The following is a 111,654-nucleotide window of genomic DNA, read 5'->3' on the forward strand; positions in this document are numbered from 1 at the left end:
GCAGATCAATACCTGGATACATGGCAGTGGATGAGGATTAATTTGAACTGTAGCCTTATTAGTGTCCTGTGCCTTACTGTAGTAGTGAAAAAAAGCTACGTAACTTGGATGCCAAATTGTTTATCACCAAAATACCAATGCAAAAATTACATTCATCTGGTATTATAAGTGTTTCTCATCAGTGAAATACAGAGCATGTGGTCTGCCCATACATGGTCAGAAATGTTCACACAGTCAGAGCTGTACAATGGTTTTACTGCATGAACCAAAATTCCTGAAACAAGCAATAATGCACTGTTGGACTCCACTCGCACTTTTTGGGAAAAATTTTTGAATAGTATAAAATGTAACCTCGAAAGTTGTAGCTTTTCAAATCATCATTAAAGTCTCAAAGTCTCTAAACTGTCTGATCTCTTAGATGTATCATTGCTCTCTAAACCCCTGTGTGATCCTGTTCCCATCCTCAGGGAACAGCGAAACCTCGGCTCCGGCTGCTGAACTTTATCACTATCAGGTTATGTCTTCCTATGATGGTATTAATCCATCACTTGTTACAGTTATTTTCACTTGGGACCTGAAGCAAGCTAACATATTAGCATACAGTAGGTTACTTTGTCTTTTAAAATTACTGCAGTACCTCATGACTGCTTTTCATTTTGGGCCTATACCTTTCATATAATCACATGAACTTAAAAACATTTTAATTTAAATGTATGCCTGTTGGTTACTTTAAATTAAGATGTTAAGATGATTTCAACATTAAAATGCATTTAGCTGTCAAAAACACATATTTGACAGTTTGCTAAATGATTGTTTTAGCTCTTGATTTATCTATAGACCAACATTAGTAATATAGATTTGAAAAAATAAGTATTGTAAGCACTTAATTTTTAGGACTTCATTGGCCTCTATGTTAAACTGCATTTAAACAAAAGACAACTGCAAATCTGCCACTTTCAGCTCAGTGAAACAATGCTTTGACTAAAGTCAAAGTACATTATGAAACGATTTAGTTACATGTTCAGTCATCTCAACAAAGCATCTGGAAACCATCAAACCCACCGTCTTCAAAGTCTAAAGAGGAAAGACTACATCAATGGTTAGTATCTTCAGTTTAGCCATCACTCTGGCATCACCGCCTTATTACCTTAATCAAAATCTCAAATACTCTTTTCTAACTATGCTAAATGTACAGGAATTTTTCCTGGACTTTACAGAAATTTAGAGGATTTCTCAGCACGTTCTGAAACATGCCAAGTCTAGGCTACAAGCGAAAGGTTAAATACTCAAAAACAGGGTATGATTTCCAAATGTAATCACAATTACAAAAATAAGTATTTTCTACAGTATAATAAGAATTATCACTATACTATTTACTATATATAAAATTAGTTGTGTACAATCATTTAAGGTAATTGGCTGGAAATTATCACCATGATACAAGTTAGTTTGAAATGATGGACTTGTTTTGCACCAGCCAACATCTCTAAGTGCACAGACCATTTGCTTTCCAAAAGAAATATGCCTCAGAATGCACACACATGAATAAGAAACCACACATGCACATATCCTAATCTGATACGTAACTGTCACAGCTGTAACTTACTTGTCTGTTTCCTTCTTCTCAGGCTGCAATGCCGCAAAAAACCATCCAGCTAAAAATCCTGGAAGCTACTTCAGCTCGCTTAGATTCCTCACTTTAGACTGGCTAACAGTTGGCTGTCTTTCCTCACACACAGTCGATCCTCCTCCTCACACACGGACAGACCCGTTGCTGCACTGCACTGTACGTTCATGCCTCCTTTCTTATCCCATCACTGCTATGAGTAAGCGTTTGTTAGGACACAGGCAAGGGAAGAGTATGCAGGCTGTGACGGCGGTTGAGAAAGGGAGGGAGGGATACACCTCCCTTTTTGGGTCTGAAACACGAGCATGCTGCTCGGTGCTGCAGTAAGAAGAAACAGTGTGTGTGTGTGTGTGTGTGTGTGTCTAGCTGTCTTACATAGGCTACTTTTGGGGACATATTTCAGACTAAAGACCAGTTAATTGGGGACGGCTCGTCGAATTGGAGACAAAAGCCGTGTCCTCATATGGGACAGAAGCTGATTTTTGGGTCAGCGTGTAAGGTTAGGGTTAGGGTACGTCTCCAGGAAATGAATGCAAGTCTATGTAATGTCCTCAAAAGTGACCTTGATCAACATGTGTGTGTGTGTGTGTGTGTGTGTGTGTGTGTGTGTGTGTGTGTGTGTGTGGGTGTGCGTGTGTGAAACAGACTTAGTCAATGCAAACTGCTGTTTCTGGCATAGGACTATGGCAAGAGGGAAAGACATTCCTCAACTAACACACACACACACACACACACACACACACACACACACACACACACACACACACACACCTCTTCCTCAAGCTTTAGTGTGGGAGGGAAAAGTCAGTCCCATGTCTGTGTTTATACACACAACTGAGTCAGGAAGTGTGAAGGAAAAAGTGTGTGGGTGTGTGTGTCTCTCTGTCTTCCAGGTAACCTTACCCTGGTCAGAGTCCGCCCTCCACTTCCAAAAGAGTAGGAGGAGCCAGTCTTGACCAGTCCAACTGGGTTGGCTGTTGCTATGCAACGTTAGGCCCCCTCCCTGTTATGGTTGCAGGAGTCTGAGAGGAAACAGACTCCTGCAACCAATAACACCATTAGCACTAAACTGCTAATGGTCTTTCTTTTCATATCAATAGTGATTACCCAGACACGCAGATATTCTTAGAAGATTCTGCAGCCAAAATGTCCTCACTTTAAATGTCTAAACTCAAACTGAATTGACAGAAAAATTATCATGCACATATACAGTTGGATCCATAATATTTGGACAGTGACACAATATTCGTAATTTTGTCTCTGTACACCACCACAATGAATTTGAAATGAAGCAATCAAGATGTAATTGAAATATAAATTTTCAGCTTTAATTTAAGGGGTTTAACAAAAATGCTTGGGAATTATTGCCATAGTCCCTCACTTTCAGAGGCATAGAAGTAACTGGACAAACCAACATAACATAAGGATTATGCATTTTGCTAAATCTGAGCAGATAGTATAGCCCTATACACTATAGTTTCAAGTCTCTCTAAGGTGACCCAGATAGATGTTTTATGACTTATGGGGGGCCTACATATGGAGCAGCCTGCAGCTTTACCATAGACAAGACAAGTTATGATTGTCTCATGTTAGAATTTGACTACTGAAAACTGAATTGAATTGAAGTGGGCAAGTGACACAATTTGTTTTATTGACCTGTGGGCACTGCAAAAACAACATTTTTGTTCTACAGGTCTGATGCAGTGGGTTTTAGCCTTTCAAAATTTGAGTTTACAAGGAATACTCACATTTTTATAACAGGAAAAATAAGCTCGCTCATTAGAGATCTCCAGCAGATATGTGTAATTAAGTTTTCGGCTTGAAGTTTTCTAGTCTCTATAGCTAAAAAGTGATAGGTGGTTGTTTGTAGCACTAGTCATCGTCATTGAGCAGTGAGTTGAGCAATGGGGGAGTTGGAAGAGTTTTGATAGTCCAGAGGGGTAAGAGTTTTTCTTTCAAACCAGAGTGCAGGCTGGAAAGTGAGCATTAAAAGACTACGGGAAATACATCACAGGAAATATATTGTAGCCTACTGTAGCTTGGTAAAATTCACCAGTAAATGCAATTGCCGATTGCCTCCGCTGAGAAAATCTTATCCAACCTTACATCATTGAGCCAGAGTCAGTCGCATGATATTGTGAAAGAGTACAGTGACAGAGTAATGTAAATGTTACAGTAATGCTGTGCGCAGCTGTAATCAAAATGGTCAGTTAACTAACTCAGGCTTATTTTGTAAAAATTATAGGTGTAAAAATTCAATTCGTGTAACAATAGCCTTAGTTATTATACACTTAATTTGATGCAATTACACTTACTTTATATTATTTAGCAACCGTAACATAGATTGCAGTAATCCTATAACCTTGTAGCACTTTCCTGGTGTAGTCATACCTTACCAATAAAGATTAGTTTACATGCTGTAACTACATCAAATGATTGTGCAGTGTTTCCTCGACATTTTTATGTCTTGTAGCTTGCCAGCTCAGCGACAGAATGACCGCTTGGTGTCTTGTTCTTAAAAAAGTTAAAAATAAAAAATAAAAAATAAAAAATATATGAAAAAAAAAATAAAATTTGGACAGTGGGTCCGCGTGGGCAGTGCTCGTGGAAAATGGCTGAGGGCAGTGACTGTATAGTTGTGACATCACAACCTTACAGAAGTCCTGACAGCTCGTTTACAGACACAGTTTCTAAATACGTGGTGTCATTCTCCGTGGAATGAGCATTTTGATACTTTCACTTGATACTTAATTTACAGTTTATAGCTCCTACACCTACTTTATAGTCAAAAAAGACATGTAAATATCACTTTCTACAAAATGGGACCTTTAAGTTTGTGAGTGATATTTTATCACATCCAATAGGAATGATGGACAAAAATACAAAATAAAGACCCACACCCAAACAATAATAAGATCAAGATTGTAAAACAAAAGTTATTTCCTTTAAGAAGTAAGAGAACAGCATATGAAATCAATGCAACAAATATTTTTTGAACCTTGCTCTGCATTTGCATGCATAAGAAATTACTAATGTGGCAACAGATCAGAAACTTACATTAACTGTGATTCAGTTCACTGATTGCATGACTCAAGTGGGCACTCACATGCCACATAGACCCTGCAGCAAAAACTCCATTTTGAAATTAACTGTATCCAACACGGGTGATTGAGCAATCCACTGGCCTAGTAAAGCTATTAAGATGACTTCATGTCATTCACCCTGCTATGTCAAAGAGGGAGTGGACCTTACTAAACAATGTTAATGCTCCCTGTACAAATGCCAAAATATAATTTTTTCTCTTTCTAAAAAAGGTGTCTGTCATGAATTTATGGACATAGTAGAAATATGGCCATTAGCTGACAATAGTAGCTGATGATAACAACTTACCTTGAATAACTTCTTGGAACAGGTTTTCTATTTTTCTTGTGGGCGTGACCTACATCTGATCCAAACTGATTTTACACTGCAAACTAGCTGGTATAACGTCACTTATAGTTTTTCATTTTTTGGCACTTCTTCACAAGCTAAACTTACATTAATCAATATATTTGATACTAACATTGAACAACACCACTGTGTAATCAGAAAGGGGCTCTAATTGTGTCAAAATCATACAAAATTGTTTTTAATGTCACAGCACACTTACTATGGTATGGTTTAGTCTCACTGCTCTCATAAAAACTTTTGGCAGCCGTTTCCTTTAAAAAACTCCTTCAACCCCTATATGTCAAGTCAAAGTCAAAATCAAGTTTACAGTCATAGTTGAAATTATTGGCATTCCCTTAATTTTAAGTACAGAAGTTAGAATATCTTCAGAAATAAATGCAAATTAACAAATTTTGTATAATAAGAATATTTAATAAAATGTCCAAAGATACTGAAGACAACAAAAAAAAGCTAAAATGTTAATTTGTTTATCAAATTTTATAGCTGGATCAGAGATGACACCAAGATTTTGGAACCCAACGAGACCAGTTCGGTCTTATTATCATTTAATTGAAGAGAGTTATTGGCCATCTAATATTTTACATCCTGGTGGCAGTCAAGGAGAGACTTAACTGAGTTGTTATTATTATCACCAGGTTGGTTGGTAGAGCTGAGTGTTATCCGCGTAGCAATGGTAGAAGATAATGTATTTTTGGAAGATGAAGCCTAAAGGGAGCATGTATAAGGCAAACAAAATGGGCCCGTAGAATGGAGCCTTGAGGTATTCCACAGGTAATGGGAACAGATTAGATTTGACAGAAAAAGATCTATCTGTTAGGTGTAAGGCGAATCACTGGTGAGCCCTACTCTGGATACCAACCTGGTGTTCAAGACGGTTCAGGAGAATAGTATGAACAACCGTATCGAGGGCAGAGCTTTGGGCTAGTAAAATTAGTATGGCACATTTTCCAGAGTCAAGAGACCGCAGTAGGTCATTGGAAACTTTAAGTAGAGCTGACTCCATGCTGTGACGTGCCATGAAATCTGACTGAAATTTCTCCATAATATTGTTATTTTCTAAAAAGGACATGAGCTGAGAATAGACAATTTTTCAATGACTACGAAAAAAATATGCTCACTGTTTAGCACCAAACAGCAGACAGAAAAAGTTAGCTACTAGCTTATGAAGAATGATGAATTGATGAGTTGATGAATTTTCTGACTCTTCAAACCTTGTGGTCACACTAAACAACCCCAGACTCCTCTAAGCAACTGAGGATCTGAAAATGAAGCTAATTGATCCATACAAAGCAGTGGAGGATGTAAAAAATACATATATATATCAAAGCTCTTTCAGCTTGCAGTTTCCTCTGTCCGAAATTTAAATAACAAATGGCAGTTAAGTTTACCCTAGCATTTTTGTCAGCAACAGTGCTGTTGTGCGCACGTCCAACACGTGATGCCGGACCCATATTTACGTCTGTCTGTGGAGCAATCGCTCAAATTAGAATCATTCTAGATGGGGTTAATATGCTAACCTTGTCATGTGTGGTAATTTACCAGGAGTTTTTGACAAGTGAAAGGTTGTGGAGGCCCACATAGCTGTAGTAATAAATGTCTGAATGAAATGCCTCAACACAGAAAATTACTTACAGTAATTTTTTTAACACAAATAGAAATAGATAATATAAACTTAATGAGCCAGTCTTTCAGACTCATCTGAAAATGCAAATATAATTTGAATAACGAGATAAATGAGGTGGTGCAATGTTTACATATGGTTCATTGTATTCCAAACAGACCTTAGTAATTCGGTACACTATTTGTACTGTCCGTTTAATTAGATGCCCATCCAGAGTAATTAATGCAGAGTGTGCAGGTATTACAGCAGGGTATGGAATAGGCTACGCAACGGTGTTAATGTGTAGCCTAACAAAATTAACTATTAACCATTTAGCTTGGCCATGAACATTGGGAAACGTTCACTTTGTTTAAGTCAAAACTGGCACTTATGTTATATTTCTACTGCCTTTGCGAAAGCAGTTAGCTGATTAGAAGACTTTCTGTTAGGAGAGGTAGGGAGGTCTACTGCAACTGCACACTCACTCATGAGCAGCATGAGTACGTGTACTACGAGTACTGCGTTGGTTTGCTAAACTGTTACAACCCTATGCGTGCGTGTATTTGTATGTGGGTGTGTGGCAGGGTCCCCTTCCTTTCATACTAGTCCCAGTCAGCTGCATGCAGTGTAGAATGCAGAAGTAGCAGTGGTTATGTTTTATCATGAATATTAATGAACCGTGTGAACTTTCATCAACAGGGGCTCATAATTGCATGGAGAGGAAACACTGAGCAACAAAGGCGAGTCTGTTACTACTGTTACTAAGTACTGACTTAGTACTGTTCCCAAACTACATGGGCCACAATTACCATTTAATTTGTTTTTCATCAAAAAGTAACAGCGCATTAACATTTGAATTTTTAATTTCCGTTTACTACAGGGGTTGTATTTACTTTACTTTACTCACTTGTATTTACTGTACTTTACTTTTCACTCCAAAACTCAACAAAATATGATATTTCACCTGGGCCAGACTTTTGCATACGACTGTATAAGGACTACAGTACTTAGACCTAATGTATAATTATCTAGGATCTCCACTGCTGTTTAGTTCACAAGCCACAATTGGTGTCAGGTACAGTAAATACAGACCAGCTGTGGCTCATTAACATTTAAAATAAGAGTTTTAAAATAAGGATACAAGTCCTCCTGGAGATTCATTAAAAGGGTTGTTGGATGTATACTTAATATAATAATTTTACAATGGATGCTTAGATTTCATGAAAACTACTTCATTTTCAAAGGTATAATTGTGCCTTGTAAGAATATCTGACTGACATTAAAGGGCTACACATCGTGCACTAATGGTGTCTTTTTTCTTAATCTTTAAATGCTCTGTAAGCATACAGAGCTACTCACTGACTTATATTGCACACCATAATAGCTTTCTGTCATTTTATTTTTCTGATTTTCATCCAGATCCCCATTGTTATTTTTACATCTGTCTGCATTATTCACTTTTCTTTCTGCCTATAATATCATTAATTCCTCTGAGCATATAATGTCAAATGGAGCACAAAGGTCCCCTTGAGCTTCTAAACATGCAGTACCCCAAAAAAACAGCAAGAAGGCTTCAATAAAAACTGCTTGGTTGTAGGTTTCTTCTTAAATCATTACCTCAGATAAAATTTGATCATGTGAACTGGTATAAGACAAAAACAAAGATTGAGCCATGATTAGAGTACCACAATAAGGGAGGTCACTGTGTGAAATGTGCAAAAAGACTCCAAAAACAGTTGAGATTAAACCAGCTGTGAGGCCTCATGAACAAACAGAATGTTGACATGAGTTAAATCCCAGCAGTCATTATACATCACATGCAGCAGCTTAGTGAAGAAAACACTGAGCACCTTCAACTTTACTATGCATGTGATCCAACAACGGCAACTGTATATGGCTTAACTACATGTACACACAACATAGGTTTAATTGCACTTCATCTTCATGAAACAAAAAAAAATGATGAAACATTTTTGTAAAACTGTGTTTAATTTTGCCCAAGATTTCATATGTGCTTCCAAACGAAATTTCTCCAGTTGCCAAAACCATGTGACTTTGGCTTAAAGCCCAACATCAATTATAAATTTATTTCTCAAGGGAAGACAGTTTGGCAGTGCAAACGGGAATTAATGCACAATAATCTGATTTAACTTTCAATCTTAAAAGAAGGCCTTGAAGTACTCTACAAATTGAAGCTTAAATGGTCGCGTGGTCTGAATTTTTAGGCTTTCGAAACATGCAAAGTCTCAGAGGACAATACATGTGTGTAAAAACATGCAACACATACAGACAAATTGTTTTGCAGATAAAGCTGAAAAAGGAAAAACACTGAAGTGACAAAGGGAGGGCAAGCAACTAATGTTTCCTTCAAAGCATGTACAGTGTCTTCAGAAAGTGTTCAGACCGTTTCACTTTTTAAAACACTTTGTGTTGTAGATTTAATTTTAAATTGATAAAAGTGCCATGTTTGTCCAACAATCTACACTCAATAACCCAAAAGGACAAAGAGAAAATATTTTTTTAGAAATATTTGTATAATTAATTAAAAGTCAAAAACTGAAATCTCTCATTCACAAAAGTATTCAGACCCTTAACCCAGTACTTTGTAGAAAATATTTGGCAGCAGTTGCAGCTTTGAGCGTTCTTGGGTAAGTCTCTACAAGCTTTGCACACCTGGATTTGGGCAGTTTATCCCATTCTTCTGTCCATCAAATTGGGTGGGAAGCATGTGCTATCAACATGACTCTTCACAGATTTTCTAAGGAGTTTAGATCTAGGCTTTGGCTGGGCCAATTAAAGACAGTCAAATACCTTCATGCTGAGGCCTGGAGAGGAGAGCTGCTCAATGTGCATGAAAGGCACTACAGTAATGAAAAATAAACTGCAGCTACAGACTGAGGAAAGTGTGTGTGTGTCTGTGTAATGTTGAACTGATGAGTGGCATAGTCCTCCATCTGCTACAAGTTGTGTGACTTAGGAAGCCCACTGAAAATACATTATATGATTTCAAATCTGCATGGCTCCTCTGAGTCTAAGGCTGTTTCTACATTTCTCAAAAGCTAACTCATACATTTTATTCTTTGCTGCAGCAAAGCTCATCTCCTTGTAGTTTAAAACTCATCTTACTGATATTCATGCTCCAAAACCTAATGCCACTGCCTATTTAACTGTATAATTTTTTTCACACTTCAATTTGCAATTCTATAGGGGGCTGCATACCTGTTGAACCTATCAAAGCTGTTTTCACATGACAAATTGAAAACTTTCTAACTTCTGGGGTCATAAAAAATGTAGGATCTAAAAACTAGGTCATGGATCAAAAAAGGTAAATGAACACCTAAACGGAATGTAGCTGTTAAAAAGATGAATTCCTCCCTACAAGAAATGTGGCACTAACTACGTTCATTGTGTTATTGTTTACAAATCCAAAGGTTACACCAAAGCTTTTAACTTAAAAAAATATACACAGATGAGCTAAAACATTATGACCATTCACAGATGAAAAATAACATTAATTATTTTGTAACAACAGCACTTGTCAGGGTATGGGATATATTTGTAAGTGAACATTTGATTCTCTTAGTCAACATGTTGATGACAGAAAAAACCTGGGCAAGTTTGACAAGGGTCAAATCATTACGGCAAGAAAACTGGGTTGGAGTGTCTCCAGAAAAGCAAGACTTGTGGGGTTGTCCTGGCAAGTAGTGGTGAGTGCCTACAAAGAGTACGAGGAGGGAAAAAACCCAAACCAGTGCATCCATGACTCACACTAATGCAACAATCAACAGGCGGGCTACCCTGACACAAGCCATAGAAAATTTTAATGATGGTTGTGGGAGGAATGTGTAACAGCACACAGTGCATCCAACGTATTTGCTGTATGGGGTTGTGTAGCCACAGGCCAGTCTTCGTGTATATGTAAACATAAAATCCATTACATGATACGCTAAAAACCCCATATTGTGGCTCATCAGTTACCCACATTTACGGAGATGGGGCAGATCTGACCACTTTGAACCATCCTGATTCAATCTGATTAAGTGTAAACAGTCACTGCTGCAGTGAGTTACTATGGAAGTTTAGGGTTGGGTTACAAGAGTAAATAACATCAAAGAGGGAATGTTCTTCTGTTAACCTGTTCTTGTGGATAATAGCTCCATCAATCACAACAAGTTACTATGTTAATCCCAATGACAAGTCTGGGCAGAAGAGAGCCTTCAGCTACCTCACACACACACACACACACACACACACACACACACACAAATGCCAATCATGACATGCTAACAGACAAACTCTTACAGACCCACAGCCTCATCTGAGTGCACAATCATACATCCCACTCTTGAACAAGGAGTGGCTGGATTAGACTTGCAGAAACTTGGCACGTACATTTACGCCTGAGCCAAACCGCCTACCTCACCTATGCGTGTACCTCGCTGCTCTGCTGCGCCTCGCAGCAGGCCAGTCCTAAACTGACTTTGCTAATGGTTTGATAATGGCCATGATTTATAATATTCATCCATCGTTGATGAGCAGTCCGAAAAATTGTAAGCAGAAAGCAGCCACATGATTTTTGTTTACCCTCGTTCTGAGCGAGAGAGAGAGAGAGAGAGAGAGAGAGAAAGCAAGCACACTGGAAAATGTTCTTTTAACTTATTATATAATTATAGCCTACACTGGGTTTCTGCTATGACTATATAGCGCACATATAGCCTCCACTTTTGCCTTTTAACATGCAATTGCTATAAAGGTTAAACAAATATTTGTATTTTTTCATGTCTGTGACATATTCAGATAAAGCATACACATTGAAACATTGGTGAAAAGGCATCCGTTTTATGCAATGTTGCTGGTATGATGTCAATATCACTATCAACACATCTTTCCCAGCCTATATGTTTATACAAGTTTTTGCTGGGAATCATGCATGACAAATAGGCGAGACGCTATAACTCCAGAAGATGCAGCGCTGCAGCAAGGCTCAACTGGGCCTCAGACGTGGATCTCATGCAGGCTGTGTGGCTGGTTTTATCTGTTTAACATGGGCACCAAAATGAAAAGCAAGACATTCAGTGACCATCACACACACGTGACGCACGCAGTGTGGCCCAGGCGTTAGCTCTACTGTCACTTGAGGTAAATGCTGTATAATAAGAGAAAAGGCTGCAAGAATTGCACAACAAATATCATTTCTTTAAGAAGAACTTCATTAAAATGTATTGTGAACAGTCAAAGCCAAAGAGCAGACAGAGCAAAGGACCACTGCAAAGGGGAGACCAAACTGTTATATGTAACAATTGCATTTTAAACATGCAATTGTTACACAATTGGTAACACAAAGGTAATTGCATTGTTACAAAATTTTATGCACATATAAACCAGTGTCATCGCCGTACATAAACAAACATCATTTGTCTGTGTCATTTGATCCTACATATCTCTACTAAGCGAAAGAAGTTAATTAGAGCATAGATCCAACACCAAAACGATCAGGTATTGCTGTTGTGAATAATTTCCACTAAGAAAACAGAGTCTACATTGTTCACTAAAGGAATTCAATAGGGGTAGTTCATGCAACTGTCAATTGCAGATTGTGTAATCTACACATTTATTCAGTTTTCTGCCGAGATATCTCTGATTTCTGGTTTTAGTAGTGTTCTCTCTTATAGTTATGTTTTGGCTCCATGGATTTTTAAAATATTTAACCCTTATTCAGTTAAATATGTAACCGTATTCCTTAATTAACTTTTATTACCTCGGCCAAGGAGGTTATGTTTTCACCCCCATGTCTGTCGGTTTGTTTGTTTGTTTGTTTGTTTGTTTGTTGGCAGGAATACGTGAAAAGTACTGAACCGATTTGGACCAAACTTGGTGGAGGGATTGAGCTTAGGCCAGGGAAGAACCATTTATATTTTTGTGCTGATCCAGTTAAAGAGGCAGATCCAGAAATGTTTTACCACTTCCCTTAACATTGTGAAAGAGGGCATTTTTTGACATTCTTGTCAGTATTTGACCTTGGCAGAGGTATGCGCTCTACTGAGTGCCATTCTAGTTCTTTAAGTAATCGTATGATTGCATGGTATGGTACCCAGTCAAATTACTGAGCCCATTTCCATGGTTACAACTCATGTTTGCTCATGTTTCTTTAAAAACATCTAGTTATCCAAGTTTGTATTTAATTCTAAATTTACAGTAATCCACAAACAATGTCATTTTAATAGGAGTGAAACGGAGATGTAAATAGATTTAAAGTTCCTTACAACCATCAACACCAAACTCCCAGTTTAAATGTAACATATGAAGACATGCATTGCAGCAGTTTCATCTGCTGATTGCAGCAGCAATAAGTAATTCAAGACACGTATCAGCCTATATAGGTGAACAAGGAACTACATTAACTCTTGGAAACTGTACAGTTGCTTTCAATGGACAAAAATGGTTCACATAAAGACTTAGAGGTACACTCAATTGCCAGTTTACTAGGTAAAGCAGGTGTTTTTTATTTAGCCTAACCTCATTGATATTGGGGGAGGGGCAAAATAATAGAGAGACCTGTCAGTTTAATGCAATACAGTTCAACAGCATCGCAACCAGTTGAATTAACAAATCTCTTAATTAATTTTAACAAAACTGAAAAAATAACCTTCATGAAGGTAGAATGGCATAAAAAACGGAAACTTACAGTGAAGTAATGATTGACAACGGTATAAAAAAAGAATCCTATATTATCATGATTTTCTTCTATGGGACAGAAATAATTTAGTTATTCAATACAATATCAGTTGATCCAAAATGTTGCAACGCGAATACTTGACAGGAAGAGATCATATTTCTCCCATATTAGCTTCTCTGCCCTGGCTCCCTGTAAAATCAAGCATAGAATTAAAAATCCTTCTCCTTATGTGCAAAGCCCTTAATGACAAAGCGCCATTGGATCTTAAAGACCACAGTACCCTTTTATCCCACTAGAACACTGCGCTCCCAAAATGCAGGTTTATTCGTGGTTCCTTGAATTTCCAAGAGCCTTCAGCTATCAGGCTCCTCTTCTGTGGAACCAGCTCCCAGTTTAGATTCAGGAGGCAGACACCCACTCTACATTTAAGATTAAGCTTAAAGCCTTTATATTTGATAAATCTTATAGTGAGGGCTGTCTCAGGTGAACACTGAGCCATCCCTTAGTTATGCTGCTATAGGCTGAGGCTGCTGGGGGAACTCCCATGATGCACTGAGCACCTCTTCTCTCTCTCTTTCTCTTTGTCTTTCTCTCTCTCTCTCCCTCTCTCTCTCCCCCCATGCATTTATATCACACTACTGAATGCCATTAACTTTGTGTCTTCTCTCTCCCGTAGTTTGTGCTTTTCCTCTCTGTCCTATCTCTCCCTGTCCTCCTTCTGCAGGTATCTCTGACTCCAGAGCTGCAGAATCCGGATCTGCCACTCCTACTGAACACTCATCATCATTATTCATTTTCTTATTGTTATTATTGATATTTATATGAATTGGTGCCGCTATCATTGCTGCTGTCATTATTAAGATTATTACACCTATAATTATCACTGTTATTACTATACAACAGTATATACAGCTGTTCCTGGTCTCTCTCTCTCTCTCTCTCTCCCTCATTTCTCTCCTCTCAACCCAACTAGTTGACGCAGACGGCCGCCCACCCTGAGTCAGTTCTGTCAGAGGTTTCTTCCTGTTAAAAGGGAGTTTTTCCTCTCCACTGTCGCTAAGGGCTTGCTCCTGGTGGGAACTGCTGGGTTTCTCTCCCTAATATTATAAGAACTTGACCTTACTCTGCAAAGTGCATTGAGATAATGTATGTTATGATTTGGTTCTATATAAATAAAACTGAACTGAACTGAAAAACCATAGCACAAGAGACTATTCAGTAGAGCTGGCAGTGATAAAGCAGTGCATCCTAATAGAACACACACAAAAAGTGCTCTACCGTGCCAAGGAGAAGGACTGAGTCTTTATTTAATCCTGGGCAGCCCTGCAGGATGATGCAGAGGACAACCTGTTATGTAACACTCCGAATGCTGCAGCAGCAGAAATGTCCATTACACACCGGCACACACTACTGCGTGGACACTCACAATGGACACACAATGCCACAAGCCATAGCCTCGAAATAACAGAACAGTGCCATTCATAAATGCAACAGCAGACTGCAATGTACATTTGTGCTAGGCCTAAACAGCCACAGAAAAACACACATATACCAACCCCGTGTCCTAGAGGGTAGGTTTATACAACTAAACTGCAACAACAAATAAGCGACACGTAATGACGATTGGACGAAGTTTTCTTTTAAGCGGAAATGTTGTTAGTTTACGTATTTGGAAACTCACAAATACATTGAATCCGAGCCTATCAGTAAAATGTTCACAGACAACTTATTTGTTTTCCACCTAGATATCTAAGCTAGTAGGAAATATCATAGACTATCCGCTTGTGGTGACTAAAGCATTATTCAACTTTTTATGATTAGCCTACGTTCAGACATTCAAAGTAGCTGGGTAAGTTTAGGGAAAGATCATGGTCTGGTTTAATAGCTACAAAAAAGTCCACCATGACTTCTGACACAACATGTTTATTTACATTTACACAAAACCACATTATTCCCCTAACCTTGACCAAAGTGCTTCTGTTTACTAAGTTACCACAGGCAGGACTGTGGATGGCCTGAGAAAGAAATTAATAGGTTTAAAGTTGTGGCTGATTGGTGTACAGTGCAGCTGCACTTGCTAAATGTCCACACATACCCTACCTATGCAAGAGCCAACATATGTTTATACAAATGTCGACATAATGGCAAAAAAAGGAAAATATGGATGGGGTGTTACTTTGCTAGGATTAAAACCCACAATTCTTACTGAAAAACTTAGAAATTAGTTTCTCAAAATTGAAGCACTTTTAAGAAGAAGGCATTGACTTTTATAGTCATTAAAAAGACATGACAGATTCGCGTCAACTTGTCCCAGGCTATAAAAAAAGAAACGCCGACGTCACTTTTCCTCGAAATATGGTAATTTTCTCCATTGGGTAGGAGGTGACGCCAAACTCCGTTCAAAAATGTGTCAATTTAATGCTGTTTTGTCTGAAACGATACTATATGGTAGAAAAGCTCAATAGCAAGCAATATGAATTTAAGTTAAAATTTACTTGAAAATGTGTTGTGCTTTTGGATCATATGTATGCCGAATTTCCGATGCGAGTTTCTCCAATTTAACACAGTGAAAAATATTTGTTTTTAAGAGCTACACACCTCTCCCAATAACGAGCCAACATTACACTGTTACATTTTAAATGGAGTTTGGCGTTACCTACCTTTGGACTGCATATTTCAGGCTGGTTAACCACTGGTTAATCGCAAATATACCAGGATAGCTGGGATATCAAACAATGTAAAGTCACGCCAACACAAAAGTAATAATAGGGTGTTAAACTTTCCCTTACCGCTGTCAGTGGCCCTGTGTAGATTTATCCTAAGCAACCTGCTGTCCGCTGGTTTTAGCTGGATACACCGCGACCACAGCATAAATGCATTTGCATCAGATTTCTAACGCAGATTCTCCAAATTCCACCAAAGGTATAATTTTAGGTCGGAGGTTCCATGGTCCACTTGACTAATCCCTTTTAGATGTTCGGGAATTGCTGCAGTCCTCGACTTTGATCGGCTGAGTGTCTCTCTCTCTCTCTCTCTCTCTCACACACACACCTGAGGTTAAACAGTTAAGAAAACAAAGTTATCATCCCACCCCCATCTTAATCACACGTACAAGGACTGTATTGGTAGGCGGAGGAAGAACATTTTGTTAACTGACCTGACATTATGTAAAAATTCAAGTTTTCTTGGACATTTCGTGGTGATACATTTGTTTTTAGCATATATAAGCAATACGTCACTAAATCCCATGGCTGACGCTAATTTTAGACTGGTTGCAATCCTCTCCTAAGATCTCATGCCCTGCGGGAATCAATAAGGTTTTTCTGAGTCTGATTCTGAAATAGATGCTAAACCTCCAAGGTGTTCTGCACGTACCATACAGGACGGATCACCTGGCCTCACATGCCTAAAGAGTAAGTTTTCATTTCTAACACTGCCCTCTAGTGGCTAAATGGAGACTGACAAGTGGAGATTCTGTGTATTACAGTAATCAGTCCTGACTTCAATAAATCAGTGTATAAAAGGTACATTTAAAAAGCTTACTCTTGGAGCAATATGACTGATGTGTTATACTGTAACAGTCTGACACTAACATTGTAAAACATAGCCACTCTCTCAGTTTGATATTGAAATGGTATGGCACTATCATTTAACAGTGTAACCATGGTATAATGGAACAGTGTCACTAATCATTTTACAATTTAACATAGATTGTAAGTGTTCAGTTTAGTGCAAACTAGTCATGTTACAGTTCAGAAAGTAAATAATTTAAATCAGTAACACAGAAATATAATTGATATATTTATCAAGGTAATATAATTGATGAAATTTATCAAGGTATCTTACTGGATAATGTCCAAGTGGCTGTCCACCAGCTGAAGCTCAGTAGAAGTTGTGTGATACAGAAGGACAATGACCCTAAGCATGGAAGTAAATCTACTACAGAATGACTTGACACAAAGAAAATGCACCTTTTGCAGTGGCCCAGTCAGGGTCCAGACTTTAATCCAATAGAGATGCTGTGGAGTGACCTCAAGACAGCCATTCACATCAGGCATTCTATGAATATGGCTGAGCTGAAGCCGTTCTGTAAGGAAGTATGGCCCAAAATATCTCCTGAATTTTTTGAAGATCTGATCCATAGCTATAGAAAATACTTGTTTGAGTTCACTTATGCCAAAGGATGTTTGACCAGTTATTAAATCCAAGAGTTCACTTACTTTTTCCACTAACACTGTGAATGTTTAATGAGTGTGTACTATAGCTCAAGCACATTGCATTTGTCAGTACGTTTGACTTAGATGAGGATCAGATCACATTTTCTGACCAATTAATGCAGAAAACCAGGTAATTCCAAAAGGGTTAATATACTTTTTGATGTAGTTAAACAAAAACATGTACAACAAGAACCATCAAATTTCAAAATCCAGTGAGAGAGTTTGCATGAACTCACATTTCTGTCAGTCTGATATGTCAAATTCAGTCTCCCTTCCTTCATCTTGTTTTTTTCAGCCACGTGTTTAGACATGGGACGTCAAAAATTTCATAATCACCTTAACTTTGTACACATTTGAGTGTGTCACACTGCAATGTGACTTCTGGTTGCTCTGCCTGATAGCTGTCCAGCACACACACATTTAAGACCAGGAAAGTGTTCAGTCCCCCTTCAATTTTTGCACACTTATTGTGTTGTTTTTAAGTGGATAAAATTGCCTTTTTTGCCCAATCTACACTAATAATCCATAATGACAAAGAGAAAACACATTTTTGGGAATTGCTAATTTATTTTTATTTTACTTTGCTGAGGCACTCCAAACTGTGGTCAGCCACATCCTCTTTGCTTTAATCATCCTTGAGATGTATCTAGAACTTGATTGGAGTCCACCTGTGGTAAACTGAATTGACTGGACATAGTTTAGAAAAGCACAGACCTGTGTATATAAGGTCCCACAATTCACAAAAACCAAGCCATGAAGTCTTCTGCAATAAAATTGTGGTGTATAGATTAGGGCAAGGGTATAAAACGATTCTTAAAGCTTTGAATGTTCCCAGGAGCATAGTGGCCTCAATAATTGTGAAATGGAAGAAATCTGGAACCAACAGGACTCTTCCTAGAGTTGGCCACCTGGCCAAACTGAGTAACCAGGCAAAGAGGCCTTGGTCAAGGAGGTGACCAAGAACCCATAAGTCAATCAGAAGTCTTCGGCAAAGTGCGGAGATCCTGCCAGAAGGAAGTCCATCTCAGCAGCATTCCATCAATCAGGCCTTTATGGTAGAATGGTTAGATGGAAGCCACTTTGAGAAAAAGGCATATGAGTTTGCCAAATGGCATTTAAAGGTAAATATTTTAATGTCTGATGGGACAAAACATGAACCTTTTGGGTAGAACTCGAAACACTATGTCTGGTGAACACCAGGTACTGCTCATCACCGAGCTCAGTGGCTCCGTACAAACTGTGTTTTTTTTAAACACTTTTTAGTATTGTGATAATTGATACAATAATTAATTCTCAAGTGAAAAAAAGAACTCACAAATTACCTTTCCCTCTAATGAGATACATGACCCTACCTGTCTTTCAAAAGTTTTGACAGTTTTGGAGGCAGGTTGGCCACAGCTGTAAAGCTGTTCTCCACATTAAGTCCGTTCCTCTGCTTGGTTTTCATTTGGGTCAAAGCTGAGAAAGTCACTTCACACAATTAGGTAGATTCAAAGGGTAAAAGTTCGTTGAGTTCATATTTCCCCACACCAGGATATTCCTTTTCCACATCACACCAGAATTGGGTCGGTATCTTTCTTCTATCAGAAAGGGTTCCTCACATAGTCCAGTTTGGACTCTGTGTCACTGAAGTAGTTTGCACAGATGTGTTTTCACGATTTTTACCGCAGAAGCTCTCTCTGTGTAAATGGTGGAGGGGCATTAAGGAGAGTGAAATCACTTGCATCTCCTTCTTCACATCTCCTGTGCCACAAACCTTCCTCATGGATCCATTCACTTTGTTGTACATGTTCAGTATGTGTGTGTCTTTTCCCTGTAGGGTCCCCAAACAGTGTACTCTGGGGGTTTTGGTGCTCCTTCAAAAAAAGTAGACACTTAAACATGTTAACTTCAAACAGCCTCTCAAGGATTTTTCTTCCGGACAGCTGCCTAATGTCAGTGTGAAACAGTAGGTGGTCATGGTGTGATCTAGTGTCTTGACTGTTACTTATATTTAGTCTGTAATTCAGTGGTCTGGAGTGGATAAAGTTTATTAATTTAATAACATTGGTTCAAAACAACATTTAACTCTGGACTTTCTAACTAGCCAGACCTTTGTGGTGAATAATGCAGTTTGTCTATTGGATGTTGGCATTTACCTTTTTCACACGTCCAAGCAGGCCATGTACCATTATCACTACTGTTCCATCAGTACATACAGATGGGTAACAAATTAAAGGAAAAACCTTACAAATGAGTGGAGAAACCAGATGACAATACCCCCATCCAGGGCCACAAGGGGTCATTGAATGGTTTGATGAGTATGGAAATGATGTGAATCATATGCTATGGCATTTGCTGTCACTAGATCTCAACCCAGTTGAACACCTGTGGGAGATTTGGGGACGATTTGTTAGACAGTGCTCTCCACCACCATCATCAAAACACCAAATGAGGGAATATCTTTTGGAAGAATGGTGTTCCATCCCTCCAGCAGAGTTCCAGAGAGTTGTAGAATCAATGCCAAAGCCCACTGAAGCCGTTCTGGTGGCTTGTGGTGGCCCAACATCTTATGAGGACAGTTTATGTTGGTTTTTCCTTTATTTTTCACCCATCTATATGTGACTGCATGATTTCCAGTCATTGTCCTTGTCCCTGAAAAAACTGTCAATCACTTGAAAGATGTCCTTGCCAGTAGTTTTGCTTTCAAGTTTCTTGTAAAGCAAAATATGCTCATTTAAGTCAGACTCTTTGTAAAGTACAAAGGCAATCAAATAGGACTCTCCACTTGCATCCGTTGATTCATCCAGTTGCATTGCAAACTGACCAGCCCACTCGAAGGTAATCAGGCTCTTGATCTGTAGTGGCACATGTAAATCCATATAAGACATAGTTATCTTGGAAATGTTTCGTGTTTTTTTTTTTTCAGTTGGTGCTGTCAAGTTTGTATTTGTATCACATTTAACCACTTGTCCATTACCTTTAGCCATCCATTTTGACTTTTTTGCAAGCGTGCTAACTTCTATTGGCGCACTACACTCTCAATTGACAACAACTGACAATTGGGTTTTAAGGTGTTACAGCAGATTCAGGTTGGTAGGAAACAGATTGAGACCTTACCTCAGTTGGCCCTGGGCTGGTAAGTTATTGTGACAATATATAGCCTATACTAAGGTAAGAATCACATTGATTTATTGTCCAACTATTATTTTCCCTTTAAACAAGTTTTGTGTGTTGTATTTCTTTAATTAGACATAATTATAGGCAAGTCGAACGCATTTTTTTAATCGTAATCATAATCTCTGTTTTTTTCAAAATACCTCAGCTACTTCACAATCTTCCATGCACCCCCTCTGGGCTATGCAAAGCCCCGGATGGGAATCACTGACCTAGCTTTTACCGTCCCTATGGTGAAGCATGGTGGTCGCAGCATCATGCTATGGGGGTGTTTCTCATTGACAGGGAAGGGGAGACTGGGCAGAATTGAGGGGAGGATGAAAAAGGATAAATAAAGCGAGGTTCTTGAAGAAAACCTGTTCCAGAGTGAGACCTGAAACTGGGGCAATGGTTCACCTTTCAGCACAACAGTAACCCGAAGCATACAGCCAAGACAATGCTGGAGTGCCTTCAAGACAAGTCTGACTGTCCTTGAGTGACCCAGCCAAAGCCCAGACTTAAACCCCATAGAACATCCATGGAGACCTGAGGATGGCAGTTTACAGACACTGCCCAACAAGTCTGATAGAGCTTGAGAAGATATGCCAGGAAGAATGGAATAAACTGCTTAAATCCATGTGTGCAAATCTTACAGAGACTTGCTAAAGAAGACTTCTAATAAGTACTGAATTAAGGGTCTTAATACATTTGTAAATGAAAGATTTCAGTTGTTGATTTTTTTAAAAATTGCAAAAGTTTCTAAAAACCTGTTTTTTAGTTTGTCATTGTGGGTTATTGAGTCTAGATTTTCAGTCCAAATGGCAATTATCCATTTAAAATTAAATCTACAACACAATAAAATGTTCAAAAAGTGAGGGGGTCTCAGTACTTTCTGCAATCACTGTACTGTAGCCTATTACTAAGCCTCTCCAAGTAGACAGCTTAACAATATTACTAAAGTTGATTTTGAAGCACACTGATAAAGTGCCTTGTTGCCAATAAAAGGTAAGTAAAAATGTATAAAACAGTATAACTCCAAGTGAGTACTAAGATGACAAAAGCACAAGATAAGACACAACTGACACAACAGCATAAAGGTTACTTTATTTTGAGTTGCGATATACAGTAGAAAATTAAAATGAAAATGAAAAATCAATTTACTGATAAAACTACTTATCCATGGATGGATCAGTGAAGGTCTGAAGAGCAAAGGGGCAGGGGGGAGCCATGGATAATAAAAAGTACAAGATACAAATAGAAGAAAAAACATAAAGAATATGTCTTGCTATTATGTTTAAGTTACAAATATAAAAGCAAGATTTTTTTTTCTCTCTTGTGCAGTCAAAGGCAGGCGAGAGAGGGTGGAATTTGCGCACGCGCAGTTGCGGGTAACCCTTGCCGCGCACGAGCACTCGCTTGTCACGAGTGTCAGTGAACACTCAGTCATGATTTTCAAAATAAAGCACAAGTTTCACACATGCACACTAATACAACATGGAGTGGATGGGAATACCAATTCTGTTAACGATATGGTTAAGACTTTTTCCTCCTGTTATTAAAATACTTGGTCTTAATTTGAAAGGTATAACCGGAGGCTGGGCGTTTTATTATCGTTAACATGACAGTAGTGTAGTAAGCAGTAACGCAGCTTTTATGAGCGTCACTATCTATCGAAGACAGAGAGAGAGGGAGCTCTGGTACCGTTAGTGACGAGTATACCTTCTCGTCCAGTGTAACCGAACAAGCGTAGGATACAGAAGGAAGTCATGGAAAACATGCCAGGGCAGTGCAGGAACAGCAGCAGCGGAGAATACAGCTCGTCTGATGACCTGAAACAGGGAATATAACCGCTGACGGGAAAACCGCTAAACACATCGGACTACTCTTCTTCCATCTCCACCATTTTGGTTGTCAGTGATGGAGCACATCCGGACGCCCAAGGTACCGACACTTGACATTTCAGCACCAATGACCTGGCTCTGTCTTTCGCCTGTCTTTGTTTCTTCGCCGCTGGTGTGCTCATTTGTTTACCATTTTCTTCAATGACACGCTTGGTTGTTCTTCCCCTGCGGTTTCTATCCATATCTCCAGCTCATCTCTCTCTGTTTCCGATACGCAGCTCAGTGCTGATCAGTATTTGTGAGGCATCCCGAAACTGACGTCTGTCTTTTTTAAGACGACCTGCAGGAAGACGTCCTTTGATCACTCTGAAATGGGACATCATATTAGCAAGACATTTTATGGCGCCACATGCTTCAAACATCTTGTGTCAGTTTATTTATATGCTTAGCAAATACTTACCTAACGTATTTTCAGTAAACATAAAATCTCTCTGGGGCTAACATTTTCTGTCCGATAACGGAATCATTGACGTAGTCCTAAACACCTGGCGCATGTGGCTGTAAGTTAATTTGCTTCTGCTGTCATATACGTTCGATATTTGTTTTTATAATTTAGAAATATCGAATATACTCGAGATAATCCGCCATTACACATCTTCTCAATCATGATGTCGCATTGTGCTGGTAAGCCTGGCAAAAGGCAAACAGGCTTCATGGCCCCGTCCTCCTTATTACCACATCACCATGGTCTGACTGTCATTATAATAGGATATATCTATAATGATGCACGCATTACAGTAACAGTTCCTACATTTCAACACTTGATAGGTATATGTTTGTTGTTGCATACAACCCGACATTCCATACAAACCCATTAGTTGTAAAATTAACTTGATTTTTAGACACACTTTAATTTGATAATTGAGTCATGGCAGGGGATTCTTTGAGCTGTTTTGATTTATGTGCATGTCTTGGTATAATTTGTGTATTTTTCCATCTCTGATATTTTGCGTGTGTATGTGTTTGTCTCTGTTAGGTGGAAAATGTGCGTCTCCTTGACCGGTTGTCAGGCCAGAGAAAGGCCAGCATTGGGACTCTCTACCTTTCTGCCACGCACACCATCTTTGTAGAGAACAACCCTGAGTCACGCAAGGAGACGTGGGTGAGCTGGAAGCTGGGCAATGCACCTGTGACCCATGAGAACTACCTTTAACATCTGGGTTCATGTCCATGATAATATGAACACTGTATTTCGTTTTATCCATCATTATGTCATTGCCTGATCGAGATATCAGATAGCTTCATCTAAAGTGAATCCTTATATTCTTCCTTACTTCCCCCCTTTCCCAGCTAAAGTCTTATTGTAGATAGACTGTTCATATACAGTATATCTCAATAACCTGCTTTAGAATATTTTTCCATTCATACAATCACCAAGAAACAGATTATCTGCCTATTTATAGATAAAGCGACAAATTTTACTATAAAGAACAGAAAAATACATCCTTACTCTTTAAATGTGCAGCCAACAGCATACTCCCCTGAGGCTGTGAAGTAGAGAGTGTAGGAAAATAGTGCCAAACCAACTGAATGGAAAAATTGTTTTAGTGTAGACAAACTTTGTTAGTATGAATGGAGTGTTGATACTTCTTTGAACAACATCCCTCAGACATGCAGGCAGATTTATACCAACTGAACATGAATGGCAGTATAAAGACATGTTATGAAAGAAATATGATCTGCAGGGAAGCATTTGTTTGACAGTTAGAACCCCTGGATAGTGACATTCAGGCTTGTTTCATCATACGTCGTATTAGTTACAGAAATATCAAAATGTTTTTTTGTTCAAGCAAGACAGCTGAATGACACTTAGAGATTTGAGAAGATAATTTGATATTTTAATTCTTTGACTATTGAAAAAAGGCTGGATAAAGAATGCAGTGCTCAGAACGTTACATTCAAGTTACTTGCTTAAGATGTTCAGATTCAAATTCAGGAAATGTTTTGTTTATTACTTAGGTAGATTGTTTTCAACATGAGACCATCACTCTAAAAAGTATAGTATAACTACTAAGTAACTAAAGTAAAGTAAGTATATCCAGTAGAAATAGGAGAAGCACATCAAAGTTAAAGCAGTTGCAATAACATTATCACAGTGACACACACTGGCCTCAGTAGTAGCCTTTGGCCTTGCAATTACAATATGTCAGTCTATAGAGCCTCATCTTCAGTATTATTTAGTGTAGAATTGCCATGATGACAGGGCACTGGGAAGTTGGCCATTTTGAGCTTCACTATGGTTTTGAATCAAATAGAGTGAAATCACCGTTAGCACTGTGTGAGCGCTGAGTTTCCAGACACAGGAGGGAAAGTTGCCACCCTTCCCTCTTTCAGATCTTCTGCAGGAGGTGGAGGAGGAGTCTGCCCCATAGATAGTAAAGGCATCCGGGGGTGTCAGATTTCACCCAAGAGGCAACAACTGTGTGTACTGGATTTGCAGGAACAAAGAAAACAGATTTAATTATCTTGTGTAAAAAAAAAAAAAAAACGCTGTCAAAGCAGCCTTCTACTTCTTCTTTGTCTTCTTCTTCCTCTTCCTGTGGGAAAATCCCAGGAGCTTCCCCATAAACTGATGTTGACATTTCTTCCTGAATATTTTAGATCACAAGACAGATTACACAATAATGTGGTATATGTTGGATGTAATGCTAGGTTTGTTTGTTTTTCTTATAGTAATGATTTATATTACTGACTTACATACTTACAGTTATTAGTTATTCACATAACGACCTGATAGAAAGAATAGAGCATTGTGTGTATTCTTATGTATTTTGTTAGCATGCACCTCTTGAGGATAGGTCAAACATGTTCTCTTTGAATAATAGGAAAAATGTGTGTGTCTGTGTGTGTGTGTTTCAGGTGTTGCACAGCATGGTGAACAGTGTGGAGAGGCCGCCCACCACCCCTGCAGGAAGTCAGCTGATCCTGCGTTGTAAGGACTTCCATGTATTCCAGATCCTCATGGCTCAGGAGAGAGACTGTTTGGATGTTCATGCCTCATTGGTCAGGTTGTCTCGACCAGGTGTGTATGTGTATTTATATGCGTAAGTGGTTAAATGTGTGTTGTATAAATGAGTGATTTCATACGTACAAACACTTGTCTTGCATTGTGTCATGAGCAGGTGCTTTGCTTTTAAAGTATCTTATGCCCATAAAATACTGATTTAAAAGGATTCTCCTCTCCTCTTCTCTCCTCTCCTCTCCTCTCCTCTCTCAGAGAAGTACAGTGAGCTGTACTGCCTGTCCTTCAATCCCAATGTGAACAAAGAGGAGAGAGAAGAGTCATGGAACTTCTTAGACCTTGTGGCCGACTACAAGAGGATGGGAGTTCCTAATAACCTGTGGGTTACTACAGCAGCCAACAGTGAATACAGGGTCAGTCTAATTGGGACATGTGTGTAATTATAAAATTATTTTTAAGAGGAATAGGACAGCCAGTCAGCTGAGGAGATTGAGTTATTTCTTAAGAAATAAGGCGCAAGTTTATGCAGAGGTTGATATTAAAGATGAAAGCTACTTCTTGTATAAACAGTGTAGCTGATGTGAAGCTCTACCTCTACTAAAGCCATAACTAATATACTCTAGGGTCTGTAATTGTCTACCTGCGGTATTTCTTTTGCTAGGTGCAGTGAATATACCCTTCAACTAAGACATTAAAAGGTCATAGATAGGATAGCGCAAGACTCCCTTCAGCCTCACTGGCTGTGCACCAGGAGGCTACCTCCTCTAACGTGTGGAGCAAATAGCAGCCTGTCCAGTTTTACATACTTAAGTATTTAAACTTAACCAAATACTCGATTAGAGATAGGCAGTCATTTTTTTTTTTAATTTGTTGATGATAAAAATTTAAAAAACATAGAATAATCCCAGCCTTATCCTTTAGTCTTCAGCATTACCCTGATCTCCTCACATACAGGGTGGACAGGAACATAGTTCAAGATTAAAAGTGTCATCATCTGTAAAATAATTTGAATCTACCTTAGGTGTCCTTGATGTTAGAATATGTGTTTTTCCCCAGGTGTGTGATACGTACCCCTCAGAGCTGTTTGTTCCAAAGTCAGCCACACCCGCCATCATCGTGGGCAGCTCAAGGTTCAGGAGCCGGGGACGATTTCCTGCTCTGTCCTACTTCCACCAGGACACATTGGTCAGTGTGACACACAAACACACACACAGATAGATGGTTATGATTATAATAATGACGATGATGATGACAAAAGTGATGTTTTATTGGCCTATAGGCAGCAGTGTGCCGGTGTAGTCAACCATTGTCAGGCTTTAGTGGACGCTGTCAGGAGGATGAAATGATGCTTCAGGCTGTGATGAAGTCCAACCCTGGTAGTGACTACATCTATGTGGTGGATACCAGGCCCAAGGTAACACACACCCATACACTTATTCACTCAAGCACAGACACACCGAAGCATAGCCACAGTGAATAATACATATATAAAAAGAGCAATAATATTCACATAGACAGTACTCTCTGTGCGTGTCCAGTTGAACGCTATGGCAAATCGAGCAGCAGGTAAAGGCTACGAGAACGAGGACCACTACACCAACATCAAGCTGCAGTTCATTGGCATTGAAAACATTCATGTGATGAGGAGCAGCCAGCAGAAAATAATTGATGGTAAGAAGCGTGTGTATGTATATGTGTGTGTGTGTGTGTGTGTATGGGTGTGTGTTGAGCAAATTATATAAAGTTGCAGTGTGAGATGGAGATAGGGAAATAGCTGAGCAAAGAGAAGGAAATATTCGAGTTATCACATAGAGCTGCTATCAGTAAATACATAGACTTCTTCTGATTGTATGTTTTCCTATTTTCTTGTGTGTGTGTCTGTGTGTGTGTATGTGTTTTTGTAAACCTCCTCTCTCTCTCTTTCTTCCATGCAGTGGGTGAAATGCGATCTCCGTCCATGACTGACTTCCTGTGGGGTCTGGAGAACTCTGGTTGGCTCAAACACATTAAAGCCATACTGGATGCCGGAGTCTTCATAGCCAGGGTGTGTACACAGTCAGACAAAAACACACACAAACCCCTAGCAGCCACAAACATTTTAAATATTGAAACTGTCTGATTGGGTTATAATAATATAATGAGTAAAGACTCATAAAACCCAGTTTTAAGGAAGGTGTAAGCGCAAAAAAGATAGAATGAAGATCTTTTCAGCCTTCTGAGGTAAACATTTGATAACTTAATGCCTCATGTCAATATTATTTTTTGAAGTGAACGCTGTATTTCTACTGATTAGCTTGCAATTGATGCAACGGAAGATAAAATGTTTGCCTCTGTGATAACTTTCTGTGCAGTTTTTTCAAGGTTTGATTAACCTTAAGACTCTTGGATCTATTACTAAAGTTGAACTTCCTGGAATCAATTTTACCATGTTACTGGTACCTGCCCCCATGCCCCAGTATGCTTGCATTTTTTTTTTTACCACAGGGCTGTTTTTGTTCTGAACGCCTGGTTGGGATACTGCTGTGATTTAACTGGTCTCTCTCCCTCTCCAGGCTGTGGCTGATGAAGGTGTCAGTGTGTTGGTCCACTGTTCAGATGGCTGGGACAGGACAGCCCAGGCCTGTTCTGTAGCCAGCATACTGCTGGACCCCTACTACAGAACCATCAAAGGACTCATGGTAACAAACACACACACACACACACACACACACACACACACACACACACACACACACACACACACACACACACACACACATTTGTACTTCTTTCTTTTTGAGGGCACTCATTGACATAATGCATTCCCTAGCTCCTTACCCTAACCTCAACCATCACAACTGCACGCCTAACCCCAACCCTTACCCTAACCCTAACCTAAACGAGATTTTAACCTGAACCCTGAAAGTCTTAACCCTCAAACAGCCCTATGATGGTGTGCCAGAAAGTGAGGACCAGCCAAAATGTCCTCACTTTCCCAAAATTTCCTCACTCCGTAAGGTATATAACGCAAAGATAGAAGTTTTACACACACATACAATGTAGTCAATTCGTTATTCTAAGACACACCATGACAATCTTGGTTCTTATCTCTTGATCCTCCTTTTCCTCTCTACTATTTCTCCTCCCTTCCCTCTTTGTCCTGGCCTTATTATTCATATTTACTCCTTTTTGTGTCCTCTCTTACAGGTATTGATAGAGAGAGACTGGGTTTCCTTTGGACACAAGTTCTCCCACAGGTCGGTAACTGGGTCTGCGGAGCAACATCATTACAATAATTTAGTCTGTTTTGTAAGACAGGGCCAACCTATTCTTCAACCAGTCTTTCAACCTTGCAGTTACATATTTTGAATGCAATTTTGCTTTTTTTGATGGCAGATTTACCTGTAAAAGTAGCACTAGGAGGCTGATGTGCACAGTTGTTCCCAATCTGCAGTTTGTATTTATAGAAAAACTGTTAAGACGCTAGTTAGCAGTTTTAACTGTCTCTTTTTTCAAACGGGTAAAACCATTTAAAATGACACTTTTCCTGTTATACTACATTAAAATAAGTTTCAGGCATTTGATGAACAAAAATTGGATGTCCTCATGGGTTAGATTAGGTTCTGTATAAATTATGCTGGGAAAAGCAGAAAGAAAAGAATTATGGCAGAAAAAGAGGAAGGCAGAAGTAGTGGCGTGATTAGTTCATAGGTGGAAACTAAAAGAAAAACTGTAACAGATTGTGTAAGAGAGTGTGACAGACAGAGAATGACAGAAGCATAGAGGACACAGAGAAGCAAGCAGAAAAACAGGTTTAAATGAATTTTAAATACTAGGTCAACATATCTGGGTCAGTACAAAAATCTCTTCAAATGTTTTTTCCATAAGTGAGAGTGTTCCTCTTACTTAACTTCTTAAAAGTACAGTTTCAATAGAAACATAGTTCATAAATGTTATCGATGTAGAGGTCACTTTCAGTTATCATGACACATACGGTGAGAAACAGCTGTATAGAGAATAAACTGAGAAAGATTATAAAGTCAGCCTCTGCATTGCCGGCCAAAGATGATTTTCAAAAATAACTGGCCATTTACTGATCCAAGTCGAGTTACACTCGTTTGAACAGCAACTATAAAAGCATTTTTTTTTCCTGCCTATGGTTAATTTCTGAGCCATAAAAATTAGTAAACTCAGGACTGCAGCTTGTAAATATTTTCATCATTGAAAACTGTATTGATAACATACACAATACACACTGATCAGCCACAACATTAAAACCGGTAACTGGTTTTACTAATGCGGCTGAATGGTTTACAACATACTGTACTCTATAAGTCACATATCCCAAATGTAAAAAAAAACATTAAAAAAATTACTTATAAAAAAAGAACAATATACAAAATATAGGGAGGGAAGTTTAATAAATGAATACCGTAAGTTCTCATACAACAGCCGGTATTCAAATAATGACCAAGTCTCAAATAACAGGACATGGCCAGGATAAACATATACTGTAAAGACCAGTCGCTAATAAAGGCTGGGTAGTAAAACACATTTGAGGGTGAAATTATGTGTAGCCTTCTACAGCAGAAAGAACAGAAATACAACCAATTTCATAGACCATTTAATTCCAGTTTTTCCACATTTCCATTTTTAGCCATCAGTTTTCACATTAAAAGCCTACAACGGGCAAGCTGGAGGACTGTTACTGTGAAAAACCTGCTGGAAGTTTTGAGTTGCATTCACAGTATGTTAACATCGAATGGGAAAAACTGAAAAGTACAAAGACTGGAACATGGATGTATTAAGAGAGCTGAAGGGTCTTATAATATAGCCGTGGACTGGCATTAATTGGTGAATGGAAACTGTATTTCTCTTAGAGGAGAGAAACTGAGAGCAGCAGAGTGGTAAGCATGACATGAATCTGTTGTACTGATGGAATTAGTGCTTTATCAAGACAACAGGTAATAATGGAGGAAGTCTTGAATTAGTATTAACTGGGAAACAGGTAAAATTAAGATTAAGGAATGACTGTAATATACTACAAATAAGTCCCAAATAAAGGTTTGGTTCTCTCTGCCACTGAGGTAAATAAAGCCCACTATTTGGGAATTTACAGTATTAAAAAAACTTAATTCATCATTTTCCCATCATTTTCGAGGACCTGTTCTTTATTCATGCAATTTCCTCTTATAATCAAGTAGCCTTTCCTGCCTATTTATAGTCAAGCCCTTTAAAATAAAATAATGCTTATCAAACAACTGAAAACCATCAAAAGTCAGACGTTCATCTTCACATAAAAAATGATCTTTTTATCCAATAGTTCAACAGTATTTAATCTAACAGAAACAATTCTTAAGTCACCATGTATTATTGTTTGTGTTCTTTGACTTCAGTTGGTCTTTAATAAATTGCAGGAAAGTTACAGTGGCTTCAGAAAGTATTCAGATCCCTTCACTTTTAGCACAACACTTTATTGTGTTGTATATTTGATTTTAAATGGAAAAAAATCCCATTTTGCCCATCAGTCTACACTCAATAACCTACAATGACAGAGTGAATACACATTTTTAGAAATTGCTAAATTATTAAAAGTCAAAAAACTGAAATCTCTCATTTCAAAGTATTCAGACCCTTTGCTGTGGCACCCCAAACTGTGATCAGGTGCATCCTCTTTGCTTTAAGCATCCTTAAGATGAGTCCACCAGTGGCAAATTGAATTAATTGGACATTTGCCAATCTCTGTAGACCTCCGAGATACAATTGTGGTGATGTATTGATCAGGGCAAGGGTATAAAACCATTTCTAAAGCTTTGAGTGTTCCCAGGAGCACAGTGGCGTCAATAATTGTGAAATGGAAGAAGTTTGGAACCAACAGGACTCTTCCTACAGTTGGCCGTCCAGCCACACTGAGTAAGTGGGCATCATCATCATCCGTACAGTGAAGTATGGTGGTAGCAGCATCATGCTATGGGGTGTTTCTGAGTGTCAGGGACAGGAAGATTGATCAGAATTGAGATGAGGATGAACACAGCCAAAAACAGAGATCCTTGAAGGAAACCTGAGTGCATGTGACCTGAGACTGGGGCGATAGTTCAGCACAACAATGACCTGAAGCATACTGCCAAGACAATGCTGGAGTAGCCCAGCCAAAGCCCAGGCTTAAACCCCATGAAACATCTTTGGAGACCTGAAGATGTCAGGTCACAGACACTTCCCATCTAATCTGAAGGACCTTGAGTGAATCTGCCAGAGAGAATGGATTAAAGCTGTAATTCCTGCCAAAGAGGCTTCTTACAAAGTAGTGAATAAAGGATCTGAACATTTGAAAATAAGACATTTCAGTTATTACATTATGTGTTATTGAGTAGATGGGCAAAACTGTTTTTTTTAAATCAATTTAGAATTAAATATACAACACAGTAAAGTATGCAAAAGATGAAGTGGTCTGAATACTTTCTGAAGCCAAGGCATGTATAATAATTTTTGAAGTAAGATTATAAACAATGCGTATCTATCTCTATATATTTTATATCTGTTTTTGTAATATAAATCTCAAATATAAAATTACAAATAATAACAAAATTAAAGATTTAATTACAAATTAATAAATTATATTACGCTCCTCCTTTGGACGCGTCGAAGTGTAAAGCGCTTTGTCTGTTAAGGTAGAAAAGTTTTATATTAATGCAGTCACTTTACTTTTAATATAAATATACATTAAATTCTTAGCCAACCCTGGATTTCTTCAAAGAGACAAGTCATTTGTATGTTTTTTGCAAGTGTATTTTTTTAACAAGTCAACATACTGGATTTTTTGAAGAGTGTGTATTGGAATGGACAGTAAAGAGAGAGCTATGTCACTGCAGGTACGCCCACCTGGATGGAGATCCTAAAGAGGTGTCCCCTGTGATTGATCAGTTTCTGGAGTGTGTGTGGCAGCTGTCAGAACAGTTCCCATGTGCCTTTGAGTTCAACGAGCGCTTCCTCATTACCGTACACACACAGATCTACTCCTGTCAGTATGGGACCTTCCTGGGTAACTGCCAGAGGGAACGCAGGGATATGAGGTAGGACTGGCATAGAAACTAAAGACTAAAGAAACTTGTTAAAACAGCTATAACAAATACTTTACAATAACAATGTATCAAATGACAGTTTGACAGTGTGACAGTGACAGTGTGAAAGGAGTTCATGTAGGGATGAACCAACAGAAAATTATCACCCAAATTTGCAATTCCACTTGGCTTTACAGAACTTTATAGAGAATTTCAGCACATTGTTTAGCTTAGTGTCTTCATGATAAGTTGCTAACTAGTTTGTAAAATACATTGCCTGAAAGTTAATGAACATAATTTTCCCTTTTCAATATATATATATGTGTGTGTGTGTATGAACAGTTAGGTTCATAAGTATTTAGACAGTGACACAAAACAAAGCCATCAAGATGTGATTAAAGTGTAGACTTTCAGCTATAATCTAGGGGTTTAACAAAAATAATGCATTAACTGTTTAGGAATGAAATACGTTTCTATACATAGTCCCTCATTTTCAGAGGCTCAAAAGTACTTGGGCAGTTGACTGACATCAGTTTCATGACCAAGTGTGGCCTGTTCCCTTGTTATTTCATGACAAATTAAGCAGATAAAAGATCCGGAGTTGATTCCAACTGTTGAATTTGCATTCGGTAAATGTTTGTTGGAACTCTCAATACGCGGTACCAGGGGGGGGTTGTTTCGAAAAGAAGGAGGCCATCATTAGGCTGAAAAAAACAAAACAAACTTAACAGACAGATAGCAGAAGCTTTAGGAGTGGCGAAATCAACAGAGGAAGACAATTCAGTTCAATTAAATTTTATTTATAAAGCGCCGAATCATAACAGAGGTTATCTCAGGGCACTTTTCATATAGAGCAGGTCTAGACAGTACTCTTTATAGTTATATTTATAGACACCTTACATTCCACCATGAGCAGGCACTTGGGAACAACACCAAGGAAAAACTCCCTTTTAACAGGTAGAAATCTTGAACAGAACCTGGCTCATGGTGGGCAACCATTTGCCTCAACCGGCTGGGTTGAGAGAGAAAGAGAGAGGGAGAAGAGCGCAAGAGAGAGAGACAGAGAGAGCAGTGGGGGGAGAACATAGCACAGTACAGGCACAACATAAAGATGTATACCAATAATGAGACTAATAATTATTATAATAATTATAATAATAATACTAATAAAACTAAATATATTAATAGTAATGACAATCATAATAATTGAAGCAGTGAGTGTTGAGCAGAATCATGGGGTCAGTAGATGGTTTGCAGTCACAGATCCAGACTCTGCAGCCCCAGGGGCAGAAATATCTGCAGAAAGTGACAGGAGAAGAGGGAAGAGAAAGCAAAGAACTACTGGAGAGCGAAGATGTCAAGTAAGTAACGAGCATTGATGCGATATGAATGTGTACAGATGGATAGGAAGAGGAGGAGAGAGAAGCTCGGTGCATCATGGGAAGTCCCCTGGCAAGGCCTATAGTAGCATAACAAGGGGATGGTTCAAGCAAAGCCAGAGCCAGCCTTAACTATAAGCTTTATCAAAAAAGGAAGGTTTTAAGCCTACTCTTAAATGTGGAGAGGGTGTCTGGTTCCCAGACCCAAACCTGAAGTTGGTTCCACAGTAGAGGAGCCTTTATAACTGAAGAATCTGCCTCACATTCTACTTTTGGAGACTCTAGGAACCACAAGCAAGCCTGCGTTCTGGGAGCACAGTGTGCTAGTGGGTTAATAGGGTACTATGAGCTCTTTAAGATATGATGGTACCTGACCATTAAGGGCTCTGTAGGTCTATTCTGGATTTTAAAGGGAGCCAATGCAGAGAAGCTAACACAGGAGAAACATGATCTCTTTTCCTAGTTCCTGTCAGTACTCGCGCTGCAGTATGAGAGTATTTATAGATTTGCTGGGAAAGCGTGATAATAAGGAGTTGCAATAATCCAGTCTAGAAGTAACGAAAGCATGGACTACTTTTTCTGCATCTTTTTGAGACAGCATGTGCCTGAATTTTGCAGTGTTATATAGGTGAAAAAAGGCAATCCTTGAAGTCTGATCAAAGAGAACTCCGAGATTCCTAACTGTGGTGCTGGAGGCCAGGGCAATGCTATCTGGAGTAACTATATCATAAGATAATGTGTTTCTGAGGCGTTGGGGGCCAAGTACAATAACTTAAGTTGTGTCTGAGTTTCACAGCAGAAAGTTGCTGATCATCCAGGTCTTTATGTCCTTAAGGCCTGCTTGAAGTTTAGCTAACTGATTGGATTCATTGGGATTCATTGACAAGTACAATTGTATCATCTGTATCATCATCTGCATAACAATGGAAGTTTATGGAGTGTTTCCTAATAATATTGTCTAAAGGAAGCATTTATAAGGTGAATAGAACTGGTCGAAGCACAGAACCTTCGGGAACTCTGTGACTAACTTTTGAGTATATGGAAGATTTATTGTTAAGGTGTAAAAACTGAAATCGATCTGATAAATATAACTTAAACCAGCTTAGAGCGATTATTTTAATTCCAATTAAATGTTCCAGTCTCTGTAATAGGATATGATGGTCAGTGGTATCAAATGCAGCACTAGGACCTAACAAGGCAAGTACAGAGACAAGTCCTTTGTACGATTCAATTAGAAGATCATTTTTAAGTTTCCCAAGTGCTGTCTCTGTGCGATGATGCACTCAGCCCTCGTGTTATCATATAAAAGGTCACACAACTGGTTGGCGACAGCTTCCTCAAGGATCTTAGAGAGAAAGGGAAGATTAGATATGGGTCTGTAGTTGGTTTAAACATCTGGATCATGAGTAGGCTTTTTAAGAAGAGGTTTAGTTACAGCTATTTTAAAGGACTGCGGTAAATAGCCTGTTAATAAAGACATATTGATTATATCTAGTAAAGAGGTGCTAACTAAGGGTAAAACTTCCTTAAGCAGCCTAGTTGGGATGGGGTCTAAGAGACCCCTAAGTATATATCAGGTTTTACAGCTGTTTCTGAGGTTCCTCTGTTTTTGCGTTGTTTCCTTTATTATGCGGGTTTGGGAGTTAAACCATGGAACTAACCCCCTTTGTTTTATTATCTTCCTTTTTAAAGGGGTAATAGATTCGAGTGTCATTCTCATTGAGCCTGCAGCACTATCAACAAGATGATCAATTTTGGAGGGACTAAAGTTAGCATAGGAGTCCTCAGTTATGTTGAAACATGGCAGTGAATTAAGCGCCGATGGAATCAGTTCCTTAAATTTTTATTAGGTTTCTGTGTACAGCTCCTCTTCTGTTTATTTTTGAGTTAATTAATTTAGGTGGTCAGGGGGCAGACACAGTCTCTATGGGGTTTTGGGTTGGTGACTGCTGTAATGGAAGCACAGAGATGCATGTAAGAATGCAACTCTGCCTCCTGGTCTCAACTCTGGGTTGTCATGGTTTTGGTCTACTAATAAACTCAGTCAGATTTCTAGATATGACAATTGTTCCATCCAAATTGGGATGTATGGCGTCTCTCCTGATCAGACCAGGTCTTCCCCAAAAAGCCCGCTTGTTATCTACAAAGCCCACGTCGTTTGTTGGACACCACTTCAATAGCCAGCGGTTGAATGATGACATGCGACTATACATGCCATCGCTGGTCAGATTTGGCAGGGGTCCAGAGAAAACTACGGAGTCACAACCAAAGTGGATGATCGTGGAATTCTTTCCTTGAAAGGTGAAGAAAAACCCTTCACAACATCTAGCCAGGTCAAGAACATTTGAGGAGGTAGGCATATCAATGTCAAAGTCTACAATCAAGACACCTTCATGAATGTAAATAGAGTGTTTACAACCAAGTGCAAACCACTGGTAACACTCAAGAATACAAAGGCCAGATTAGGCTGCCAAAAAACATCTAAAAAACGCTTGCCCAGTTCTGGAACTAGATTCTTTGGACAGATGAAACCAAGATTGACTTGTAACAGAATGATGGGAAGAGAAGAGTTTAGAGAAGGGAAGGAACTGCACATGATCCAAAGCATACCACATCATCTGTCAAACATGATTGAGGCAGTGTTATGGCATGGTCATGTATGGCTGCCAATGGAACTTGGTCACTGCTGTTTATTGATGATGTGACTGCTGATAGAAGTAACAGGATGAATTCTCAAGTGTAAAGGGTTATACTATCTGCTCAGATTCAGCCAAATGCTGCCAAACCGATAGAATGGTGCCTCACAGTACAGATGGATAATGACCCAAAACATACTGCAAAAGCAACCTGAGAGCTTCTCGAGGCAAAAAAATTGACTATTCTTCAATGGCCAAGTCAATCACCTGACTTCGCTCAACTGAGCATGCATTTAACTTACTGAAGACAAAACGGGGGGCATAAAGACCCAAAAGCAGCAGTAAAGGCCTTGCAAAGCATCTGAAGGGAGGAAACTCAGCCGAGGTGATGTCCATTGGTTCCAGACATCAGGCAGTCATTGACTGCAAAGGATTTAGTGCAGCATCATACATTTGTTGACTGCATTATTGGTTGATTTGATTGTGTGTGTGTTGTTTGAATGCAGGCTTAATGAGCGGAGTCACTCTTTGTGGCCTCACCTGTGGAAGGACAGAGCTGAGTACATCAATCCCCTTTACAAGGCAGAGCTGAGCCAGAGTCAGGGTGTCCTCAGACCAAACACCACCCCCTACTGCTTCAAGTGAGTCACTGCAACAAACACTTGCTATTATATTCTGCCACAGAGAGGTAATGTTATTTTTGCCTCAGAAGTGTATGATAAATAAGTAATGGTATTTTATTGTTGAAAAGACAAATCAAATATGGTTGCTCTATGTATTCACTGCCTTTCTAAAATTTAGTAATACAATATATTGCATAAATGTATATTTTATGTTTGGAAGACAGTTACTCATTACTCCAAAAAAATTAAATGGTCTACAAAAGTTTAAAAGTTTATTTTTCTGATACTGTAGAAAGGGTCCCTACTTGCATGTCCAGTCAGGCATAATCTACATAAAAAATTTCAAAGAAAAAAAGTACAAAATGATTGTATTATAATCGCTTTATTTGTCTCTTTATGTTGTCTCCAGAATGTGGAAAGGTCTCTATAACCACGTGGAGAAATCAGTGCCTCCTTGCCAGTCACCTGCTGACTTCCTGTCTGCCGTGAGAGAGGAGTCCCAGCAGCTGGAGGAGGAGCTGACTAATCACCAGGAGGTACCGCCAGGAGGAACCGCCCACCACCACCATCCGGGCTCCAGACAAGGCATACAACACACAAAGACACCCCCTGTTTTGACACCAACATAACCCCAATTCAACATCCATCGCTCCAAAATGAATCTGAGACTGTCTTGCTGAGACCCTGTTTACATGACAGATTTACAACAGTTGGCTTATCAGTGTCCAACTGAAATTATCTTCTTCCCTCTTTGCCCAGTTGAAACTCTAATTTCCCTGGTCTCATTTGTGCCCACATTCAGACAAAAATTTAAACTGAAAAATACATTCAGCACACGAAAAAATACAAAGAGTTAGTACTAAAAACAGAGAACCTGGCAGGACTGTGGCACCTTATCTGCTGAGGGAGGGACGTTTCTCTGTGCTCACCTTAAATCTGAGTTTAGGCGAATAAGTATGAGCATGGTTCATGACATCATAGACAAATTTGATTTGGAAACTTGAAACACCACATTTCAACTTTTGAAGTGAGCAATAGTTGCATATTCATAGATTCTGGATTTTTCAATGAGGGAGAAGGAGTAGATATAACTTTAATGATTTTTTACCAAGGTAATTAAACTTTTTTGTGGAAAAACTATATTAGACATTAATTATTATTTCAGTCAGGATATTTTTATAACCATCTTTTTATGTCTTAAAACTTGTCTGGAGGGGAACACTTGTTTCAGCTCCTTTACACTAGGTTTTTCCAAAATTGAAGACTAAATAAATGTGTGTAATTTTTGTTGCTCCCCATTGTAGAATTTGAAACCAAAGCCTAACATCCTTTTTCAAGTTTGAAGGGGAATTAGATTTAACTCAAAAAGTAAATGGCAGATCAATCTAACAAGATTGGCTGTCTTAAATCAATGGTGTCCAACTGACATTCAGCCATCCACATTTCTCACACCCTAACCCACTCAATATACACAGTGAGAGAAGCATTTGTTAACATTGCTGATAAATGAATGGCAGACCTCTCAGCTAAGTAACGGAAGTGTTTGTCTTTTTTTGTCATTTCTGCAGAGGATAGTAGCCCTCACAGGGAAACCTATCATGTGGGAGAAGATTGAGGTTCCGAGGAGGAGGACTAGCCACCTGCGGCAGAGACACCGTGGGCCGGACCCGCCCACCACTTACACAGGCCCAATCACCAGCCCTGCACAGGACAATGGTCATGCAGTCTCCTCTGAACCAGCCAATCAAAAGGCTCAGACCAAGGAACCGGCTCTCACCCTGCCGATAGGGCCACAAGCACAACTCAAGAGTCACGACCCCGATGACCTCTCCACCTGCAGCGACCTGGAGTCGGGTGTGGCCGACCTCAGCAGCCGCTCATCTAGTGGTGGGGACTATGGCAAGGACCTGGACTTGGAATGAGGATGCCTGTACTACTAGCTGACTGGAAAAAGGGAGCCCTGGCACCTAGCTGGAAGGGGAAAGACTTACAGTCGATTCCTAAAAATATTTATTTAAACACCTGGAGGGGAGTGAAGGAAGGCTGTTATTAGTTAAAGATGGTTACTGACTGACTGAAAGGCAGTTGGATTTTATCCTTTGTTTTCTAGTAGACAGTTGTAGTTTGTCCCATTCCTTCTTGATCTAAAAGGAGTCACGGTGACTTAGGGAGAAACCTCAATGGCTGTTTATCAGTTTGTCTTTTTGACAAAAGCACAGAAAGACACCATTCCTGTGTTTTAATGTGACATTTTTTAAATTTATTTTTTTGTTGCACAAAGCCAGATAGGCTGCTTTTTATATGTGGACATAGTTTTTAGGTCGGCTCAATTACCGACATTTGTACTTTGTATTTTGTTTAAGGGATGCATTATTGTCATATGAAACTAGCCTGAAATAATGTACGACACACTGGGTTCACACTGATGAATCACTTATATTTTCAGAGTAGAACAAACAATCTCACTGGACAAAGCTTTACTTTTATCCATAGTAATCATGTCATTCACGTCTCCTCTTCAACCCAATCTAAAAATAATTTGCAACATGATGGAAGTTTTATTGAATGATTTATTTACATCCAGTCTTCCTTCTTCTTCAGTGTAAGACAATATGCGTTATGATACTAGTAATAGTAGTTTTTCCTCCAAAGTGTTTCTTTGTAGGACCAGCAAATATTTTTACTTTAGACACAACGCAGCACACCGGTTTCACTGAAAAACTGACCTCTGGTCAGTAACACTATTTCGCAACATAGTGTGTCTATTTCAAAGTCTGGACCAAGTTAGGTGTGAGGGGCCACTAGTTCAGCACTATAACTCAATAGTAATAGAATTAGAAGGCGTATTAGAGCAACATAAATATTATTTCTCTGGAAAATTATGTTATTATTTATGTGGTGGAAAGCAGATTAATGTTTCCAGAGGGTGTAAGGCTTTTAGATGTGTATGGTCATTAGCCTAACCCTGGATCAGCCCTCCATCCAGCCATTTGAAGGTTTATTGCTGAATAGAAGAACAGAAATCAAGCTACAGAGATGCTGCAGTGGAAAATGTAAAATGTTATTATGTAGTCTTCACACTGGAAACTTCTTCCCTTGTAACTTATCTTGAACTTCTCTAAAACGTATCACTTCACAAAACACAAAATCTGCCACTAAGGGTTGATATCTAGGTTTTGAGAGGTAGAATAAAATATACTAATTTAGTTCAAATTAGAATGATAAGCAGTATAAAATTTAAAAAAGTGGATTCCCCAAAGGTACTTTTTGAAAATACAAAGCTGTTCTCCCAGCTATGATGGAGATAAAGGAAAAGTATAACAGGAAGGAAATATGTCACAGATTTAAAGTCTGAATCGAGGTCAGATAAATTTAAAATTGTTTCTTGAACCTGTCTGAATGATCAGTCATTACCAGGGATAGGAATTAACCAGATCAAAATATGAACAAAAACATTAATGCTTATAACAAAGGCTGGACTACAGTATTTTCTTTTGTCTTTCATGTGTGCAATATATTATGTTAAAGCAATTTGTTATATTCTTTTTGGTTTCAGTGTACTATACAACATTCTACAAGGACCTGATATCCTCAGTGATGTAAAAATATTTAACCAACTGAATCCTTCAGATGATATGGTATAAATCATGAAATCCAATGAAGCTTGTCAGATAACTGGTGTTTCAAATTTTATTATATAGACTATGGTTGACTGCTATGTACTTTAAGAACTTTAGAATTTATAGCTCGTGTCCTTTCAAGTTATCCGTAGCTTTTTAGATTCCCACTGATGAATTACCAACAAGCAGAACACTGGGAAAATGCCCAAAGCAATTAAAACACCTCACTTTGTTTCATGGTGTCTACACTGTCCAGAGGGATCTCTGTAAGTGCATTCCATATTTTAATGAGCATATACAGTTTTTGGCTGTATGGTATCTAAGCGCTGACCTACTAGAGCACATTGCCATGTTACTGTATTTAATGCTGACAATGAAAACCTACTGTGACCCGAGATGAACATGACTGGCTCCATGTAATCCTTCAGTGTTGGTGGATATGTGGTACAGAAAGCACTGATTATACACCGATCAGCCGCAAGATTAAAAACACTGACAGGTGAAGTGAACAACATTATCTTGTTAGTTTGGCAAGGGTGAGATATATTAGGCAGCAAGTGAACAGTCAATTGTTGAAGTTAACGTGTTGGAAGCAGGAAAAATGGGGAAGCGTAAGGATCTGACTGACTTTGACAAGGGTCAAATTGTGATGGTTGCACGACAAGTCTTGTGGGGTGTTCTTGGTATGCATACCGGGAACACCCCACGAGACCTGTCATTTTAGAGATGCTCTAACCCAGTCGTCTAGCCATGACAATTTGACTCTTGTCAAAGTCAGTCAGATCCTTATGCTTGCCCATTTCTTTTCTTTTTTTTTTTTCAAAAGTGGTCCAAGGAAGGGCAACCGGTGAACCGTTGACAGGGTCATGGCTGCCCAAGGCTCTTTGATGCATGTGGGGAGCAAAGACAGGCTCACAGAAGAGTTACTGTAGCACAAGCTGCTGAAAACCTTAATGCTGGCTATGATAGAAAGCTGTCAGAGCACACTGTGCATCACAGCTTGCTGTGTAGGGGCTGTGTAGCCGCAGACCGGTCAGAGTGCCCATGCTGACTCTGACCTAAAAGTGCCTACAATGGGCATGTGAGCATCAGCACTGGACCACTGAGCAATGGAAGGTGGCCTGGTCTGATGAATCACGTTTTCATTTAGATCATGTGGATGGTGCGTGCGCATCATTTACATTTGGAAGAGATGACACCACGATGCACTATGGGAAGGCAAGCCAGTGGAGGCACTGTGATTCTCTGGGCAATGTCGTGCTGGGAAACCTTGGATCCTGGCATTAATGTGCATGTTACCTCGACATGTACCACCTACTGTAACGTTGCAGACCAAGTGCAGCCCTTCACAGCCTCTTTCAGCATGGGATGTGTTGAAAAAACAATTCCAATCCTTGGAGGCCCCACCTTGCATCTTACAGGGCATGTGATGGGTCAGAGCTGTTTTGGGAGGGCAATGGGGACCTACACAATATTAGGGAGGTGTTTTTTTTTTTATGTCGTGGCTGATGTGTGCATTTCAAACACATACTGAGTAGTGTGTCTTACAGCTAATGACAGCTGATGTGTTCACTGCTGAGCAGTGGCGGGCACCTGTGGGACTGAAGAAAGAAGTTGACCAATTACTTTAGCACAGATATTATGTAGTCCAATTTGTAACCATGGATTTTAAAAACATTGCCTTAGAAATGCTGTATACACTGGACATTCATACAACCAATTCAAGAAAAAAGAGAAAGTGGAAAGAGGAATACTCTTTCCACTGTTGGTACATTTTAAAAACTTTCTATACGCAAAGCTGTGGAGTAAGTTGGGAAAAAACTGAGTTTTCATTGGCTCTGGCAGTTGTGCTGACATGCAGATCCAATATAACGATATAAATGTGGTTTGACCGGTGCACGATGAGAAATGTCACCGTGATGCTGTGTGTGACAACACTGAGGAGCTGTCTCTTGTACATTTCACTGTGTGTAGGTACATGTGTGTGTTCTGTATTCATTGATGTAAAAGATCTATCATTAAATGCATTGTTAAAGGGAAAGAACTGCAACATACTGGGCCTGAAGTGTCCTTTAACACATCAGCTATACAGTAGATGAAAAACATTTTGAAAAGCTGCTTTCAATATTAACAGGGGCCACAGGGCTTTACTGGAACGCTTAAAATCCTGTTGTGTTCATGGTCCATCGCAGTGTCAAACAGTAGAAGTAGGGGCGGAGACTGATGAAGCCCTTCCTGATGAACAGTCAGTGGAATAGAACAGCATTTTTGTTGCAGGATATCGCTAAGCTTGTATGATGGTCCCAATTCTTTAACAGGCACTTTTAAGGACTCCTTAGCAAGAATGTTTGTTGGGAATTGTTCCTTTATTTTATTTCCAACAGCATTTTTATAAAATGTTGATACTTATTTAACATTTTGTGCCATGTATTGGGATCAATCACACAATATGGTAAATAAAGTATTACTTTTCAGATACATTTATTTGTCAGTTACATGTGTTTTGTAAAATGAACTCATCACACAGTCCACTGCTGTTGTGACTCTTACATATCATCATGTTTTTATTGAGATGTTTTTATTCTGATATACTTCTTTATCCTGTTGTTTTTGCTTCACCTTCAAGTAATACACTAACTGGTGACATTTTCATATCCAAAAGAAATATTTTGCTGATAGTGTTCTCTGTAACACAATCCATGAAAGCTTTTTATATTTTCTGTTCTAGAAAATGCAGAGGACAAATCAGCTAGAACACTGGAGGTAATGTGTATTATGGTTCTGGTTTGTTCAGTTAGCAGTGACAGTAAACATGGCTGAACATGGACAAGAGTGAAACCCACAAAGACTTCAACAGAAAAAAAGGAAAAAGACGTCATTGCTCCAGCAGCAACATATGACTGACAAAATTTGCTCTAGGAAAATAAAGCAGCAATTGGATCTGTTTGTTACATTAACAGCAAAATGTGACCAGCTAGGCTTCACTCAAATCTTCCAAAAACTGCAGCACACTACAAAACCACATCCAAGAGTCCTCTGTCAGTGTTTGTGTCACTGAGGCAGTTTTTCAGAGGCACAGTGGGTCACATGGGAGTTGGGGTTTAGTTAAAAGCAGATTCAGGATCATATGGTAGTGACATTCAGTACACAGAATGACAAATCGTAGAAATTTTAGGCCACAATCAAAACACATGTCCAGTTGAGTTCTGTTTTCACAATCAAAAACATGATTTGTCAGAATTACATGTGGATGAATATTACCCTACATTAGTCTTTAAAAATTATGTTGGCAAGGGTTTTGGCTCAGTGTTTACCATGAAGTAATGCTGATAACACAAGCCAGAATCTCATTTTAATAAGGTAACTTTTTAGTTTTTAAATCTTTACACTTAGTCTCACATTTAAAGCCATGACAGCCCTGATTAAAACCTAACCAAATTTACCTACAAATATCTCTTCTCATGTGTCACTGACTCTTCCCTCTCATTCCTTGACATTATCAATCACATTATGAAACTGTCTCTTTCTGCATGAAACTCATGATTTTTGTCATCAAACCTCAAGATAACACCTGGACAGATGAATACGACTTCTAACAAAAGTCTCTCTTCTCTGTCACGTAAAAATAAGGAGAACATACAGTAACAGTTGCAGCTTCTCTCTCATGAGAAGAAAAGCTGCTGACAAAGTTGTCGGGTTTCCTCTGGACAAGAGACTTCATGGCCGATGGTCCGAGGGTCGCAGTAGATCTCGTAGTCGTTTCCTCCCTGTCACAAAAACACAGGCACACAAACAGAGGCCAGCTCAGCTACACTGTGATGTTTGAAGTCACAGATTGCTGGTGTAAAGTTCATATTCAAATATACTCTGTTGTACTGGTATGTGTGTGTGTCTAGGTTATCTTTCATATTTGTCCTACAGCAATTAAACTTTGAGCTACATACCAGCTCAGACAAGGCCATCTGATAATATTGGCACTACGATTATTGTTCATATCAAAAAACCTTTGAACACTTTGATTAATTAATGGCTCATCCTCTTACCTAGCATCAAGATCCCCATCATAGCTAGGGATAAGATAATAATAATAATAATAATATAAGATAAAATACAAAATATGATGAAGCTTTTGATGCAGGTTAGATTTTCTCAAAATACTCTGCAGCCAAACTAAATTAATAAACTAATTTTAATGAAGAACGTTTAATGAAGATATATGACATTAAAAGAGTCCAATCGGGATCAGGAGCATAAAATGCGACTGAGTTATCCCTATTTCTGACTAACCCAATTTACTTTACAAAAAAGGCTAATAACAGGTAGTTAATAAAAAGGCTCTGGCCTATAAGGCCGCATGACCCTTTTCCGTTAATGCTATAAACCGACACCAGAGGTATACACATGAAACCAATTGAACTCTACAACTTTTGTTAAGAAAAAAATCTTTCCCTCAATGAGCCTTTTTTCCTTGACAGATGCATTTCTGTGCAGCACAAAGAGAATATGAAATCATCCCTCTAAAACTGGAGAAACAGCTTCACTACACTGATGTATGGTCTGACAGAACACACAGAACATTGTTCTGTTCAGTTTATGTTAAGTTTGCTTCCATGTCTACACACTCTATAAGACAGAGCATTATACCATTCATTTTATCATGTTCTCTCATGTTTTACCAATTACAAATACAATAGTATAGTAGCGTTCATCTTTTTACAGAGCTGCCTTTGGTCAGCTACAAAGCTACAAAACAAGTTTTTAAACTTGTGTACCAGGAATGCCCTTCTCGCTTTGTGTCATTAGTTTCAAAATCACTGCTGTTTTCCAGTTGTGATTCCACCACAGTCAAGAGAAAAAAAACAAACAAACTTATCCACGAAGAACAGTCGTGTTGTTGATAAAAGGAGTCATGCTAAGAGTATTGGAAAGCTTAGTATGACTGCCAGAAAATGTCTACTCTGGATAAACTGGATGAAAGGAAAATGTTTTTAAAAATGGGATGGTAGTCAGCTTGTGTGATCCCACCTCAAGTCCTGACAAACCAATACCTGCTGTGATCACTTTCACAAAAAACAGGACAGCATGCAACAGTGCAGTGACCTAGGCTTTTACTCACAAACTAAAAGATACACTCCCTTGCTTTTTAACAGTATCCACTAGAACGCCCAAATCCCAGAATGTGTTTTAACAGTTTTAAAACATCAGCAAAATTGTCAGCTTTGGTGCCAGCCAGACAACATAGGCTTCCTTGCATAAAGTATATTGTCAAGAAAAACCCATTTGTTGGCTCAGTATTCCAAGTGTGTCATTTTGATGGGTTGTCTGTCTGGTCTTTTATTACTGGTTTTACGTAGCATTTCTATTGGTATTTTACCTTTTAAAGAATTTCCATGTAAGCTCTACAGCCACCAGGCTTATTGTGCTGTTCAGCAGTGATACGCATACTCACAGGCTTGGTCTTGTCTCCAAAGAAGTGAATGGTTGAGTAATTGTCCTTCTCAACAATCCCCAGACAGTACCTCTTATCCCAACCATCAGGAAACACATCAAAGCTGATCTGCCCTCCTGCAGAGAAAAAGAAAGAAAACAGCACAAGTGACCTGCTATCCAATACTGTCCAAGTCTGAAGTGATATTTTGGTCAAAACACACAAATACTACACGTGTTCCGCATGTGCATTGTAAAGATTAATAACGATTTCAGCCAATTTCCTGAATCACACGGGCTGCTGTTACTTCCAAAAATAGATTCACTGGAAATACAAAAACTGAATAATTGTCATGAATGCTGCTGACTTACCAATTGAAAATGAGAGCCCTTTCCCTTTGAACTCTTCTTTTAATACGGACACAAACTTCTCTCTGATTTTCTCTCTCTGTTAAGAGCAAAAAACAAAGAATTGCAGCCCTGCAGCTGGTGCATCATTTTTTGTATTTTTTTTTTTTTTTAAATGCAGGCAATTATTTTAAATAATATATGTATTGCTGCTTTAGTTAAACAGGAACTTCAGACAATTTTGTTAATTTATATTTAGCTTTTACACAAATACTACTACTCTAATACAGATACAATTGTATTTTGAGGGTGTATACATTCACTACGTGGCAGTTTAGTTTAAAAAAAAAAAAGCTTAAAAGAAAAATGCCATTTTACATCTACATTCTATCACATCCTCTGAGTGATATATAGTATACAGTCACTGTGCACTTTATTAGGAACACCTGTACACCTCTTTATCCATGCAATTATCCAATCAGCCAATCCAGTGGCAGCAGTGCAGTGCATAAAATCCTGCAGATACAAGTCAAGAGCTCCAGTTGATGTTCACATTAAACATGAGAATGGAGAAAAATAGGAACTCAATGACTGTAACCGTGGCATGATTGTTGGTGTCAAACACCTGATTTATTATCACATTAAAATGATGTTTTGTCAAACATGTCAAACAGTTGCCTAATTTAATATCCCACAGACACTGAGGAACAGCATTTATTTGGAGCCATGTTTCTGGCCACTAGACAAATGGAAGCCCAATATTCCAACTCCTATGTTTTGGTAGCCATTAACTCCTGAGAAGAACATCTAGCTCTCTGGTTGCTAAATGCTCCTCAATGCTCACCAGACACTCTCTCTAACTGTATCTGTCTGTTGTTTGCTGCTGGGCAGCTAGTGCTGCAGCAAAATGAGAAAATGAGTTTAGTGGTGAGACTGAAATAAAAAAGTTAACTTGTGGGTCATAAAACCAAAACAATGAGTTTAAAGACACTAACATGCTCCAAAAAGCTGAGGGGAACTGCAGAGTCAATTGTTTATTCTCTGTGGGTTCATTGCTAAATTTCACAGTCATTTGATCCTTTGTTAATATAAAAATATTGATTAGTTCAGCTTTAAGTGATGCATTTTCTGACTCTAGCCAAAGAGCTCTTACTCAGTGTGAATTTATCTGCACTACCTGATCTAGCTCGTAGAATTCTTTCCTCTCTTCCTGCGTACAGCTGCGTCCAATAGGTGAGACGTTCAACATGCCGTTACGGAATTCAATAAATGTCCCCCTGTAAAAAATTGCACATTACAATTTAGTCTCCATAAGGCAAAACCAGATCATTACTATCCATTATTATTCTGTGCTTTAAAATGCAATCTCACTTTTACAGTTCCAAATACACCTTCTTGACCATCAGTTACAGAGCTACAGAACTGTTAACCCCCCAAAAAGCTAATAAATATTGATAATGTGACGAGAAATCAGATATGTCTGTACCTCTTCTTAGGCAGTTTGATCTTGGCCATGTAGTTGAGACAGAAGTTGATAAAATCTTGCAGAAGCTCTTCTCCCATATGGGCCTGGATGGACTGACAACAGCAAGCAGACAAATTAAACTTCATGACCTGTCACATGAAGTAATGTCATCATACTCAGGGTATCTTTGTATTTTTTGTTCACAAAACAAAGAATAAGATGGCTAATCATCTTAAAATTTCAAACAAAAACCTTGACAATACAGGCTTACAAGCATTCAAATAAAAAGGTGTGGTTTGGACACATTAGGTCAAACTTACCTGAATAGAGAGTAACTGGCCATTTTTATACGCCACAAGACCATTCTCAGCAAATACGTAGTCTACTTTCTGGATCACTATATACACAGACAAAAGAGAACTACAGAGACTCAACCTAAATACATTTTTAAGAAGTAAATATATCAATAATCTACAACAGAGGTACAGATGTGTGTGTCTCTCACCATCATCTCCCAGCTGCTCCTTGATCTTGCTGAGGTCTGACCCTCCTACCACTCCTACTCGAACCTGGGTCCTCAAGTTCTCAAGGAACTCTGCCATGCCTGGAGTCACACACTGAAACACACACGATAGAACAACTGACAGCAACATCCTCAACAAGACTTAATCAAAGTGATGCCTTAAAGAAAAATGATGCCTACGAAGACCACAAGGATGCAGGAAGAAAATCCATCACATTTGATAGAGTCTGCATTATGAGTCAGTTTTGCATACTGAAGTTAAGCATCAGACCGTTTTGTTGAAATGTCAAACATTTCTGCATGTATTACAGTTGTCAGGAATTATGTGCACTGTGATGCTTTTGAACAGAACACATGCTCACTTTTCCTCTCAGTCTTGTTCGCATAACTTTACACTGGTCCTATGTGGTAGTTTTACTGTATTTTTTGGTGCAGAGATTACACGTTTAAGTTACCAGTTTTGTCATCTGCACAAGCACATTTGCTCACTGGAACCTTACAACACAATGCCCTCGTCTCTTTGCACAATTCTGCAGACACTGCGGGTAATGCATCACACCCACTCACTGACAAACACGGTATATAAGCTCGTCTACAACTGCAGCATTTTATGAGGAGAACGTAAAAAATTCACTCAGTTCTGTGCTAAAAAAGTGACACGCTCTCAATTCTTGATTGGTTGAAGCTTGAATTTGCTTTCTGACTTCATAAAGTTTTGTCGTAAACCTGCATAAAGTTTTTATCTTTTCTTGAGGGGCGTCGTAACGGTATGTGCCATCACTAACACGTCTGACAAGAAAAAAAACAAAGAGGTCATTGGTTGATCTCTTTTAACAACTCAAGGGAAACACCATTAGCGTCTGAATGCGTAAGGTGACGACGGTGTCCATATTTGCCACAGCTTTATAGATCAGCGGGAGTATTTCCTGCAAGCTCAGGCAAACTGTCAAAAAGTCCTTCAGGCTTTTCGCTCCGTCAGACACAGTCATCGTTTACTGGCCTACACTTGGTTAGCAAAGGAAGTGACTTGCACCTATACCTAAAAGTACACTATAATTCATTACTATTACACCACTATTTTTGTCACCATGTAGTCGGTTGCAATCTGCTGAAGTTATTTTGTGAAACTATGTTCCAAAGTACACGGAGCGTATTATCGCTCGGAAAAACGACAAAAACAACGTGGAGCCGGATGTTGCGCAGACAGTGTGTACTAGTAAATGTTTGAATGAACGGAGTCAGGTGTAAAATTAGTTTTATACATACACACACAATCTCTCTCTCTATATATATATGTCTCTGTTCCTTTACCTGTCTGGCGGCGGTGAGCGTTCCGTCCACGTCAAAGAGGCAGAGCGTGCTCGAGTCCATAGCTTCTTCACTCATCTTGTCTCTCTTTTTCAGTCTGGTTAAGCCACTGTCTCACTGTGGCCACAAAACCTCTGTATTATTTTCAGAAGTACGGTGATCACTCAGTGTGAATACACACGTCTTTCTCGCTTTGCTGCCAGTTTTCTTATATTTCTGTCGTTATTTCCACTGTTTTATCCAGCTGTAAAACTGCAAAGAAGTACAACTATTACGAAAGATAGCAGCTGCTTATTCTTAAGGCATAGTGTTTACCAACGGATCGCAAAAGTAAGGTGCTGCCACCTAGTGTACCGGAATGTGTAGATCCACATGAAACTAAATCATCTTCCTCACAGCTCAACAGTGTGCAAAGCAGTGCTATGTGAGGTTACGGTGAATTTTTGACCAGTATAAAAAGCTTTTTGCTGCTGGAGGAATAGTGAAGGAGTGCATAAACACAGGTGCTAAAATACAGCCTGATGGAGCAGCAGATTTTCTGTTGAGGAAAAAATTTAAACAGGATTCATAAGTAGACTGTATCACTCTATTATCCATCAGCTTGCTCTGTGCTCCTCAGATCAGATATGAGGAAGATATTGAAAATTAATCTTTCTTCAGATGTTAATGCTCTGTTACTTTTTATTTCATGATCCTATCAAATGGGGGAAAAACTAATTATGGCATATACAAATGTTTGGGCACTGTTTTACTTGTAAAAGTCTTATTTGTAATGTCAGGACTTGTAAGGCAGGTTAAGACTCGTCATTTGGAATTATCAGCTGATGAAAATTTCAAAGCTTGATAAACTCTCTAACTTTTCAAAACCTTGTATCCACAAGGATACACTCAACAACCATGGATTCCTCAAAGCAACTGAGGATCTGAAAATGAAGCTAATTGATCCCTACAAATCAGAGCAGGGTGTAAAAAATATCAATGCTCTTTCAGCTTGTGATTTCCTCTTTCCAACATGTCTATCATGTAATTGAAGAAAAAAGGGGTCAGCATTTCATAAAAACAACATTTTGCAAACTGTTTAGCATGTTGGTGGAAATATTCTGCTTTGGGGTTGTGTGGCAGCCAGTAGAACAGGAAACATTGTACAGCTAGAGGAAAGAATGGATTCCACTAAATATCAGCACATTCTGGATGCAGACTGCTGTCCTGCAGTCAGTCAAGAAAGTGAAACTGAAAAGAGGCTGGCTTCTACGAAAGGACAATCATCCAAAGCATATCTCAAAAAATCCACCTTGACCTGCTTCAAGAAACACAAGCTGAAGCTTTTGGCGCGCCCCTCACTCTTGATGTGAACATCATTGAAAATCTGTGGGTACATCTTCAACATGCTGTGCATGCACACATACTGTATCTCAAAACTTAAAATGAGCTGCATTCAAAAAGAGAAAGACTGTTTGCAAGCTCTGATACCTGCCAAAGGGGGGGTTACTAAGAACTGACTTAGTAGGGGGCCAAAACTTTTGTAAATGCCACATTAGTGTAATTTCTTTCTCTCTAAAGCTACAGTGCATTAACATTTAAAGAAAGGTGCATTTTTAATGGCTGTTTGCTGAAGGGGTTGAATTTAGCCTACCTCTTTTTACTTCAAAAATCAGTAACATATGTTATTTGCCCAGGGTCTCCAAACTTTTGCATACAACTGTATATTGTCCAGCTTTATCCAACACTGTACATTTTTACTACACAGTACATTTTGTAATAAGATGGAAAAGAGCATTGATGTCTTGGACAGGTTTCATGCAGAGATGGAGGATCACTAATTTCAGAAATAGGTCAAATTATATGACAGTCAATCCAAAGGAGACTATCATTGCAAACATTTAAAAAGTGGACATGTGCAACCACTGGTATGCTCACACAACCCGTCTCACACACAGAGCATTTTAATACTAAAATAAGGATTGTTGATGTTCTACTGTGAGCTGACTTTGTAAATTTCAACAGTACATTTACAGAGTTTGTGGCAAGAGGTTGAATATATTATAGATGAGAGATGAAGCAATTTCTGAACTTCAGTTAATTCGTGTTCAATCATGTTCAGTCAGTTTCCTTCTAACTCCATTCCTATCAGCCTCTGAAGTCTTTGCTGTCCATATTCTCTCGCCCTAGTATTCTGTTTTCTACTGCATGATCATGATGCAGCCCAGCAGTTCCCAAGCATTTTGGCTTGTGACTGCTTGAAAAAAATCAGTGTCCATTTGTTTGCGACCCCTCATTACAGGTTATGACGTAATGTTTAATGCGATTGAGATCTTTAGAGACCTGAAGAGGAAACGGTATCAAGTATTTGGCAAGAAAAGAGCCCAAATGGGAGAAAAGTACTAAAAATAATATAAAAATATAATTTTGTGTAACAGAAATAGGAACTCCCTGGCCACTTTATGAGGTATACCTATACAGTCTAATGCAATCTACGACAACTGCTCGGCCACGTTTTCCACCCCTAATGAAGCTCATAATGTTGAGTTTTTATTGATACTTGTGAGTGGTGTTTTTTCAGTTAGTGGTGGTGCTGTGCTGGTCTAAATTATATTGAAATGTGTATCTAATATTTTACCAACCTCGTGTGTAAATGGGGTGGGCAAAACATTAAAAACACCTCTCAATATAAGTCTCTAGTGCAACACTATTGAAAACTACAACCTCAATAATAAATATACTGTATACTATGGTTGAATTAACACCTCTCTGACAGTCAATTAAAACAGAACAATAGTATGTGTATATGCTGTATGATTAAAACCAATATGAAAGATGTGTCTGGCAAAAGTAATTATTTCTGCCTTTCTGTGGCTTACTGTTTTGTTTTGTTAAGGATGTTTTAGAAAGATAATGGTAGCTCAATTTTTAGGCCATAGTTTGTGGCGCAGTATTAGGAGAGCGCATTGTTGTTTTGTTAAGGTTGTTATATTGACTCTGAATGCTTAACTTAGTGGGGAGTAGGTTTGCAACAAGCTATTTGCTCCAACAAAAGGGGAAACGTTTTACTGTAGTTTTTCTTTGACATGGGCGACTGTGGCTCAGGAGTTAGGGTGGGTCGTCTGACTGTGTTCATTTTGTAGCATTAATATAGCTAACTTCTCTCTCCGTGCAGTTACATACAGTACTTCATATATATCAGGACTTAGAGCTGGTTCTGTAGGCTGTAGTAAAGAAGAACCCACTCGAGTCAATCAACACAATCTTTTTTGCATTCATCACAACTTGTACAGGCTCCTGTCTAATGGTGCATGATGCTCCTGTGGCCAATCCGCCTCTTCTTCCGAAACTCCTCTCTGAATTCTATTCTGGCCAGGTGAGTATTTGACAGTATTTGTTTGGTGCTCTTGGTTCATATATCTATCTTGTTTTGTTTTTAGTAACTTTAATGGAAGAGGAAGTTGTTCTGCCTTTGCCCATTGATAAGTTATTTTTAAAATTTTTAGAAGTGTGTTTTTACAGTCATTGTACTAAAAGGGGCGTTTTACAACCTTTTCTGATATCTGCATGCAGGATGGACTACTACAGTTATTCATTCAATGATGATTATAGATTATATGTACTGCCATGATATCAAAACAAAGGATCTCTTACCACCAGGAGTAAGGTGAGCTAAAGTAAAAAAAATCCTCCATTAACAAGGATCCCTTCATTAAATCATCTAAATTCAAAAGATGTGAAAGAAACAAACCAAAAAAAAAAAAAAACCTAAAGATCCTTTAACTCTGCAAAACGATAGGTCTAACTTTCCATGTGACAAAATGAAGCTCTTTGACATGATTGTGACTTTTTTTGTTTTTACTAGACATACAGTATACATTCCTGGCCCCTGTTGCTGCTTGAATTGTTTATAAATTATGGATATACAAATTACATTATGCAGCTAACTGATGAAGAGCTGTCCAGTTTTGTGTACATGAATTATTTTTGCTTTTTCTCTGTTATTTTCACACCATGCATTTTCCTGCCTGTGAATAAAAGAGATTCTAAACTAAACGTCGTTGTTTTTGTCATTGCTCCCATGCAGATTTAGTGCTGTAAGGCAGGCACCATGTATACGTTTTTCATTGTGATTATTGCTTTCATATTTTGTTACGTTCTAGAACTCTAGCTCAAACTAATGTTATCTGATAGAGGATGTGTTTTCAAATGATTAGTACCTACATTTTATACATCACAAAGTCTGATACTACACTTTAGAACAGGTCATTAGTCTTCCATTAATTAATATACTCTATATGTATATTCTGTCAAAATACCAAAACTTAAGCAGTTTGTATTGAAGTTGTATTTTGAAGGGGAAAGCTAAATACGGAAGTCTTACTTTCATCTTTGGTCGGTTTAGGAGTCACCTTTGCCGTTAAAAATCAAATAAGCAGTTTTGTTTTTGACTTGATCTAACAAAGAAAGCTAGTTCAAGAAACGACATAGAAACTGCTCTTTGATAGCTGACGCTCCTATTACTCTCATCCAGGAAACAAACAGTTAAAACGTATACCGACCAGCGACCACCGAAAGTATCAACAGATACTTTGACTCCAAGCTAACAAAGGATTTTTCGCGCCGAATGTTTAAAAGCCCAGTTAAACCAATCATTTTTACAGACAATGCATACAAACTTGATTTCTTAATCGCACATACTACAACCAATCAGAGCGGCGTATCCGTCTTGTGTCCTACGTTCAAATGTAAATGCTTAAATTTGGCCAATCCGATGATGACGGGGAGGAGTTGTGGAAGTAGTTCTGGTCAAGTTAGTTCAGCCTCGCAGACGGTGACAAAACAGTTGCGCTTTCTTCCTCATTCACTCGTTTACAGCTTGTCTCACAGCAAACAGGTAAGGGCTGTCGTGTTTGCTTTCGCACTTAGCTATATTTGATATTGAAAGCTTTCTTAGGTAATCTGATGTAATGTGTTCAGTGACCGAGTTTCCTGCCTATGAACGTTTACTACCTAAAGTCTATTAGTGAATAAGTTATTTGTCTGATAAGTTGTATGTTGGCGTAAATCACAAGGTTTCATAAATTGTCTGTGTGAAAAAAGCCCTCGGATTCTGGTTATTTCAAATTATAAACTGTATTGTTTAGTCTGCTTCGGTGTTGTGAAACAAGCAGTGTAGTCTATTGCTGTATGCTAAATGCGCAGCATGCAGTTCAAACGCCATTTGGTTTGGTAGCTTAGCCTGCTACTAGACGTTAGCTCCCACTTCTCAAGTTTGAATCAAGGCACCATTTGGTTTTGACTCTCTCCCGTGGTTAGTTGATCGGCATTTGGAGGCAGAATAGTCATGTGGAAGTGAAGCGATTGCTATTAGAGTACTTTGTTGGACAAGTTTTTGGCGCATTTAGTTTAGGCGGGAAGATACAAAATGGAGTCGCGTCTTTTTGTCCTACAGAAGCAGAAATCCGATTAGAGCCTTAAAACACCCCAGGGCGTCTGCTTGCCCCACTGTGACGTTATTCTCAATACTCCAACGACGGCAAATGTGCGAACATTTACTCGGGTTGACATTAACTAAACTAAAGGATAACGTATATGAGCGCATACGTACGTATGTTTGTTTCTTGTGAAGATACAAGCTAGAGTAGGTCTGTAACTTCACACATCCCGTTTCGTACGATGCTTTTGCTATTGTTTGTAGATTAAACGCAGCCATGACAAAGGACCCAAATAAGCCAAGAGGAAAGACCTCCTCCTATGCTTTTTTTGTCGCGACCTGTCGTGAAGAGCACAAGAAGAAACATCCAGGGACCAGTGTAAGCTTTGCAGAGTTTTCCAAGAAATGCTCTGAGAGGTGGAAGGTAAGTTGGCATCAATTTCTAATGAGCTTTTAAAATGGATATTTATTTGCATTTGAAACGTTTAGTTTTGGATAAGGGATTCTACATATTACCAAACTTATAGTGTGTTGGAATAGAGCAAGTTTATTGGACAGTCAGATTGTTTTAATGCAGCTGCTGTCCTGGCCTCTAATTTTACACCTTTGCCTCAAAGTGGGGAAGGGATGTTAAAGTAAGATGAGTATCTTAAATAAATGTGGACATGTGCATCCCATGTTACGAGTTCATGAATTTTATTTTCTTCTTAAAAGACTATGTCAGCCAAGGAGAAGGTGAAGTTTGAGGAGATGGCTAAGAATGACAAGGTCCGCTATGACCGAGAGATGAAATCGTACGTTCCTCCTAAGGGCGCCAAGAAGGGCAAGAAGAAGAAGGACCCCAATGCCCCAAAGAGGCCACCGTAAGTTTTGAACCTTTTATAACACTGTCACAATGCAATCTGTGCTTTCTACATTAACCGATCTCCTTTTCTTCTCTGCAGCTCTGCTTTCTTTGTCTTCTGTTCTGATCACCGTCCCAGGATCAAGGAGGAGAACCCTGGTATCTCCATTGGTGATATTGCCAAGAAGCTTGGCGAATTGTGGGCTACACAGGGCTCCAAAGACAAGGCTCCATATGAGGCCAAGGCTGCCAAACTGAAGGAAAAATATGAGAAGGTATCCACCTGTTGCCCAGTATTTTTGCATAGTGCCAGCAGGTTGCATTCAATTTAATGATGGGGGCAGTTTTAAGTTTCCATAAAAAGACCCCAACAAACCAGTTGACCCCGCTTACAAGTCCTGGTGCTGTAAATTCTGAGTAGGCCATCAATATGTGACTGAAAATGCTGTCAAATAAATTCACTTTTCTGTTTAACTAGCATTTGCTAAAGACTACCACCCTTTTTTTTTTTAAAATTACATTAAAACATTGAGAGTACTGAGTGTTAAGATATTTGTATGAAACACTACATACATTTTCAATCTTTTCAATCTTTTTAGGATGTTGCAGCATACAGAGCCAGAGGTGGTTCAGGGAAGAGTGATGCTGGTAAGAAGAGTGGCCCAGGCAGGCCCGCTGCCAAGAAAGCAGAACCAGCTGACGATGATGATGATGATGAGGAAGATGACGACGATGAGGAGGAAGATGAAGACGAAGAGGATGACGATGATGACTAAGCAGTTTGTTAAAGGATGTGAAGTTTGCAATGCGTTGTTCAGCTTAACTTTTGTTTTTGTGTGTATGATTCCAACAGTATAGCCTGCTGTCCCTGTTGGTCTGCCTATGTAGGACACCAGACCTGTATTCCTTCTCTAATTCAGGGATTTAGTTTTTATTTTCTCACTTAGCGCGATTATGATTCCCCCACCCCCCGGTTGAACTTCGGTTTGTTACATTAAGATCTTCGTTGCTATCTATACCAGCAGCCAGATATGAACTTCCTGTGATAATACAATGGACTGTGACTCCTGTACAGGCAGTGGACAGCAGCAAATCAGTAAAGTTTTAAAAAGTTATTGTTCCTGGAAGCACTGCTTATGTTTTCTGTTTAGTGGTGCTGTTTCTTCACTGTCATTTTACTACCAGGATTTATCTGTAGTTTAAGTGTTTGCAGCCATTTTTAATGTGTAACTTTGAAAACTGTCATGTAGAATGAATTTTTCTTTTTGTAATAAAATTTTGTATATTGATTATGGATGTGTGGACCTAATCGTTCACCAGTTTGTAATGACTTCATCTGTTGCCTAATGGTACTCTTATCGTACAGGATAAGTGATGCCCAAGGTTGCAATCATTGTTCAAATATACTAAAAAATGTATGCATTGACAGCTCTAGATTTTAGGATGCAGATGAATTCTGCATGCTACCTTGCTGTGAGTCGACTATCAAAGTCAATGAACACTGAATTTTATAAATCAAGATCAAATGTTTTATATTGTACTCTAGGCCTGTTATGCAGGAATCTTGATGATTGTGCTCTATAAGAATTCAAAATGACTTTAATTTATAGTGTTTAGTAGGCTTCCTTGCAAGTCATTTTTCAGTTCTTATCAGGTCATGTCATGTATCAGAGAATTGCAAAAGTGACACTTCTAAAGGGCTCAGATAAATTTCCCATGATTTGTGTATGCTAAAGTGAGTTGAAACTGCAAACATGCCAGGTTTGCATGGGGGTTTAACAGCATGGATGGATTACTGGGGCAAGTGCCCCTAAGACAGAGCCCATGTGCGAAGTGACATTAAAATTCTTTAAAAATCATCACTTCGAAGTTGACACAAGTCATCCTTAGAAGGTAATTAGGCCCATCATGCCTGTACGTTTTTAAGGGGTAAAAGCATTCTTCAGGTATTTGGTTTAGGCTGTATTGTGACAATTACTGTAAGGCCATGTACTGAATTGCATTTTTACTTGTGGTCAGCTCTTTTGGTTAACTGATATGGTGTGGTGTTGGCAATTATAACAATATAGCAAAATATTCAGAATAAGAATGATCTGGCTTTAGCTATGATTGTTTATCATGAGTTTAGGGTGATTTTAGATTTTAATGAGATTTATTTCAGAAAAGAAATGTATAATGAATAAAGAGGCATGCATGCACAATGTTATTTCGAACCCTGTCAGAGGCTATTAATATGGTTGTGTAATATTCTATTAATGATACAGGATAAATATACTTCATTAAACTTAGCCAAATTAAGACATTTTACTGCTTATGGCAATGTCCCTCTTTATTCATTCAGCAAAACCATTTAATATTTGAATATTGAGATGTGTGCATCTTGTGTTTACAGCCAGTCTGGCTCTTTATCTGGTATTTGAAAAAATGCAATAATATCAGCATTCTGGCCAAAAGTAAAGTGAACTGAGGGGCTGTCCCTTGTTTACACAACGTTCTGAGTAACTACTGCACTGGTAATACCACTAACACACACTATTAGAGTATTTTTTTTCAGTATGTAAAATGATACACAGTTGCACACATACACAATAGGATGACAGTGGTCATGGGCTGCACGCTTGAAATGTCCATCTTTGTGCCTGCTCTACTCTGCCTGCGTGCGACTTAAGTTTATCTATTATTAGTCATGATAACTTTAGACATAGCTCCAAGTTTAAACATTGGTAAATGAGTGTGGCACAGATGCTAATTACTAGAACTGCTGTTACATTATTATAATTCATTATACCTAGCCTAAATTGGCTAGATGTCAGCAGAACCTTCAATGGTGATAAGATGTAAATGGTCAATTTATCTAATCAAGTTATGTGGATTAGATATACAGTGCTGTGCAAAAGTTGTGGGCAGAGATAACTGCCTAGGGGCATTATTTTTTTCTACCCTGCCTCTGATTGGCTCACCCTGGCATATTCTCCTAACCGTAACCATCTCGACAGTCATCTCACCTCTCCGAATTCCTAAACCTAACCAGTAAAGCCACCCAGGGGCATAGCAGGGCGTGTCTTCGGTCACCTCGGGTGAGAAAAAATATCACTGGAAAAACAGACTTCACGTCCCCCAGAATATACGCGCGAGGCTTGAAATCTGAGGCCAACCATTTAACCAGAACGGTTTTACTGACTCTCCGGATAGCCAATGGCTGATCAAAATTATTATTGCCACGGACCAATCACTGCCGTGGATAAGGCCAACCTCACGCGGAGAACGGTGAGCAGGGCACATTTCAGCACCTGGGAGCTGTCCGTTGTGCACGAGCAAGCCGACACCTAACGGTAAGAAGAAAAACCCAGATACACATCAGGTACCTATTAGCTCTATAATATAAATAAACAGCGACGACACGCAAAACAGATGTAAAATCCTGCTGAATGCAGGCCTCTCATCATCAACCTTACGCTCTGTAGTATATAGACGGAGGGCATATAAAATGTCTCAATAACAGATAGTTTCCACACGGATTAGTTTGTACTGCTGAAACCTGTTGAAGTCATCTACATCTTCATGAAATATAATAGGAAACAGACAGATCGAATCACCGTAACGCGTCGGGTTGGCTTGTGGTGGCAGTAATTTGGGCTGATAATAGCTAGTTAACGTTAGTATCTTACAAACAGGGTTAGCCTATTGATTTAACGGTGGTTCAGACGAACATTTATTTAAGGCTGTCTTATTGTTAGCGTTGTTATTGTCACGTCTGAAACGAGGTCTAAGCGTCAGTATTAATTTCGTGCGAGTTCTGTTGTCCAGACTTTACCAACAGCAAGTGAGCGTGGGTTCGCATGATATAAATACGTCTGGCTTCTGGGTAAAAACCGGGTCCTTTACGAGCGCAAATAAATCAGAGAAATGCATTTGAAACAGCGGTAGCGTTAACGTCGACGTGTCACACAACAACACTTTTCACCTTTCAATCAAATTTTGCTTAGAGAGTGTCCTTAGCCACCAATTTCCCCTGAGAAAGACCAAAACCATATTCAACAGAAAATGAATTACCCGACGAGGACCCCTGTCTCAGGCTAATGCTCACTAGCCATACGCAGCGCTGGAAAACACCTTGTGTTATCTGAACATGTGTACAATTTTAAGCGCCAGCTGAATTATTTAAAAACGGAACTTGCCTTTTACATCTCATAATACTGTTTCATTCTTGCTGGGTGAGTGTGAGCTAACCTACTGTATAGAGAAGGCTGCTTGTTAAAGGTGATGAGTCCTGAGTGGTCTCCTGGGAATATATTAAGTTTAAATAGACACTTTTCACGGCAGACAATTTGACATGCCAAAGCAAGAAATACTCAGGTGTAATTAACAGCATTAATGAAGGCCATTTAGGCCATTTTCCTATTATGATAAGTTAGAGTACCTGCTGTGAAAAAGGTCTGATTGTGCTGTAGAAGAAAATAACTAAGCCCACCAGATTTTAAATATAAGCCATTCTCTTGGCTTGAGCTTGCTGAGAAAGTAGCCTTTTCCCTGACATCAACCAGTTACAAATATACAGTATATCCAAGGGGCTGACTGTCTCAAGTATGTGTGTGTGCGTGTATGTGTGTGTGTGTGTGTGTGTGTGTGTGTGTGTGTGTGTGTGTGTGTGTGTGTGTGTGTGTGTGTGTGTGTGAGAGAGAGAGAGAGATTACCTAACAGGCTTGGTCATTTCCACATAGCAGTACTGAATTCATTATAAGGCACTTTAACAGATAAAGAGGCTGGCACCATGCCAACACCTGAAACTGATTGTATTGTTCAACTCCAATGTAAGGAGTGTTTATTTTGAAGAGTGTGGCTGAATGATCTTTTCTTAAATTGAAAAATATTTGTTCTTTAATGTTTAGAGCCAGGAAGATTCACTATATTAAGATTTGAATATGTCAGAAAATGGTATTTTAACAGGAATAGGAGTCTACAACCATGCTAGTTGCTCTGTGACACTGTACTTAGGCAACAACATCAGCAATCTAACATTCTCACAATGACAATGCTAACATGCCAGTGCTAAGCAGGTATAATGTTTATCATACTCACCGTGGTTAGGTTAGCATGTTAGCCTACTAACATTAGATAATTAGCACTAAACACAAAGTATTGCTGTGACTGATGAAAATGTCCATAGTTTTGCAGGTATGTTGTCATAAACCAAAGTATTGGACAGATGAAAAATTTACCTAATGGCATTGCTAGATGAAAAGTTTAGGGATGACCAAAGTTATTAAAATTCATATCTTGAGGGGGTCATGAATATTTACCAAATTTCATAGCAATCAATCAAATAGTTGTTGAGACATTTCACTAAAACCACAAATGTGGCCCTCATGGTGGTGCTAGAGGAAAAGTCAGGAGATCACCAAAGTCATCATGAATATCTGTATAAAATTTTGTGTCATTTCATCAAATGGATGTTGAGACATTGTGCAGCATAAGTGAAAACTTTGACCTGCTAGTGGTGCTAGAAGAAAGGATCAGCAAAGCCATTATGATTCGTCCTCTGGTTACTATGGATATTTGTACCAAATGTCATGGCAATCGATATAATTGTTGTTGAGATATTTCAGTTTTTTTTCAGATAAACCAACCGATTTTGTGATTAAGTTTGAAAAGTAACAAATAACAGATGACATTAACATGCTTGGTTCACTGCAAAAAAGTAACATATGAATTTGTTACTACAAAAAAGTTACTTCTGATACACAGCCCCCAACAGTATGTGCAATGTACCAACCAACTCAAGACCGGCTCAACCACAGCAAGCCATCTCCATGAATTCTGACCATCTTACTGGCCCCCGGTTTTTCAGTAGCTAAGAAAGCTGTAACCAAATGTGAGTATTTATTATCCTTGATTAAAATAGGGCCCTCCACATACTCTAGAGTACTAGTGTGTATTAATGAATCTGGATTTGAGGTTGAGAGACTACAACCTCTCAGGACCCTGTTCCTCAGTAAGAATCAATCTTGAGGGGAAGCGTGTTTTCTATGTGTGATTGTATGAGCTTTCACATCTCCTAAAACAGCTCTTAGAGAGATTTCATGCACAAGTTAAACTCTGCAGTCCGTGGTGCTGAAAAGATTGATGAATTCTAATTTTTTTATTAAAGAGCTTTCTAATTAAACCATCTTTACATTCAAGACACAATATTTTATATACCTACAGTCATGTAATTTACTAGAAAGATATAGATTAATGTACATTCTGAGGTGAAAGTAAGTATGAAAAACTAAATTTAAAACCATTTGATCAATCTGGTGTTTGCTTAACATAGATGTTGCCCTTCAGCCTGAAGTCAAGTAATGACAGTAATTAAAAGTTTCCTAAATAGGAATTGTTTTAACAGTAATTGTCACGGTATTGTCACTGTCATCAAATTAACACTCCTAATAAATTCTCATATATTCTCTGAGAGAAGAAGAAGAACTAAATTCAGATCCTACAAGAAAAGGAAAAAGATATGGGAAACATAAAAAAAATCAAGAAAGTAACCTTTTGGCCAGAGGACATCAACAGAACATTAGGGGGAGTAGAAGTCAAAACCTCATCTCGTTTCAAAGATTTTATCTTACTGACAATTACAGTTAAAATGTAATTATGGGATGTACACAAAGTTCAGCTTTTATCATCACAACTTCCACCATCAAAATGCTGTGCAGTCATTACTGTGACAACTGCACATCATTACTGTTTAGATGATCACACTATTATGTAATCAAAAAGAGAATGAACGGCAAGAAATTTATATGTAAATCAGCCAATTTGCACCTTACAGGCAGCTTTTACAGGGTAACTGGTAAACAGGTTTTTGAAGATTACTTTGGCAGGGAATCGCTGGTGTCTTTTTTCCATGCTTTCAGTTCTTTATCTACTCTCTGATTTGGGTGAACTGGCCCTTTACAGGTAATCACTCATGATGCCCCAAAAACCCCTTTTATTATATAAGTCTAAAAGATTAAATGAAATGACTAAATATGTCAAGTATGGCATGTAGCTCACAGTTCTTGCAGATTTATGGACTTGCCATGGTCTTAGGTTTGTATATGTGTGTATATTCAGAGATATTTGTTAATCTATGATCATTTCTCACAGCATCTTTAGTTAAGATAATTTTAAGAAACACTCTAACCATACAAAGATTTTTTTTAAATTATCATCTTATCTGAAGATCATTTTGTTTTTTTGTTTAAAAAAAAACAAGATAACCAAAAGAAACTACTTTTCCTACAGGGATCTTTTTAGGACTCTTGGTCCGAGGATGAGTAGTACCTTCAGTGAGTGGACAGTACTATCATTCAGACATACTGCACACTGAGTCGTTAGTCAGTTCCTCACAGTAACAGTATTCAGTCAGTATATAAGCACTGGTCTTAGCCAATCACAGCACAGATTAATTCAATCCTCTCTCATGTCTCTTTCTCTTTAATCATCTTATCCTTTCTAACCTGTGGATCTACTGTATGTTAGTGTGTTGTGAGTGTTACCCTGGTTGTGGTAGAACTATACACTGTAATAAAATCTAATACAAGAGGCCCTGTAATAAATATTGGTTAGAGAGGTGTTAGTTTAATTCTGTTGCTTGTGTGCTGGATGTTGTATTGGATTGCAGAACAACACAACACCTAAAAGTAAAAAGCAATATAAAAACACAGCAGGTACTCTTACAGCTGATGTGTCCCTAATGTGTCCAGATACACCGGGGTCTGGGGAAGATGAGTTATTAGTAAGTTATTTGCAAAATCAAAATGTACCTATTACTGCCATTCATTTATTCAGTCACATCTGAGATCAGTCCTTGCTTGTCTATAAAGTCATAGCTGCTTAAACATTAAACAGAATATAAAAATACACAGAACTTACACATGAAAGTTGTGGAAATTTGTGGAAAAAAATTAAATTACTTAAATCTAACATAATTAGTGTCATGCATATGTGTCTGTGTGTTTCTAGGTGAGGATGGCCAAGGTGAAGCAGGTGGGCTTGCTTGCAGCAGGCTGTCAGCCCTGGAATAAAGATGTATGTGCTGCTAGTGGAGACCGCTTCGCCTACTGTGCTACTTTGGCTATATACATTTACCAGGTGAACTATCTGTTTGTGTATTTGTTTTCATGAGGGCGGTTAATGTTTAAATTCTAAGATGGCATTATGTGCAACCGGTTCCCTACTTGAGCAGCTCTCACATACAGTACCGTACCTGTGTTATTTTATACTCAAATCACAACCTAAAATTGAATTTCATCACTTGTCATGAGAAATGTGAGGTCACTGGCAAAATATGAATGGCTGACCCAATACAGTGTGCAGTACACATGGTATACATAGGCAGTAAACCCCAGCCACATTAGATAGGCTCAAGTACCCTTACATTGGCACCAACCAATTATGGACCAAATGTGTTCATACAAACTGTTTTTTTTATTAAATACTTTAATATAACACTGATAATTGATACAATAATTAATTCTCAATCAAACAAACATGATTCAGTGTACACTGAGTGATAAAAGAACTCACAAATTACCTTTCCCTCTAATGAGATACATGACCCTACCTGTCTTTCAAAAATTTCAACAGTTTTGGAGGCAGGATGGCCACAGCTGTAAAGCTGTTCTCCACATTAAGTCCGTTCCTCTGCTTGGTTTTCATTTGGGTCAAAGCTGAGAAAGTCACTTCACACAATTAGGTAGATTCAAAGGGTAAAAGTTCGGTGAGTTCATATTGCCCCACACCAGGATATTCCTTTCCCACATCACACCAGAATTGTGTCGGTATCTTTTCTGCATGTATCATCTTCAGCCCACAGTCTGAGGACAAATCCATCAGTTGTTCCCGCAGTCTTGTAGCCAGAAAGGGTTCCTCACCCAGTCCATGTTGGCAGCCTTGGACTCTTTGTCACTGGAGTAGGAATTCAGGTCGCTGTTGAGTTTGAACAGATGTGTTTTCACAATTTTCACCGCAGGAGCTCTTTCTGTGTAAATGGTGGTAAGAGGGGCATTAAGGAGAGTGAAATCACTCACATCTCCGTCCTCACGTCTCTCGTGCTACAGTTGGACATACCTTATAAATCCACTCACTTTCTCATACACATTCAGTATACGTGTCTTTGTCCTTTAGAGAAAAGTTGAATACATTAATTTTGGTGAACACATACAAGACGTATATGCAGGTGCTTAAGCACTCACTTAAGCACGTTAAAGTTCAAACAGCCTCTCAAGGATTTTTCTTCCTGACAGCCATCAGATATCAGTGTAAACCAGTAGGTGGTCATTGTGTGATCCAGTGTCTTGACTGTTACTTATATGTAGTCTGTGATTTAGTGGTCTGGAGTGGATAAAGTTTATTAGTTTAATGACAATAGTTCAATACAACATTTAACTCTGGACTCTCTTACTAGCCAGAGCTTTGTGGTGAATAATGCACTGTGTCTATTGGATGTTGGCATATACCTTTTTCACATGTCCAAGAAGGCTATGCACTCTTCCCGTCATCGCTACTGCTCCATCAGTACATACGTGACTACACGATTTCCAGTCACTGTTTTTGTCCTTGAAAAAAATATCAATAACTTGAAAGATTTCCTTGCTGCTAGTTTTGCTCTCTAGTCTCTTGCAGGATAAAATATACACATTTTTGTCAGATTCTTTTTAGTAAAGTACAAAGGGATCAGATGGGCTTCCCCACTTACATCCGTTGATTCATCAAGTTGCATGAGGGGGCTGTGGCTTTGATACAACAGCTAGCTGTTTTGTTTGATAGTGGAACTGTTTTGAATGCGTCGGCTGCTTTCTTATCAACCAAGGCTTCTGCTAAAATCATAGCCGTTTGAGGAATCAGTTGCTCAGCCATAGAATATGGCTTTTTTTTTTGCCACAAGTAGACACAGCTTAAGATGCCGCCATAACTTTGGCTGATACACTGGTGCCTGGTCCTCTGTCTGCTTTGGCTTGATTTGTCTGTCAATTTTCGCTTGAAAAAGTCACCACTCTTACCAATGCTGCTGGGACGCTTGGTGTTCAGATGTCTCTCTAAATGGGCAAGCTTCATGGAGTTTTTCAACAATATCTCTCCTCAGAGAAAGCATAGTGGCTGCGGTTGATCTGTAATGCACATGTAAATCCATACAAGATCCATACATGCTGTAGTTATCCTGGAATAATTTCATCTTAATCTCTTTTTTTCAGTGGGAGCGGTCAGGTTTGCATTTGTATTATGGCCACTTGAAGTAGCAGAGGCAGGACATTTTAACCATTTATCCCTTACCTTCAGCTATCCATTTCAACTTTTTTGCTAGCTTGCTAACTTCTTTTGGTGCACTGCACTCTCAACTGCAACAATTATCGGGGTTTAAGGTGTTACAAACGATTCAGGTTGGTAGGAAACTGTTCGTGACCTTATGTCAGTTGGTCCTGGGCTGGCAAATTATTGTGACAATAAATAGCCTATACTAAGGTTAGAATCATATTGATTTAATGTCCTACTATCATTTTCCCTTAAAAACTGGTTTTGTGTGTGGTATTTCTTTTAATTGAACATAATTATAGGCAAGTTGAACACGTTTTTTTTAATCATAATCATAATCTCTGTTTTTTCAAAATACCTGAGCTACTTCACAATCCACGTACCCCTGGCAACTGCAGAGCCCCCTTGGGTAACTACCCGGGGTTGGGAATCACTGCCCTGTGGTATGTGTTCCCCAGGTTGCGAATCACTAATTTAAAGCATTCAGACACTGCAACCTATTGGATTCATGTAATTTTTTTTCTCAGTTCTGGACAGAAGTGAACCTCCTAAATCTTTCAATTAACTGTCTGCAATCATATATTTATTACTGTAGAGAGGTTTCATAAAATCACAGAATTTATTTAAAGTCATCACAGAATTTACTTCACAGGATAAAACCAGAGCTGTTTATTTTCCTTTTTTATTAAATTCCTTGTCATTCTCTCAATCTCCTTGTTGTAGTTGGACCAGCAGTACAATGAATATAAGTTGAGATCCATCATGTCAGAACACAAGAAGACTATAACAGCTATCAGCTGGTGTTCTGATAACCCTGATATCTTTGCGTCAGCCTCTGCTGATAACCTGCTCATCGTATGGAACGTAGCAGAACAAAAGGCTGTAGCAAGACTGGACAATACTAAAGGTAGATGGATGATTGACACCAAGTTTTATTGGCACAGTGGAGTGTTTTAGCATAGATTATTGCAATGCCCTTCCATCTATAAAGTTTCACAGTTTCTCCTCTGCTTTCCCAGGTGTCCCTACGTCAGTCAGTTGGTGCTGGAACTCAGCTGATGGAGTGGCATTTGTCTCCCAGCGCGGTCCATTGTATATCTGGGTCTATGGAGGTCCTGACCCTGGGCTCACAGTGCATAAAGAAGCCCATTCCTTCCTGTCTGATATCTGTCTCTTCAGATGGCACCCAACCAAGAAAGGCAAACTGGTGTTTGGACACACAGATGGAAGTCTATCTATTTTTCAGCCAGGTACGGATGGAAACATTGGAGAGTAAAGCAGTTTTTCACCTTTTTTCAACTCATTAAAACACACACTCACACATGTGCTTTTGATGTACAGTACATTCATTGCCAGGAGGAGGCTAATACCCTGTGGCTAACCATAACATATACGTGCTGTGGCTTAAGAAAGTTCATTTTATTGTGTTGTAGATTAATTTCAAATGGATAAAATTGCATTTTTTGCCCATCCGTCTACACCCAGTAACCCATAATGACAAAGTGAAAACACTTTTTTAGAAACTTCTGCTAATTCATTAAAAAAAGTATTCAGACCCTTCGCTGAGCCACTTCAAACTGTGGTCAGGTCCTCTTTGCTTTAATTATCGTTGACAAGGGTATAAAAGGATATAAAACCATTTCTAAAACTTAGTGTGCTCCCAGGAGCACATTGGCCTCAATAATTATGAAATGGAAGGAGTCTGGAACCAACAGGACTCTCCCTAGAGTGGCTGCCTGGCCAAACTGAGTAACCAGGCAAGAGAAAAGATGCAAAGATGGGAGAACCTGCCAGAAGGAAGACCATCTCAGCAGCACTGCATCAATCAGGCCTTTATGGTAGAGTGGTTAGACGGAAGCCACTTTGAGAAAAAGGCATATGACAGCCCACTTGGAGTTTGCCAAATGGTGTTTAAGGAAAAACGTTTTCTTTTCTGATGAGACAAAAAGATGAACCCTTTGGGCAGAACTCCTAACACTATGTCTGGCAAACCCCAGGAACTGCTCATAATCTGGCTAATACCATTCCTGCGGTGAAGCATGGTGGCGGCAGCAAGATACTGGGGGGGCGCTTCTCATTGGCTGGGACAGGAAGACTAGTGATGCAAAGAGTACCATGAAGAAAACCTGCTCCAGAGTGCACGTGCCCTGATACTGGGGTGATAGTTCACCTTTCAGCACGACAATGACCTGAAGCATACAGCCAAGACAACACTGGAATGGCTTTGGGACAAGGCTCTGACTGTCCTTGAGTGGCCCAACCAAAGCCCAGACTTAAACACTATAGAACATCTGCGGAGAACTGAAGATGGCGGTTCATAGACGCTTCACATCCAGTCTGACAGCTCTGCCAGGAAGAATGGGATAAACTGCCCAAATCCAGTTGTGCAATGCCTGTAGAGGCTTACCCAAGAAGACATGAATCTGTAATTGCTGCCCAAGTTGCTTCCACAAATTCTTGAATAGAGGGGCTGAATAAATTTGTAAATGAGAGATTTCAGTTTTTTATTTTTAATAAATTTGAAAACATTTCTAAAAACGTGTTTTCACTTTGTCATAATGGGTTATTGGGTGTAGACTGATTGGCAAAAATGGCAGTTTTATGCATTTCAAATTAAATCTACAACACAATAAAGTGTGCAAAAAGCGAAAGGGTCTGGATACTTTCTGAAGGTACTGTACATGTCTAACCATGCTCTCTCTTCACGTTCCTTAAGCAGAGACATGTACCTGTAAACACACATCTTCATTAACCTCTTAACCTCTGTTTTTTCTTTTTTAGGGAGTAAAAGCCAAAAGCATGTGTTGCGTCCAGAGTCATTAGAGGGCACAGATGAAGAGGACCCAGTTAGTGCTCTAGAATGGGACCCTTTGTCAACTGACTATTTACTAGGTTAGAAAAAATATTAACAACATTACCAGGATGTTGTTAGCTGAAGTGATTTTTAATTCAAAAAGAGAAAAATACTTACAATAAGACACATTGAAGAGAACAATAATGTAACTTTTTATTTTATAGTATAGTTATTGCCAGTGTTTGAGCATATTCTCTCTCTCACAGTGTCTAACCTCCATGATGGTATCAGGCTGGTGGACAGTGAGGCCTTGAATTGTATCACGTCCTTCTGCTTCCCATCAGCTGCTGCATCAGTTCAGTGTCTGGCCTGGGTTCCCTCTGCACCAGGCATGTTCATTACCGGAGGTAAAGGCGGCATGTTTTTATGTGGGATGTGTGTATGATCTGGTTTCCCCTCTGCCTCAATGTATTAATCGCTAGGTTAGACTTACCTTTTAATGTCCACCATACCAGCCAGTTTGTATCTGGTACATGCTTGCCACAGTTCCATCTATGTATAGATACATTCTTATTAATGAGTACATTTGGCTTCTTAAAAACACTGTAATACATGTTATAGGACTTTAAGATAGTAGATGTAGCTCATATTAGTAGCTCCTACGCATTATGAGAGGACAATTTTACTGGTCAAGAAAAACATTCAAATCATTTGCATTATGAAAGAGGCTTGAAATGTTTTAACTGATTTGTCTTTGTCTGTATGTCAGACTCGCAGGTTGGAGTTTTGAGGGTATGGAATGTGTCTCGCTCCACTCCTTTGGACAGCTTTAAATTGAAAAAGACCGGATTTCATGCGTTGCATGTCCTCAACTCCCCTCTTGCCAAGAAAGGTAAAGTTTAGAATAAAACCTTTTGGACTTGTAGTGTGACTTTCAAAAGTTCATAAATTAAAACTGTTACAAGCTGCCTTGGAGTTATATTCTGCGTGTGTTTCTGACTGAGTAAACATTTTGTGCAAGTGCAAGTTTTATTACAAAAGCCACATCTTGAGATCTGTGAGATGTGTCAGTTACCAAAACACAACAGAAGAGACTGCTAATGTTTTTTCTTAAAATTACAGCTTCTTCCAAGGATTTATGTGATTAGCTCAGCATTTCTAGAATAACACACCAGATAGTTTCCCCTTTCTTTGACTTATTCCACTCTCTCTACAGCTCCAAGTTCCTGTTCTCCCAGTAAAAGTCAGCACACCAGTTCGACCAGTGAGGCGGTACCTCCCCCAACCCTGTCACAAAACCGCTCCTTTTCTTTGCCTCCTGGCCATGCTGTGTGCTGCTTCATGGATGGAGGAGTGGGACTCTATGACATGGGTGCCAAAAAGTGGGACTTCCTACGAGACCTGGTATTTTTAACATACTTTGTAAATTTAACAGCTACACGTACTTAAAAATACTTAAACATGAGCAATGAACAAACTATTAAAAGAACGTGCTTTTTACTGGGTTCTTGAATTATGACTTCTTCGCTCTTTCTCTCCGTTTTTGTGATGTTTCCAGGGTCACGTAGAGACCATCTTTGACTGTAAATTTAAGCCAGATGATCCCAACCTGCTGGCCACAGCTAGTTTTGATGGAACTATTAAAATCTGGGACACAAACACGCTAACAGCTGTTAACACCTCCCCTGGCAACGAAGGAGTGGTCTACTCCCTGTCCTGGGCTCCAGGTACATTAACACCACACACACACAAGCACATGCCTGTTGAAACCAAAAACAGCAGCAATATGAAGTGTATCGTCTGTTGCTCATTTGAAAGTTGTTGACCTTTCTGTGTGCGTCTTGTTGTGTTTTGAAGGAGACCTGAATTGCATTGCAGGGGCAACATCTCGTAATGGAGCGTTCATCTGGGATGTCAGGAAAGGAAAGATCATCACTCGCTTTAATGAGGTTACTTTGACAAAATGATGAAAAATGATTTTAAAAATGAATCTCTGTGTATCATTAATGTGTGGAAATCAACCAAAAGTTAAAATATGGCTGCTGTCTCCCCTTTTTTGTACTAACAATTTGAAAAAAATATACAAAATATACAATTTGAAAAAAATATACAATTAAAATGTCTATCCTTAAGAAACTACTGCTGAGTGAAACATCTGACTCCAACTTATTAGAAATGATGGATGGTGTGATGATGTCTGCAGTGATGACCTCTCTGTCTTCCTCCAGCATGGTAAGAATGGTATATTCTGTATATCATGGAGCCATAAAGATTCTAAGAGGATTGCAACCTGTAGTGGAGACGGATTCTGGTAAGTGCTCATCTTCTATTCCATCAGGAGTTTGTTCTTTTGTGAAAAAAAAGTATTACATTAGTCCCTCACATAGTTTTATGTGTTTTATATTGTTTTGCTAACAGTATCATTCGGACCATTGATGGTAAAATCCTCCATAAGTACAAACACCCTGCTGCTGTGTTTGGTTGTGACTGGAGCCAGAACAACAAGTAAGACATCAATTAATCTGTCGTCTCTTGACAGTCACCTCATGCTACAACTGGGTACATATGGAAGACCTATTAATTATTGCTTTACTTAATTCATTTATGTGAACAGTGTGTTTATATATATATATATATATATATATATATATATAGTCAGATTTGAAAGACAACACTTTAAACATAGCAGTAGTTTAAAGAGTAATTATTAGATAAACACAGTAGCATTATACAAAGACAGATAGAATGCTAATACAAGTTTAGCAAAATAAACAACAGAAAACAGGGAAAATAGGTAAAAATGTGTTCAGCATCTCTCTTGTCTATATGTAACAAATTTGTCTAAATGAGAAAGGATTGAGAATAATAAAAGTGGGAGATGAGATCAGAGAGGAAATACAGAGACAGAGCCTACAAAGGAGCAAACACAAACTGAACAGTTGGTCTGACTGCTAAATTACTGTCAATGCAAAATCATACCATGTATATATTGATGCTCAAGCATTTTAATACTGACAAAATAAAGGGGTTGGGTCTTCTGGTAATATCTAACAAGGGGCCACAGTTTGTCACATATCCTCCTGTCTTTTTCTCTCTCTTTGTAGGGATATGATAGCAACAGGATGTGAGGATAAAAATGTTCGTGTGTACTACCTGGCCACCAGCTCTGATCAGCCTCTGAAGATCTTCACTGGGCACGTAGCTAAAGTATTCCATGTTCGCTGGTCTCCACTTAGAGAGGGAATACTGTGTTCTGGATCAGATGATGGGTGAGTACATTCACAGATACTTTCTGTAATACTATAGGCTGTTCAAAATGTTTCTATTGGATGAGGTGAACATTTAATGAGGAATCAGTTTCACTGCAGCAAGAAATAATAAAGTAAAAAAACAATAATAAGGAACCAAATTAGAACATTGAGCATAAAGCATATAGACCGCATCTAGGTATTTTTTGTCCCTTTTATATAATTTTTTAATTGTAAATTCATCTTTCAATTGCCCAGAATGATAAAATAAGTCTTATTGTTTGATACAATAATTTAATTACCAATCCTGGATTGAAAAGTGTTGGCCCACCACCAAAATTCAAAACACAGGAACTTGCTATCAGTCTTTGAATTGACTGACAGGTCTTTTAATACAACGGCTAGCTCTAAACAACAACCAAGTCTGAGTCTAAGTATGTTTAGCACAGCAAGAAAAAAGCCTTTATTTTTTAGTATGATCTGGTTTTAATAATGATTTATTATTTATAACTCAAACTATGCAGTCACATATGTGAATATACCTGCATTTTAAATGGTGAAGAAAATAAGGATTGGGCATTTAAACAATCATTTTAAATTAATTCAAATAGAAATCCCTATGTGTCTTTCTGTGTAGTACTGTTCGCATATGGGACTACACACAGGACGCATGCATCAATGTGCTCAGTGGTCATACAGCTCCAGTCAGAGGCTTGATGTGGAACACAGAGGTTCCTTACCTCCTCATTTCAGGTAATGTGAATAAAAGTACTGATTAATATTCCAATTATCTTCTTATATACCAACTGTTATGCAATCAATATGTTATTAGTGTCTACACTGCTGAGCTACTTGTGCTCTTGCTTGCCACTGTATATCTATCCGAACAGGCCAACAGAAACAAGCTACATAAATATCGAGGCAATGTGTGTTTCAACATATTGACTCTCTACCCATCTAATCATATATTCAGCATTTTTGTCATTGTATATTTGTAGATTTCAGCTTTTCAGTGTTATGAGCTCTGTCTATATTTTTGTAATGCTTTACAAAGTTGCACATTAGAAAAAACGTGACCCATGTTAAAAAGGACGTGCTGATGGTGGGATTGAGATTCATTTTTGAGGTACCAATTTGATCTGTGGAATTGTATTAGAGAGCTTTCCCACAGAAAAGCAAGAGGCAAGTAGCTCTGGAGAAATAAGTAGATGATGAATTAAAATGATTTTTAACTTACAGAATCATGAATCATACAGCCCCAAATTGAGCACAAGCCATATTCTACTGCTGACAGTCGAATATGGCTCTTTAGCAATATCTAGTGGCAGTTTTAGGATACTACAATATCAGGCAATTCATGCCTCCTTTGTGTTTTTGAGTAAATTACATAATGGAATTTAACTTCCAAATTTCAATTTTATCATCTCTTATTTACAGCTGATATAGTACTTCAGAAGGGACCTGAAACTGTATATTATAGCAATATTTTATATGTACATTTATGAAACAGCACCATACCGGCCTATACAGGAGGTTAATACATAGATTTTGGACTGTATTTCAAAGTGATGAAACTGTACTATCAGCTGTTGCATTTAATTAGTAAAATGCTGTAATATTTTCAAGGTTCTTGGGATTATACAATCAGAGTGTGGGACACAAGAGATGGCACATGTCTAGATACAGCCTATGACCATGGAGCTGACGTCTATGGTAAGACAGTGTTGTAAAACAAAGAACAACCTACTAGACTATTAATGGTGGAGATACATGATAGGTTTCAAGTACAGTATGTGATCAATGAGGTTCTTCACTGAGAATGCAATAAAAAATGTCAATTACATGAAATTAAATTCGATAAAATGATTTAAATATGAAGTTTTATAGACTCAAACATATACATACATATACATACAAAATACATAAAACCGTTTTTATTACATATTTAGAAGGGCACTAGATCACATTCAAGTAGTTTGGACAAGGCCAGACATTACACAAAAAAAATTCCAATATATATTTTCGTCACAGGGACTGGGGACTACACAAGCTCACTGGAAATTTTAAATCCAAAAAAGTGAGATATCCTGTCTTTCATACCCCCATTTACAATCGACAGCAAGCACTTAAAGATGCCTTAGAGTCATTAGTATTTTAGTCATAAGTGCTGTTGTACATGGCCACATGGCTCCATTAAATCAAAATTCTTATCTTTTGCTCCATGGAAGATTTTTTAATCTGTGCAAACATCCCTCCACATGACTGACATAATGTACCACACAAGCCCAAAAGAATTTTGTTAACGGGTTGTTACATGCTTTCTGATGTAGAACTTTGAACCTGAGCCATGCTTCTCTATTTTCTATATCATTAAATCCATGTTCCAAACTCCATGTGTGTCTGTAGGCTTGACATGTCACCAGAGTCGTCCGTTCACCATGGCAAGCTGTAGCAGAGACAGTACAGTCAGGCTGTGGTCTCTCACACCCCTCATCTCTCCATTGCTGCTAAACATCCTCACTGACCAGCCTTGGGAAAAGATGATAGGAAACACAGGTAAGAACAGACTCTTTTTTTCTGTTTTATGGTGTTCTGTTCTAAAGCCTCATTTAACCGTGTTGGTTGTGGTTCTCTGCAGACACAGCTATGGTCCCTGGCTCACCTCCACTGCTCTGTGGTAAAGTGTCTCGAGACATTAAACAGGAGTTGGACAAACTGAGCTTAGACATCAGGGCCAAGAAGCTACGCTGGTTCTCTGAATGCTTTTCGGTAACTACATTCTGAATATTTATTTGTCATTGGTGATGTCATTTCATAAAATGGCCCCTAATTCAGCATGATACCTTCATAATGCCTTGTCAAAGTTGATGTATGCTTCTGAAGGTTCTGATTTAGTCATAGTCTGTTTTATCCGCAGTTTATCTAAGGATATGCAACACACAACTAGGGAAGGATTTTGCTCCAGCTTAGGTCTACAAACATGCAGTGTGCCTCTGCTGCTAAGTGTGTGTATAATTAAGTTCTGGAGTCCACTACAACGGAGTGTGTTTTCATAATTACATTCACTATCCAGCGGATGTTTCCTATTGTGTATCACATTATTTAGAACTGGAAATCTAGAAATCAGTTTACAAATGCAAGTATAAAAACGAAATATATCTCAACATCTTGTTTGCAAACTGTTTGATAAGTTTCTTTCTGTTGCTGGCACACCAAATGTTTTATATCATTTGGTTGATTGATGGGTCAGAGGCTACAGAACAGTGAAGAACTTAAGGAGCCTAATTTACACCCTGAGTTTGTTCCATCTAACATCCACAGCTTTGTAAGGCAACAACAGTCTCTCTCATCCACACCCTTTATTTTATGTTTCTTTAAAGGAAATGCACATCAAACACAGATATTGGAAAAGAAAAGGTCATAATACAGCTTCACTTTACTGAGAGAACATGTAAATAGTGGTCCACCTTTTATTTCTGTTGAGATTAAAATACAGTGAGAAAAGAGCTCCACGGTATCACACTTAAACATAAGCAGTTATTAAGAATTTCCAGTTGGAATTTGAACATTAAAATACTAAACAAAAAGTGTATTTCCAACCACCTTTTCAGTTCATTTGTGTCTTTTTGCTTTGTAAAGCTCAATTTTTTCATTGCATCCTGCATGACAGAAAAAATACAAGTACAAATTTGTAGTATAGATATATATACATATCAGAATGATCGATCCATTTAAATAGCTTTTAACAATGTGCAGCACCTTTTAGAACCAATCTAACAAGTCCAACTAAGTGTCTCAGATCCTGTAAATCATTTGTAAACAAATGCATTGAACATAGTTTTTCATCAGTGAATTTATTTGTTTTTTTTGTGTGAGTGTACATGTTGCATGTGTGTTTCTATGTGTTTATGAAAATAATTGTGTGTACTTTATCCTGTGCCAGCCCCCAGGAGGCAGCAGTAACTTGTGGGACTTGGTGTCAGTCATTAACGGCCAGGACGACTCACTGCTACCAGGCAGCTACAGCAAAGGAGTGATGCACATGAAGCACCTGCTCAAGTTTAAAACAGTGAGTTGCTCTTATTCTTTGAGTCACTGTTACAGAAAAGACAGAAAAGTCATCATGTGTGAAGAAATCCAGAGAGACCACACAGTGAAGGAGCTGTTTGTCACAAGCCCTAACCTAATGAGCTAGGGTTTGTAACAGGCACCTAGTCAAATGGCTATAAGGACAGACCCAGAGGTGTGTACTTCACTTAAGGAGATGTAAATAAATACGGCGGTTTCCTGCTTGTTTTTCATCCCACAAATGATTTGTACAGTTAAGTACAAACAGCTACACCAACTCACACATAAAAAAGACTACAAAACGGCTTGAGTAAAATGATTATGACAAGACTTAAGTTGGTTCCTCTTATCTTAATCTTAATTTTGGTTTTCCATACTTGTATGTCAGTAGATTTTTATGTATTTATTAAACCTTTACATATCTAGATAAGCCTCACTGATCTAAAATAGCTCTTGAAGATTAACCTGGCCAGGAATAAGGAAAAGTACAGTAAATACAGAACGAATACATCAATTAAATGCAATGAAAGCTTTAGATAATAAATACCGAGCTACAATCAGTTCACGCTATTTAAAAAAAACATGATTTGAATGAAAGTCCATCCATGCACTTTAAGTCTAAGAATAAATATATTGACTTTATCATAGTTTCCAGAAATCAAACTTGCTTGTTTTGTAGCAAACCTGTTCAGCTACTGCAGGGAATTAAACTCAACTTCGTAGCTAACCCTTTGGCACATGCTAACTATCACTATACAGATAACATGAGTACTAGTTCCTTTCTTAATATTTTCATCTCTTATATTCTATTCAGCTAAAGTCCATTAGGAGATAATATTGAAGAAGTTTAAATTTTAGTTATTTTGGCTCCAAAGAGATCTTATCTTTCCCTTATCTTTTTTATTGTTTTCCATTCCGTCTTTCAGTCTGAAGCCCAGGAGCTGACTATAGTCAAGATGTCTAAATTTGGAGGAGGTATTGGAGCTCCAAGTAAAGAGGAGAGGCTGAAAGAAGCAGCAGACATCCATCTGAGACTGGGACAGATTCAACGATACTGTGAATTAATGGTGGAGCTGGGACAGGTATGGAGTGTATGTGTGTGTGTGTGTGTGTGTGTGTGTGTGTGTGTGTGCAGGTGTGACTGTGTGTATAGTTATCTTCCTCTCAAGAAAGCATGTGACTAAGGCACTAGAGAGACTCTTTTAGTTGTGTTGGCACTGATTCTGTCTGACTTTTACCATTTCAATATTTTACAACATGTTCTTTAATCAATGAAACCAGCATAATGCTTTGCTTATCATAGTGATAACCCAAGAGCCTGCAAGTGGAAACTGGAGGTGAAAGAAGTTGAAAAGAGTTGGGTTGGCCATAAAAGACTTCTGACAGAGTGGAGAGTTACAGCAAGGGCAGACATGCAGCTGCATGCAACAGCTGCAGATATATAAGTAGAGGAGTTGTAAGAGGTTATGGAGAATGACATCTGGGCATTATCCGAGAGGTTCTGACGAACCATTGAGTAATGATTCTACTTCTATTGTCAGATAAAGGCAGAAATGATATTAAAGAAAAAGATATTGACAATGTAACTGAAATTAATGGAAGGAGAGCCTTATTATGTCTCTTTCAGTGGGAGAAAGCATTATCTGTGGCACCAGGAGTTTCCATGAAGTACTGGAAGAAACTCATGCAGAGGTAAACCATGTTTATGTTTGTTTTTCAGCTTTTCAATTAAACAACAATAAAAGTGAAACACAACAAATAATTCAGGCCCTGTTTCAAATTTGTTTTGCAGTCAAAGTGCGCACTGCTCGGATGATTGTTAAAAATGTTTGCTTAATGTTATGGTACTGTCACGGTCTCTGTCTCAGTGCTCACTGCCACACTATGAATGCAGATGAACAGGATGTGAAGAGAATAAGAGCAACACTTGTACAATACAGTCCAAGCCAAAGAAATAATCTTGCATAAATACTGCACTCCCATCAAAACACAGTTGAATCAGAGAGGTGTTGACCAAAAATTATTGGGATTTCTGTTGCTGTAATGGTGGACAAAATATCAGGCAAAGCAACAAAATAATCCAACAACAGCAAAACTTCCCTGGCACATTATCAACAAAAGATAAATACTAGTCCTCACAAAGGCTAGTTAATTACACATCTATTGTTCTGATTTGCATTATGATGTACAGTTGTTGCTTTTATTGTGTCCAGCCCCTGCATGCTTCATGTTGCCTTAAATAGAGCTCTTGTTTGGGTGTAAATTGTGTGTAAGGCTTATTGTTTAAGTTTTTATCAATTTTTGATCAAAAATACTCAGATTTTCGAAAACGCATCATTCTGTTAGAGCTGAATTTCACTTATTTTTTTTGTCTGTGTGGATCAAAATGTTCCTTGTGTGCACTTGTGTGGCAAGGGCAGCTCAAAATATGCTTTTATAGCAAGAGAGAAAAAAGGAAGAGGACAAAAAAAACAACTGCTGATTATGCAGCAGATCGGGATGAGGCCCCTAAATAATTTTAGATAATTAATAATAATAAATCAAAACATGTAAAAATACAAGACAAAACAAAAAACTTATTCTTGTGCTTCAAATGGTGCACAGCAAACTGAGATACTTGCATGCCACAAGAACAGCTCTTCTTTTCATAAGTGTTTGTTAAGCAGTTTCATCTGAATGGCTGGTTCAGTGTTTGCATTGTTACAATTTTACCCATTTTAAAAACACAATAAAAACCTAGATGATAAACCTTTATATGTCGCATGTTGTTTAACTTTAAGTTTAATCTGTTATTTGTGAATGGAATTGTAATATGCTCATGTTGCAGGAGAACTGACCAGCTGATGGCTGAGGATAATGATGACGCCATTCCATATTGCATCGCCACAGGGGACATAAAAAAACTTGTAACTTTCTTCACTGGCAGAGGACAACTGCTAGAGGCCTTACTAATAGCACAGGTACAGAGAGGGAAGGGAGAAAGCCATTCATGCAGTGATTTGATGACAGGTAACAGTAGTTTTCTTTAGGGGTAGGATGAATGGTACTGTAGATCTTGAATAAATGGCTACAGATCAGTGTGTGAAGAAGTGGGGTGGATAAATAAGTGATGTTGAGACAAATACAGACAGGTGAGGGAATACTTGAACCGTAATTTTGATTGTTGTGATAATACTGATCAGAAATTATAAAAATAATTATATTTCTTGTTGCCAGGGAGCATGTGAAGGGAACATTCGTGCACCTCAAAGTTCTCCAGTCAACCACACAACTAATGATGTGGATAGCATACAGCAATACCAGAGGTAAAGCAAACACTTACACACAAACTAATGCTAACAATCTGTTATTGATTTACCTTTGTTGCACAGGTTGAACTGAATTTGAAACTATTGTTCAACCAAAACAGGCAGTTTGAATCTGATATACAGTTACTGATACCTTTGTTGATAAACTGTGTTCAGTGTCTCTGTCAAATATAGAAACTAAGGTACTAAGGTAAGAGTGAAAATGGTTTACTACAGTCAACAGCAGAGAGACAGACAAATTTAGGCAAACAACTTAATAGTTTTTATTAGCCAACAGATAATTAAATGTGGAAAATTCAGAACAAACACTGGGACTGGGATAGGTATCTGAGGTTGGTGATGGAGAAGAGGATGATAATCCAGATGTCACCATGAAATTATATAAATATGAGCATTTTCATGAACAGCATTGTTACATATTGTTGATATTTTTTGGCAAGTTATCTTCTCAGCATGGAAAAACAACTGAAAGCTGTACTATCAAGATGTTATCCAGGCAAAATCCAAAAGACAAGTTTGTGGTTTTGTGATTTGTGGTTTGATCAATCAAGGAGAACGGAGGCTGTAGTCAGCTTGGATTCATGTAAATTCCATAGGATTCCAATAGTGATCAAGTTTCACAGTGGAAAAAGTATTGAAATTCCCAAACTAAGTTCTTAAACCACTCCTGCAGCATAATCCACTTCTCCTTTGCTCATCCATATGGTTCAAACACTCATATTTTTGCCAAAATATGGCTAAATACACAGGTTCTATAACCTAATATGAGTGTGATAATGGAGCGTGTTCCCCTGTGTGCAATCGCAATGAATAAAAATGTAATGTGGATTAACTGATCAACAACTTATACTATCTAAAAAAGAGCATCGTACCTCAAAACGTGGTTAGCCACACCTCCTCACTCAAATAAAGGTTCTTGCTTGTTCCTCAGTCACAGTCTTGTTGAAAACAAAATAAGCTCTGCATCATGGCTAGGAAATTTTAGGCCAATTTATTATGTCTTTGAAAGGAATCCCAGAATATTTGTGAGCTGATGTGATTTCACCACAACCCCCGGCTTTATTTCTTCTATTTCTATCCAGTCTCCTCCATAAAGTATGTGAGGAACTAGCTGAATGGTACTTCCAGGATGGATGCTCTGTCCTGGCAGCATGTTGTCACCTAGCTGTGGACAACATCAAGGTACACACCAGAATCTGTGCATGTCACCATTAGCATTTGTTTCTATGCACACCTTGCTGTGTATAAAAATAATTTTAAAATGTGGCTGAAATCTGTGCGTTTGTGTGTGTTATATTTTAAGTTAGCCATGTCTAGTCTGATCCGAGGTAATGAGCTGGAGATGGCTGCATGCGTGGGTATCGTCCTAGGAGAGGCAGCTAGTCATAGCACTGTGTACTGCCTTGAACTCTTGGCAAGGAAGTACATGACCACACCTACATGGTACGTCTCTATTTCTGCATGTCCAGTTAGTGTATACTATACCATTCTCCTGTAAACATTGAGAGTAAACTAACACTAATCCAGTTCTGGCTTCTTAGTACAAAGTTCTCCTTTTTAATTTTGTACTTATATTTGCCTGAAAGTAATTGATCTTGATGTTTTCATGTTGCAAACCACAACTGCTTGTACAAAACAGCCTGTACAAAACAGAATGTTGATGTTTCCTGTGTTTACATTTAGGGAGCTCTCAGCTGGCCTACTGCAAATGATTCCAGACAATTGCATTTTATTGGCTAAGCTGTGTGCATTTTACCCAGGAAGTGCTGCTGAAATCAACCAATTACATGAAAGGGTGAGAAGGCAATCTTTAAGTTAAATCTAAGACATGTTTTGGATGAAATGGAATGAAGGCTTCTTGTCTAATATTAATGTTATTAACAGTTGTGATGATTACAGTGATTATGTCTTGTTTGTCATTCAAGTGCGGTTTCCCTTCATTAGAGGAGTGTAAGGCCTTGGCAGAGGCAGCCATGTATGAAGGAGATTTGTTTTCAGCAGTTAAATTTCACCTGCTGAGCTCTGAACCCGAGAATGCACTTCAGATAGGGATAGATCACATTAAAGGTATTGACAACTCTGTGTTAGTGTGTGTTTGTGCGTAGTTACCTACCTAATATCTGCACATGACAAAACTTCATTCAAATTACCCTTAACAAGAAACAGCTGGCAGTAGTATTAAATGTTTGCATCTGACATGGTTATTTGGAGTTTAGAGAGAAAACAAGCCAAAATACTCAAAACTAGACATGACCTTGGGAGCGGACCTGATGACATTCACTGGCAATGACTTAATTTTTTAATCCCCCTAAAAAACTGCATGTTGAGTGTTCTGAGTAAGATTGTGACATGTTAGTTGGTGTAATTGAAAGAAATGTGTTATCTAATATTGTTACCAAATTTTAGTCTTAAATTATGTCATATCTCATTTTTATTATAAATATACTTTGTATATAAATCAATTTGGCAGTTGGATGGTTCTCCCAAATGCTTGTGCTTTTACAAGTGTAATTTATGAATGACCAGTTGCCAAACCAATCTTTGTGAAGACCTTAAAAGTCTGCACTCTTTGACTGATATGATAAAAATTCAGTGGATTACAATCAATCCATTCATCAAAACCACAAAGATATATGCATATCCGATAAAGTTACCAAATTAGTTATAACAATAACTTCTTAATGGTAATCCTGATTACTTGTCCATTGCATTCTCAGTGTCAAAATGATGATAATGATCTAACTTTCTGTCTTTATGAAGCACTAAATAATCAGAAACTTTCTTTAACTTTCCTCCTCACTAGAACAGCTGACTGGATCTGATTGGACAGTGGATAGTGTTCAGCCAATCCTTGACCTGATGAGTTACATCAGAACTGACCGCCTCATCATGGCCAAGTTGACAGAGTAAAACCATTTCTTACTGTAGCATTGGTGTTAATATTTATTTTATTTCATTTCCATTTAGTTTTTTTCTTCCCATACATTGTCAGACTTCATCCAGGTCTGTGTGTGTGTGTGTGTGTGTGTGTGTGTGTGTGTGTGTGTGTGTGTGTGTGTGTGTGTGTGTGTGTGTGTGTGTGTGTGTGTGTGTGTATAGAGCCCGCAGTGAGCTGTTGATCCTGTGTGGTTATATTGGAGGTTTGCTGGCCATTAGAAGACAGTACTCCAGCATCGTACCTGCACTCTACGAATACACCAGGTAGACACAGCACTGTGTGGATTAGTCAATAATTCTTCACTGTACATGGCTACAATAAACTTGAAAATCTGATCATTTCTTTGATGCTTTTCATGTATCAAAAAGATGTGGTACTGCCTAAGGTATATCAAACCTCCACATAAGCTCTTCAATCTGATTGTTCTTAAGTTTTAAAACATATAGTTTTTGAAAGATTGGCTGTAAATTGTGGAATTCTCTCATCACATTATTCTAAAATCTATCTGAAATAAATCATCATGAATACTTTTAACATAGTTAAGTGATTAGGAACATTAGGAACTCTTAACTGTGTAGCTGTTGCCCATGACATAAATATTTCTCATCTCACTGCATTAAAATCAGATTAGATTAATCCTTTATTATACCACTCATTAAGATACTGTTAACTGTTGCTCTGGTTGATACAAAGCTCTAACAATTACTCTTAGGGTTTCTTATTTGAAGTCATGAGCTAGGTCATCATCGGATGCCTCCCTAGTTGACAGATATACATCCAGGATCTTTATTCGTACTTTGTGATCTTTATTTAAATGTGTTAGATATATAATGAGTCTACAAGAATATGTTGGGCAAAGCTAGTGGGCGTTTTGCAATGATAATTAGATGCCTGACTTCAGGCTGCTCATTCTTTTTTTGTTTTGCTTTGATAATTGCTATAATTTGGTTGAAATTGGAATAATGATTCTCATGTAAGTCTAACTACCATGTTTTTCTTTCTGTTTCTCAGTCAGTTGTTAAAGCGGAGGGAGGTGTGTGTTCCTTTGAGGATTGAGCAGCTGTCTGTGGAGCTGGATGCCTGGCGGGCCTGCACACAAAGTAACAGCAAGTATGTTGCACACACACACACGCACAAAGATAATGTTATTATATTTTATTGTTATTAATAATGGCATGAAGTACAATATTTGAAGAAAACAAATAATAAAATAAACATCAATTAGGCCAACAATCATAAGATATTTAAAGAGGAAGATGGTGACGTAACTATGCTTCCTCCTCATCTATCTTGTACAAATGATGAAATGATGGTAAAGAAGCAAATGTTGAAGAGGGGAACACTAAGGAGGTCATCACCTTCTTGAATCTATTGTAATCTTGCCTAACTAAGGCCACGATGAGGCCAGTTACTAGGGCAACACAGGAGAGGCAAGGTACAGAGAGAGCACCTGAAACACCTGTTGATGTGTGTCCTGAGTGATGATGAGGATGTTAATGTTGCTGCCTGAGTGACAAATCAGGTAAACATCTTTTGGATGTATCAAGGACTTATGGATGAGAAGACACTGGATGGAGCCTCATGTTAGGTGCACCAAGGAGGAGTTCAGAGTGCTGTGTAGCTTTGTTAAAATCAATGACGGTAGAGACGCAAAGGTGTTTTGACAGACTACCATCAGACTTCACTGGGTTTGTTCCAATGTATCTCTGTCTATCTGTTTGTAACAGTCCTCCATCAGAGTGTCAAAGAGAAGAATTCAGCTGCCTTGAGAGGATAATCCAGCCAACAGACTCTGGTAAAAACAAGATTTCTAACCCTAGTTTAATCAGGAGAGCCTAGTTGTAAAGAAATAATGCTTTGCTGTCCATTAAGCGTATCTTACAAATATTCAGTAGAACCTGTTGATGGCGAATAGATATTATGCGATATCGTTAACCAGTAAAACATGTTTCCTCCCTCTCTCAGCTGCGTTAGTCCTGTGTGGAGCTGATTATGTGACAGGCTCCAATCTGCCAAGCCACTCAGATGTTCAACTGTCCTGTTTCACTGGACAGAGAATACAGGTGTGTGTTCCCTTATTTTATATATGTGATACATCTTAACAACTTGTGACTTTTCTCATGGTTTTCTTCTTTTTTTAATGTGCAGGGTCCAGTGTTTTTGTTGGAAGATGGTAGATCAGCAATCTCTCTTAATGATGCGCTAATGTGGGCAAAAGTCAACCCGTTCTCCCCACTGGGAACAGGACTCCGCATAAACCCCTTCTAACACACACACACGCACATGAATACAAAAGGAGGACATTCCAAAGGAAAAGTTTAAAGATTGGAAGGAAGGAAAAAAACAAAGCCAGAGGATAAAGTGTAGTAATGGAAAAGAAAATTGAAAACTGGACTGAAAATGAAATTTTTGTGCTTCATCCCAGTGGCCAACTTGACATCAACAAACAATACATTTGTGACTCTGTGAGGATGATTCAGTTTCCTACAAGCTCATGGTTGTCATAGATTTGGGGACTGGTTAGCTTAGCTGCATGTGATGAGAACTTAGCCAACAAAATCATCATGCTTCATTTGAGAAGGGGCATTCTTGTTAAATGAGATATGTGGGTCATTTTGTAGGAGTTCTTCTTTTCTTCAGCTAACAATTTCTCAAAGTCTGAGTATCTATATACAGGGTATAAATCTGAATTATTTTTTCTGTTGTTGTAAAAACTAAATAATAGAATAAAGCAACCACTGCATATTTATATGAGACTTGACCTTGTTGCATTTTGTTAGACTCATATTGATACAAAATAAGATGCAGGTAGTAAAAACAATAAAAACACAAAGTGCATTCAGTAAGTATTCAGACCCCGTAACTTTTTTCACATTTATGTTGCCGCCATATGCTAAAGTCGTTTAAGTTCAAATTTTTTAATCATCAATCTATACTCAGTACCCCATGAAGACAAAGTGAAAATAGAATTTTAGAATTTTTTGTAAATTTATCAAAAAGGAAAAACTGAAATATCATATTGACATAAGTATTCAGACCCTTTGCTATGACAGTTGAAATTTAGTCCAGTTGCCTTCCATTTCTCCTGGTCATATTTGAGTTGTTCCTACACCTTGATTGGAGTCCAGCGGTGTTAAATTCAATTGATTGGACATGATTTGGAATAAATGAATTTAAACGATTTTAGCATCAGGCTGCAACATAACAAAATGTGAAAAAAGTGACGGGGGCTGAATGCACCGTAAATGTTACAGTAACGTGACATCAGCAATAGCAAAAAAACCACCACAGCAGAAAATGTAAAGCACATAAAAAATAAAGACAGTGCCAGATGGCCTGGGGAGAGAAAGTGCCCCCTTATATGGGTGTTCTCAGTACAAATGCAACAGCATGTCCTGCCTGAAGGCAACTGACAACAGATAATACTTTTTTTTTAAAAGCATCAATTCATGGATGTAATGTAGAAGAATGAACACTATCTCATGCATGTCAGAATGTAAGAACAATTCATTAATCAGCACAGGAACTCTTTAGTACCCCTAATACCAGGGTGAACACAGCTGGAGCCAATATGTTTAAGCATTGTTTATATTATCAAGTATTGACAGTCAGTAGTATTCATTGGTTTATAAGTGGCAAGCCTAAATAAACCAATCCTTAATCAACTTAATTAGCTCCAACTCTGACACTTAAAAAGAACAGTTTGTCATTTTGGCAAAATATGCCTGCTCACTTTATCAACATGAGTTAATTGAGAAGATTGAAATCACTGTCGTATCTGTATCTTAAATGTGATGCTAGAGCCGGCAGATGATTAACTTACCTCAATCAACCATGTGATAGACTGGCAACATATCCAGTGTGTACCCCGCCTCTCACCCTCCGTCAGCTGGAATTGAATCCAGCTCCCCCCACGACCCTCAAGGATAAACGGTATAGCAAATGGATGGATGGATGGATAGTTTAAAGAGTATAAACAAGGGGAAACAGCTAGCCTGGTGCTACTGACCAAAAAAAACATGATCATACCTTAAAGAAAAGGGTTTATCTTTTGTATATTGGTACAACTCAGAGTCAGCTTGTCAGGTTCAGCTCTAGTCAGACTTGGTTGAACTTTCATCAGTCTAAGCTTGGCTTTGTCTCTCATGCAGCTGTAGATCATGTGACCATGGCACGAAGAGCAAAAAACTGGGTCATGTGGGGATAAAAAAATAAAGTCTGCATTAGCATTAAGTTTGGATGTCATTACCTTGAATGATAGACTTGAGCTCTGTTGTTCCCTGTTTAAACACTTTTGTAGTGGTGATAAGTAACTAAGAACATTTAATAAGGCACTGCACTTAAGTACAGTTTTGGGGTGCTTGTACTGTATATTGAGTATTTTCATTTTATACTACTTTCTACCTCCAGTGCACTACATTTCAGAGGGACATATTGTACTTTTTACTCCACTACATACAGTATACAGTATACAGTATACAGTAACTACATACAGTATATTTGACAGCTCTGTATTTCAGATTGAGATTTTAACTAAAGAAACTTACAATACACTTTTAAAATACAATGTATTGTCATTGATTAAACCAGTGGCTCCCACCCTTTTTGGCTTGTGACACCTAGAGAAACCAGTGTCTGGTTGGAGTTCTTTTTCACATCTCAGATGTCTATGAGTTGTTAACTACTACCAAAGAGACATTTCCCCTCTAAACGTCGCAAACAGTTTCATTGAAATATCTTAGCCGCCAAAAGAGATTCAGTCCAAAGTCCAAATAATTATTATAAATATGTAACAAAACTTATTTTTTTCCTCTTTCCTCTCACATCACTCATCTCATATCCCCTCAAATTTATCTGGTGACTCTTTAGAAGGGGCCTGACACCTAGATGGGGACTAAACTAACAACCTCTACCTTGAGCAGCTACAGAGTAAAAGAGTCAATTGATGCTTTCACATTGATGCATCAGTATTAAAAATCTAATAATTACATATATATTAATATATCAGTACTGGTACTTTTACTTAAGTAAAGGATCTGTGTTTTGCACTTCTGTATTATTAAATGCAATCTCGAATACCCATTTGGATTTTGAAATGACGCAGTGCTGAATGTTAATCATGCATACTAATGTATATGCAGTTAAGACAATCTATATTAACACTGATCAGAAGTACAGATTTGGTCAGTTGGAATTGAGGCAATTTGTTTCTCTGGTATCCTGTCATGATGTTTTCGCGGGCCCAGTGGCATCGCACAGAGCACAGTCAAGTGCGCCCTGTGCCAATTGTACTTTGGTATTTTTGTAAAAAGGGTTGTATAATTTTTAGTGAAGTTTATATGGGTGCGATTTCACCGAATAAAGTGGACAGATACTACGGAATACAATGCAGTGAGCAGTTGACCTGCTCTGACCTGCTATTAGATTAGGATTCTCCCATGAAATGTTGGGAGTTTATCATGAACTTGTTGGGCCTGATATGATGGACTAAGAGAGATATTGCTGTTGCCATGCCTTGGACCACAGGAGAACTCCTCTGTAACTCCAGGTCAAGGCTGGTCACTTACTGGTTTGGGAAAGGGCCAACATGTTCAACACAGTGAACTAACTGAACAAGCAGCTACAAGGAATTTCTAAACTGAATGAAGGACGATGACTGACACTGTGTCACAGCTCACAGTTAAGTAGTGTTTGTGTAAAGAAACATTAAATTAAAACATTAAATCATAAATTTGACATTGGGCTGTACAAAAAAACTAGATTTGATCGACGGCCTTTTTTTGACTGTAAAGTCAGCGTGAGGAAAACAGAGGTGATAATGTAATTTATTTATATCATAATTACTATCATTAAGACTACATGTTCACCAGCAGTCACTTGAAAGCCATTTACAAGCTGCTGCTCTGCACTGCTAAAATCCTGATTTTTATAACTGAGATGTCGTCTGATAAAATCACCACACACATAAATTAAAGCCAAGGCTGTGCTGTGATTTTGGCTTTATTGACTTGTAAAATGATCACTCAGAGAGAAAGTTATAAACTCATTCACATCTGTGTCAGCTGCGATAAAGTCAGTTGAATGAGATGCATAGTGAGGTGTGCCTGCGGAGGGAAAGCCCTACCTCTCGCTCGTGGGGCAATTATAGATATAGCCTCTGTTCTATGAAAAGTTGTCCAAAAAGTCTCTAGATTTGTCACTAGATGCTTTTGTGAAGGAAAGTCGCTAAAGGGGTGTGAAAAGTCGGTAAATCTAGGTACAAAGGCGCTAAATTGGTAAATGCTCCCCTGATAATGTATAGAAACTGTTTGCACCAACTCATTTTGAAAGAGCAACGGCCAAAGGGGAAACTCCAACACGCAGCCGACTGACCAATGGTGTAACTTCAGGACTCATTCACTTACTGACGCACTCACTGACATTCACGTTTATAGGGCTGGCCCTGGTGTTGGGGTCCAGCCAAAAAAATATATGAATAAAATCACACCCTGTCTGAATTATATAGATTACCAACCCCCTTCTGATTTCCCTGAAAATCCTTTCCTGTGCTCAGTAGGGATTTTAAACTGTGTGTTCTACATCTTACAGAGTGTTACACCACTAACAAAGATTTGTTTGACTTTTCCCCATTAAGTATAGCGTGGATTTAAAACTTGCATGCCCAAACCTTAATCATGTTAAGATTAACTCCTCTCTGCCACTTACCACTTACTGCCCCCATGATCCATGCTCAACACCCACTGCTTCAATTGTTATTATTATTATTATTATTATATTTAGTGTTATTATTATTATTATTATTATTATTACTAGTCTTAGTATTAGCCCCATTGTTATTATCACAGTCCTTTTCAGAAACTCAAAAGTTATTAGACAGTTGACTGACAATCAGTTTCATTTCAGTTTTCAGCCTAGTGTGGCCTGTTCCCCAGTTATTCAATGACAAATTAAGCAGATAAAAGGTCTGGAGTTGATTCCAAGTGCTGAATTTATATTTAGTAGATATTCATGGAGCTCTCAATGTGCAGTCCAAAGAGGTGTTGATGCAAATGAAGGAGACCATCAAGAGGCTTACAAAAATAGAAAATAACGAAAATAAATCTGTCAGACAGATAAAAGAAACTTTAGGGGTTGCCAAATCCACACTGTGGTACATTCTTAAAAAGAAGGAATGCACTGGCGAGCGTAGCAACACATCACCAGTGCAAAAGGCCTGGAAGACCATAGAGGACAACTAAAGTGGCCTGGAAGACCACAGAGGAAAACTAAAGTGGATGATTCTGTCCTTGAATTCTTTTCCATGAATTCTTTCCTTGGTGAAGAAAATTGTGATATATAATATTATAGTGTTTGTGGAGATTCTCAGTCATCGAGGTAATGGTATTTCTAAGTGCTATATCAAGACGTTTCACCTCTCATGCGAAAGGCTTCTTCATTTCTGAACTGAAGAACCTCAAGCAAGTCGAGTTGTCTTCATATAGCACCTCAACCCCCCCCCCCCCAAAAAAAAAACCATTTATATATATATCATAATTCTGTTACTGTGAATAGTTAAGTGAGTAGAAGATTAACTGATCTCCAAAAGGCAAGCTGTTAACAGTGTATTTAACAGTGATAGTTGATCAGCTCCCCAGTCATAACCACATACACTAAAAAAAACAAAAAAAAGTTCAAACAAGAATCATAAAATTAAACATCCTAATTCAAATAGAGAGCAAAACAAAACATTTACAGAAATTTTCATTAAAGTTTAAATTTTTCCTGAGTTATTATGATCAGACACTTTAAATAAGTGTTAACTCCTGATCAACATTGTAAAATGACGGTTTTATTTTGGAAGAAAAAAATGTAAAAAAAAATAAAATAAAACACTGTATAAAACAGATTAAAATCATTTCAAACTTTGAGTTTTTGTGTTTAGATTTAATGTTTAAATATGTAAAGTAGTGTTAAACCCATACATCTTTCAGTTGTTCCAATTCTGATAAATATAAACTTTAAGATTACTATGAAATATCCTCAACCGAAAACATACTGAAGAAATACAAAATAAATTGATACATCTACAACATTTTCACTGTTTCAATTTAGTGGGGTTGGGAACTTAATTACAAATAAAGTACAAGTATTGATTCTAAAACACTTTTATTTAATGTATTCAGATGTTAATTTACAATATCAACCAATTATTCACAAACAGTTCTTGACAGTCCCCCAGGAGGAATTCAAAAACCAAAAATGGCATTTGTCCATGTGTCTGGCATGATGAGGTCATCATTCACCTTTGAAACAGGTGGAGAAAGCGACAAATTGTGCTGTTGGGCTGAGGGGGTTGTGGTCTATTATTTTTAACTTGTGTTTCCCAATTCAGTTTTAATTGTTTTCCACAATATTCTCCTGACCTCTGGGGTGTCTGTATAGTTCTGATAATGTACAGTTGACAGACACTGTCTTTTAATTTCACGCAGAATGATGAAGACAATAGTAGTTGTATTGTCCGTGTTCAGAATCAGAGACAATACATGTAAAACATTTGCCTTGAAACTGGAAACCTGTCTAGTGTGTGTTTTCCAGGCACAAAATTGATAGGGAATCATTAAGGAAATCTATAAAGAATCAAACCGATAAGGAGAATCGATAATGGCATTGGTATCAATGAAATCTTATCAATTCCCATTCCTACTGGCAATGTGAATACAGACTACTGTCTGATGTGAGGGTGGTAGTTATTAAATGTTTACCAATTTAAACATTCATGCATGTCTTAGCTATCCTTTCAGAAAAATGTGAATCACCAAAAGAAGGAAGATGTGGATTCACAAGAATGGACACTTACGAAAGATGTATCATAGTAAGGTAAAGATAGTTATAGCTAAAAAAAAAAAGGAAAGCCAATTGGTACACAGAAATCAAAATCAAACCAACCATCTAACCATTTTATTAACTGCAGCCGCATTTAACCTGTTCTTTCCCTCAATTGTTCCCTATGAATTAAATAAAGGATTGATGATGATGACATGTCTTTGAAAAGGGTCTATTCCCCCTGCAGCGTGCCAACTCATAGGAAGGAAGAGTAGTTTGATGGGATAATCAAAGTACTTAAGAAGTCATACTTAATACTATATACATTAATCACAATGTAAGGTTCCTCACCTGTAAATCTTGTTCCAATGCTTGATCTAAAAGATGTGAGCAAGTTTCTTATAAACAGAAATGTCTCAGAAAGAAACAGGCAGCCACACATTCATAACAGGTTTGGGCCAAATATAACATCTCTAACACCTTTCCAAGACAAGTACAAGCCATAAGCATGACATAAGCTGCCTTTTGACCAAAAATTACTTAAAACTTTTAGTCCCAGGAACTTTTTTCAAGGAACTAAAAGGTTACTTCAGACCGTTGGTTGCCTGTGTTTCCACTGTGGTCTAACAACCTTGGAAAATTAGGCAAATTAGTCTGCTGACGTATGAAAAACTGATGGCTACTACAAGATGTTCCACTCCAGTCCAGCAGGTGGTGTTAATGCTTAAGAATACACAACAACAATGACGGCATATAAAGCGATGGACAGGCAGCAATTGTGTGATACTGCTAGAGTACAGATGGAGGAGATTCAAATTGTGCTGCTGTTGATCGTGATTTACTGCTTTGCAAATGAGGTTACTGAATCAACACTTGAAAAGACGAGCGCTAGTAGCAAAGTGTATTCAAAACACCCAAATCTGTTTCCTTACTTAAAATAAGGAAACAGATTTTACAAGCTATTGTGGAGATTGACTGTGAGTTGGCTGAGACGTACTCCTGCCATCGGGCACAAAGAACAAGGATGGTAAGACGCCAAAATATCAAGCAAATCAAAATTGTGAATACGTAACGTTCAGTGATATATGGACCAAAATGTAAATACATACGGAGGCAGGCTGGATGAGTAAGGTGACAAATGAGAGAAATTAATTTATAGTTATAACGCTGAACAAAATGGCAGACGGGAGTCCGGGAGTATGGTTGGTAGGAATATAAACATGAAGAAAACTTAGGAACACAACCAGGAACAAAACTGACAATCCAATGAATAAGAAACACGAGAGAGCGAACACCAGGGGCAAGTGGACAAGAAGTGTAAGGATAAAGCTTGAACCTCAGGGGAAGAGCAGATGAGCCGAACAGGAACGGAGCAGGGAACCTCAGCTGGAAGGCCTGCAGGCCATGCAGAAAGGCTAAAACTGTCCAAGTATATATCAGGTTCCACAGCTGTTTCTATGGTTCCTGTGTCTGAAGATAAATTGGTGCCGGTCGAGGGCAGGAAGTGGTGACTTTTGTCTCTAATAGTTAGAATTTTATCATTCAAGAAGCTCATGAAGTTGCCATTACTGAGTGCTATAGGAATACATGGATCCATAGAGCTGTGACACTCTGTAAGCCTGGCTACAGTGCTGCAATGAACCTAGGGTTGTTTTTATTTTCCTCTATTAAAGATAAGTAATAGGCTGCTCTAGCATTACAGAGGGCCTTCCTATAAGTTATAAGACTATTATGCCAGGCTAAGCAGGAATCTTCCAGTGTAGTAGAACGCCATATCCATTCAAGTTTTCGTATTTTTTGCTTTATGTGGTTGTGGGAGTTAAACCATGGAGCTAACCTCCTTTGTTTTATTATCTTCTTTTCAGAGGGGCTATAGAGTTGAGCGTTATTCTCATTGAGCCTGCAACACTATCAACAAGATGATCAGTTCGGGAGGGACTAAAGTTAGCATAGGAGTCCTCTGTTATATTGTAACATGGTAGTGAATTAAGTGCTGATGGAATCACTTCCTTAAATTTAACTACAGCACTATCAGATAGAAATCTAGGAAGGACATTTTTGCCTAATTTTGTGTAGTCCAGGAATAGGAATTCAGGGTAGTAAATAATCGCCCGATACAAGTGGATTCTGTGGAAAGACTATTAAATGTTCAATTTCAATGCCACAAGTCAGAACAAGGTCGAGGGTGTGGTTAAAACAGTGAGTGGGTTTATTTACACCCTGAGCGAAGCCAATTGAGTCTAATAATTAGATCAATGCAGTACTGAGGCTATCATTATCAACGTCCACATGAATATTGAAATCATCTACTATAATTACTTTATCTGTACTAAGGACTAAACTTGATAAAAACTCAGATATTTTCAAATTCAGATAGAAATTCAGAGTACGGCCCAGGAGCGCGGTACACAAATACAATAGAATAGGCTTTAATGTTTTCCATGTTGGATGTGAGAGGCTAGGACCAGGCTTTCGAATGAGTTATGATTGAGTTTAGGCTTAGGGTTGATTAATAGGCTTGAATTGAAAATGGCTGAAACTCCAACTCCTTGGCTGATGCCTCGAGGAATGTGAGTATTAATGTGACTGGAGGGAGTGGATTCATTTATATGTACCTAAAAGGAGAACAGGAAATCCTCCGACAAGTACAGATGGACAGCTTTTTGTAGAGGAGCTCACTTGTCTCCAATCACATAAACCAATTCCACCACATAGTGGCTTACTCTGTTTATCCTCAGAGAGTGGAGTACCTCTGGACTCATTAATGTTGGAGGTTGATTGCTGCAAAGCCATCAGGTGGAATCTGAGTCAATCCATCTAATTGTATTTGATCTTGCTCACAATGTAACAAAATTGATCATCCAGGATTATGATGGAAAATTGTGCCACCCTGGATCAGGAAAACTCCTTGCTGAAATGCATTGGAAATTTGGGATCTTGAGAGGACGTGAGTCGGTATGGCAACATCAGCGTAACTGGGTTTCATGTCAAATGTGGAGAGCAAAACCTATGATCCTAAAGATGGCTCATTTGCCTGCTGCTTGTCTCAGAATACTTAAACCTCCCTTCTACTCCATAATTTGGACTGTTTTGGACCATACTAGGTCAAAATTAGCCGCAGATCTGAGAAGATTTGGGATACAGTATTCAAATGCCTCATAACACAATGTTTACATCATGACCTCCTCAGTAACATGGATACTGACTCTTTCTTCATGGCCCTTTAACGATTCAACTCTTGGAGAAGAAAACCAATTGAGATCTTTTGTGATCAAGGAAAAAACTACAAAGGAGGGAACAGAGAATTACAGAAAGCCTACACCACCCTTCTCCCACACTCAAGTAAATACAGGCAACAGGGAAAAGGCATTTTTGTTTCAATCCTCCACACACACCCCACTTCAGTGGTGTCTGGGAGTGGGAAATTCGCTCAGTAAAGAATTCATTGAGGACAATCATTGGTGCACAAATGGTCACTAAAGAGGCTCCGAAAACAATATTGATTGAAATTTAAGGCATTTGTAATTCAAAACCACTTGGCTATGTATGTTTGGATATTGCAGATGCTGATCCAGTCACCCCTAACCTACTCATCCTGGAACGAAATGATGCATTGCTCCCTCTAGTGTCTTACCCTGACTCCGATCTCCTCAGTCGACAATGTTGCCGCCATGCACAAATATTGTCTGATAATTTCTGGGAAGATTTCACCAAATCCTACCTACAATTGCCTCGACACAGCACAAATGGCAAACTGACAAACCGGATCTGCAGTTGAACTCCATTGTGATGATTGTTAAACTTCCAGCTACCAAGAGCCCTTTGGCTTGTAGGAACAGTGACCCGCTTCCTACAAAGTAATGGTGGCGACATCAGAACAGCTGAAGCTGTAGTCAAAGACAAGTCATATGTCAGGCCTGTAGTTCATACGATACCACTTCCAGCCTTACCTAAACCCACCCTTTAATTATGGGTTGGTCTTTGATTGTATTTCTCACAGGAAATTCGGGGGCAGCTGTAGTAAATTTCCTTATTTTCTTTTATTTCTCCACTTCCTTTCCTCACCTACCTCACTTCCTTTACCTCACCTTCTTTCATCGCCTTCTCTTATCACTAGTTGTTTCTTTTCTTAACCCCTTGTCACCTCTCATTTACCTGATTTAAGTTAGTTTATCTTACTCTTCAGTTCGTATCCTATGTCCTTGTTAGTTTAACTGGGAATTTTATTTATCCTTATTTCTTTAAGATGGACATGTGAGACTAATGTGACTTATTGTGTTAAGTTCTAATCTTGTATTTGTTTTCTTTCAGAAAACAACAGGCCATGTGTGTTTTATTCGCCCTTTATGTTCGTAAATGCAATTCCTTTGAGTTTTAAACGATTGTGCAGAGGATTTCATGGGTTTATTTCCATGCATTCTGATCTGATGCCCATGTCAAATTTTTATTCTGAACCTCCTAATTCACAAGTACAGTACATGAGTAAATGTATGTAACTACATTTCACCATTATAACTGACAGAAATTTTCACAGGTCAGATACACACAAGCAAACTTGGAAAACCATGGAGTAATTCAGATTTAAAAAAACAAATAAAAAAAATTGAGTATGAAAATAAGAAAGCAGAGGATACTCCCCCTTCATGGTTGAGTTTACAGGAGAAGGAGGGGCATGACAGAAGCAGTCTGTCATGCAGCACACATGAGCCTTGTCCAATCAGGCCACCAATCGAACACATACGCAGAAGAGAGAGGGATAAATGTAGTAAATGCAGTAGAATGATGCACTGAGCTAGAGACCGTCCAAAGTGAAGCGATTATTAGACACAACATCAGATAACTAAATAATAAATTTAAGTTTATTTTGATAAATAAATCAGATAACCCATTCTTAAATCAGAGATGCAAACAGGAAAACCATGCCAACTCTGTGATATATGCCCACTAAAAATTGTCTTACTCACCTAAACAGGATCCAGTGACAGATGTTGTTCTTAATGGGCGGAGAATATAGTTTATCAACAGTCTCATTCAATAGAATACATTTTTAAATGTCCAACTCTCCAGTGTGCCTGTTATTGCAGGTTATGCCATTACCACTGAAAGAGGTGTTATGGAAGTGTTTGTCCTGCCCCCTGCAACATCTACATAACTAGCTGAGTTGTATGCCCTTACATGTGCCTGTAATTTGGCTGAGTTCCAGTCTGCCAACATTCATTAATATATGCATTTGGTGTAGCCCACAATTTTGGTGTACTGTGGAAACTCTGCAGGGTTCATGACATCATCTGGTATAGAAATCCAAAATTCAGCTCTTAATTCCAACCTTTTTCAAAGCCATTCTCTTGCTTTCAGAAATGGCTATTGCAGAATGTGCTGCTCAGACAGCTTCTACTGATTCTATTTCCAAAGGTAATGCGTTAGTGGATTGCTGCTAGAAGAACCACACCCACCCCTTCTCCTATTGTACTACAGTGTTCATCTTTGCAACCTTGTAGGTGGAGGTGCAGGTGCACGTGCAGGTGTCCAATCCTGCGCTGATAGTTGTGACAGAACAATGTTGAAAATACTCAACTGGAGTCTGGCTTGTGGCTTCACCCTGATGGTACGCTAGTTTGCCCTAAGTCCCTCCTCTATGTGTTGACTCAAGTTGCACAGGGACCCAAATACAGGAAAAGGGTGTATGAATCAAGTGATCCAAGCCCAATGGTTACCAACAATTGGGTCACAGTAGTAATACTGCAATTCAGTAACAGCAGTTATACAGCAGTTATACTGCTGCGACTCAGTTTTTGGTAAGTAGATGTACTGTGCGCTTACAGAACAACAGGGCAGGGAGCAGTAAAACATGATAACTGCTACCATCAGAAAAGTTCTTAATTATGCAAATAGACTTTGAACATATCACCCCAAATCAGGGATATAAATATGTCCCGGTTATTGTAGACATAATCTCAAAGTGGGATCAAGCATTCCCTACAAGAAAAGGAGATGTGATTGTTAAAATGTCTGATGAAAAAGATTATTCCTAAATTTGGCCTTCCACGGGGAAGAGTGATAAAGGGACACTTTTCACTTCTAAAGCCACCCACCAGCTGAGCAGAGTGTTAGGCATAGACTGGAAGTTGTATGTTCCTTCTCACCCTCAGAGCTCAGGACCGGTAGAGAGAAGGAATGGCATAATTATAGAGGAACTAACAAAAACCATGAAAAAACAGCTTTGAAATGGCCAGATGCTTTGATTTAGTACTATATTACATCAGAAATGCAGCTAACAGAAACACAGGGCCAAGTCCACATGAAATGTTAATGGGAAGACCAATGTCCACAGGTGCAAGCATGACAATGACACTTCACAGAGCTACCCTGTTATGGCCAGAGGAATCCATGATTGACTATGTGTTAGCTCTAACTAACATTCCGAGAAGGTTTGATTTTCAGTGTTTGGTTTAAGATCTTCAGTCCACATTGATTTGTTAACTTTAGATTCCTTTTAATTACTTTCTTCTTTATGACAGAAGCTGTTTGAATTGTGACTCTTTGATTCTCTGACTAGTAGATAACAATTAAAAATATTGGTAGTATGTTTTATGTTAGTTGTAAATGTTGTGAACAACAATGCTCAGGTATAAGAACAAAAAGAGAGTATTCAATGAAACCAGAATGATGTCTTATGGTTCTTAAAGGGGTTATGGATTATTGCATTTAGGTTCTGTAATCACTGTACCTAAATCATTTTTACTTCGAATTCAGATAATTGGTTATTAATGGAATGTTTTCTAAATGAAAATATCTTTTTGGAATCATGCTTTATCATCATATTTACCCATTTGAGTGAACTGATTTCTGTTTATGTAACTTAGTTAGACATTGAGTGCATTTTAGGTTTTCTGCATTCTACCATCCTGAAGTTTTTACCTATTTGCACTAATGCTAGAGTTTGATTTGATTTGGTCTTTTACCTATTCCTCATCTCTACTAGAGTGGGATGTTTGGCCTGATGTGTGCCTACTGTATCTTTACTAAGCAGTAAAGATCCTATCAGAGATTTTTACTGTTTGGTAATACTCCTCTGAATATCGACACTGCTATGGCTTGCTATGCCAGATGGAACTCATAGGCCATCTGTGGGATAGATAGTTTTGTTTGATGTTGATCTCATGATCAAAAAAGGGGGAACTGTGGTTAAATTTACTGAAATGTATTTGAATAATTCCTGAATCACTGTTAGACTGGCTTTTGTTATCATTCACAAGGGTCATTGCAGCCTTTGATGTCATACTGTCCAGTCATGAAGATTGTAGTGTCTCAGTGTCTGAGATATGCTTACTGTTCCTGTTCTCACTGGAATTTGTTATTCAGAGAAGAGACTAATTATGACCTTGTCCTCATTGCAGTTTGGTATAAGCGGCTGGTGGGGCAAGGAATATATAAGCAGATTCTATGTTTCTCATGTGCAGACTGTTTCCTGCATTCAGAATAAACTCATTCATTTAAGTCAACTGAGACTGACCAGAGAATGTGTTTTCTTTATTAATCAGGCTTCAACTAAGATGTCTAAGACACTTTCAGAACAATACGTGGTGCAAAAAACTAAGCACTGGTTGCTCAATATTGTAACTTAAGTTTTCCTTAACTTACGCCTTAACTGCCGAATCACAAAAGTTAACATCAGTTTCATTAGTCTGAGACATAGCAGTTAGCATTAGCTTACTTGCTTACTACTTGCACTCAGCAGCTGTATGTTTATCTCAACTTATTTTATATGCCCTGGATTTTGACTTAAAGTTCCAATACAGAACAGTAAGCTGTGAATTTAAATAGTGTAAATTAAATTTATTAGTGTGCCTTCCAGTTATGTTATTGCATAAGCGCCACCTCGGCACCGACACAGATCTTTGGCCTCACTGCCCGAGCAGGAGCTACCAACCATTCATCACACACCCACTGTAAAACCCCAGTCCACCCGCTGCTCGTCTTCTTTTGCAACTCAGCAACCAGGAATGCGAACAGGGGCCTGCTAGGCCCGTAGTTAGAGGGCTTCACACATACTCAGAGAAGTGTATTTACTTCCAGTTTCTATTTTGTACGTGCGTCACCCTCTAATGGGCTTCGCTTTTGGTTACCACCAGACACAAAGGCTGTTAGGGATGTAACGTACTCTCCGCTGGGCCTCTTCCTGAACACAACCAATCCAGACCCAACCACTGACTGGGCAAGAAGAAGTCTAATGGCCAGGCACTGGGGAACCACTTCCACAACTCCCACAACCAAACAGTAGGGGCATCAGTCTGACCCAGCAGTTCAAAGGGTGGGCCCGAGAGACGATCTGGAGGTCCCACTGAGGCACGATGTAACAGGAAGGGGTTCTGAGACCGCGGGCCCCTGGTCGAAGCAGCCACGACAGGCCACGATTGCTGCACAAAAACCACTGAGGTGGACGCAGTGCAACCCTTGCATGCAACCCCTACAGAAGGTCAGGGATGGCCCGCAGGGAGGACCAAAGCGGGCCCTGCCATTGCACCAATCTACACACATGCCAATTTGCACCATACGCCCTGGAGGTAGAAGGGTCTGTGCATTCTGAAATGTGAATACCATGGCGGCTGAGAGCCCCAAACTGCTCAGCTTCTCCCTCTCAAACCATGAGGCCAGTGTTGGTCGCCCGCAGGAAGAACCAGAGAGAGCAGTGAACATTCTCTCTTTCATGAACAGGTTGGCTGTTGGCCACTCAAAGCACTGCCAGATCAGCATGATTATGCGAGATCTTCCACTCATCGTCAAGCGGGCCTATCCCTTCCAACATTGAGAGACCTGGGCACATGCTGAGCTCTGAGAAAACGGAGGGGGTGGTCCCCCCACATTGTTTCTTTAGCCCGCCATTAATATCCATTAAAGGAGAAGGAGATGCTACTGTTCGTCAATACTAGCTGAAGAGAGACTGTTGGAAGAACAAAGCCTGTGACTGAAAGGTTTAGTGGATTTGCAACAACTGTGTCATGAATGTAGAAATCATGGCAGAGAATTTAGATGATTTGGATTATAGTTGAGTGGACTGGCAAAAGGTCCACTACCAGAAAAGGAGGAAAAAGGCTAACTCTGAAAGATTCAGTGGTTCAAGTGAGGATTCTGATGACACTGTCAAAAGGGTAAAAATCTCAGACAAGGCCTCAAGCAACAGGCCTACAATTAATATAGTGTGAAGAAATAGCACAGAACAAAATAATAAAAGTAGCCAAAGTAACCATTGAGTTAAACAAAGATGGTAGTCATTTCCATCCAATTAAAGTTACAAAGGCAATTGAGAAGGAGATTGGGAAAGTTAAGTATGTGAAGCAGTCGAACAGCAGAAGTCTACTAATATTTGCAAAGAATGAGAAAGATTTTGAACAAGAAAATGATTGATGGAGAAAAAGTCAAGTCACACATTCCAGATGCAGTTGCCAAAATGTGGGCTGTAATATCTGTTGTTCCACTATTTGTATCCTTTGAAGACGTGTCAGAACTGAGAGTGAAAGGAGTTAGAGATTTTGAATTTCTGGTACTCTCACTCCTGTAAATAGTTTAAAGCGGCAAGAGTCTGCTCGAGCTAGTGGTGTATAGTTGTAGAATTGGTCCAAAGGTTTGTGTCTCTGATTGGTAGGGTGAGTTCATGTCTGATTAGGTCACAGAGGTGTGCACTGTATAGTGCTGCACATAGCTCCAATCTTGGTACTGATAACTGTCGTTTTGTGGAGACACGTAAACGACCTAGTATCAAAGTCAGCTCTACCTGGCCCTATTTATCTTCTGATCATAAGTATGAAACAGCTCCATGAGTAGGTTCAGGAGTATCACATAAGATGTGGATGTGTTGAATTACGGTGAGAGCATCCATCTCCTTGGAAGTATAATTTCGAGGGATGATGATTTGAGGAAGGGAATGGAGTTCTTCTTCCCAGGATTTCCAGGCTGTTAGGAGGTCAGGTGCAAGAAGATCGTCTCATCCTCGTTCCTTTCTCCATATTTGTTGAATCAGAATTTTTTGCATGATTTGTGAAAGGTAGGTGGTAGCCTAATGGATCATACAGATGAGCAAGGACTCTGTAGATGTGTTGCATGGTTATGGTATGTGCTTCAAAGATTCTGTACTTGTACTTGAAAAAATCAAGTTTGCAGTTCCACAGCAGTCCAAGTGTATGCTCTTGGGGATCATACAGGTATTCAGAGAGCCAAAGTTCAATGCATTCATAGCTTGCTTAAGATGGTGGGTGAATGATCACAGAGGAATCATTGCTTGTCCATTGATGGAGGTCAAGGCAATCTGCTAAAAGGGAAGCTCTCATTTTGTGAATGGAGTGTTCAAGCTGCCACTGATGAGGGAAAGCTTTGCAAGCAATTGTCAACTTAGAAGCACAGGGTTACTGAATACTGCATATCCTCGTCAAGGTGGTTGTCTGTCACATGTTTTTGCAGGGTATAAATCGCACAGCAGGGGCTACAAGTGGTACCATAAGGAAGGACCTGCCATTGGTACACTAAAGGGGAAATGTCTCCGTTCATATCACGCCATGGGAATCGAAGAAGGGACCTGTCTTTAAGGGGGAGACAGATTTGGTAAACCTGCCTTTGATGTCACCACTTGAAGTGCAGCAGCACGCCAAGGAGTGACGGCCCGACGATTGGCCCTGGTAATAGGTACTTACTGAGGCATTGTCCTTGGCAAGTGAATGAACAGTCAAATACTTTTTGATCTTTGTTGTTATGCATTACCATATGATGAGGAATGTACCAAGCTTGTTTGGTGCTGTGAACCTCTTCAGGGATCAGCTTGGCCTCATGACAAGCCTTATCCAGTTTTTAAATATCACTATATGAGATGTTTCTGTCTGGTTCCTGGGGTAATTGAGATTCAGTGTTACGGAGTGGTGACATCATTGCAGACTGAGGATTGTTCAAGAGAGGGGAATTTGCTAGCCTAAGAAGGGGATTGGCATAGCGGTTAAGACTGCTGACTCGAACTCTTTCTTTGGCCTGTTCAAGAAGCTCCATAACTTGTTGGTCTTGCCTTGATCTGATGACTGCTTTCTTGCTGCATACAGGTAGAGTGTCAATTTTCCAGTGTATTTCTACATGCTAGTGTAATTCATCTGGAAGAACTGGAAGATGTAAACAGACACTGGACAGGCACTGAGGAATTCTGAGATTGAAAGTCTCTGATGGGGCCTTGGGGTGTCCATCCTAGATCGGTTTTGACAGGTGCATGTGACCAAGATGGGCCCAGTCTAACTGGAGCGATAGGAGCAATCAGGTGGATGTGATCTGAGCCTGTGAGCAGTAGTGGTGATGCCTTGTTAATGGATGGTAATGAGATGCCTTATAAATGCTTGTATTTTCTTAGAAGGGATAATACAGGATAATTGTGGTCCAAAAGTGCTAACTGGCTTGCAGTAAAGGCATGATTGATGGTGAAAGTCTTCTCAGGGTATGTGATGGGAGAGATCTGAAAACTGAGAGATGAACAATGAAGAGTTTCAACGTCTCGGGGAACAGTTCTGAGTGGTACTTTCTCAGCTTTACCATCCAGATGGATATGCTTAGCAGCTGTCTGCAAAAGAACAGTACGTTGAGAACAATCATCAAGGACAGCATATGCTTCCAGGGTTTGCTTCCCATTATGGAGAAGCACTTTTACAACTTTCAGGAGTACACCATTGCAACCACTCGGTGGTCAAGATATAATGTCCTCACAGCAGGACTGGCAAGATTGTTGGATCTTTCATTTACCTCAAACAGTATTTGTGTGAGAACAGCTTGCTGAGATTGCTGCTTGAGAAACCCCCGCTAGGTTACACATGGAGTGTCTGTTTCTTGTAGATGAACCAGATTTGGATGAATACTTGGAGCAGGAATGTTGACTAGACGAGCCATCCACGAGACTCTGAATACCCCTTCTGTTTGACACACAGCACTTTTAGCTCCAAGATATTTGACTTCATAATCTTCTAGATGAGCAGGGGGTCAAGTTTCATGACGAGAACGCTGAAGGGTCCCAACTAATGGCTGTGAATCCCTGACAACAGTCCAATCCATCTTTAAGGACCATGTGATTTAGGAGGTTCAGAATGAAAAATTTGACTTTCATGGGCAGTGGATCAGAAATCATGGAAATAAAGCCATGACTCTTCAGTACTCTGAACAAAGGTTTATTTTCTCTGAAACCCAAAGGAACAGAATTTATGAAAATAAAGGGAGGACAAAACACACATGGGCTGTTGAATCAGAACTGCCACTCCATGCGAAGGTGAAAGAGAATGAATGAGAGGGATTGCAGTCTTTAAATTTGGAGTGATCCGGTGAACTACTAAGGTAAATGAGTGGTGACAAGGGTGAAAACAAGAGCCAGTTAGTGATGAAGAAAGGCGAGGAAATGAAGTTAAAAGTAGTAGTTTATTTTTAAATATTGCCTGGATAATTCATTTTTATCCGTTGTGTTTTAGAACTTCTAAAGTGCAGAATGTTTGCAAGTAGAGGGAGAGTTCCAGTGCCGATACTGTCACTTATTTTCTCAATTGCAGAGCACAAAGTCTTCTCTAAGTTTTGTTTTTCCTTTATTAGACCTCAGGAAAGAAAATTTAATATCCTTTCCTCAGCCTAATGAATACACATTAGGACTGGATGATATGTTTTAAATCTACCATGCTATTAATATGTATATTCTTCTAATACTGATATGTATCTCCAAACAAACATATACAAAATCAAATTTAAACTTCTTTGTCAAAATATAATGAATCAAAATATTTAATGGTTTAATGCAATTAACTGTTTTCCAATGTTATACATGAAACAAGAACCTTCTAAAACAAAATCTTACATAACAAAGTTTGGTAGCTTTTAATAAATTTTAATGAAATTCTTAATTTTTATAGACAAGACTGTCAAATCCACATTAGTCTTAGACTGAAAGCATACTAACTCAAGTCAAGAGTCCAAATAAGCCTGAGGTTTAAACAAGACCAAGGCCAACAAAACAGTCTAAGCCCGCACACAATACCTTTAAGCGTATTATTTCAGTTAACTTAATATAACCTTAAAAATCACTTACACCGGTTTAAAAAGTCAGGATTAGGAAATCATCAGCGTGTAGGGTTTTCTGAAGTATTGGAATGGGCAGTATATTTATGCTTTTTGATCATGTAGCTCTTCTTACAAACAAGGTCTGGTAATTTTCCTCCAATTCTAGGTGACCATGTGGCTCTGAGCTACATCATGAAAACTTACAACTCATAGTCATAAAGGACTTATTTCACTTTGTCAAAGTTATATGACTAGGTCATCTTTCCTAGACTGAGGCAGCAGAAATCACCTATGTCCCACATCCAAATTCATCTATCATACTAAAACACTGTAAGTGTTGCACTTCTGCTGAATTTCAACTAACATACATAACAGCCTAGTTCAGGCCCAGAATACACAAATAATTACTAAAAACCTGACAGCATATCACACATGTAGAGAAATTTAGCTGATCAATTGCCTTTAAATAGGGTTGCATCATGACAAAATATAAAGCTGATCATCACTACAGAGGACACATCAGCTAGTTTTTAGTCTGCAATTCAAAACGCACACACAACTCTCTCCAACTCTTTGCTGTGGTTTTTTTGGTATGTTTGGACCCTTTAAATTCTCTCTTAAAATTCCTTGCTGTGATTTTTAGAGATGATTGTAGGAACTGTTATGAAAATCATTTAATTAAATAACAGAGCATAGTCCAGTTTTCTTTAGATTAGACAGTAAGGTGCCGCTGAAATGAATCTAACCAGGACTTTTTTCCATAGAACCCAGGACAGGTGAGTCCGAGGATTTTCTTGGGTTTCTGAAGTAATTATTTGTAAGTATAAAGCGATTCAAGTCATTCTCCCTGCAGCAAATGATAAAATCAGTATGAAGTAGTCCCTTCAGTACTGCACAGAAGGGAGGAAATAAAATTTCCAAATTTGGAAGATTTAATTCATTTTTTCTGGAAACAGAGGAAAGACAGCCTAAAAACCAGTTAATAAGAAACCATTATTAATCAAGTTAGCAATCAAGTTGTAAAGTATCTTTAGAATTATGTCAAATAAATTGTTAAGCCACAGAGATGTTTCCTAATTTAGGCTGATTTATATCTGAGGGAAGTAATTAATCATCATTCAGTCAGTGGGACCTTGTACCTTTGTACCCCTGTGACATCTAGTTATAAGCTTGTAAAATTATGTTTTTTAACAATGGATTGCATTTTCTGCACACAAACAATACTTCCACGGTAAATTTCACAATTTCAGATTGGTGGACTCTTCAGAAGGTCTAACTAGACTGCCTTTATTAGACCCTTCAGGATTGTGCAATCACAGGAATTCACCACAGAGATAAGGCCACCCCGCAGAAAAATAGTTCATGAATGAAAATTGCAGAAGTCACTGTTAGAATATGAATTTCTCAACAAGATGTTAGTAGGGTGTTGACCGAGCATGTCTCAGTGACTGGTCCTACAAGTGCTGTGCATGATGGAGCATTAATTGCATCTTTCAGAATAAAATCAAGCCAAATTAGGAAAGATGGACACAAAGCTCTTGCAATTTGGGTTATGTAAGTGTAAACATATAAAGTATGAAAACCATTAAAATTCACATAGCCATGTCAGTTACTTCTGCGGTGGCATTTTGACTGTTGATAAATCCCATTTCAGTTATATAGTGATATTTGCTTGTCCATGCAAGTGTAATACATCCACCAAGTTTGGTCCATTCTCTTATTCCCTGTCACGAGTAAGAGAGCTTCACTTGGAGTGTACTGCTTCAAAATGAATGAAATAGATATAGACTGGAAAACAACATGATTTTGAGCCGAACATTTCTTTTGAAGGATGCACAATAACACAAGGTTGTATTAGTTTCACTTGGAGTGTGCTTTTCAGCCAGCAGGTTTCCAAAATGGCAGATACCAAAATAAATGTGTTGTTGTGCACCCTTCAAAACAGTTCTTCAGTTTTGGGTTGCCCCTCCAAATGGTGTTATTTTTCAGTGTCACCAAAAAAAAAAAAAAAAAATCCTGCCACGGTAACCTGCCTTTGTGGAAGTTGGCACGCAGTCTGGGAACAGTTTGTGCACAGAGGAAGGAAAAGGGAAAAAAAGTGACGGAAAGCAACAAGAAAGACAAAGTCAAACTAGAGAATGCCTTCAAATGACTATAGGCTATGTTTTGTCTCCAGTATGGTCCATTGCAGTGAGCAGCAGTCTGTTACACTCAGCATTACAGCAAACATGTTTAAGCCAAATGTGTCGGTGCACACACTTTACAGGATGTGTGTATGTGTGTGTGTGGGTGTGTGTGTCTCCACTGTCCAGCTGAATTTAAAACATGATTTGATCCATTACTTGATGTATTCTTCCAAGCAGGTTAACCAGATCCATATCAAATAAAAAAAACAACTACCACACACTCTGACATGCACAAGCACATGCTGCTTGCAGCATTAATTAGATTTGGGAACTTGTTTTTCTGTTAAAACTTTGCTTGGCCATATGAGAATGACCAACTGATTGCAAAGGCAGTTATTCAGTGATTCTATACACTACTGCTCAAAACTCAAAACCAGTTTTTGTTGAATTTTCAGCAGGTCTAGTGAATAACATTAAATGGTACAAAGGTCAGCAGTGAACTGTCCAAGGTAAAAATTAAATTTAAAAAAGTTTAGGTCACCAAAAACTGAAAAATTATGTAAATTTCATAGATAACAGGCCCTTTTCAGGGATTAAGGAACTGGTTAATTTATAGCTTTCCTGCAGCAGTGGAAGTAAATGGAAGTCTTGAAAGTTGATGCAAACAATTTCTACAGGTTCCCCAAGTTTTGTCAATGACTTACAAAGTATCTGTCTGTACAAAGGCAGTGTTGGAACAAACTGTGTTACTACACCCTCTGATGTATTTTCAGGACAACACTGTACTGCAGGAAGTAGTACTGCATATTGCTATCAGAATGGTGAAAAAAAGGCAAGTAACACAGGAATACAGACTGGTTGGTCAGGGGTTCATCCTACGGCAAGATAATGACCCAAAAAATTAGAAGAAAAGAACTAGATATTGGTTTCACATGATGGAGGACCAGCACATTCTCCAGACTCAAACCCCATGGAGCTCTTTTTGGATGAACTGGACAGAAAGTGAAAGCAAAGCAACCTGCAAGTGCAACACATTTGTGGGAAATTCTGCAACAGTGCTGGGACAAACTTTTCACACAATGTACACAATTTTTAATTTACATTGTAGAACAGATTGTATTGCTGCTGAATGAGTCAATAATTTAGATACAATTTTAAGATTTACTATTTCATGATTCCTTTTTGTGTGTTCTATGCTTTAATTTCAGAGTACACTGAGACATTAAGCTGTAAATTTCAGTAACACCCAGAAAAATGGAAGTGCTCTGAAACTTTTGACCAGCAGTGCAGTTATTGTATTTCAGAATAGTAAATGTGATTAATGTAGTCTAATTTGTCTGCCTGTGGAGGGCAGTAATACACCGAGAAGTGTCAAAACTACCACAAACCACAAAAGAAGAAGACGACGAAGCTCCAGCATGTTACCAAACCACCTGTGTCACTTCTACTAAAGGAGCTAGAGACTGAGCTCAGGTTTATGTCACATGGAGTGTTTGAGCCTATCTTAATAATTCAATGCAAAGCAGTTCTTCTTGATGTTCCGAAACAGTTCATTATAAAAATTTGTTCATCCTAAAATTTAATCCTAAAATTTAATCTAAATCATTCAGTGCTTGTCTGGAGCTCTGAATGCGTAGTCCCACTCACTGAATTGAAACACAGCCAAATGGCATATATTCCTCATGATCCTTGCCCTCTGGAACTGGAAGTGCTGTCACTTTGACAAATATGCTAAACTCTGTTTATAATTCTGGATATTTAAAAGTTTCCTCACTGAATATCAGAGATGAATAGCCAATTTTTACTGACTTTTAAGTCTTTTTAACTGATTCACAGTTCAGCATTACTGTTGAATTTGCTTGCTAATTCCAAGAGTTTGAGCGAGCTGCTGACTATCACTTATGTCTCACAGTCACTGTGTAGTACGTTCAGTGAACTTATCACTGAACATGCACAGTTCCCTTGCAGGGAAAGGATCTGGTGAGTTAGTGTATCCCTGCGAACGAATCAGTGACTTGAATTACTCGTGTAGTGAGTGAGTGAGAGCTTAACTGAACTGTGAAATGAACGGAATTGATTCAGTGCCGTTTGTTCACCCAAAAGATTTTTTTCTGAAAGAATTGTTCGCCTAAGAATAGGCTTAAAACCTTCCTTTTTGATGAAGTTTATAGTTAAGGCTGGCTCAGGCTTTGCTTGAACCACCCCCTAGTTATGCTGCTATAGGCCTAGACTGCCGGGGGATTTCCCATCATGCACCTTAATCCTCTCTCCTCCTCTTCCCTCTCCATCTGTACGCATTCATATCCCATCAATGCTCTTTACTAACTAGACTTCTTCTCTCTACCGTAGTTTTGTGCTTTCTCGTTTCTCTCTCCTCTCTCTTCCTGTCACTTTCTGCAGGTATTTCTGCCCCTGGTGCTGCAGAGTCTGGATCTGTGACTGCAAACCACCCACAGCCCCCATGATCCTGCTCAATACCCACTGATTCAATTATTATGATTATCATTATTATTATTATATTTAGTTTTATTAGAATTATTATTCACCCTATTATTATAATTTTTAGTTTTATAATTAGTCTCATTATTATTATACATATTTATGTGGTACCTGTACTGTGCTACGCTCACCATGAGCTGGGTTCTGTTCAAGGTTTCTACCTGTTAAAGGGAGTTTTTAAGAGCACGGGCTAGACCTGCTCTATATGAAAAGTGCCCTGAGATAACCCCTTTTATATAAATAAAACTGAATTGAATTAAATTGAACGAGGCAACACTATGACGATCTTACGCTAGGTCGCAATAACCTCCTAGGGCGCCCCTATTGACCCTCCAAGACATGGCAGTTTCATTATTTCCCCAGACACGCAGAAACAAACAAGTACTCGATAGCTGAAACGATTCGTTGATTAGTTGATTGCCAGAAAATTAACAATTTTGGGTACTGATTAATGGTTTAGGTCTTTTTTTTCCTCCCCCTCAAATGTCAGAATCTGCTACTCGTCATAGTTTTCTATGACAGTAAACTCAACATTTTGGGGTTTTTGACAGCTGCTCAGTCAAAAAAAAGCAGTTTGGATATGTTCACTCTGTCTTTTTGTTTTACTATTTTCGCTATACACTGAACAATTAATATGTTATTACAGAAAAAAATTGTGAAACATATTGGCAGTAAAAAAATTGTTGGTTGCAGCATTAGAGGTCTCCTATAATGGCATAAAACTTTTAAAATATAAAGCAATTTGATAAAAGTTTGATAGACTTTGACAGTTTTTACAGTTGTTACTCGTGTTTTACAACAAATGAGCAACAACTATACACTAAACCAATTAAGGTCTTAAAACTTCATTTTGACACAGAATCCCTCAACAAGACCCGATTCACAACACGGAGGACAAGAAATAGCCAGTATTGTACTTCAGTGTTGCAAAGTTGTTGATGAATAACAATTTTGTGATTAATCAAATTACATGGGGCCCCTAGGGGTCTGGGGCCCGTGGACAGTTGCCTGTTTTTTTATGCTTGATATTCCAGCCTTATGCCCTCAACATTCCTGTAGGTACACAGCTATGTAACAAGTTAACACACAACTTGAGAAAGACAAGATAATGGTAGACAAGCTGGAGATAATGCTCCGACAATAGCAATCAAAAAAGTGTTTCCTTTTCATAGATAAACTGCATTATGTAAATGCATTTCTATATGAAGAGAGCAACACAATTCAGTAAATGGTAAATGATACTTATTATTTTAATATCCTCAGACTTGCCGCTTATAAAAGAAAAGACACAATATGATGCTATAAAAAGATACCATGATCATGTCTCATTTAGCTGTCAGGTCTTTTCTCCAAGTAAGAGCTTCAACCATCACATGTATGCTGTCCTCTGAGTCTGTAATTGAAGCTCCCACCTTACAGCAGCAGCAGCTTTGAATTGATTCTCACAGTGAAGAAATGAGAAGCTTCTTTTATGCCTGACCGATATTCATGATGTCAGTAAACCAAAGTCTTTGGTTATGAGAGAACACGTAACAAAATATCTAATGAAAAGCTTACTGGAGACAGTCTGGACCGTGTCCCATCCTCAAACTGTGTGGTGTATTTCCAGTTCACTGACCTTGGCATGCTTTCAGATCTTGTTTCTTTTCTATAACAATGACAGAGCACCACCAAGAAGCCTGAATTCGTTAATGTATAATTAACTGGAACTGAACAATAGGAAGCAGCAAAGTGTATTAATTTTAAAAAAAGTAAATGTCATGCTAATGTATATGATGACGATGCCCCCTTCAGAGCATTGTCTCTGGTTCAGTATCAACAATATGATCAGACATGACATACCAGATATACCAATGTGGTTTGGATTTTAATGTGTTGTTAAAAAATCTAAAAAAAAAAAAAAAAGACAAAATGCTAAAGGGGCATCTTGCCCTGGAAGTAATTTTGTATCATCTGTATATCAACCCTTTCATTCTATTATTCCATTTAATCTGGAAGATAAAATAGAGAAACTGGTCATTTTTTGTAGGTGTTCAAAAAGGAAAATGATTGTTCTCAAAAGGTGTAGTGTAATAAATAAAACAAAAACAACAAAAACCAAAACCAAAAGACAAGTCTTATTTCTGTTTTTTAGATTTCTGACTTTTCTTCACCATGCACAGAAAGCGACCTCTGCATGCACCTGCAGAGCAATAACACAAAGTATAATCATTTTAATGACCTCTGCGGAGTATTTGTGTTTCCGACAGATCTTAATCTTTACTATGCAGTTCACCAGTATTGACACACGGCCTGTAGCCTGTGTAATAATCATGCAAGCATTATTAGACCAGAAATGTT

General features: G+C 38.6%; 5 protein-coding genes across 8 annotated transcripts in view; 3 read left to right on the forward strand and 2 right to left on the reverse strand.

Annotated features, from left to right (window-relative positions):
• LOC120800018 (microtubule-associated tumor suppressor 1 homolog) overlaps positions 1–16,362 on the reverse strand; it is a 78,966-nt gene extending 62,604 nt beyond the window's left edge. The window contains exon 1 of the mRNA XM_040145729.1: positions 16,143–16,362. The gene's annotated coding sequence lies outside the window, so the exon portion shown is untranslated. The remainder of the gene's footprint in view (positions 1–16,142) is intronic.
• A 5,994-nt stretch (positions 16,363–22,356) lies between these two features.
• Positions 22,357–42,923, forward strand: mtmr7b (myotubularin related protein 7b). Of its 3 annotated transcripts, none has more exons than XM_040145703.1 (14): positions 22,357–22,646; positions 23,583–23,708; positions 25,466–25,628; positions 25,824–25,981; positions 26,625–26,753; positions 26,848–26,982; positions 27,107–27,239; positions 27,503–27,612; positions 28,121–28,246; positions 28,755–28,804; positions 32,417–32,617; positions 37,127–37,261; positions 37,653–37,828; positions 38,812–38,955. In XM_040145703.1, exons 1-14 carry the CDS (start codon positions 22,623–22,625, stop codon positions 38,856–38,858), a joined length of 1,713 nt encoding a protein of 570 aa, XP_040001637.1. In that variant the 5' UTR covers positions 22,357–22,622; the 3' UTR covers positions 38,859–38,955. The 3 variants fall into 3 exon arrangements, with proteins under 3 accessions (XP_040001637.1, XP_040001635.1, XP_040001636.1); XM_040145701.1 differs by having other exon boundaries at positions 22,372–22,646; positions 37,653–37,779; positions 38,812–42,922; XM_040145702.1 differs by lacking the exon at positions 32,417–32,617 and having other exon boundaries at positions 22,372–22,646; positions 37,653–37,779; positions 38,812–42,923.
• Positions 42,924–43,195: 272 nt separating this feature from the next.
• pmm2 (phosphomannomutase 2) lies at positions 43,196–50,293 on the reverse strand. 2 transcript variants are annotated; one of them, XM_040145723.1, is made up of 8 exons: positions 48,989–49,786; positions 48,609–48,720; positions 48,424–48,500; positions 48,125–48,216; positions 47,816–47,915; positions 46,663–46,738; positions 46,313–46,428; positions 43,196–44,630 (listed from the first exon to the last, which is right to left on the reverse strand). In XM_040145723.1, the coding sequence occupies exons 1-8, from the start codon at positions 49,010–49,012 to the stop codon at positions 44,526–44,528; spliced, it is 702 nt and encodes a 233-aa protein (XP_040001657.1). In that variant the 5' UTR covers positions 49,013–49,786; the 3' UTR covers positions 43,196–44,525. The 2 variants fall into 2 exon arrangements, with proteins under 2 accessions (XP_040001657.1, XP_040001656.1); XM_040145722.1 differs by lacking the exon at positions 48,989–49,786 and adding an exon at positions 49,938–50,293 and having other exon boundaries at positions 43,202–44,630.
• A 4,384-nt stretch (positions 50,294–54,677) lies between these two features.
• Positions 54,678–57,484, forward strand: hmgb2a (high mobility group box 2a). The gene is made up of 5 exons (XM_040145726.1): positions 54,678–54,810; positions 55,615–55,774; positions 56,065–56,213; positions 56,295–56,469; positions 56,794–57,484. The coding sequence occupies exons 2-5, from the start codon at positions 55,628–55,630 to the stop codon at positions 56,968–56,970; spliced, it is 648 nt and encodes a 215-aa protein (XP_040001660.1). The 5' UTR covers positions 54,678–54,810; positions 55,615–55,627; the 3' UTR covers positions 56,971–57,484.
• Positions 57,485–59,490: 2,006 nt separating this feature from the next.
• wdr17 (WD repeat domain 17) lies at positions 59,491–85,530 on the forward strand. The gene is made up of 32 exons (XM_040145692.1): positions 59,491–59,526; positions 64,184–64,312; positions 67,196–67,379; positions 67,492–67,722; positions 69,254–69,364; positions 69,533–69,673; positions 70,036–70,158; positions 70,483–70,670; positions 70,825–70,993; positions 71,124–71,215; positions 71,495–71,577; positions 71,685–71,771; positions 72,371–72,535; positions 73,152–73,267; positions 74,141–74,227; positions 74,921–75,070; positions 75,153–75,283; positions 76,458–76,583; positions 77,509–77,664; positions 78,210–78,274; positions 79,410–79,542; positions 79,799–79,887; positions 80,973–81,072; positions 81,194–81,333; positions 81,574–81,685; positions 81,816–81,957; positions 82,694–82,796; positions 82,990–83,091; positions 83,840–83,938; positions 84,556–84,623; positions 84,794–84,891; positions 84,977–85,530. Exons 2-32 carry the CDS (start codon positions 64,190–64,192, stop codon positions 85,094–85,096), a joined length of 3,834 nt encoding a protein of 1,277 aa, XP_040001626.1. The 5' UTR covers positions 59,491–59,526; positions 64,184–64,189; the 3' UTR covers positions 85,097–85,530.
• The last annotated feature ends 26,124 nt before the right edge of the window (positions 85,531–111,654 follow it).

Source organism: Xiphias gladius, chromosome 15 (assembly GCF_016859285.1).
Source record: "Xiphias gladius isolate SHS-SW01 ecotype Sanya breed wild chromosome 15, ASM1685928v1, whole genome shotgun sequence".
Classification (NCBI taxonomy): domain Eukaryota; kingdom Metazoa; phylum Chordata; class Actinopteri; order Istiophoriformes; family Xiphiidae; genus Xiphias; species Xiphias gladius.

Excerpts from the sequence above, each read along its gene's own strand:
- hmgb2a (XM_040145726.1), top strand. The coding sequence starts at position 55,628 with ATGACAAAGGACCCAAATAAGCCAAGAGGAAAGACCTCCTCCTATGCT. Across the intron at positions 55,775-56,064 it reads AATGCTCTGAGAGGTGGAAG|ACTATGTCAGCCAAGGAGAA; the intron begins GTAAGTTGGCAT and ends TCTTCTTAAAAG. Across the intron at positions 56,470-56,793 it reads TGAAGGAAAAATATGAGAAG|GATGTTGCAGCATACAGAGC; the intron begins GTATCCACCTGT and ends CAATCTTTTTAG.
- wdr17 (XM_040145692.1), top strand. The coding sequence starts at position 64,190 with ATGGCCAAGGTGAAGCAGGTGGGCTTGCTTGCAGCAGGCTGTCAGCCC. Across the intron at positions 71,578-71,684 it reads TGTAGTGGAGACGGATTCTG|TATCATTCGGACCATTGATG; the intron begins GTAAGTGCTCAT and ends TTTTGCTAACAG. Across the intron at positions 75,071-75,152 it reads AAAGATGATAGGAAACACAG|ACACAGCTATGGTCCCTGGC; the intron begins GTAAGAACAGAC and ends GGTTCTCTGCAG.
- pmm2 (XM_040145722.1), bottom strand. The coding sequence starts at position 50,012 with ATGAGTGAAGAAGCTATGGACTCGAGCACGCTCTGCCTCTTTGACGTG. Across the intron at positions 48,501-48,608 it reads GGAGCAGCTGGGAGATGATG|TGATCCAGAAAGTAGACTAC; the intron begins GTGAGAGACACA and ends CTGTGTATATAG. Across the intron at positions 44,631-46,312 it reads TTGGAGACAAGACCAAGCCT|GGAGGAAACGACTACGAGAT; the intron begins GTGAGTATGCGT and ends TTTTTGTGACAG.
- mtmr7b (XM_040145701.1), top strand. The coding sequence starts at position 22,623 with ATGGAGCACATCCGGACGCCCAAG. Across the intron at positions 26,983-27,106 it reads TGGTGGATACCAGGCCCAAG|TTGAACGCTATGGCAAATCG; the intron begins GTAACACACACC and ends GTGCGTGTCCAG. Across the intron at positions 27,613-28,120 it reads CCGGAGTCTTCATAGCCAGG|GCTGTGGCTGATGAAGGTGT; the intron begins GTGTGTACACAG and ends CTCCCTCTCCAG.